At 37.8% G+C, this 144,179-nt stretch overlaps 1 long non-coding RNA gene across 1 annotated transcript; it reads left to right on the forward strand.

Moving 5' to 3' along the window:
• The first annotated feature begins 43,297 nt into the window (after positions 1-43,297).
• On the forward strand, positions 43,298-116,858 carry LOC126298432 (uncharacterized). Its single transcript, XR_007552607.1, has 2 exons — positions 43,298-44,059; positions 116,722-116,858. It is a non-coding gene; the product is annotated as an uncharacterized LOC126298432 (long non-coding RNA).
• The last annotated feature ends 27,321 nt before the right edge of the window (positions 116,859-144,179 follow it).

The following is a 144,179-nucleotide window of genomic DNA, read 5'->3' on the forward strand; positions in this document are numbered from 1 at the left end:
TCAGGTCTTTCAGTGCTCTTTGAAACTCTTCACGCAATATCGTATCTCCCATTTCATCTTCATCTACATCCTCTTCCATTTCCATACTATCGTCCTCAAGTACATCGCCCTTGTGTAGACCCTGTATATACTCCTTCCACCTTTCTGATTTCCCTTCATTGCTTAGAACTGGGTTTCCATCTGAGCTCTTGATATTCAGACAAGTGGCTCTCTTTTCTCCAAAGGTCTCTTTAATTTTCCTGTAGGCAGTATCTATCTTACCCCATGGAGATAACCACTACATCCGTGAATTTGTCCTCTAGCCATGCCTGCTTAGCCATTTTGCACTTCCTGACAATCTCATTTTTGAGACGTTTGTATTCCTTTTTGCCTGCTTCATTTACTGCATTTTTATATTTTCTCCTTCCATCAATTAAAATTCAACATTTCTTCTGTTACCCAAGGATTTCTACTAGCCCTCGTCTTTTTACCTACTTGATCTTCTGGTGCCTTCACTACTTCATCCCTCAGAGCTACCCATTCTTCTTCTACTGTATTTCTTTCCCCCATTCCTGCCAATTGCTCCTTATGCTCTCCCTGAAACTCTGTACAACCTCTGGTTTTGTCAGTTTATCCAGGTCCCATCTCCTTAAGTCCCCACTTTTTTAGCAGTTTCTTCAGTTTTGAATCTACAGTTCATAACCAATAGATTATGGTCAGAGTACACATCTGCCCCTGGAAATGTCTTACAATTTAAAACCTGGTTCCTAAATCTCTGTCTTACCATTATATAATCTATCTGATACCTTTCAATATCTCTAGGATTCTTCCATGTATACAACCTTCTTTTATGATTCTCGAACCAAGTGTTAGCTATGATTAAGTTATGCTCTGTGCAGAATTCTACCCTACAGACGGCTTCCTCTTTCATTTCTTACCCCCAATCCATATTCACCGACTATGTTTCCTTCTCTCCCTTTTCCTACTCTCAATGACTATTAAATTTTCGTCTCCCTTCACTACCTGAATAAGTTCTTTTATCTCATCATATATTTCTTCAATTTCTTCATCATCTGTAGAGCTAGTTGGCATATAAACTTGTACTACTGTAGTAGGCGTGGGCTTCATGTCTATCTTGGCCACTATAATACGTTCACTGTGCTGTTTGTAGTAGCTTACCCACACTCCTATTTTTTTTATTCATTATTAAACCTACTCCTGCATTCCCCCAATTTGATTTTGTATTTATAACCCTGTATTCACTTGACCAGAAGTCTTGTTCCTCGTGCCATCGAACTTCACTAATTCCCACTATATCTAACTTTAACCTATCCATTTCCCTTTTTAAATTTTCTAACCTACCTGCCTGATTAAGGGATCTGACATTCCACACTCCAAGCCGTAGAACGCCAGTTTTCTTTCTGCTGATAACGATGTCCTCTTGAGTAGTCCCCGCCCGGAGTTCCGAATGGGCGACTATTTTACCTCCGGAATATTTTACCCAAGAGTACGCCGTCATCATTTAACCATACAGTAAAGCTGCATGCCCTCAGGAAAAACTATGGCTGTAGTTTCCCCTTGCTTTCAGCCATTTGCAGTACCAGCACAGAAAGCCCGTTTTGGTTAGTGTTACAAGTCCAGATCAGTCAATCATCCAGACTGTTGCCCCTCCAACTACTGAAAGGCTGCTGCCCTTCTTCAGGAACCACACGTTTGTCTGGCCTCTCAACCTTTCTCCAAAGGTCTCTTTAATTTTCCTGTAGGCATTATCTATCTTACCCCTAGTGAGATAAACCTCTACATCCTTACATTTGTCCTCTAGCCATCTCTGCTTAGTCATTTTGCACTTCCTGTCAATATCATTTTTGAGAAGTTGTATTCCTTTTTGCCTGCTTCATTGACTGCATTTTTATATTTTCTTCTTTCATCAATTAAATTCAATATTTCTTCTGTTACCCAAGGGTTTCTACTAGCCCTTGTCTTTTTACCTATTTGATCCTCTGCTGCCTTCACTATTTCATCCCTCAAAGCTACCCATTCTTCTTCTACTGTATTTCTTTCCCCCATTCCTGTCAATTGTTCCCTTATGCTCTGCCTGAAACTCTGTACAACCTCTGGTTCTTTCAGTTTATCCAGGTCCCATCTCCTTAAATTCCCACCTTTTGGCAGTTTCTTCAGTTTTAATATACATAGTGCCACTATGATGATGCACATCATTTTTGCTTAAAGTGCACCGCTAACAGTCGTGAGCATTAGTTACCTTCGAGACTGAATATGGTTGGTTGATGTTAGTCAATAATGCCTTAATTGCCTCTCAGACCATGACATGCAGTTCCTTTTGTTAAATGTTAATACTGAACAGGATATAAAAATCTATTAAATCTGAATTCAAAAGGTTGGCCAGAAGCAAAAAATTGATTATTTTAGGACACTTCTTAAAGACATTAACTGGAATGAACTAAACAGTATTAATGGCATTAATGAAAACTACCACTGTTATTAATAAATTAATTATCTTATTTGAACACTGTTTTTTCCCAAAATTAACCCAGATTAGACCAAAGTCTACAAAGAAACCACAGATTACTCAAGGAATAAAGGTACATGTAAAACATAAAGGAAACTGTATCTGCCAGTCAGAAACAGCTCTGAAGTTGATGCTATAGCACATTACAAGACATACTGCCAAATATACAGACATTACATCAAATGCATAATAAGAAAAAGATAAACATGTCAGATAACAAAATAAAGACAATGTAAGACATAGTGAAGGAGGAGACTGGTAGAGCCAGATATGAAGAGGGCAAATAGCATTAAGAGTAAATGATACACTGGTAACATATGTGTGCAGTATTGCAAAACTTTTTAACAAATATTTGATAACTGTTAGTCGAAAGATGGGGTTGTCAGGTTAAGTATATGCTGGCCTGGAGCTACCTCAGACCAGAAACACACAACTTCACAAACATGAATATGACCCTCTCTACCTAAGCAGAAGTAATGTGCATCATAAAATCTATAAAGTCAAAAATTCTTGTGGTCATTATAAAATATCAACAAAGTTAATTAATGATTGTGCTTCTAAGTTTAGTAACATATTAAACTATCTGTGCTATTTATCGGTGGAACATTTCCTGAATGCCTGAAATAAACTGAAGTTAAGCCATCAGATTTCCATTCAGCTTCAATTTTGTCAGAATTCACAAACTTTTTGGAAATGTAATATACAGTTAGTTTCTTAAGCACCTGGCAACAAATAATGCACTCTCCAAGTCTCAGTTTGGATTTCTAAAGGGTCTTGATAGTTAGAAGGGTATCTACATATAAGTGAAAGTTTACTTTTTCACAAGACAATAAATTACAAGCTAATGGTATATTTTGCGATTTGGCAAAGGATTTGACTGTGTAAATCACAGCATCCTCTTAAGTAAATTAGAATGCTACAATGCAACAGGAAATGCTGCAAAATGTTTCAATTCCTATATCTATGACAAGAAACCAATGGTGTTACTTTGAAAGAGACATGAATTAAACTATCAGGCATTATCCAACTGGGAACTATCTTCGGGGCCTTGCTTTTTCTTATAAGTATCAATGTTCTTTCATCAGTAACATTATCAGATGCCGAGCCTGTTTTGTCTACAGGTGATACAAACATTGCAATAAATGAGAAATTAACTGCAGTCTTATAAAGATCAGTTAATGAGATTTTCATGGACACCAATACATGACTCTTAGCCTATTCACTGTCACTAAAGTTTGAAAAATCACACTACAAAGAATTCAGAACTTGTAAGATGTTTCCCACCATTATATACATAAAATATTATGGTGAACAGAAAAAGTGGACAGTGTTAAATTCTTGGGATTACAGCTTGATAATAAATTCAACTGTGAGAAGCGCACCACAGGACTGCTGAATTACTTAAACAAATCTCCATCTGCTGTGTGAATGTTGTCAGACACAGGGGATATAAAAATGAAGAAGCTGACATACTATGCTTACTTTCACTCCATAATAACATGTGGGATTATTTTTTGGGATAACCCATCAAGTCAGGCTAAAGCTTTCCACGTACAAAACCATGTAACAAGAATTATTTGTTATGTGAACTCAAGAACATCCTGCAGAGGCCTGTATAGGGAACTAGAGATAATAACTACTGCTTCCTAATATATTTCCACATCTACGTCTATGTGAGTACTCTACTACTCACAATAAAGTGCCTGGCAGAGTGTTCAATGAACCACCTTCAAGCTGTCTCTCTACCGTCCCACTCTCGAATGGCATGCGGGAAAAGCGAGAACTTAAATTTTACTGTGCAAGCCCCAATTTCTCTTATTTTATCGTGATGATCATTTCTCCCTATGTAGGTGTGTGCCAACATAATGTTTTCACAATCGGAGGAGAAAACAGCTGATTGAAATTTCATCACAAGATCCCGTTGCAATGAAAAATGCCTTTGTTTTAATGATTGTCCCTCCAATTCATGTATCATATCTGTGACACTATCTCCCCTATTTCGCAATAATACAAAACGAGCTACCCTTCTTTGTACATTTTCGGTGTCATTCGTCAGTTTTTTTCAAATCAACAGCTCAGTTGATGGGCTCGGTAGAAGAAATAATAATAATCTTCACTAACTTCGGTCCATTCAGGTTTCCATTACTCAAGAGCATACATTTTCATTAACTTGTCAGCAGCCATAAAAAGTTTAACTTCTAATAAAATTTAGTTTAAGAGGAGCCTAAAGGATTTATTTGTGACTGATTCCTACTCAATAGATGAATTTTTTTTGGAGAAACAACTGGTGTGTGTGTTTTAGTAATAATATAAAGTAATGTGAATATTAGTATAGTACGACTTCTGTGGAAAGTCAGTGCAGTAATGTGACTATTTTAAACAAGTGTTGAAAGCAATTGCTCTATTCAGTGTTTATTACCTCATAAATGAAAATATTTTTACATATTAGTACAGTATTACTTCTATAAAAATTCAGTGCAGTAATGCATTCTTCTATTAAGTATTTATTGCGTCCATACATGTCGCATCAGTGAACTTACAAATATGGTGAATGTGATTCTGCATTCTGTCAGCATTAGGTAATAAGATGTGAAACTGTCATTGTGTGAAATTGTGCTAATTTTTGCAAAATATGGGATTACTTTATACCAAAATGAAGATGAAGTGGTACAACAATTTGATGGTGATTCTGAATGTTTTTCTGATGTGCAAGATGATGCCCAGAGCCACAAAGTCTTGAAAAATAAATTTGTAGTTCATCAGTACCCTACACTATTATACGACAGTGAAGAATATTCTGGACTTGGGAATAAGGCAAGTCATGAAGATGCTAAAGTGAAAATTTGTGTAATATGGCTTATGTCCATACTGTACAGCATCGTTTTGTGTCAAGTATTGCACATAAGCTACCATATTCATGTTGTCAACTCTTTAATAGGAAGATCTGTACTCCCCATTCTTTTCACTTAAATGTAATCGGCCACAACACATCCACATCATCTTCCACTTAAAAAAGCTTTACACATGTATGCATATCCAACCCTCATCATTACCAGTAACTAAAAGGCACTAAATTATTTATCATCCCTTTGTGGTCACATAATGACATAACTTCAAAGACACAGTTTCAACATATAGACCTATGCTTACATTATAGCCTAATTAGCACTTTAAACTGCCTAGAGGTACCATTCTGCAGTGGTTTCTAAGTGGTGGTGATGATGATAATGTAGGGAGATATGGAGGGCAGCCAGGCATCTGAGTGGGAACGGCATTTGGAAAATTACGAGGATTATTATAACTTTCTACTGTTATTGTTAATAGTATTGTTATTTTCAGTGTAGAACTGCGATAGTTTCCAGCAAAGAATGCTTTTGAGAGGGAAGGTAGGCCACAAGACTTGCAAAACAACAATATGGAGTAAGATCATTCATACACTAGGAAGCAAACTTCTCCTCAGATGAGAATGGTCTATGGGTTTATTCCAATTATCTCAAATTTTACTGTCAGTAATACTCCGAATTCTTCCTGTATCATGTGACTGAAAATGCAATTGAGACACATACAGTAAAAAAAAGATTAAAAATCGTATTCGAAATATTCACTCAGGACTTTGTAGTAGTTGTTGTTACGATTCTCTACATCACACAAAAAATATATTTTTCCATTCCAGTACAGTGCCATAAATTTAAAAAGCAGGAAAGAATTTTATTTCATACTTTCAGATGAATCTTTTGTTGGGATTAAATTTTCTCTGTGCACCACAAACTTGTCCACTTTCCCTGCCAGAGCTATATCACAGTTACATGGATGAATAATAGCAGGAGAAGATGTCAGTAGCATATAAGGAAGAAAATTGTGCATTCGTAAACTGACAATTTTAATTGTTATATAAACAATGACGAAACCACGTTAAGTGTTATTGTAATGTAACAGTTTGGCCCAGAAGCGTTTACGTTTCGGTTGAAGACGTTTGGGAAGCCCTACTCATTTCTACTGCATAATGTCGGTCCCTCCGATAACCGTGAGAACTACAATTTTTACTTTAGTGTGGGGGAGTTTTTGTATTGCAGACGTTTCCATCATGCTACGAAGTTGAAGATAAGGAGAGTTACCGAATATTATAACTAAAATACGACAGGTACAGGATGGTTCTTACGTATTTTCTGATTTCTTTTACGGCTTCATTCAGTAGCCAACCCTCCTCCTTTCTCCGGGCTTGGGACCGGCAACAGTATATGCAGAGCTACTCATTTCACTCGACATTAACTGCAGGCGGAGTTAAAGGCTGCATACCTATGAAATACTGCCATTACTAACATCGAAACATAACCCTACATTGTACCTCTGATTTAACTTTCGGCTATTCATACGTTGCAAACCAGAGGGTTCCGTATTTATAGGTACAATTGTATCGATATTAATCGAGTTTGGAACCATTGCAGTGAACTTCGTTGTCCTTGCATTTCCGCGGGCCTAGTATATTTATTTATTTTATCCATCTTTCAGCATTAACATGCAGTAGATGTCATCAGAAAAATTACAGCTACTTGTACACTATGTTTTACATAGCAAAATATTACATGGTAAAAATACAGTGGTGTTATACCCTATTGGCTTGTAACTAACTGCCTGTACACCCAAATCTATACATAACAGTAAGCCTTAATTTATCAGCATTAACACGCAGTCGATGTTGTCAGAAGAATTATAGTTAGTTGTACATTATGTTTCATAAAACAAAATATTGCATGCTAAAAAATATAGCAGTATTATACCCTACCAGCTTATAACTGCGTCTACACCCATATCTACACATAACAGTAAGCCTTAATTTATCAATAAATTAAGTCATCTTTACAACTATTCTGCAATGCTTCTATATTATAGAAAGTATTTTCTTTCATTCACACTTTGGTTTTAGTTTTGAAAATATCCAGTGAAACCTATTGAGCCTGTATGGGAAAAATGTTGAATAATTTTATCCTTATGTATTCATAGCTACAGTGAATTTTCTTAAGCCTGGTTGTGGGTATTTCAATCATATTGTCGAGTATTGTGTTGATGAACAGATTTCCTTTTGGTGTAGAGGTTTAAGTTATCTTTTATGTTTAATAGACAACAATATATGTATGGAGATGGTACTGTGCGAATTTTTAAATCTTTAAAATCAGGTCTACATGAGGTCTTTTTGTCAATGATTGGATAAAGATGTCTATTTGCTTTTTTTGCCAAGTAAAAACATTTTTGGCTCCTGGAGAGTTACCCCATAAAAGAATGTCATATTGTAGATGGCAGTGAAAGAAGGCATAGTATGAATGAAGTAATAAATCTTGTGTAACACATGTGTGTAGATTCGCTACTAGGTAGATAATTCGTGATAACTTTCAACACACATTATTTGTATGTGTGTTTAATTTCGTGTTTATTCGTAGTAGTTTAACAGATGATAACTCAGTGTTACGGTTTGATAGACTGAAGATTATCTTGACAGTCTTTTCATGGTTCATAGCTAACTCATTAGGTTTAAAGCAGGTATTAGACATTTTGAGACATTCTTCACTTTCCCCCTTCAATTTGTTTATATCCTTTCTGGAATTAACTAATGTTGTATCATCAGCATAGAGGATAGATTTACAGGGCAAGTTACTCGGAAAGTCATTTACAAATAATATAAATAGCAGAGGGCCAAGTACTGAGCCCTGAGGAACACCTTGTTGTATACTGAGAGTTTGTGTCTTTTGGCCATTATGCTTCACAATTTGTTTTCTATTGCTGATGTATGATTAAATTAGTGAGAGTTCCAAGTGTTTGATTGCATAGCAACACAGTTTATGTAATAATAATTTGTGGTTAACTGAGTCAAAAGAATTATTCAAGTCAATCTGAATGGTGTCAGCAGATAATACTGACTCGACTTAGTACAAAAGAGATTAGGTTTTCAACTGCTTTGACTGTTGATAAGTTTGACCTAAAACCATACTGAGAATCATTTAATATATTATTATCTGACAGGTGTATGCATATTTGCTGCACTATGCAATATTGTATTATTTTTTTAGAGAATAGGCACAAGTGAAATTGGTCTTTAATTACTAATACAGAACTTGTCACCCTTTTTGTAAAACGGTATGACAACTGTCTTTTTGACACATTGTGGATAGTGTCCACTAGAGAGCATACAGTTTATCAGTATGCAAAGAGGATATGATATGAGATCTACAATTTTTTTGATTACAAAGTTTGACAGGCCATTAACATCTTCAGATCTGGAGTATCCTAATTTATAGGTTGCTTTAATTATATCAATTACTTTTACTTCTCTCCATTTACAAGGTGACATTATCTTTGCAATGTTTTGTTGAAAATTTCTGCCAGGTGTGGGGTGAGTAACAGGTGTATGTGTAGAATTGGAATTATGGTTGCCATGAGTTGAGAGGCTAAGTTTGTCAGAGTTGACAAAAAAGTGCTTGAAATCATCAGCAGTGATGTTAGGAGCATTTGTGTTGTCTTTATAGTTTATATCCATTTTATTACTTTCCATGCAGCCTTACATTTATTGTGTGATATTTTAATGAAATCACCATTTGTATTGCACTTGGCATTTTTTAATTTCAGAACTGTTTTTTTTTGTTTTTGCCAGTTTCTTTATCTACATTTCCCTTTTTGACCTTATCATGACAAGTAATTACCAATAATCTCAGTTTTTGTAACTGAAGTGAAAACCACTTTTGTAAAGTTGAGTGTCTAGGTTTCTTGACTTTTTTTTTTAATTTATTAACCAGTGGACAGCTTGTATGGAAGATTTCAGAAATGATTTTGAGGAATGTGCTAAAGGCTTCATCAACATTTCTGGAGGAGTGTATAACAGGATTCCAAACTATATACTTAAGTTCTTCTCTATACTTGCTAATAGTTCTATCTGTAAATAGTGTCACACACCGAGTTTGTTCCTGGTCTTCCTTTGGTTGTTCAGTAATTAGTTTCACCCATATTCCTCTATGGTCCGATAGGTAATCGACATTAAATAAGCCTAACTCAAAATCACATTTGTATACATTTGTTATTAGATTGTCAAGACAGGAGAAATACCTTGTAGGACTTTCATTAGCAAAAAAAGATTATAAGATCTTAATATGTTTACTAAATTAACATTTCTGTCTTTCTGTCTTCCTTATATCTCGGATTAGGCAATTTACACGTTTTCTCGACATTCAACTACTGTATGGGAATGGTTTATTAAACAGGTATCGACATAGAATTGAGATGATGATGTGCTAATTCAACAGAATGGAAACCCTTTAGCTAATATTTCTCTATTTCTACATGATATTGCAGAAATTACGTTCCAACTGTCAATTCTTTACCATGAGTTCATGTGAAATCGCCGACAAAAAATTTCCCATACAGCATTTACAGGATAAATGAACTACATCTTTAAGTGAATGAATAAAGTACTAACTAAACAGATAAATGACAATAACAACAGCAGTAAATGCAGTCAAATTTCGGAATACAACAATAGAAATGACAAAATCTGCGATGGAAAATCTTAGTAGTCTGAAACTTTCATTTTCATTAATTTCAGGTTATTCAAAGTAGTTAACAAGAAAATGAGACTGCCAGATTTCCTACTGGTGTGGGTCATCTTTCCCAAATATACTGATTAGCTGATAGGGTTTTGCATGTAGCGAGCTGTGGTACTAACATAATTTGATTATGTTTTCAAATTGTGTGTGCTGTAATGAAAAGTAATTACATCATTATAAACAGAACAACAAAAATGATAACCTTAGACAATACATTCAAGTGTATTTAAGTCTAAATAAGATCTTGAGGTTTCATGTAAGTTTTACATGCCAGCAGATATATGTATATATATGTATTGAAGCAGTTATAAGCTGGTAGGGTATAATACTGCTATATTTTTGAGCATGCAATATTTTGTTTTATGAAACATAATGCACAAATAACTATAATTCTTCTGACATATATATATATATATATGTGTATGGAAAGTAAAATAACATTTAACAAAACTAAATTGGTTCTTTATGGGAGTAGAAAAAACGTGACAGATGGAAAGAATCAACTCATTATATTACAAGGTAGTCACTCTAGAAAACTGCCTACCATCAACTGAGATTGGACTGACCAAAGGTTGGGAATTTGTACAAGCGCTGATAACTGCGTAGTTGAGAGCCCCACAAACCGAACATCAGCATCGTCAATATTAATTCATAATGGACTCAGAGGTAACGTCAGTTTATTTTAAAGTGTACAGTCTTAGCTTTCTTTCTTACTTTAGGTTATCTTATAAAAGTAAACTTCTTGTATTTCACGTTGTGTCCCACAATGACATAAAAACTTATGAAAGAGTAATCAAAAAATCTTATTGGCGTTACAAAAGAAAAAATAGCACATAAATTAACAAAATTCCAGAGAAAAGGTTCAAGATGGACTCAAGATAGTGTTATTGGTTTTTTAAAATATGAGGGTTGTTCAATAAGTAATATCCCTCTTTTTTTCTCTTAACATATTTACTGTTAAGAGGTAGATTTTGTTGATAATATACATATACATGTTTTGTCCATACCCAATTTTTCTACATCATCTCCATCACATTCTTGGTCACATACCAACTTTGATTAAGAGGACGTACTCTCTACTAGTAAAATCTCTTGTCCTGTAGCCGTACCCATGTTTTCACTGCATGATTGACACTCTCATTATATTAAAAGTATGTTCCCTGAAGTGAATCTTTAAGCGAGCCAAAGCGATGGAAGTCCGAGACACTGGATGAGGCAATGATGTCCAACACTGTTTGGCGATGTGTTTTCGGGTTCTGAGGCATGTGTGTGGGTGTGTATTATCGTGTTGGAGCAAGATTACTGCTGAATTATTGTCCAATCGAAACACATCTGAAACGGTTCTTGAGTTTATTCAGAGTTTTTTACATATGCATCTGAATTCATAGTTGACCCTCTTGGCATCACATTTACGAGAATGACGACATCATAATCCCAGAAGACTGTCACCATGTCTTTCCTGGCACAAGAGGTTATCTTGCATTTCTTCTTTTATGGTGAATGAGGATGATGCCAATCCATGGCCAGCCTTTTTGTTTCTGGTGCAAAGTGGCGCATCCAGATTTCGTCCCCTGTAACGATCTGTGACCGAATGGCCTCTCCATTGGTCTCAAAACGCTCCATCAATTCAGATGAAATGGCGTTTCTTTTGAATCTCATGGTCCCCTAATTGCATTCGTGGAACTCATCATGAGCATCTCTTTGAATATCCGAGAGTCTCGATCATTGCCGACGCACTTCCAATGCTGAGTGTCAACTGTAGATCTAACTGCCGAGTTTGATTCACCTATTGGCACAAATAATGGCATCCGCACGATTCAACATGTCTGGAGCAGTGGATGTAACAGGATATCCTGTGTGGGACTGATCATGGAGCTCTGTTTCTGCATTTCCTGAGGCTTTAACTTTCTTTACCCATCGCCCAACTGTACTCCTATCAACTGCAGCATCGCCATACACTGCACACAAACATTTATGGATGTTCACCACAGTTTCTCTTTCTGCACACTAGAATTCAATAACAGCACGCTGCTTGCAACGTGAGTCGTATATAGACGCCATTTTGACGCAGTACTACCGCTCTGCCATCTGCCAGAACGGTACGAAACTTAACTGTCTCACAGAACAATTATCAAATATGAAGCACCAACAAGGACGTTTGTCTATGTATATTAATGGCTTTTTTTAATGTGGCGTGTTACTTATTGAACAACCCTCATATATCTTAAGATTTCATAAGTGGTTAACCATACATTGTATTAACATATGAAATAAAATAATAGCAAGTTTGATTTAATCTAAAGATTAAAGTTCAGAAATGTTTTGTTTGGGATAGTAAAACTCCAGTATTTATTAAATAGATAGGGAATGATACTCTAAGACTGAGTGATTAATTTTGAGTTACATTTTGGTGAAAAGTTAAACACATTTAAATATTCAATCAAAATAATTTGTATTCAGGAAACCGAACCAAAAGTTCAGATTTCCATTACCTCATATTTTTTTACTGATCAAAACTGTGTCCACCTTCTAAGCATTACATAGAGTAAAAGAGACAAACATATCAAGTTGTTGTACTTAAAAACTGTGAAGCATCATTTTACTTTTGGATTAAAAGTCACTCAATAGTGTAATCAAAACAATATAAAAATCATCTGGAAGTAGTGTATTACTGTGGATGTGTGGATGTGTTACCATGCTCAAAGGAAAAAATTAATAAACAAGTTGACAATTGGCAAAACAATATTCTTGTTAGGACAGAAATACGCAGAACTGGAAAATCATTGAAGTTTCATATCTGTTAAACTGAAATGAATATATCATCGGCAGTCATTTCAGATTTTGAAGGTTTATTGAAAATAATAACTAAGAAAAACATAAAGTGTAGAAAACATTGACAACTAAATTCCTACCAACAATTTTAAGTCATTTAATCTCCAACAGGCGCCCTATTCCTGATAACACAAATGGGCTTGACGTACTTTGTATGCATGTAAAGAATAACTGTCACCAAAGTTAACATGTACGAACAATATCAAAAGTTAATCTCAGTTTAATTAAGTGACAATAGGATATAGTTACATTATATGAGCTAAATCACTGTTTGATTAAACAATAGTAACATTATCACTCTCCTGCCACACACAAGTTTTACCCCACTCAAAGCATTAAACAGTGCAGTTGCATCGGATCCCAGGCAACAGCATATTCGATTGCTAATTGACTTGTAGACAATTGCATCAATGTGTGATTGTGCTGACAGCTTGGAGTCTGGGACATTATCGTGCATAGCTCGCAAATTTATTCTGACCTAGCTCATTGTTTACTGTATGTTACTGTTGCTCACTTGGGTGTATGGCAGACCAAATTAGCTGAAGCAATAGTGAAGTATTAGATCTAAAACAGCAATGGAACAGTACATGACAATGTCATTTGTGGGTGGCACACTCAATACATATGTGCACCTGCTCAGGGGTTAAATTCCTAGACGCTTTTTAATTTATGGCTACATCTCTAGATAAATCATATAGTTCAGAGATAAGTAAAATGAGGAAATGAGAAAATAGATGTACTTTTTGGAAAAGGCGTTTATTCATATGATTATATGCATAATTGAAAAAGTTCTTAAGATGATTAGCTACTCCTAAAAAAATCTGTAGTAAACAAAATGTATGTGGTATGAGTGGTCAAGGTTGTGAACATGTAAAATGGTGTGGAAAAAATGTAATATAAATAATTTTAAGGACTACTTGATTCATGACCAAATGTAGTGTTTTATTATTAGCCAATTTATTTCAAAACTTTTAGGGAAACATGCATAAAATCATATGATTTAGATCCCTCCTTATACAATACAGTCTCTAAATTAAATATGCATTCAATGCTTAAAATGATTAAATAAATGTTAGAAATATTATATGATGGTGATATGGTACTGGATACTGAGAATGGAATCAGAGATGGAATTTTGTAGTGCAGTAAATATACATCAAAGTGAATAACAATCTTGTGGAGGACAGATGAAGAATCAAACACTTCAGTTCATCCTGATGTTAACAATATATAAAAGGATGAGTAATGTTTGAGTTTTTCCCACATGATAGATTTGAGTGTCTCCATTATCCAAAATTTGATTTAGATTTTGAGAAATATACATAAATTATACGAATGATGGTCCATAATATGGATATATTTTGCAAGTCATCTTAGAATCACCAAACGAATTACACAATGGACACAAAGATCTCCCACTTGTCCAGAAAATTAAAGAGTGCTTGGTGCAAATGAACCAAAACTGCTAACAAGATTGTGTAAATAAAGTAAATTTGCGGTAAATTATAGGAACTTAAAACAATATTGAAATTAGAGTTCATATTAACCAGTAAATGTGAACAATGTATTGTTATTCCTAATTTTAAAAAGATTGACAGTCTTCAAGGAAAATCTAGCATCAACACAAATGCAAAAGGCAGAATTAAGTTTTCCCAATATATGTGGCTATGAATAGGCTATATCAAAAATCTAAACTCTACTGCAAAATGAAGACACATGCAAATCTATGTATACACAACAGCAGGTAACGACACACTGAGTCAAAGACGGTTATGACTGCTTGGTATAACATTACACAGAGTCTGCAAGAAAAATGTATGCACACTTTGTCAGGCTCGGTCAGGGTATCTATATTTTTGTTCGATTTGCGTTAAGAATGTATTGTAGTATGGTCTTTTGCGTAACAAATGTTAGTAGTTTCATCTCGGTATAGAGAAAACGAGATGGCTGAGCACGCTTTGAAATTCGAGCAATGCAAATGTATTGTAAGGTGTTTTTTTCATATTTGATAATGCCATTGAAGTGCAACGTCATTGGAGGCAGGAGTTTGAAAAAGAACCGCCAACCTGCCTAACAATTAACTGCATCATTGACAAGTTTGAATTGCATGGAACGATTTGTGATATTCACCAAGGAAGATCAGAAAGACAGCATCCAAGGTCGCCAGGTCAAACCCCTATGGACTTTTACTTGTGGGAAAGTGGGAAAGATAACGTCTATCAATGTAAGCCACGCACATTGGAGGAACTTCGCCAAGAGATTACACTGACATGTGCAGCGATTCCACTATAACACTGGCTGATGTAATTGCTGCGAATGCTCGTCGTTCTGTTATGTGTATAGCCGCTAACGGTGAACAGTTTGAACATTTAAAGTAATGATGTGCTAAACTAAAGGCTGTACAACATGTGTGATCAATTATTAAATGTAAAATAAACATACAAGTAATACTTTTAGTTTCTTAAAGTGTGCATACATTTTTTTGGCGGACTCTGTACATTACACTTTCTTACCAAACAAACACCTCTTATAATTTGCAAACATTATTGCCTTCCTTACAATGCACCTCTTTTCACTGGACTTTTTATTTTATTTTTCACCAGCTTAAGATGTATACACCTTTGAACTTAAGTATTACAAACTCATTCATAAAACATTTTTATTTCTTTGTGACATGTTACATACCTCCTAGCTACTCACTAGTGTCCAACATCTGTGACATATTTTTCATTCTTTGCAAAAATTTTCATTCTTTATGATGCTGCTGTAACCATCTGTGTCTTGATAGCATAACTCAATCATATTTCCATATTTTGGTTTCATGAATTATTTCATGTTCTTCAACTCTGCAGCAAAATAGAGGCTTGACACCTCCTTAGTGCTGAAACAACTACAAAATTACATGGTGTTGAGTTCATTGTAACAGAGAACAGCGATAGCTCTTGCCTTCAGTTACACGTGAAAGTGAAATTGTTTTTCGTAAAATTATGGAGAAAAATTAGCTTTGATGTCTTACAAGAAATAGTATGTAATAAAAATAAGTGGCAATATCTATATCATATGTGTGGCACAATCGATAGCGTGGTTTTCCGCATCGAGCGCCGAGCGGGAAGATTGTTGTTTATTTCACTTGCCACAGCGTCGCTTGTGTGAAATTTTCCTCGTTAGTGTGATTCTGTCTGCTGAAGGAGTCGTAGCGCCTCTGCTCTGCCTTACTGTTTGTGTTCATCTACTTGTAGTGGCATCGGCTGCTTCGCTATGGCTACGATGGTTTCCACGTGTGTTCTAAGAAAAGGCACTGTGAGTTTTGCTTTCGATTGAACAACGCGACACTGTCTCTCCTGTCTCTCAAAATCCACGACTGGCTTGTCGATACAATTCATGTGAACTCTGATCAGGTCGTAACCGCTTATTTTTATGCAGATGAGTACGTGTTTTAGGTGAAATTTATGGACTCCCTTCACGTTGAAAGATTACTGTCGCGACATGATTCTGAAACACCGTTCAAGCATTCGATGATTCCGCTAGTACGGTGTCACTCGCAGTCGCTGAAATCGAATATAACAATGTTAGTGTGTTCAATCCCCGCCGGAAGTTAACACCTTTCTAAAGGACATATTGACTCCTTATGGTAACGTGAAAAACGTCCGTCGTGAACGCTGATCTACTCAACACAGATTACAGTGTTAAGGTCGATTCACACTTAACGGAACGTCTCCATCACACCCATCACGTAAGACATTCTCCCCTGCGTTTCTAAAGGCGCTGTCCACACTCGACGTGACCAGCCTGGAACGTCTCCGTACCGTCACCATCACGCATTCTTTTGGAGAATGTTTCTTGTTCATGTCGGCGAGTCGACGTGATGTACATTACTGGCTCTTAAGAAGGACCGCTTCCATGTCTGCTCGAGCCATGTAACTACTTGGCAAGAAGGGAGGAGTACGAACGATTTGGTTATATAAGTATCAATATTTTATTGCTCAAAGTTTCCCTTTGTTATTTATTGTAATGACATGTATCTTCCTGTGCTTGTTGTTTTATTTCGTTTCTTGTTTAGACAATGGACTTCGACGAATATTTAATAGAATTAGTTAGTTCACATTCTGAGCTGTACAACATGAGCTATCGTAGATACAGCGATTCCATTAGGAAAGAATCACTGTGGAAGGAAATTGGATTAGAGATGGGGCATCCAGGTAAAGGAAACTCTTTATAGTAAGTAATTTTGAATGGTACTTATATGTATGTGTGAAAGTTTTCAGTACAATGATAAATATCACATGCAATGTGCCTCGGTGTAAGTATTATATACGAGTTAAAAAAAAAAAAGCTGTACAAACGCCAGCAGCTTAAACACACAGTTTTAATTAACCGAATTTTTGTTGTATTGACGTGCCCCTAGCACTTCAGGACCTTTTAAATTGTATACTGCATGTGGATCCTGTATAGAACAGCAGATAGTTTCAGAATTTTTGTCCTGAATATTTCCAGCATTTTTCTGAGAGTAGTATTCGATAATTTAGCAGAATGTTTATTCTGTAGAGTGTACAAATCCGAAAAGTAAAAGACATGTTTCATAATATGCAACACTGTTCCTGTGATTTCGAAACATTCTACTCTGTTAATATTTCTGTAAAGAACGCGTCATATAGAAAACCTGGCAATTTCCAATGAAGGAAAATAGATACAGGGCCGCACATATGCGCATGTTGTAAATTACAAAAGTTTTATTGCTGTTTTCAACAGAAGGAAGCAAGACTTTTAATGTATAAAAGACAAATTTGTGGAGAATTAATTGTAATTTGAGACAGACATATTTCTGGAAGTTTTTATTATTTCCTGTTGCTCGATAGTTATCAAAAACCCTTTAATGGGATCACAGAATATACAGTCACTGACTGCATTAATTCATTTGTAAAAATGAAGCTATGTGACAACGAAATACATGGGCTATCATTCTGGTAGCTAGCATTTACAGAATCTCTGTTTGCCCCATCCTAAGATATATTTGGAGCCAGAAATAGGCTACAGGATGCAAATATGTGTGTTTGTAGATTTATACTTTACTACATTAGTCTTATGAAGTTTCTTCAGCAGTGTATAGGCTACAACTGAAATTTTTGTAGTGTATGTTTACACACGGAAAATTTTGAACCACAACTTTTTTTTATGGACACCTGCCAACTGCATACCTTTGTTAGCAACAATACTATAAAAGTTATGTTATGGTGTTGTTAGGAAATAACTCATTGCATTTGCAAAAGTACTGCAGAAAATTAGCACAGTATAAAACTATGGGCTGCTTAACAGCATAGCAAATGAAAACTACCTCATATTCCTGGAAAGCTGTGAAAATAAAAGAAAGCAAACCATAGTTGGTGTTCTCGTTAAACGTTTGGAATGTCCCTAAGTCGTTTTTAAAAAAGATTTTGACTACTCCATGCACTCTATTAACGGTTGTATATGTTCTCTGATTTCAGGCTGTTAATGCAAGTGACAATGGGTGTCACTGAGAGACCAGTCTAGAAAATTTGTTAATAAAAAGACGAAGAGTGGCCAGGATGCCGTACCTAAGTAGCTGTGGAAGTATGAGGAGGTTATGGCTTTCTTGCATCCATACATCCAAGAGTAGGAAACAGTTACTAATGTGACAGCTGACATTTGTTCAGACGAGGAAGAAAACATGGATATGTCTTCATCGCCTATTCTGGGCAGTGAAATTGACAGTGATTCGAGGCCAGAGACAATTAATGTCCAAACGTGTAGCGCAAGACGCATAAGGAGGAGAATTGCAGAATATGCGTCAGCTTCTCTGATGAATTATATTGTAACAACACAACCAAAACAAAATCAGATTGACAGTTTTCTTTCAGGGATAAGTGTCAGTATAAAAACATTGTCCCGAATGCGACAGATAAAACCTAAAGATGAAATTTCGGGAGGATGACGGTTCAATCCCATGTCTGGCCGTCCTGATTTAGGTTTTCCTTTATCTGCCCCAGGCAAATGCCGGGATGGTTCCTTCAAAAGGGCATGGCTGACTTCCTTCCCCATCCTTATTTATCCCAAAATAAAATTTTGTATAATATATAGATTAATAATACAAAAACTCATTGTATTAAACACCATGTATAATAAATAATTAGAAAGTGTACAATAATAAGATGTTATAAACATAAGTTTTATGTTATATGAACGCTATCTGTTTGAGCTAAATCCTGAAGCAAATGATTGTAGACAAAAGAAATGGATTTTTATTTACGGGGAATCTATTAAACATAAATTATTAGTTTTAAACAGATTTAAGCAATTTTAAAATAAAAATCATATTTAAATTGGTATAAATACAAGGACAAGTCTGTTTATGTCTTATTTTCATTTTCCTTCTTCTAAATATCAGTGATGACAACTTGGACATAATCCAAACCAACCATGCTTCAACATAAATTTGGTAAAAATATAGAAAAAGATAAAAAGATATAATTTGAAGATGATACAAAATTGATAAGATCAGTTATAGAAAGCTGGGTTTAAAAGTTGTAGTAAATGCAATGGTTCAAAGTGCTTAGACGATTTTTGATTAAAACTATAAAAATAAGATCTCCCTGTAACAGAAGTATAAATGTGGAAGCTAAAAAGCCATATGATCAGTAGGGGATAGGTATATCATAGATGGCAAATGAAGATGATTTTAAAAGTTGTAGCAAATGTAAAAAATTTGGAGGAAATTAGGAACACAAACATCTGCTAGTAAGAGTTGCATAAATTCAGATTTTAGAATAAAATATGATTAAATGTCACAGAGGATATATTTAAAATTAAATGTACATATAAAGAAATTAAATATTTAAAGGAATTTAGAAGACTTTTAGGAACACCAACTTATATTTGTATGAAATCAAAAAATATGAAAGCGAAAAATTAGATACAAACTGTTGAAGAAACATCATGAAGTATACGAAGGAAAGCTAAATTATCCAGTAAAAAAATATGTGACATTCATCGAAGGAATAAATGCATCTGATGAAGAGATAAATTATCTAGAAAATTGGGTTAATAAAATAGTGGAAAATCTTGGAATAATTAATACTACAGAAAGTACATGTTATAATTGTAATATTTCAACATATTACAACATATAAGAAAATAGCTGTACCAAATGCAGGATGAACTATATTTATAAACAGTTGGATTAATTAGAATGTCATCTGATTATAATGCAAATAAGATTAAAAATCTTTTTTTGTTTTTAAGAATGGTAACTATAAAGATTATATTCTATGCAAATATTTTACAGCTAAAATGACAGGTTTTCTAAATACAAATAGGAGTGTTCATATCAAAGAAACAACGAGATGTGCTGAAATGTGATATATGTCTGTAGACCTGAGTGCTTAAAATGTTTGCAAATAAGGAATATGAAGTTCAGATTACTCAACGTAATGAATTTTGTTATAATAAATATTTTTATTGGACCCAATTTAATCTGAAAGAAGTTTGAAACAACTATTCAATTTTGATCATCAAATCAGTTTGGCAAATTATTATAGTTACAGTGTGATATTTCAATACCATCGGTTCTGTAATTCTGTTAAATAAATATACATAAATTAAAAGGACAAAACATTTAATATAAGATTTTTTTCATATTTAAATCGATGCAACAATACACATATTCAAACAATATTACCTATAATTGAACACAATGTTTTTAATTGCTGATGATGTAACTAACTTTCGGTTCTTAGCTGCCAGATAGCTGCAATTTCGTATATGTTTATTCTAGAAATGTTAAACTAGATTATGGAAAAGAAAAATTTTAACTGTCCCAAGATACAACTATACAAAAATCGTCAAGCTCACACTGCATCTATGATGCACCTGCATTTATCATCTGGTTCGGAATTCTAAAATGATCAGTAGTTTCAATCAACATGTTTATGAATTAATGTCAGCATGTATTCATAAATATAGTGACTTCAAAGCAGTAAGTAAAAATAATTTTTGATACACTATTAATAAAATACAAAATAGGGAAATAGAACACATGAACCATTAACTAAAATAATACATTTATAAAATTAAAGATGGAATTGAAAAATTGGTGGAAAAATACAGTTCATAATATTCAAGGAAAAAATTAACTTATTTGTGAATGTTAGCAATTATTCTATTGAACAAACTGTTCCACTTAGATATTTGCTTGGCTTTTCAAGATTATCTGATGAAGAATCTGTTTGTGATTATTAGATTAGACCGCAAAGAAACTGTCTTCCAAAGCGATTTTATGTTTCTTTAGATACACAACAAAACTTGTTTCTGCAATGGAATTCAATTTATGTTGAACCATTCATTCAATTTCTTCTTTAACTTTTTCTATTACATCATTTACAGGCAGATCTTTGTTCTCACAGTTCTCAAACTCTGTTCTACGTTGCTTCTAGCAGTCTCTACATTGTATTTAGATAGCATTAATTTGGGCAAACATTATGATAAATTTTTGAAATTAATAGTTACTATTTCACATATAGGATTAACATTTATTAACACTCAATATTAATAATTACTGTTTAATGTTTATAATAAATGTTTAGGTTTAACATGTATCGTTTCTGATTAAGTTTACATGTTTGTGATCAGCACGGAATGTTTACATTGGGATAAAATCTTCTGCTTTATTTTGCCATTTTTCATCGTTAGTTTGATTTAGCTGATGATATGTTTTTAAAGTGAAGAGCATTTCACAACACAGGTGAACGCTATTGCATCTTTTAAGCCAAATGTAGTTTTTCACATTCCTGTTACTTTTAAACAAATTTTTCTTTACTTGTACCAATACATCACAAAGTTATAGGTTTAATAATAACTATAATGGATGTCAATTATGAATAAATAGATTTAATAGTGCAGATGTAACTGTATTTTAGAGATGCGCATAGTGACCTTTCTACACAATACACATGAATAACATCATAAGCTATCTATTTCACTCCTTTCAGTAAAAATAATTAATAACATACTAAATTTTCTAAATGAATAAACAAATGGTAAACATATGTATTGGTGATGGTTAGTTGTGTCCTAATCAGCCCAGTAATGTATGAATTTGATGTTATTCATCAAGATAGGTGAGAATTTATGGTTCATGATAGAAAGCAATTTGAAAACTTTAGTACCAAACTTTTTTGACCTCACAACAAACAAAAGGATACAATTATCTCTTTAAAACTGTACATCCATTTATTTCTTCAAGAGCTATTATTTAGTTACCATTGTCTCTTTCTGATAAAATATGTTTAAGAGGTAGTGTCACATGTGTGGTTTGTTTTAAAAATCATATCCATCGTTAGTAACATGTGCTTTAAAGAAGAACTAACTATGGACTGATCCTCCAAAGTCTGGTATGATAGCACTTTCAAATTACATTTCAGCAGTCACCATATTTCAATAATTATTAAGAAGTAATTGAAATGTCACAGTCAAATGCACAAGGTCAAAATATTATGGTTAAGCTAATTTTTCCCATCGAAATGAGAATTTTTCTAACTATATTAAATAATGAAAACATTGATACAACTGCACCAATGCTTATGAGATACATCTGCCTAGGAAAATCCCAATGCAGATGTGTAATCTCATCAAAACGAAATCTTTTGGCATATATCACAAGCAGCATAATTTTGATTTGACATTTGTGTAGTGATTATCTTTTTAGTGTGTTTTTAGTCCTAGTACCATGTCAGTCTTGATCAGTCGATATATTATCAACTTGATTTGCATGAAAACAAAACCATCAGTCTGTGGGGACCCTGAATACTATTTTGATCTTCTGAATCATATAAAAGAGAACTAGAAGTTTTAGAAGTATCCATATGATTGATAAAACCCTTAGTAAACTTAAGGTAGAGCATGTTTGACTCCATAGGACTAATATCAGAAGCTATTGTAATAACACAAGCCATCTCAGTTGATGGTAGGCAGTTGTGGACAGTTTTCGAGAGTGATCACCTTGTAATATAATGAGTTGATCCTTTCCATCCATCATGTTTTTTCTACTCCCATAAAGAATCAATTTAGTTATTTAAAATGTTATTTTCTTTCTATATATATATATATATATATATATATATATATATATATATATATATATATATATAACTATAATTCTTCTGATATATATATATATATATATATATATATATATATCAGAAGAATTATAGTTATTTGTGCATTATGTTTCATAAAACAAAATATTGCATGCTAAAAAATATAGCAATATTATACCCTACCAGCGTATAACTGCTTCAATATATATATATATATATGGCATGTAAAACTTACATATAAACCTCAAGATCTTATTTAGACTTAATTACACTTGAATGTATTGTCTAAGGTTATAATTTTTGTTGTTCTGTTTATAATGATGTAATTACTTTTCATTACAGCACACACAATTTGATAATATAATCAAATTATATTAGTACCACAGCTCGCTACATGCAAAATCCTATTAGCTAATCAGTATATTTGGGAAAGATGATCCACACCAGTAGAAAATCTGGCAGTCTCATTTTCTTGTTAACTACTTTGAATAACCTGAAATTAATGAAAATCAAAGTTTCAGACTACTAAGATTTTCCATCGCAGATTTTGTCATTTCTATTGTTATGTTCCGAACTTTGACTGCATTTACTGCTGTTGTTATTGTCATTTATCCGTTTAGTTAGTACTTTTTGTCATTCACTTAAAGATGTAGTTCATTTATCCTGTAAATGCTGTAATAGGAAATTCTTTGTGGGCGATTTCACATGAACTCGTGGTAAAGATTGACAGTTGGAAAATAAATTCTACAATCTCATGTAGAAATAGAGAAATATTAGCTAAAGGGTTACCATTCTGTTGAATTAGGAGATCATCACCTCAATTCTATGTTGATACCTGTTTAATAAGCCATTCCCATACAGTGCTTGATTGTTGAGAAAACGTGTAAATTGCCTAATCCGAAATATAAGGAAGCCAGAAATGTTAATTTCATAGGTATGCAGCCTTTAACTCCGCCTGAAATAATGTAGAGTGAAATGAGTAGCTCTGCATATACTGTTGCCGGTCCCAAGCCCGGAGAAAGGAGGAGTGTTGGCTACTGAAAGAAGCCTTAAAAGAAATCAGAAAATACATAAGAACCATCCTGTACCTGTCGTATTTTAGTTATAATATTCGGTAACTCTCCTTATCTTCAACTTCGTAGCATGTTGGAAATGTCTGCAATACAAAAACTGCCCCACACTAAAGTAAAAATTGTTGTTATCACGGTTATCGGAGGGACCGACATTATGAAGTAGAATTGAGTCGAGCTTCCCAGATGTCTTCAACCGAAACGTAAACGCTTCTGGGCCAAACTGTTACTTTACAATAACACTTTACGTGGTTTCGCCATTATTTATATAACAATTAAAATTGTCAGTTTACGAATGCACAATTTTCTTCCCTATATGCTACTGACAACTTCTCCTGCTATTATTCATCGGTGTAACTGTTGCATAGCTGTGGCAGGGAAAGTGGACAAGTTTGTGGTGCACAGAGAAAATTTAATCCCAACAAAATATTCCTCTGAAAGTATGAAATAAAATTCTTTTCTGCTTTTTAAATTTATAGTACTGCACTGAAATGGAAAAATATATTTTTGTGTGATGTAGAGAATCGTAACATCAACTACCACAAAGTCCTGAGTGAATGTTTCGAATACGATTTTTAACCTTTTTTTACTGTATGTGTCTCAATTGCATTTTCAGTCACATGATACAGAAAGAATTCAGAGTATTACTGACAGTAAAATTTGAGATAATTGGAATAAACCCATAGACCATTCACATCTGAGGAGAAGTTTGTTTCCTAGTGTATGAATGATCTTACTCTGTATTGTTGTTTTGCAAGTCTTATGGCCTACCTTCCCTCTCAAAAGCATTCTTTGCTGGAAACTATCGAATACAAAAGATATTTATATGTCTTTGGTGTCTGGTATGTTCAGTCACTACACGCGACCGAGTCACCGGCGAGTACTGACCTCTCTCGAGCTATTTGTATTTGAGGGGCAATGGCCAGGACGCCAACCCTCGAAGGGCGGCTAATGGAACACTCGCCACGGTGAAAAGGAAGTTCAGTAACGAAAGAGCACTTGGTTGGGCGGCTGCCGTAGATCAGAGCCCGCACGCCTCATACACTAGAGGGCGAATATGTATATTTTCTTCTGTGTGTGATAATTGTCAGTAATAAGTGCTCATCTGCATGTGTTGTCATTCATTGCTATATGCATGGTTCCGAAGCATTATACAGTCTTTTAAATTTCTGGTCCTCAGGTAAAATTGACGATTCAAATTTCTGTCTACGACCGCCAACAGTAAGTGCTACCTATGCTACATCTGGAGGTGAAAATAAATGAAAGTACACAACTGCACATTTACCTATTTCTTCCGTTTTGTTTCTGGTTCAGTAGTCATACATTCAATTTTTTCTTGTGAATCCACAATCTGAGGCCAAAAGTGCTTATTATTTGTTTCTTGGCATTTTGAAGAAGATCGTTTTGCACACGTTTTTAGTTTTGTTAAAATAAACTGTAGCCAAAACCAGAACAGGGCAAGTGTGCAACTCGTCTGTATTTTTCAATTGTGTTATCTCCTGTCAGTTTGAAGTTATCCCTTAGTGTGGTAAGGCAGCTCCTCTGAGGAATGACTGGAGCAGGCTGTGAATGGCAGTGAGGACTTTGTGATCTGTCCATGTTCTTCAAACTGCTAGAACAGTTGAGACTTGGCAATATTGCTGACGATGTTTAGCAGCTCATGATGGTTTACTTACTTTTGGGATTGGTGCCAAATTCTAGTAATATTCTCTTAATATTCTCTTTTCATTTGATTTACTGTGACTAGAGCTAGCACAAATTTTTGACAATATCTTGGGATTATCATTGATAAAGGCTTGTGACTTATAATAGCGATTGTTGCTGTACTACAAGAACAGATTAGGAACGTCTCTCACGAGATATCCAAACTTTTTCAGTTTTCATGTGTCATCAGTCATAAGTGCAGTAGCCATATCGGTTTCTATCCAAAATTAATCATCTAAACTCTGAACTTAAGAGAGAGCATTCTCAATCTAGCCATGTGCACAGTATTGCTATCTCTGTACAACCACTTGATCTCCGAATGTAAGTTTTACCTTTCTGATTTATACTACCGATTATGACGATGCTGGAACTAAGAAACCGGTAATTTAAAAACAAGCATTGTAAACTATGGCAGTAAATACCATTCTTTAGAACGATTCACACTGGATTGGACAACAGAATTATGGAAAATTTTTACACAGAGCAAAAAGTGATGAGTATGAAATGCGAACCGAGTGTGTCGTCAGCACTGAGGGAAACCTTTCCACTGCACCATTATGGGCGTCGGCAGTATTAAATTATTCAGGGAGAAGACTCTTGTCGTGCCTGAACATAATCTTCCATTAACAGGTGTAACACTATAGCAAACAGCTGAGCCAGCGGTAAACCATGATCGTGGTCATAAATTCTTAGCTATCTGTAGCAGCTGCAGAATTCATAGTACATATTAGACTGCTGAGCAATATAGTGTGAGACAAATTTATCTATCGTGACGAGGCTGCATAGCCATAGGAAAGCTCTTGCGAGTGAATGAATAACAGTAATAACAGTAACAATAACAAACTAATAAAGAATGAGATTTTTTGCATTACAGAAGGAGGTTGACGATTAGAAACAATAATAAATAAAAATAGGCTGAACGTTTAGTTGGGACAATGGAAAGATTTTTTTAGTATGTTACTACTGAATTTTGTTCTGGCTATTTGCAGAGAAAAAAGAAAAAATGGTTCTATAATCCAATAAGATACATTACGAGAGATCAAGGATACCTTTAAGTGACAATCTAGAGGCCACTGTAAATCGATTAAAAGCCATGGCTGAAGAGGTAGGTCCTGTACGGAAACGCAAGAAACATGATTGGTGGAATGACGATTGTGATGTAGCGATTCAACGTAAACATAAGGCCTGGTTAAATGACCAACAAAAGAGAACTGAAAGCTCCAGGGAGGAATTAATAAATGCTAGACGATCAACCGCCAAAGAAATTAGAAGGGTCAAAAGGCAATTTCATAAGTACTTGCTAAAATCTATCGACGATGCCTTTAATCGCCACAAGACGAGAGATTATTATCAGAAATTCAAACAGTACCAGTCGAAAAACACTCTACCTACTCTTATAATGAAGGATACAAACGGAAAGGTAGCACATAACAATTATGACAATTCAATGATACTGGCTAAATTTTTCAAAGTTACTAAATAGCGCGGAACCTGAATATCATTTGAAATTTGACCCCTATCCAAGCAACAAAACGCATTTAGAAAAAGTTATACCACCACAACCAGATGAAGTACAAGCAGCGATTAACTCACTTCGGAATTATAAAGCAGCAGGTGAGAACCAACTAGTGGCAGAACTTTAGAAATATGCAAATGTACAAATTATTCTGAACTTACACAAACATCTTACTGACATTTGGAATACTGAGAAGTTACCAGAGGAATGGAATGTTGCAATAATCCATCCACTACACAAAAAAGGACATAGATTGGTTCCGAATACTTATAGAGGTATATCCCTGCTGGATAATACTTATTAAAAAATTTTCCAAGGTTCTGTATTTCAGAATTCATGAACAACTTGACAGTAAACTAGGCTAATCTCAAGGAGGCTTTCATCCAGGATGAATCTGTCCTGACCAAATTATTAGTCTAAAATGGATAATGCAACATAAAAGGGTCAGGGACAGGAAATTAGTGATCACGTTCGTCGATTTTAAAGAAGCCTATGAGAGTATCCATCGTGAATCTCTACTGTCAATTCTTAAAGAATTTGGTTTACATCAGAAACTTGTCAACCTCTTTGCAGTCACCCTTAGAAATACTAAAGCTAGAGTAAGGTTCAGAGATGAGTTCTCTGAACCTTTTGAGGTTCATACTGGCCTTCGACAAGGCGATGGATTGTCTCCATTATTGTTCAATTGTGTGCTGGAGAAAATCATGTGTGAATGGAACAAGATATGCCCACCATCTGTTAAGATTGGAAGAAAAATTCAACTTTACTGCCTTGCATTTGCAGATGATCTGGCGCTGTTGGCAAACAATAGTGATGAAGTAAAGGTTCAGGTAGAACAACTAGAACGATTAGCGGCAAAGGTCTGATTGCAAAAACAGATTTCTCTCAATAAATGCTATATTTTGACATTACTCCTCCGTTGTTAAACTGGAAGCAACATATGCATATGAAACATTATTCAGACTAAATACTCAAGCAACAACTGACAAATTGCAGAAATTTCATAGAAGAATACTGCGAACAATTATCAGTAAGAAACACGAAGTTACTGGGCGGTGGAGACTTTTGTCCAGTTCAGGAGTGTATAAAGAAAGTGAATCCATTATTGATACAATGCGGAAAAGAAGTATTGCATTTTTTGGCCACATATCTCGCCTACCAAATACTAAAATCCTGAAGCAGCTTTTTGACTACTTCTGGATGTTCCTGCTTCAGTCTAGATGTGTAAATTTTCTTCCAGTGTTGCTTAAGAACATTGTAACTTCTTTAGTGATAATACTTGGTGAATGTCTGAAGATGGCCTTGTAAACCAAAACCGCTTAACTCAATAAAAGTAACACAGTAGAACAAAAGCAAACTACCGCTTTTCATTTATCATAATGTTAGTCTACCAGGAACCGACGGAAGATTCAGTTAACATAATAGAGAGAGATCTATAAGGGCAAAGCAAGGGGGATTGAGAATTTTGGTTAAGGCCCTGTTCTCAATAGCGGCTCCCACACAGTAACCTCTGCGATAGCAGCATGGTTGCCATGGAAACACCCTCAACCACATGTCATGGGAGGCTTAACATGATGATTTGTACACGTGTAACCACATCCTGTGCCACATGACGTGCTGCAGGTCTGCGCAGCTGATAACAGAACGCGCTGAGTGACGTTCAGGCCACAGGAACTATCATCGAAGTGCTTGCGGGGACGCTCCAGCCTCTGTAAAATATATAATCCAATTTTAAGGACACTATTTGGAGGGAGAATTTAATCAATAGCATCTTACAGCCTGAGATGTTCACTTGATAAATGACCGGATTCCTTTTCGTTATTTGTCATAGCTACTGTGCTGCACAGAGGTAAGTAAAACAGTGCATGAAATTTTAAAAAGTTTGCAGAGGCAAAAACACATTACATAGACTTTGCGTTCGTTTTAGGTAATACGTTATAGCATTCAAATTTGGCCAACATATCGAAACTGTATTTAACCCTGCTGTTCGCTTTGGGTCAATATGATGCGACCATAAACTTATCTTTCTATTGCTAATTTAAATGTAGGGCTAATGTCTGGTGCTTGTAAATTTATGTATTTGTTTCTGTTCATAACAGCTTCCCATAAGACCTTGACTTATTGAAAAACATAATTCTGTTTTTTATAGTTGAAATTATTACACTACTATTCCTTGGACAATAACGACCTAGTTGTTTTAATACTGATTTTTGCACAGCGTTCAATGAGTTTTGCATCCCACTATATTCAGACCCATGTGCATATCAATATACACAACACTGAAGGCCACTTTTGCTTTTGCAGCAATAGACACAATATTGTTGTAGATATAAATGTTGGAGAGTAAGAAACTGGTTTTGCACAATTGACTGTTGAAAGAAGATGTTACTTTTTAGCTCTTGCAGTAAATAGTGATGTGTTGTTGTGATGGCAAAATATCGCTTAACTGAAGGTGTTTTAGAAGCATTAGGCAATTCATCTGACAGTGGGGACAATATTTCAGAAGAACAAAACTACACTAGTGAAGTCAGAATTTACTCTGTGTCAGAATCATAAGACTATGCTCCACACAGTGAGGTTAGTAGTGACAATTAGCAAACTGAGGAAGTAGTTAAATCGAAAGATAAGAACACCAGTTGGAGTTTGGTATCGTTTCCACATCGTGGAAGGGCATCCAATGAAAGTGACACCTTATCTAACCAGATATGCTCCATCCAGAGTAAATGATATCAAATCCGTTTTACAAGTAATTAAGAACAAAACACTCTACTGTATTGTGTTGCAAGTGCCTAATATTGAGGGCAGAGAGTGTATGGTGACAAATGGGAAGATTTAGATAAAATTATGTTAGAAGTATATATTGATATATTATTGCTTACTTGTGTTTATAAATCGTATAGTGAATCAACAAGCAGCTTTTGGAATCCAGAATCAGGTAGAGAAATTTATCCAATATTATTTTATTGTATTTTGAACCACACTATAAAGAAAGAATACGCTGATATTACTTATGTTTTTTACCAAATATTATTTGTGGTTAAAAGAGAGATACCTCTGTTTCTTTGCTTGAATTGTGATCAATACCAATATTACATTACACAACAATGTCATGTACTAATATTGCCTTAATGCATTCTTCTAGAGATTTCCTTGTCAGGTCATTATGACACAAACTACCAAGAATCTATAACATTATTTTTAAGAAGAGCAAGTTTAAATCCAGAGCAGAACGAGATATCGTTTCGTTCTCTAGATACTGGTTCGTATATCTGGCGGATGGGTCATAAGTGGTGCACCCAATTCTGTCCCTACTAATCGGGTGTGATTGTACCAATCGTCGTATTTCATAAATGATTGAAGATATCGAAAAGAGGTTTTTTGCAAATGATAGCACACAGAAAATACCTAGTTTATCATATGATTAATACTCGAATTTTTTTATTTCACCGAGATATGGAAGTAGCTATAGGTATTTTTGATGGAACAATGCACTTTTTTTAACAGCTTTTAATACCTCATCAAAGAAGAATGCAGTGGTGTGTCACATATTAATATTTACGATGTTCTATATGAGCTGCTGACGTATAATCGAGATCTTTTTTATGTCACAAGATGTAATCGCTCTGTAGCTACATTTTTAAAATTATTTTAGTTTCCACTGTGACCTTTTGATTATTTAAAATCTTTAAATTGTGTTGAACTACATGTAATCACATTACTATTTACTTGTTGTGGTTTTCGGTACAAAGGGTCATTTGATGCATTTCTCCATGCTAGTCCATCTGGTGTAAGCCTCTTCACCTCTGTAAAACCACTGCACCGTTCATCTATTTTAATCAGCTTATTGTAGTCAAATGTTGGTGTCCCTCTACAATTTTTAACTTCCACACTTTCTCCCTTTGACAAGCCAGCAGTTCCTTGACACTTTCTATCTGCTCTCAACCAACCCTTTCTTATAGTCAAGTTGTGCACTAAATTTCTTTTCTCCCTAGTTCGATTCAGTACCTCTTCAGTAGTTTTATGATCTACCCACCTAATCGTCAACATTCTTCTGTAGCATCACATTTCCAAACCTTTTATTCGCTTCTGAACTGAACTGTTTTGTATTCACGTTTCATTTTCATACAAGGCTGAACTTCAGACAAAAACCGTCAGACACTAGAGACAAATACCTTCAGAAAACACTTCCTAACACTTAAATTTGTTGGATGCCATAAATACCTCATTTTCAGAATTGTTTCTCTTGCTATGACCATTATGGATTTTATATCCTCTCTACTCCTAATTTCTCCATTACTGCTTCCCTTTCAAGTCTTTGAACTTGTAACAAAGTTATTGGATACTTTACTCATGTTATGCTTTTATTCCCTCATTTTCTGTAAGTATCTTCAAGTGTTATTTTTATGACATGTGCACAGTACCAAAAAACTTGCATATTAACTCAGGGTTTATTTAACTTAACTTTATTATCTATTAAATGCTTCTGGTTGATTATAACTCATAAGTGTATTAATTTATCTAAAAATCAGTAACGCAAAACTTCGTTATAATTGTCTATATATAAATATGGGATTGCTGACTTCCTGATCAAGTACATAAAAAGACCATGTAAGAGACAGAAGCTATTATAGAGCTGATGTTTCGACTTTTAGTTTCAAAGTAATTACCATTCATAGCTAAAATATTGTTACTGAAATACAATGACTAAACTGAGTAATAATTAAGTAGAGATTATTGTTGTATACAAACGTCCACATTTAGAAGAATCTTCCTTTACTATTCATTTGCTCAGAAACTTAAATTTTTGATTGTAACTCATGAAAATACAGCAAGAAACAGGAGACAACTTGTGTTTCAATTACAGTAATCTTCTTAAAGATAGGCCATTGGAAGCCATTTTAGTCAGTCTGTATAAGGTTATGAAATGTGCAAGTTCTATGTCAGCCATTAAGAGAAAGTGCACTGTAGGTAAGTTAGCACAATTTACAAGTCATACAATGTGCCAGGTTTTATCTAAATTTCGTATGTGAGAGATTATTCTGTAATTCAGTGACTGTTTTTAGTGATTAGCTGTGAACTTATAATTAATTTCAGGAACAGTGTTAATCTTCAGTTAAAAGCATTCTGCAAAATGTGGAAGAATTGGACTGTGAACTGTGTTGTTTCCAAACTATAGTTACTGTGCACATCGTTTTTCATATTACGAAGTGCATTCAAGTTCTAAGGCCTCCGATTTTTTTTCTAATTAACTACTCACCCGAAATCGATGAAACTGGCGTTACTTCTCGCCGTAATCGCCCTGCAGACGTACACATTTTTCACAACGCTGACGCCATGATTCCATGGCAACGGCGAAGGCTTCTTTAGGAGTCTGTTTTGACCACTGGAAAATCGCTGAGATAATAGTAGCACGGCTGGTGAATGTGCGGCCACGGAGAGTGTCTTTCATTGTTGGAAAAAGCCAAAAGTCACTAGGAGCCAGGTCAGGTGAGTAGGGAGCATGAGGAATCACTTCAAAGTTGTTATCACGAAGAAACTGTTGTGTAACGTTAGCTCGATGTGCGGGTGCGTTGTCTTGGTGAAACAGCACACGCGCAGCCGTTTCAGGACGTTTTTGTTGCAGTGCAGGCAGGATTTTTGTTCTTCAAGACATTTTCTTAGGATGCACCTGTTACCGTAGTGCCCTTTGGAACGCAAATGGGTAAGGATTACGCCCTCGATGTCCCAGAACATGGACACCATCATTTTTTCAGCACTGGCGATTACCCGAAATTTTTTTGTGGCAGTGAATCTTTGTTCTTCCATTGAGCTGACTAGCGCTTTGTTTCTGGATTGAAAAATGGCATCCACGTCTCATCCATCGTCACAACCGACGAAAAGAAAGTCCCATTCATGCTGTCGTTGCGCGTCAACATTGCTTGGCAACATTTCAAATGGGCAGCCATGTGGTCGTCCGTCAGCATTCGTGGCACCCACCTGGATGACACTTTTCGCATTTTCAGGTCGTCATGCAGGATTGTGTGCACAGAACCCACAGAAATGCCAAATCCGTAGGCGATTTGTTCAACAGTCATTCGGCGATCCACCAAAACAATTCTCTCCACTTTCTCGATCATGTCGTCAGACCAGCTTGTGCGAGTCTGAAGTTGTTTCGGTTTGATGTCACACGATGTTCTGCCTTCATTAAACTGTCGCACCCACGAAAGCACTTTCAACACATCCATAACTCCATCACCTCATGTCTCCTTCAACTGTCGATGAATTTCAATTGGTTTCACACGACGCAAATTCAGAAAACGAATGACTGCACGCTGTTCAAGTCAGGAAAACGCCGCCATTTTAAGTATTTAAAACAGTTCTCATTCTCGCCGCTGCAGGTAAAATTCCATCTGCAGTACGGTGCTGCCATCTTTGGGACGTATTGACAATTAACATGGCCTCATTTTAAAACAATGCGCATGTTTCTATCTCTTTCCAGTCCGGAGAAAAAAAAATCGGAGGCCTTAGAACTTGAATGCACCTCGTAATATGCCAGTTATACTTCAAGAACGGCGTAGTTATCAAATGTGTTAATAATTTACTTGCCACACATGAACTTCTATGTAAATTCTATGTTAGGTGAATACAGTCAAACAATCCGTTATAGGACATCAACGGAGTGTAGTATGTGGCTCACCATTTACCTGTGCATAAATTAAAATAAATAAGACTTGATCTGTCTATAGACAGTAGGTTATTCAGTATCAGAGTGCAGTTAAAGAATCTGGACTGCAAACCTGGTATGGGCCTCATCATTTAAGACAGCCTACTTTAGACAAACATTTTTCACCCAGATTCGACAGTGGTGCAGCTACCAGAGGCAGATTAGTACAGATGAACATGATTACATTGCAAGGTCTTACAACTGCAGTCTGGTTTTTTGCACAAATTATAGATAATCTTGTGTCCCTGCGTTTTATCCCTTCTGCTTCAGAGTTTGAAAGAGTGTTCTCCAGTCAGGGTTATCAAAAACTCACTCTAAATCTACAAATACTACAAATATAAGTCTATCTTTCTTCAGTCTATATTCTAAGATAACTCATAGGATCAGTACTACCTCATGCCTTCTGACATCTCACATTTCACATTTTGTTCAATTTCACTTCTACAGCCCTACACCATCCCTTCTACATATTCCTTCCAGGCTTCCCTTCTTCATTTAGTTTTCGCTTGCCATCTAAGCTCTTGGCGGTCTATACAGCTGCTTCTCCAATAGAGATTTTATTTTTAACATCTCTTCCATGCATACTTCTACAGCCTTTCACTTTTCGTCTAGCCAATATCAATTTTCTTTTTGGACTTTTGGCCAATCTCACATTTTACATGCGTGAATCCCCTTTGGATTCTTCATTTTCAGCACTTTTATTATTATAATTATCACCGATAAGCACTGGAACTCAACTCATCCAGGTTCCTTCTCCTTAATTTGCTACCTTTTTACTATATCTTTAGCAGTAATATGCAGTCTATAACCAATACATTATTGTCAGTCTGCATCTGTACATAGAAATGTTTGACAATCTAACAATTTCTGTAAATCACTTCAGGCAAATACCAGGATGTATCCTTTGAAACGGCACAGCCAACTTCCTTCCGCATCCTTCCCTAATCTGAAGAGACCAATGACCTCGCTGTTTGGTCCTCTGCCTCGAATCAACCTACCAACCAAAAATGACTGGCGGTCCAGCTTGTTGGAGGTCTGAGACCATTTCCTCGATAGCTGCAAGCAGCGGGTGAGAAGAGCAGCACTGTTCTATAGCCTGAAGACTGCTAAGTGAGTCACTATAGAGTAGGATACACTTGCCAGTGCAAGAACGAACATGGCTAAGTGCTAATTTAATGGTCATCAGTTCAGCAGTGAAGGCACTGCAGCCATTTGGCAAAGAGTGGAGTTCACTACACTGTGCATGTGTGCATGCAAATCCTTTTCGTCTGTCGATTGTTGATCCATTGGTGAGTACCACTTCCAATCCAAATACTTCTCAAGGACAGCCAAGAACAGGTGGTGAAAAATTGTGGGTTCAAGGGAATGTTTTGGACCAATGGAGACTTCAAGGCAGATGCGAGTTCAGGTCACAAGCCATGGGGGCAGATGCGATGTCTCCCTAACCAGAGGTGATAGTGAAGGTAGCTGCAGTTCTAAATAGAGACACTGGAGGCGTTCAGCAATTATAAGCCCAAGTTTGGGTCACCGGTGTCGGAGATGGCTCTGGGTGTGGGTGGACAGTACAACGGTGACAGAAGTGCACCACACGAGTTCTGGCAGCTCAAGGCTGAAAGCCATGGGTGACAGCCCATGACTTTGCCTTTCGTATGGCGCCCTGTGGGCAACACTCACTAACAACCACACTAGAGGAGAAATAACAAAAGCGAAAATCGTCGGCATATACTAACAGCCCCACAGCTGCTGCTAAACCATTAATGGCCACTAGAAAGAGGACACTTAGTAGAAAGCCCTATGGGAGCCTGTTCTCTTGAATATTGCGGGTACTGAGTCAAGCACGCACTTGAACCCAGAATGTACGGTGCGACAGGAAGTTCTTGGCAAAAATTGGGAGTGAACCACAGAGACTCCACTCGTGTAATGTAGTAAGGATGTGGTGATGCTGTGTCATATCATACACCTTCTGTTGGTCTAAAAAGACAGAAATGAGGCGCTGATGATATGCAAAGGCCATCCAAATGGTGGGCTCCACGTGAATCTAATTATCAACAGTGGAGCGGCCTTTGCGAAAACTGCCCTGAGATGCAGCCAAAAGGCCCTGAGACTCAAGGAGCCAGCACAGCTGCTTGCTCACCATGTGTTCAAGCAATTTACAGAGAACAGCTATAAGGCTGACTGGGTGATAACTCGAGAGTGTTCTTGCCAAGTCTCAGTACGAGAACTATCACGTGTTCTCGCCACTGAGATGGGAACTCATACCCATTCCAGATTCAGTTAAAGATGTCAATGGTGTGGCGCTGACAATCCACTTGACAGATGCTTCAGCACTTGTTTGTGGATGTGGTCACGCCCTGGGGCCATATCAGGCCAGTGGGCTAGGGCACTGGAGAGTTCCCATTCACAGAACGGAGTGCTATATGCCTCCAGATGGCAGGCAATAAGAGATGAGTGTATTTGCTCCTCCCGGTGCTTTATGAGCCGAAAGGCAGGTTGGTAGCTCTCAGTCAGAGATGTGCAAGTATAATGCTCAGCAAAACACGTGGCAACAGTGTCCGGATCAGTATAAATGGCATAATTTAAGGAAATACTTGGTACACCTGCAGGGGACTGGAAGCCATAGAGTCATCGGATCTTTCCCCATACCTGGGATGGAGAGGTACATGAGCCAGTGGAAGAAATGTGCCGTTCCCAGGATTCCTGCTTTCGTTGTTTTATGAGGTAACGAACACAGGCACATAACTGTTTAAAGGCAATGAGCTGCCCCAGTGAAGGGTGCCACTATGGTGTTGGATGAGCCCATCTACGATCTCTAATGACTCTAGCGATCTTCGAGGTCCACAAGGGTACCATCTTCCGATTGGGGGGTGGGGGCATTCTGAAGAAGGGAGGATGGCTTGGTTGGCTGCGAAAAGAATGATTGCTGTTGTATGCTGAAAAGCTGCATCGATAAAATGGAAATGCCGTTGCGGGTAGGGCCTCCCATCGGGTAGACCGTTTGCCTGGTGCAATTCTTTCGAGTTGTCGCCACATCGGGGATTTGCGTGTCGATGGTGATGAAATGATGGTGAAAAGGACAACACAACACCCAGTCTCTGAGCAGAGAAAATCTCCGACCCAGACAGCAGTCGAACCCGGGCCGTTAGGTATGACATTCCATCAAGCTGACCACTCAGCTACCAGGGGCATTGCATCGATAATATCTTGCAATGCGGATCCAAGGATGGCAGCACAGGTGAACACATCCCAGCACCGTTATAAAGAACCAATGTGGATGGGCGTTCAGGATAGCAATGCTGAGGGAGGGACAGGAAGATCGAGAAGTGGTCACTACCACAAAGATCATCGTGGGCCCACCAGTGGATAGCTGGTAAAAGACCTGGGAAAGATCAGTTACGTAAGTAAAGTTTCGATGTCTTTACCATGGCCAGCCGTCATTTTTCCACCCCACAAAGGATTATGAGTGTTGATGTCACACAAGACTAGAAATGGTGGAGGGAGCAGAAAGAACAATGCAGACACTACATCCTGGGATACAACGCCACTGGGAGGGAGATAAATATTACAGGTGGTAAAATCCTGATGTGCCCTTACCTGAACAGCCATAGCCTGCAATGACACATCAAGAGGCACAAGGTCACTGCATATACAGTCCAGCACAAATGTACAAACTCCACGCAATGCCCTCTCATGGGTGGTACAATTCTTAAAATAACCTCAGTAGCCACAAAGGGCACAGGTGCATTTCCTGGAAAGCATGTCTCCTGTATGGCAACACAGAATGCATGTTATATTTGCTTAAAAGCTGTTGTAGCTCAGCAAGGCGGTGGAAAAATCTATAACAATTCCACTGGAGGATAAGACTGTCTGAATACTGTAGGGGCATGAAGTGACCAGGGACGGGGTGGGCAGGCTATGACCCAAGGTCATGTCCTACCATTGGTTGAGATGTCATGGGATCCTGTGACACAGGTTCTGTGGCATATTGCCTGGTGACACCTGGTGCCTCAGAGGTTACTTGGACGTCCACCGTGGACACAGTAGGCGTACATTCAGAGTCCAGTGGCATGGGGCCACCGGAGTTTCCCTCAACTTAGAGGTATTCTTTTTGTCCCTCTTCTCCTTAGAAGATGAGGACTGAGAAGGTTTCCCTGAACTGGTTTAATGTACAGAGGGGGAATGAGAAGTCCAACACCCATCAGCTTGTGGTTTCTTCAGCCACTTCATCTACATCTACAGCTACATGGATACTCTGCAAATCACATTTAAGTGCCTGGTAGAGGGTTCATCGAACCAACTTCACAATTCTCTATTATTCCAGTCTAATATAGGATGTGGAAAGAATGAACACCTATATCTTTCTGTATGAGCTCTGATTTCCCTTTTTTTATCGTGGTGATCGTTCCTCCCTATGTAGGCCGGTGTCAACAAAATATTTTCGCATTTGGAGGAGAAAGTTCGTGATTAGACTTTCGTGAGAAGATTCTGTCGCAACGAAAAACGCTTTTCTTTTAACGATTTCCAGCCCAAATCCTGTATCATTTCTGTGACACTCTCTCCCATATTTCGCGATTATACAAAATGTGCTGCCTTTCGATGTACTCTGTCAGTCCTATCTGGTAAGGATCACTCACTGTGCAGCAGTATTCTAAAAGAGGATGGACAGAGCATAGTGTAGGCAGTCTCCTTAGTAGGTCTGTTACATTTTCTAAGTGTATTGCCAATAGAACGTAATCTTTGGTTAGCCTTCCCCACAACGTTTTCTATGTGTTCCTTCCAATTTAAGTAGTTTGTAATTGTAATATCTAGGTATTTAGTTGAATTTACGGCTTTTAGATTAGACTGATTTATCGTGTAACCGAAGTATAACGAGTTTCTTTTAGCACTCATGTGTATGACCTCACACTTTTCGTTAATCAGGGCCAACTGCCACTTTTCGCATCATTCAGATATTTTTTCTAAATCGTTTTGCAGTTTGTTTTGATCTTCTGATGACTTTATTAGTCAATTAACGACAGAGTCATCTGCAAACAAACGAAGATGGCTGTTCAGATTGTCTCCCAAATCGTTTATATAGATAAGGAACAGCAAAGGGCCTATAACACTACCTTGGGGAACGCCAGAAATCACTTCTGTTTTACTCGATGACTTTCTGTCAGTTACTACGAATTTTGACCTCTCTGACAGGAAATCACAAATCCAGTCACATATCTGAGACGATATTCCATAAGCACACAGTTTCAATACGAGCCACTTGTGTGGTAGTGTCAAAAGCCTTCCGGAAATCCAGAAATACGGAATCGATCTCAAATCGCTTGTCAATAGCACTCAACACTTCATGTAAATAAAGAACTAGTTGTGTTTCACAGGAACGATGTTTTCAAAACCCATGTTGACTGTGTGTCAATAGACAGTTTTCTTCTAGGTAATTCATAATGTTCGAACACAATATATGTTCTAAAATCCTGCTACATATCGACGTTAACGATATGGGCCTGCAATTTAGTGGATTACTCCTACTACCTTTCTTCAATATTGGTGTGACCGGTGCAACTTTCCGGTCTTTGCGTACGGGTCTTTCGTCGAGCGAACGGTTGCATATGATTGTTAAGTATGGAGCTAATGCATCTGCATACTGCGAAAGGAACCTAATTGGTATACAGTCTAGACCAGAAGACTTGCTTTTATGAAGTTATTTAAGTTGCTTCACTACTCCGAGGAATTTACTTCTACGTTACTCATGTTGGCAGCTGTTCTTGATTCGAATTCTGCAATATTTACTTTGTCTTCTTTTGTGAAGGCATTTCGGAAGGCTTTGTTTAGTAACTCTGCTTTGGCAGCACTCTCTTCGATAATATCTCCATTGGTATCGCGCAGAGAAGGCATTGATTGTTTCTTGCCACTAACATACTTCACATACGACCAGAATCTCTTTGGATTTTCTGTCAGGTTTCGAGACGACGTTTCGTTGTGGAAACTATTATAAGCATCTCGCATTGAAGTTCGCGCTAAGTTTCGAGCTTCTGTGAAAGATCACCAATCTTGGAGATTTTGCGTCTGTTTAAATTTGGCATGTTTGTTTCGTTGTTTCTGCAACAGTATTCTAACCCGTTTTGTGTACCAAAGAAGATCAGCTCCGTCATTTGTTAATTTATTTGGTATAAATCTCTCAATTACTGCCGATACTATTTCTTTGAATTTAAGCCACACCTGGTCTACACTTGTATTATTAATTTGCAATGAGTGGGGATTGTCTCTCAGGAAGGCGTCAATTCAATTTTTATCTGCTTTTTTGAATAGGTATATTTTTCGCCTATTTTACAATATTCAATCTCGCTACGACAATCCTGTCTTCACTAATCCCTGAATCGGTTTTGATGCTCGTTATTATCTCAGAATTATTTGTTGCTAAAAGGTCAAGTGTGTTTTCAGAACCATTTACTATTCGCGTGGGCTCATGAACTAAATGCTCGAAATAATTTTCAGAGAATGCATTTACCACAATTTCAGATGATATTTTATGCGTACCTCCGGAATTAAACGTGTATTTCCGCCAACATATCGAGGGTAAATTAAAGTCACACCAACTATTATCAAATGAGTCGGGTACGTGTTCGAAATCAAACTCAAGTTTTCTTTGAACCTTTCAGCAACGGTATCATCTGAATTGGGAGGTCGGTAAAAGGATTCAGTTATTATTTTATTCCAGTTGCCAGTAATGACCTCTGCCCATACTAACTGACAGGAAGTATCTACTTCAATTTCGCGACAAGTTAAACTACTTCTGACGGCAACAAACACGGCACCGCCAATCGTGTTTAGCCTATCCTTTCGGGACACCGTTACGTTCTTCGCAAAAATTTCAGCTCCGCTTATGTCCGGCTTTAGTCAGCTTTCGGTGCCTATAACGATTTGAGCATCAGTGCTTTCTATTAACGCTTGGAGCTCTGATACTTTCCCAACACAGCTATGACAATTTACGACTGTTGTAAGATGGTTCCTTCATTTACGTTCTTCCTATGTTCAGCCTGCTCCCTTTGTGACTGAAGCCCTTTTTGTGTTTTCCTGAGACCTTCTAACTTAAAAAACTGCCCAGTCCATGCAACACAGGCCCTGCTACCGTGTAGCCGCCTCATGCGTATAGTGGACACCTGACCTATTCAGCGGAACCCGAAGCCCAACCACACTTTGGCGAAAGTCTAGGAATCTGCAGCCTACACGGTCGCAGAACTGTCTGAGCCTCTAATTCAGACCCTCCACTCGGCTCTGTACCAAAGGTCCGCAATCGGTCCTGTCGACTATGCTGCAAATGGTCAGCTCTGCTTTCATCTTGCAAGGTAGACTGGCAGCCTTTACCCCTTCTGTTAGCCGCTCGAAACCAAAGAGAATCTCTTCTGATCCAAAGTGACACACATCATTGGTACTCACGTGAGCAACCACCAGCAGTTGACTGCACCCTGTGCTCTTCATGACATCCGGGAGGACCCTCAAAAATAAATTAGTGGTTTTATTTGTAAATGTACATTATTCAGTTCTTGTTAATTGTACACAAGTTTTATGTCCTACTGAGCACCATATGACAATTTAATTTGAGCAGCTGCAGCTTAATGGGTATAATTTAGCTACTTATTATTGTAGAACAAGTAGAGAGAAAGGTGGTGCTGTAATTGATATTGATAACAAAATTGTTTATAAACATTTGTATTTAAATAAATATTGTACAGATCAATATGGTAAAGTCATTGCCATTGCAAATGACAAAAACAGCTACAGTTCCTTGGTAGGAAAGTTTTGTATTTTATTGAGTAACTTAGAATCTCTTTTGGCTAAACTTTTTTCGAAAACTAGAAATTTAATAGTTTCAGTTGATTTTAAGGTTAACTTGTTAACTGAGAACAACTGTAAGACTGATCTACAAAATTTAGCGAACTCCTTACAACATGGCACTATGGTTAATATCCCCATTAGAGTTACAGAACATTGCAAAATTCTTATTGACAGTATTTCCATTGAGAAGACAACAGTGCAAGTATAAGCCAAGTCATAAATGTGCTTTCTGACCATGATGGTCAACTGCTTAAAGTCAACAGCATCAATTTGTGCAACAAAGTTTCCTATACCTATCAGTCCTTTAGATGTGTAAACACAAACTCTTTCTGCCTTTGATTACCATTTGTCACATATAGATTGAGATCCACTGTGTAGGATAACTAACGTAAATTTAAATTTTCTTAAATGAATTTGTCTTTCTGTTTGAAGTGACTGTTTCAAAAAGAACTGTCAGGAATAATGTTGAGGTTTCTGCCAGTAACCCAGGGATTACTGAAGGAATTGAAATTTCTTGCAGTAGTACGAGGGTATTACATGCCTCATTTAGAGTATCAAATGATCCTCTTCAAAAATTTTATTGTAAATTGTACTGTAAAGCTTTAAAAAGTTTGGTAAACTAATGCAGAAGCTCATATATTACTGCAATTGATAACTAAGAACAAAATTTAAAAAATGGAATGTCAGAAGCAGAGAGAGAGAGAGAAGCTATAATGATGACCGTGTAACAATTTCTAACATTTTAATTATTACTTGTTAACTGCAGCACATGAGTTGTAAGATTTCCTTAAATACAACCATGAATTTATTACGAAGAGGTTACCACAACATATATGACCCAATTTGTATAGCTCCAGCTGCTATTAATGAAAGTAAAAATAGAATAAGTGCTTTAAATACAAAAATACAACAGATTCTGATAACACCTCATCTTAAGTTCTAATGCACTGTAGAGATTATATAAATGGCGGTAAGAAGGAATCTGAAAAGTTTGTAAGGGTGTTGCAGAAATAAATGTTGAAAAAAATTCTGTACATTGTGCTGTTTCTGCGTTAACTAGCATTGATATTACACAATCAGGCCATTAAACACACAAATTCAGCCAGGGTGCCAGATAAATTACTGTCAGTTCGCATTGTGTAGATTACAGTGTACGATATGCCAGTGGCTCGAGTTTGATCCTTACTACCTTCCCATGCCCAAGTTTTGTATCACTCTCTTCTTCAGCTTTAGGAAACCAAATGAAGAACACGTCTGGTGACACTGTCTATGGTGGGCTGCTGGAATTTGTACACCGAAAGTCCAGATTGGCTAACTTCAGTGCTAATTGACTCAGAAACAGTGCAACATATCAATTTTTTTCATCAGTTATTTCTCAGCACATTCTACCATACAGCACCTTTACAAGTTTTTCACACACTTTCTGACCACTCTGTAAGTCAAGTCCTGTGTCACATTTTCAGTCAATCTTTGCAGCAAGGTGGTATCCTAGAGAGACTGAAGTTTTCTTTTGTGAAACCACTTTCTCACATATAAAATTCTGTGAAAAGCCTTTCACTGTGTAGACTACAACATTTTCTTAATGTGGACTGATTTTTATGGCTCAAGTGGTAGCATTGGGAAGTGGACTGAATCATATCTACACAATAGAAAGCAAAATCTGATTCTTGTTGGTATTGATGACTGTCCTGTTTCATCTGACTAAGGCTCAGTAAACTGTGGACTCCCACAAGGTTACATTTTGGAGATTTTACTGTTTCATATCTTCATGAATTATCTCCCACTTTGTGCAAACACTGAGATCAAATTAACTCTTTTTGCTGATGATACTACTATTCTGCATGAAAGCTCAGCAATCAGTGAACTAGAAAAGAAATGAAGTGTTGTAACTGTAGACATTTTACACTGGTTTCAGTCCAATGGATTAACTCTAAATATTGGAAAAATTCAGTCTATGGAATTTCATGCATCTCACCAAGAAAATGAAGCAATCCACTTGAACTGTGATAACCAAAATGTGTTACATTCAAAGTTCTTGGGCAATGTAATTGATGGCAAACTAAACTGATCTGCGCATATTCTAGACCATCACCTTATGCCTTGCTGTTGGTGACATAAATTCTATCAAAGGTGCTTATTTTGGCTTCACTCTGTCCTGTCATATGCTACAGTTTTTCGGGGGGTTATCAATGTTTAACCAAAAAACGTCTTTATAATACAAAAGAGAGCAGTTAGAATCATGAGTTGTGTTTGGCCAAGACATTCTTGCAGAATCCTGTTCCTTAAGTTCCAAATATTAAATGCCACAACTCAGTACTTATTTTCTTTGATGATTTTTGTCTCTACTAACAATTTTTTTTTAGATCTAATAGTGCATACTATGATCACAATGCAAGTTCTAAAACTGATTTACAAGGGGATATAAAAAATGATGTGTTGTACAACAAGGTGTTCATTATTCAGCCACAAAAATTTTCAATTCTCTTCCATCAGATTTGAAAGGCCACATTAAATCTTGCCTAGTTCTAAATTTGAATTATGAAAATATTCTATTGATAAATCCAGCTAATCTCTTGATGATTACCTGGTGATAAATCAATGATTGTTTCTGTAAATGTGGATTTTCTTTTGTGTTTATATTCTGAGACTTTCTGTTTATAATGTGTTAGCCAGAACTTGTCTTTCCTGCTTCAGATGTTAAGCATATTAATATTCTTTTCTTGTGCCTTAAGTTATTTTCAGTATTTTATGTCAAAGTTACTTGAACTATACCTTGTTAATTTTACTTCAACCATGCACTTATTCACCAGTTTGCTATATTTTTGTCATTGTAATATATTCATTATACCTTTGTAAATATGTATTCAACACCATGTGGATTCATACAATTTGTAATAAAATAAATAATCAGTTTACCTGGATTAAGTTTGTATCAGCAATCACAGTTTTCAGATGATGGAAACAGCACTTTGAAAATAATATGTTAGTATCATCAACAGACATTACTGGCAGACCTCTTTGAACGTTTCGGAGCAGATTATTGCCAAATATAGTAAAAATAATTGGACCAAGTGGGAAAATTGAGGAATGTCTTGCCTTACAAATTACTCTTTAAATGCTTTCACCACATTTGAAGGCAATTAAAACTTTCTGGACTTCATGCAAAAGATGTTATCTGAACCAATAATTTTATTTTCCCCTAATTATATACAGCCATAGTTTCTCAAAAAGTAATCACACTTGACAAAATCGAACACCTTTATGAGATAAGGAATACATTTGTTGTATATTTTCATTTATTGAGTGTACGTACTATAGACTAAACTTAAAATAAATCCAAAACCCCATTTATCAATATATTTTCCCAAACATCAAAATAATAAAGGCTCAATAACCAATAAGCCAATAAGTTTCCAGTAAACTCTTCAAGTCAGTGGTTGCTTTGCTGGCTTTTAGACTACTGGCAGTAGTTTATGCAGCTGGCTTGTATTGGAACATAGCTTTTATTGAAACTGCCCTAGTGCAGAAAGTATTTGTCAAAAATCAACACTTTTAGGAAATTGCTAACAACAGTCCCATATATACCTGAAACACATATAGTCTTGTAAAATGAACTTCCTAGTGTAGTCTATTTTAAAGCAATCAGTGAAACACAGTATCTTCCTGTGAATTTCCAATACTTCTATTATAAGAAACAGCTTGAATTTTTATGTGTGTGTCTTTTCAGTGGCTTCATAAACAATAAATGCATTGTGCACTGAAATATTTAGTAATCGTCTAAATATTTTCACATACCCTTTTCACATTTTTCATTTCTATGGGAACAGCATGTAGTTCCTGATTTCCTCCAAGTCTCTCACTTCATGTTAAAGAGCTTAATGTGATTTAGCACAAATATCACTACACTTAGCTGGCAAAGTAATAAAGAAATGGTAGAGCAATACATTTTTACGTGCAACATCGCAGCTGATGAGTATATGGTCAAGTTATTGCTAGTGCAGATGCTCAGGTTCCTTTTTGAAAGGCTATGACATGGTCACATCTGCTTCCTTGGTGACTTTAATATACTTGGTTGGATGGAGATAGACCTGTAGTTATTAAAATCACTACTCTCAAATATTTTAAAGCATTTTTGCAGCTTTGAAAATTTTAAGGAAATGATCTGTTAATCGAGAGTAGATTCTTATCTCTGACATGTTCAGCCGCATGATGTCAGACTTGTTTTAGAAGGTAATCAGCAATATTATCCCAATCACATGATTATTTGCTTTGTTTCTGTGTTATAAAACTGCAAATTTCACTAGGTATGAGTGGATGAAAAAATGTTATTGTGGGAACAGCACCATGTCTGGGCAATGACTGGGTATGGAAGTACTGATAGAAGATGAAAATTTATCACCAATGTTTATTTAGTGATTGCTGAATAGTCCATATAATTGCTTATGATCAGAACTAACACCACCTTCATTGAAAATAAGCATTACTGAGTTCAAAGAGAATGTACAAATGATGATCGGAACAGTTTAATAGAAATTTGTGTGTCTGTAAAGAGACCTCTACACAAAGCTTACATCTACCACCATCATACCTTAGCAATAGATCTTGCAAAGTACCCAAGAAAATTCTGGCCCTATGTAAAATCGCAGAGTGGGTCTACAGCTTCTATCCAGTCACTCATAAACCAGTCTGTTGTGGCAGTAAAAGATAGCAAACGCAAAGCCAAATTTTTAAATTTTGCATTTAAGAAATCATACACCCAAGATAATTGTACAAACATAGCATTGTTTGACCGCTGCACAGACTCTCATGTGGAGGAGGTAGGAATAAGCATTGCTGGTGCAGAGAAGCAACTGAAAGAATTGGAAGCAATTGCTTTCCAGGCCATGGTGGAATCCCAGTTCAGTTTTATAAGGATTACTCTACAGCTTTGAACCATTACTGAGCTTGAATTTATAATGAATTTATGGCCCTGCGCAAAATTACAAGTTGCTGGAAAAAAGGTGCAGGTGACTCCTGTGTATAAGAAGGGCAGAAGAATGGACTTGCAAAATTACAGGTCAATGTCTTTAACATCAGTTTTCTGCACAATCCTTTAAAATAGTCTCACTTCAAATATAACAAATTTCTGTCCACAAATCAGCATGGTTTAAGAGAACACTGCCCATGTGAAATTCAGTTTGCCCTTTCTTCACATGAGATCCTGCAAACAGTGAATGAAGGGCAACAGGTTGATTACATAGTCCTAGATTTCTGTAAAGCATTTGATACGGTGCCACATTGCCAACTTAATGAAGATACAAGCACACAGAATAGGTTCCCAGGTGAGTGAGTGATTCAAATACTTCTTAAGTAACCAAGCCCAGTATGTTGTCCTCGACAGCAAGTGTACAAAGGTATCGTTAGGAGTACCCCAGAGAAGTGTGATAGGACCACTGTTATTTTCTATATACATAAATTATCAGGTGGTCAGGGTAACAGCAGTCTGTGGCAGTTTACTGATGATGCTGTGGCATATGGGAAGGTGTCATTGTTGAGCGACTGTATGAGGATACAATATGACGTATACAAAATTTCTAGTTGGAGTTAACAATGGCAGCTAGCTCTAAATGCATAAAAATAAAAGCTGATGCAGACAAGTAGGAAAAACAAACCCATAATATTCAAATACAGAATCAGCAGTGTGCTGCTTGACATGGTCACATCAATTCAGTATTGAGTTGTAATGTTGCAAAGTAAAATGAAATGGGATGAGCATGTAATTATTGTAGAAGGGAAGGCAAATGGTCGATTTTGGTTTATTGGGAAAATTTTAGGAAAGTGTGGTTCATCTGTGAAGGAGACCACATATAGAACATTAGTGCAACCCATTGTTGAGTACTGTTTGAGTTTTTGGGATCTGCACCAGGTCTGGTTAAAGGAAGACATTAAAGCAATTCAGTGGCAGGCTGCTACATTTGTTACCAGTATATCTGAACAACATATGAGCATAACATTCTTTTTGTGGAACACAGAAAATTTACAGAACTGGCATTTGAAGCTGACTGCAGAACAGTTTTCTGCCACCAGTTTACATTTTACAGAAGGACCATTGAGATGAACTAAGGGGGATGTAGATGTAACGCATGTCTTTCTTACCAGTTGTCCCATTAATGATTTTTTGCTTGAGTTAATTATAAACTGTCAATTGCACATATTCTTGGCTTCACTATGAACTTGTTCAGAAATTTTTTTTTTTTAGATAGTGTGAAATAGTTACTGAGTAACTTGGTGTCAGTATGTAAGACACAAGAGGTGAATATTCCTCATGTCAGTCATTTGTTACTACAAATTTTGCATGTGTTTGGTTTACATATAAATTAGATTGTAAATGCTACACCATAAGATTTCTACATAATACTCATATTCATCTAGCTCACTGTCAACATCACTAGCAAAACAGACACTGAGCCAGCATTATGGAGCATGTGAGTGAAAGTGGCTATTTTGTATATGAGTAAATATTGGAAAGTATCTGAGTGCTTGGTTATACCTATTCTAATTGTGCTCAATATCAAACAATTATGATATGATGTACCATTATAAATGTATAATTCTGTATCGACATACACTACACTACACTATTCACGTACTGTCATTGAAAAATTAGACCATCAGTTACAGAAGTGCTAGATGTTCTTGAATGTTTGTGGTTCATTTTTCCATTTTATATCATTTTAACCTACTATATTCATTATTTATTGCTGAACAGCAGATTTCTTTAAAATCTATGTTACAGCCTTGGGGTTTTTGGACTGTAGATTTGTACCAATGTGTCTATTTTTTTTAAAAGTATTGTAATGCAACTAACAGGATGACACCGAGAAAAAGAAAAACTTGCACCAGCCCAAAGGCAGATTGCTCCAAAGCAGCTTTTGTCATATATGCTTAAAAAGATAAAACTTTTCCAGTAAATGTTGCACCAGAGTGATGAAAGCAAGAAAATCTTTTTCAGCTTTGCTGTCTGACATTCCAACATACCTAATTAACACACTCAATGAATGCAGCATACAGTGTGGACCGAATCAGCAGTGAGAGAAAATTTTTTGATTTCCTGTAATTCCTTTAGAATACCTCGCAGAATCTTACCATGTATTATTCCTATAGAAGACAAGTAGGAGAGCGTCTCTTTCCTTCCATTGCCACAATTGGCTAAATGAGAACTCAAGAAAGAATCATCTTTTGTGTTTACATAAAATTCCCAGGTAGTTGGTATGTTGAGTGTGAAAGAGTTTAGCAGCACAAAAAATTGTCCTTCTCTTATAATTTATTCACCAATAATCCAAACATTCTTTAATATTCCACAATATCTATCTGCAGGTGTTTTCATGATGCAGAGAGAGAATGGAGAAGTATGGGAGGTTTCACGTACAACACATGGGGAAGCCCACAGCTTGCATGGCAGATTTGCCAGCTGTTCCATGCATTTGCTCAAGATTGCTGTCCATGCTTCCCTAGAGGGTTTCACATACACTGCATGCACTGAGTCTGGAGCTTCCCATGCCCATGTCACTGGGCCCATCCCTCAGACAGTAACACTGTGCGTGATCGTCTTATACTGTGAGATTGCGTGTATTTTTTTGTCAAGTTTCCATTCGCTATGGTATACAGGAAGGATCAGCACATGTTTCTTTGTTGGATTATGTAAAAACAGCATCTTATGTGGTTTATTGTCTTGAATTCATAGAAAAATTTCCCTGTTCCTAATGATAGAACAATACATAGATAAGTGAAGAAATTTCAAGAGAGTGGATCCATGTTAGACAATCCAAAGTCTACAGAACCCAGTGTTGTAAATGAAATTGAATTACATGAGGTTGGAGAGGCCTTGGAAGGAAGTCCAAGATAATCATTGTGCCATTTAGTGCTTCAGACTGTTGGATCTGCTTACAGAGTTGTACACAAACTCAAACTGAAAACATACAAAATAACAGTAGTGCATTGACTGACTAACTCAGATACTGCTGTTTGAAGTCATTATTGCAACTGGCTGCTACAGTCTGTGTTTGATGGGGAGGTTGATCCTTAAATGCTCTTTTTTCTGATGAAGTATGGCTGCATTTGCCAGGGTATGTAAATTTGTAGAACAGTTGATGTCAGAGTTCCAAAAATCCTCATCAGTTACATTAACAGCCTCTTGCAACTATACAGAGAGAATAATATTGAATCTGACGTTCTCTCTGCTGATCCCCAGTGCATTAATAATTGATGAATGGTAAATGGAGAAGATGAAACTTGTTTCTTCCACCAAAGAATTGTTCATTCAGCAGCTCATGAGCCCCCACCTGCATCAGCACTAATAATAAACTCTAAAACCAGAAAAATGCTCTTTATAGGGTCTCCGCAATGAGTGGTTGGATTTCTTTAGCATAGAAACATTGCAGTCCAGGGGCCATCCAGAACTTCTGTCACATTAACCCTAATGGAAGTAAATACTTTAGGATTAAAGGAGACCACTCACTGACAAGAGGAACTGTTGAGATGTTGTTAGGCAAACACAAACTAAAGAAAACTTGTTAGCTTTTGGAGTTATAGGTATGTGTGACAGGCATGTAATTTGTAATTGTTGGAATCAGTGAGGAGCAGTACACACTGAAGGAAATATGCAGATGTGAACTGGGAGGGGCTGACAGGATGAAGGAAGGGGAAACTTTTGGATGGACGTTGAGATGACAGTGGGTTACCTCAGACTGACACCAATACATTATGGGAGTGGAGGATTTGTTGTAAGCAACTCCCATCTGCGTAGTTACTTTTTATTTCAGTGTGACTACCAACCAGCTGTCCACCAGGATGAATGGCCACTGCCAAACTGTTTCCAAGAACAAATTGCCCCCCCCCCCCCCCCCTAGTAGGACAACATGCAGCTGACCCATCTGAATCCTTCCCTCTAAGATATCCTAACTATTTCTATGATCTATGGGCTACTGGGACACGCATAGCTCTGCCAGTCCAACTCTTCAGCTATCAAAATACATGCCGAGCTCAGCCCTGCCTCCTCATAATGTCACAACAGGATGCACACACATGGTCGCATCTATTTTTAAAGTTTCTTGTAATCATTTCTAGGATGTACCGTGTCACTCTGTATGATGTAGAAACAGGAATGGGGTGTGCAGTCAGTGCAAGCCAAATTACTGAACCAATCATTTTCAATGAAACTATAACTTCTGATAGATGTGAACAATATATTGCATCCTTTCTTAGAGAACTGACACCTAATAAAAAGACCTACAGTTATTTCATGCAGGACAGTGCAAGACTACACACCAAAAATGCTTGTATGACAGTAATATGATGTGGTGTTGTTGATAGGGTAATTGTCTGGCATCCTCATTCCCCAGATCTAAATCTGTGAATTTTTTATCTTCAGGAAATGTTAAAAGGTAAGGTACATGTGAACAATACCTGTACATTTGAACAGTTAGAAGAGAAAATTTGTCAAACATTTGGTAATGTGTTCAGACGTTGCCAGGTTGGTCTTGTCATAGAGGGACATCATTTTGAGCATCTGCTGTAAATAAAGGTAAGATTAATTTAGTGACATTGCATCATTGTTTACACTCAACTTAGGGGGAGTTTGCGCAGCCGTCTTTCTGCAGATGCAGGGAGCAACAGCCACTAAATCTGCCATGTGAGCTGCAGGTTCCCCCAGGTGTCATACTTGAGAAACCTGTATGTTTCACACTTAACATCTTGTAAAATGTAGTGCTTTCAGTGATGTAATTTCTGACTGCAGAGAACACCAGTACAGAACTAACTACTGTTAATTCTCACCTTCAAGCTTACCTGGGACAGTATGTGTGGAAATAGTTCAGTTATGCTGAACCTGCAGTGTAATGAATATGTTGTGACAGTTGAAAATTTGTGCTAAACTCTTACTCAAACCTGGATTTCTTGCTTTTTGTTTGAAGTCACCTTAATATCACAGGTGCTTACACAGAGTATGTGGGAATGGCACTACTAGGGCAACAGTGGTGACAAGGGACCACAGCATACCATGTCGTGAGTGATATACAGGGTGTACATAAAGTCCAGGAACACATTCAGTTATTTATTCCACAAGAACCAAACATTGTACAGATATCATACATATGTCATTTTGAAAAGAAACACTGAAAGTTTTTTCTTCCATGTGTACCACCACAGTGTAGTTTAGTAATCTGCCAATAGTCAGCACTAGTCACAAACATAGCAAGTTCAGGTGTGGAGTGAGCTTTCTGTATGTTGGGAGTTCAACAAAAACAAGTGTGCTACAGCTGTTCGACAGATGTTTAGAACCAAGTATGGTAAGAAGCCACTAACAAGGAAGGCTATTTACCACTGGCACAACAAATTAGTTGCGATGAGTTGCTTGCGCGTGGCAAAGAGAAGCAGATGTCCCAGTGTAAGTGAAGTGAATGTGGAGTGCATACAAGACACATTCATAAGGAGTCCAAAGAAATCAGTGCATTGTGCATCCTGTGAACTGCAAATGGCTTCAATGACAGTATGGAAAGCCCTGTGACAGAAGGTATCTATGAAAGTTTGTGGGTACCTGAACACGAAGCTGCCACATCGATGGATCGGCCATGCTACAGAAGGGGACAGCTGTTTCTTGAAATGGCCTCCCCCATCACCAGATCTAACTCCATGTGATTTTTTTCTGTGGGGACACATTAAAGATCTGGTGTATGTACCACCTCTACCATGTGATGTAGCAGAGCTCTGGGAGAGAATACAGGAAGCGACTTCCACAGCCGACGATGCCATGCTGGGGTAGGTACGGTAAGAATTCGATAACCACATTGACATCTGCCAGGTCACTCATGGTTCGCATATCAAATGTTTGTAAAAAAAACTTTCATAGTTTCTCTTCAAAATGCAATATGTATGATATCAGTACAATGTTTAGTTCTTGTGCCATAAATAATTGAAAGTGTTCCCAGACTTTACATACACACTGTATATTAAATGATCTAAATATAATAAAATGAAAGTTAGTGCCAGACAGCATGCTCATATAGCATAATGTTTAGGCTTACAGGTTGTGAAAAGCAGGAAATGTAGATTTGAGTAGTGGTCTCCAACAAACTTACATTTAACACAACGTATTCATTACACAGTGAGCTTAGCATATATGAAAGGTTTCTACTGATCCCCCTTCATGCCACTGCATCTGTACTTTTATCCCCACTGCCCTTCTAATTTCATTTCATTCATTTGATGTGTATTGCTTGTGACAGAGTCAGTACTTGGTACTAGAACTAAGAAATTACAGGTGAAACATTAGTTAGCATGAAAGTTTGAGTCAGGCCTGAAAGTATACACAGATTTCCTGTTAAGCTGACTTCTGGCCAAAAAGACAAAAATAATGGTTGAGTCTCAATCTACATACCTCAAATTTTCAGTTAGCACAGCTTATCCAATGAAGAACTTATTATTTGACTCAGTCTAACTCCATGTGATTTTTTTCTGTGGGGACACATTAAAGATCTGGTGTATGTACCACCTCTACCATGTGATGTAGCAGAGCTCTGGGAGAGAATACAGGAAGCGACTTCCACAGCCGACGATGCCATGCTGGGGTAGGTACGGTAAGAATTCGATAACCACATTGACATCTGCCAGGTCACTCATGGTTCGCATATCAAATGTTTGTAAAAAAAACTTTCATAGTTTCTCTTCAAAATGCAATATGTATGATATCAGTACAATGTTTAGTTCTTGTGCCATAAATAATTGAAAGTGTTCCCAGACTTTACATACACACTGTATATTAAATGATCTAAATATAATAAAATGAAAGTTAGTGCCAGACAGCATGCTCATATAGCATAATGTTTAGGCTTACAGGTTGTGAAAAGCAGGAAATGTAGATTTGAGTAGTGGTCTCCAACAAACTTACATTTAACACAACGTATTCATTACACAGTGAGCTTAGCATATATGAAAGGTTTCTACTGATCCCCCTTCATGCCACTGCATCTGTACTTTTATCCCCACTGCCCTTCTAATTTCATTTCATTCATTTGATGTGTATTGCTTGTGACAGAGTCAGTACTTGGTACTAGAACTAAGAAATTACAGGTGAAACATTAGTTAGCATGAAAGTTTGAGTCAGGCCTGAAAGTATACACAGATTTCCTGTTAAGCTGACTTCTGGCCAAAAAGACAAAAATAATGGTTGAGTCTCAATCTACATACCTCAAATTTTCAGTTAGCACAGCTTATCCAATGAAGAACTTATTATTTGACTCAGTCTTAAAGACAACCTGTTTACAGTTTTTGGCTCTATTTCTGCCAGTGAAACATCAGTTACTGTACAGAAAAACTGATTCTTGGATAACAACTACAACTACATGTGCAAAGTGAGACACACTAAAGATCTACAGAATTTTAATTTTCATCAGTTGTTGAGAGAAAGACATCAACAATGCAGTGAAAATCTTTTTAGAATACTTGAACTACGTTTATACATACTATACTGTGACACAGAGGCTCAACCATTTTGCACTGAGTAATGGATGACATATTGTAGATTGCTAGAAGTAGGGGTATTCCATCAAAACCTAAAGCCAGCAGATGTGCATATAAACAACAGACTTATAAAATTTGAAGAAAATTTTCAGACTATTGTAAAAAGTATACAAAATAATAAAGTTCTGAAAAATATACAGCTGTTGCAAAAATTCATAAATTTCATATATTTAATGCACAAGTTTTATGTATAAAATAGGAAATAGAAAAGGAAAAAATATTTAAGAAGTAGGATTATGGCAAATGGAGTTACTCCAACTTGCTGTGTTTCATGATCCTCTATCGAATTATACAATAGATACTGCAAATATAGCAACCTTGATACTGCAACATAAAAAATTACACAAAGACTTCCAGCACAGTCAAACCATAATAAAAATAATGACAGATCATTATTTACACACTATTTTTGAAAAAACAAAAGAAAATGTAACACACACACTCCTCCCTCCCTCCCACCTCCTCCTCCTCCTCCTCCTCCTCCTCCTCCTCCTCCTCCTCCTCCTCCTCCCCACCCCACCAAGAAGAATGTAATAATTCCATTCCCAGTAAAGCGGGTGCTGCAAGTCACCACATAAAATAACACATGACAACATCTCGACGACAAGTGTATTTCATTATTTCACAAAACAGTAGTTCACAGTGGATACAATATCTAGCATAGCCATGTGGCAAGACAGATACAGTACAGTTATAGTTAGTGTAGTAGACAGCACGATGAGAGAGGGCAGACAAAGCGATCACCAGGTGGCAATTGCATATATAGACAGCATGTCACAGGTGGTGCTGGGAGGCAAGTGCACAGACACTGTGCATGGGCACTCACCCATGGTGTCTCCCCCTGGTGACCATGCTTCACAGTAGTGGACACGGAATAACTGTCGCATCTATGAGCCAGTCTCATGATGTTGGCCGATGTCGGAGGTGTCAGCCAGTGCCTGACATCTAAGTAGTAGCCCAGTGATTTACCCAGATAGGTGTGAATATCGCCAAACTATCAGTTTAATAAGTTGTGGTTGTAAAATACTATTATGAATTATTTACAGAAGAATGGAAAAACTGTACTCAAGGAAGATGAGTTTGGATTCTGGAGAAATGTAGGAACAAGCAAGGCAACATTGACCCTGTGGCTTATCTTAGAAGACAGATTAAGTTACAGCAAACCTCCATTTATAGCTTTTGTAGATTTGAAGAAAGCTTTTGACAATATTGACTGGAAAGTGCTCTTTGAAATTTGGAAGGTAGCAGGGGTAAAATAAAGGGAGTTAAAGGGTATATATAACTTCTACAGGAACAAGATGGCAGTTACAAAAGTCAAGAGGCATGAAAGGGAAGAATTATGAATACATATGCATACATAATAATAAAATAAAATAAACTGATTTCAATTAACTATAATTCATCTGTTAAGCACATCAGAAATCAAGTACACAACAGGAAAAATTCTAAGAGCTCTTGTCAATAACTTATGATATAATATAGTAAATTGTAAACCCTGTGTAATACCAACTGAGTACATAATTACACTAAACATATCAACATAATTGTACAAAATGTAAACACAGCACATAATAGTGCAATAAACCAAGGAAAATTTGTTAAATGCTAATATCCTCCACAGGCATCTCAAAGAATTCTTTAACATGGTAAAATGTGTGATATGATATCCAGCTGTACCACATAAGTTTAAACATTTTTAGATCCATAGGCCATATATAGACTGGTCATCTGTTGAAAATTTTGATTGGGTGCACTTTGTGAGAATTTCCAGTTCTTTTCTTCCTGTGCCTTGGTGTATCTAAATTAGCCTTAGCTGTGGTGTTGTGTGTGTTCTGAGCCTGGAAAAGTGAGGACAACAGTGTTCCATATGACCTGTTATATACATTATGCACAGGACTTTTTTGTATTTTTAAAATATTCTTGTTGTTAGGGGTTGTTTTCATACAACCAGACCATATGACATATCTGACTGAAATAGTCTGAAGTACGTCACCCTACGGTAATCCAAGCCCTCTAAATCCTTAAGTTTCAAAATGAAGTACGACACTCAAGATATTGTTTCACATGTGTGACTGATATGTTTCTTCTGGCAGAGATTGGAATTAGTGTTAATATCTACTTCATTTGACTGCCCCATTAGGAGTTATAGGATTTTGTTGGTGTAACAGAGGGGTTTAGCTGAAAACCAGTCCAAGGCCATATCAAGAGTTTATTTTGTTACCTTATTCAAATCTGAAATTCTCTGATGTGTGAGCAGTATTCCATTGTCAACAAAAATTTTGACAGAGTAAGCTATGTTATTAGGCAAATCATTGAGTTCTGTAAAGAAGAAGAACAGTGCGAGAATAGATCTTTGTGGAACACACATGTTGATTTACATTTAGGAGGAATTTACATTCCTGACTGAGGCAACTTTTTTTCTGTTACTTAAATAAGAATGCATCACAGCTAATGTGCTCCCATACACATCATAAAACTCAAACTTCTTTAGTGGTATGTCAACATGAATGCAATAATTCTTTGCTTGGATCACATCATAGGAGTGATACCATGTTTTTGTCTTCAAGAGCTGTTAAAGTTTGAACCACATTTTCCAAAAGGACCACTGTTGTGTTTCTTCCCTTGCAACAACCAAACTGGTTGTTACAGAGAAAACTGTGTTTTTTAAGTTGCTGCTTATTTGCATGTGTAGCAGAGCCTCAAATACTTCTGAAAATACTGGCACAATTGAGACTGCCCTGTAGCTTTGGGGAAGTTATTTATCTCCTTTTAAAAACTAGGCTAACTTTTGCCACCTTGAGTGAATCTGGAAGTACACCAAATTCTAAACATTTATTAAAAATCAAAGCAAATGGTGTAGAGACTGTGTGTATTTCTTTTTTAATGACGTTGTTCAACAGCTAGTAGCAGTCTGTTCTTTTAGAATTTTAAAATTTTGTCACATCTTTTATAATATCTGCAGATGTGATAGTAGTACACTGAAATACCTGGTCACCTGTCAGTAGAGCTCCAGTCAGGTCCACTGCTGAGAAATTTGTTTGCTTTAATATTGTTTCCTGTTTCTTTAAATGAGTTTAAAAAGCAATGATTTAATTACTCAGGATCAAGTGAAGTTGCTTGTGTACATTTGGGTGTGTCCCCTTCTTTTATTATTTGACATGCTGCCTTACATTTATTAGCAGCCCTTTCTATATACACTGAAGAGCCAAAGAAACTGGTACACAGGCCTAATGTCATGTAGGGCCCCCACGAGCACACAGAAGTGCTACAACAAAACATGACAGGGACTAGACTAATGTCTTAAGCAGTACTTGAAGGAATTGACACCATGGATCCTACAGGACTGTCCATAAATCCGTAAGAGTATGAGGGGGTGGAGATCTCTTCTCAACAGCATGTTGCAAGGCATCCCAGATGTGCTCAATAATGTTCATGTCTGTGGCATTTGGTGGCCAGCAGAAGTGTCTAAATTCAGAGGAGTGCTCCTGGAGTCACTCTGTAGCAATTCTGGATGTCTAGGGTGTTGCACTGTCCTGCTATAATTGTCCAAGTCCGTTGGATTCCACAGTACACATGAGTGGAGGCAGGTGGTCAGACAGAATACTTACATACGTATCACCAGTCACAGTCATATACAGATGTATTTGCAGTCCTCTGTCACTCCAGCTGCAGTTCTATTTCACTTCTATGTTGTAAATATCAGATCCCTGTCAGTTCTATTCACAGATGATATTTCCATCTTAGGTGAAAAAGGGGATTCGGAAAAAAATTCTCAAATCTGTGATCATTACCCTCGTCAGTGCCTTAGAAACTTAGTTTCAGGTAAACGGGTTGATCTAAAAATATCAGAAAATCACATGGTGCAATTAAAAACCAGTCAAAATGTGAGCAGATTAAGATTGTTTACAACAATCAAGATACAGAAGAAGTTGACTCAGTCAAATTCTTAGGTTTAAATGTGAATAAAAATTTGAGCTGACAGGAACACACAGAGTACCTGGAAAACAAATTTGCAATGCAAATATTATCAACTGCAACTGATATACAAGCTACTTTGGATCCATTACGGGGTATTGTTTATTATTATTATTATTATTATTATTATTATTATTATTATTATTATTATTACTATATATATACATATATATATATATATATTTTTTACACATCAAACATTGTGCGGATACTACAAATACGGAAAAAAATCGTTCAAGACATTTACACTGTAAAACACACAGAACCAACTTGTCCATTATTTAGAAAACAAGATATTAATGCTGCCATCCCTATATGAGATGATAATCTTTCTGTACACCAGACATGAATTATTTGGTGGAAAGCATTCATATGATAGAAGAAACAAAATTTTATGCTCTCCACCTACTGTTGCAAACTGTATGCCTAGGGGTCTCAATACATGGGAATGAAAATTTCTAATAAATTAAAAGGGAGCAAGTTCATGCACAAGAATTTATGTCCTCTTAAAGAAAGCTACACTGAAGAGCCCAAGAAACTGGTACACCTGCCTAATATCGTGTAGGGCCACAACATGACATAGCAGGCCCTCAACTAATGTCTGAAGTAGTGCTGGAGGGAACTGACACCATGAATCCTGTGGAACTGTCCTAAGAGATTTCTTTTGAGTAGCACATTGTAAGGCATCCCAGATATGCTCAATAGTGTTTGTGTCTGAGGAGTTTAGTGGCCAGTGGAAGTCTTTAAACTCAGAAGAGTGTTCCTGGAGCCACTCTGTAGCATTTATGGACGTGTGGGGTGACACATTGTCCTGCTGGAACCGTCCAAGTCCGTCGGAATGCACAATGGACATGAATGGAGCAGGTGATCACACAGGATGAATTCGTACGTGTCACCTGTCAGTCATATCTAGATGTATGAGGGTCCCATATCATACCAACTGCACATGCCCCACACCAATCCACAGCCTCTACCAGCATGTACAGTCCTCTGCTGACGTGCAGGGTCCATGGATTGACAATGTTGACTCCATACCTGTACACACCCATGTGCTTGTTACAAATTGAAACAAGATGTGTAACAGATTGTAACCAGCTCATATTTTATTTATTTATTTATTTATTTATGCATTTATTTTACCTGGCAAGAATAGGGCCTTCAGGCCCTCTCTTACACCTAACCAGGCATACTCAGATTGAACGAGTTACAGTTTCTACATAACATTAAGGACACATAATGTATTATGCAGTATTGATGTTAAAGAAAAAAATGGTTATGAGAAACTTTAGCAAGAGATGTGACCACATGCACACATCCTACTGTTATATTAGGAGCAGGCATGGCTGAGCCGGGCACATGTTTTCACAGCTGAAGAGGTGGGTTGACAAAGCCAGGCAGGGCCTGACAATTGGCATAGTCCAGAGAAGTTGGTGGTGGAGGGAGGGATCCAGACGGCCCAGGTTATGAAGCAGTCATTGAAATTGAGATTTTTGTCATAGCAACATAAAAAGAAACTGCACAGATGTAAGATATCCTTACATACATCCTCCACTCATATGTATGTGTGTGCATGGGTGGGGGGAGACTTGTTAAAGAATAATTCCAAAAACTAGAAAGTTTTCTTTCCTTTGTGTGGGATCATTGACAGTTCAGTGCCCCCTCTTTCCAGTAAGCAGTATCCTTTAATCTAAAAGTATTTACTTTCTTAAGGGTTAATGTGACACAACTGTTGGTTGGTCTCTGGTCTGCTATGTAGCCAACACTGCAAAAATCCAACCACATGTAGTGAAAGCTCTGTAAACAGTGTTTTTCTGGCTTTACAATTTATTACTTATGATGATGCACCTGGGGGCTCAGTAGCTACTGAATGGATAATTATTTCGTGGAAACAAAAGGTTTTATCTTCTCCATTTGTCATTCATCAATTATTTATCCATCAGCAATTAGGAGAGAGATCATTAGATTCAATATTATTCTATCTGTAGAGTTGCAATAGGCTGTTGATATAACTGATGAGGACCTTTGTACCTCCAACATTGACTGTCTACAAATTTACATAGCCTGACAAATGCAGCCATGCCTCATCAGGATCAATGTCCCAATCATGCACAGACTGTAGCAGGCAGTTGCAATAATGAAAGTGAACAGCAATATCTGAGTTAGTTGATTGACACAATACTGTAATTTTGTATGGCTTCAGAGTAAGTTAATGCACAGCTCAATGAGAAGATGCTGCTGACATACCAGTTCGAAGTGCTAAATGGCACAATGATTTTCTTGGACTTCTTTCCAAGGCCTCTCCTACATCATCTAATTTATTTTCAGTTAAAACACTGGATTCTGTAGACCTTCATTTGTGTAACGTGGACCAGTCTCTTCAAATTTCTTCAGTAATCTATGTATCATTGAATCATTAGGAATGTGCACACTGTGAAATTTTGCTATGAATGCAAGCCAACATTCCACATTAGATGCTGTTTTTGCATAGTTCAACACAAGAAACACTCTTTGATCCTCTGTGTGTACTACAGTGAATGGAAACTTGACAAACAACTCAAAAGAAAACACCTGTGCACTCAGTCTCATAGTATAGGTGGCTCATGCACAGTGTCACTGTCTGAGGATAGGGCCCAGTGACCTGTGGACAGGGGAAGCCCCAGATTCTTTGCGGGCATTGTATGTGAAACACCCTGTACTTCTCTATTGTCTCTCTCTATTATGAAAATGCCTCCAGATAGATATGGTGAAATAATAAAGAATTTTTAGTTTAACTTGTGAATAAATTATGACAAAAAGACACTTTTTGGTGGTACTAAACTCCTTTGTACTTAACATATCAACTGTTTGGGAATTTTAGGTAAATGCAAAATATGATTCTTTCGTGGGTTCCCACTTATCCAATTGTGTGAATGGAAGGAAAGAGAAGCTCTCCTGTTTATTTTACATATTTTGCATAAAAATAATGTGTAGTATGATTCTCCAAGTTATTGTAAAGGAAGTACAAGAAGTTGAAAACCTTCCTCTGACTACTAATTCAGCCCACAATGAATGTTGTATTCATCTACATTTATACTCTGCAAACCACCCTGAGGTAAATGGCAATTTCAAGAAAATTAGCATATTTTTACAAAACTAAAAATGAACACCATCATCATTAAATCCATAATTCCAGTCATATTTTCATAGTTGATCAATGGCTGTATAAAGGACACAGCAGTATGAGACACGTCAGGATATTTCTGTGCAAACAGTTACCTGCAGTTTTAAAGTCAGTTTAGAAAGGATACAGGAAAAAAAACAGTCACAGGAACAATGCTTTTATTTTGTAGATGAATTTATTAATACTAAAGGGAAATACAAAAAGATCACCAATTTTGATACACCAAAGTAAGAAGTTTATTTTTACAAAAACACAAACAAAATACATAAGCATGTTCATCTAACCTTTCCATTTCATGTATGGCAATTTGAGGCATGTATGAGAATGGCAGGTAGCACTATCTGGTTGAAACCACAACTCCTCAATGTCCATTCCATCCAAGTGAGGCCAGAATAGCTTCCTTATCATTGTATCGTAGTTGTAACCATTGACTGTCACAGCTTGTCCTGCCTCACCTTCAAAAATATGAGGGACAATGATGCCACCAACTAAAAGCTGCACTGAACAGTCACTCGTTGAGTACGTATTTCCCTTTCTTGGATCATGCAAGGATTTTCTGTCCTCCAGATATGGCAGTTCTGCTTGTTCACAAAGCCATTTAAGTGGAAGTGTACTTCATCACTGAAGATGTTTTTGTTTGTGAAGCTGTCATCCTCTCAGAATCCAATCAACAAACTGTTGTCTCTTCTGGTGATCTGTCACTTTCAGCTGCTGTGTCAACTGAATTTTGTAGAGGTGGTAATGGAGATTCTCCACTGTGACGAATTCATTTGATTTGGCTAATAGCCACACTGTCATGAGCCACCACAATGTTCTGCTCACTTTAGCCCAAATGACGACACCAAGGAATTTTAAGATTTACTGTTCTACCCATCTCAAAGAACTTTTTCATAAGTCTGCAAACAGTTGATTCATTTGGTGCCTCATTATGCCCTAGAATCACACTAAGTCACCTAACAGTTGCTGCATAATTTTCACCATTGTGATAAAAAGTTTACATGATTAGCACAGGAACTGGCCACTGAGTCAACACAGGAAAGTTGCAATTTAGTATCCAAGTGATTACAATTCAGAATCAAAACTCAAAGAATTAACCCAAGGGAGCCCCACATTTAATTTCATGGCCTACTATGTGGACCCTGCTAGACAACTAAGTTGAGTGTGACCAGCTTCCTCATATAAAATTCATGAATCTTCTACTTTTTTATAACCTTCCCAATTTAATGATTGGTGGGAGTTAAGGAGCGAGTATTCTGAACAGATAAGTGCTGTGAGTACCAGAATAATTATTGAATTTATACAGTTCATCAGAGACGAATTAATTATATTGCTATCAAAAGTTTTCCCTAAGAAGAGAACAGTTAAAATTTACTCAGTAAACTTGGAAATAGCTTCTGTGATGGCTGGCACTCTCCCTATCCAAATGTACTGCACAAAATTCTATGTGTATCCTATCACAAGTCTATCAGAATAAATTAGGTAAAGTGGTGACCATGAGTGATGTGAACTGGTAATCAAATGTCACTATCTCTATCACTCTAGCGAGCTGGAGCAAGACGCTAACCAGAAAAACACAAGGCTGATCAAAGTACTCCAGTGCTGCATATACTGTACCCGGTGTTGTTATTGACTGCATTGCTCAAGGAGTTGCTATGTAGCCAAACCATGGGGCTGCAACTGCTAAGATGTGTGGTAAAAACTGTGTTCCTATCTTGGCTACCAGACAGGTAAAACTACTGTCTATATCCATGGCAGATAATACAGAGTAATACCACGTCTCACTAAAGCAGTCAGAACTCAACTCTCCTTTTGTCAGATTGAGCATAGTGTCAGTTTCTTCTACTCTGCTGCAGTGGCTGCCCAATCATCTTCCTGCAACAAAATTTCCCCCAATCCCCTGTCTTCCCTCCACACATTGAGTATGCAGGAATCATCCCCCCACATCACACAATCTCAACCAATGGCTGGCTTTTGGGAGGCATTTTAAGTTAAGATATTCTTTAGGCTTCTCCATCACTAATAGAACCATTAGAATGTTTCTGCAGAATCTCATTACAAGAGCAGGTGTATGAGGGGCTTTTAAGGAGCGTGCACCTCGCCAACATGGCCTGTAGGGGAATCAGACCTGTCTTTTGTGTTAATAAGGCACCTTTGTTGCAAAAACATAGTCTGTGTCACCAATACCTATGCTACTAGCTGTATACTCATTTGGAAAATTTAAATTATTATTAATCATTTTAATTACTGAAATGATTGAAATAGAAAGCTTATGATTTTATTCATGTATATTGTGTAGAAAGATCACTTTAACACATCTCTAAAATACAGTTACATCAGCACTATTAAATCTATTAATTCATAATTGTCATCCATTATAGTCATTACTAAACCTATAACTTTGTGCTGTATTGGTACAAGTAAAGAACGATTTGCTTAAAAGTAACAGGAGTATCAAACACTACATTTGGCTTAAAAGATGCAATAGCATTCATCTGCCTGGGGAAATGCTATTCACTGTAACAAACATACCATCAGATAAATCAAACTAACGATGAAAAATGACAAAATAAAGTATAAGATTTTATCCCAATGTGTACGTTCAGTACTAATCATAAACATGTACAGTTAATCAGAAACGATACATGTTCAACCTAAACATTTACAATAAACATTAAACAGTAATCATTAATGTTGATTGTTAATAATGTACATGTAATATAGTAATTATTAATTTGAAAAATTTATCATAATATTTCCCTAAGTAAATGCTATTGAAATACAATCCAGAGACTGCTCAGAACAGTAACGAGACTTAGAAGTAAAAAGGAAGAATTCAGACAAGCTTTCTGTACACTAAAGAAACGGAGTCTGGGTCAGCTTTCCATGTAGTGGAGAAATTGCAACTTTGAGTCTTACAATGTGGGATGAGGGAGTGCCCCCTTCCCAAATCTATTCAAAGCCTGCAAGGTGGTGTGTCCGCTGGCTTTCTCTTGGGCCACCCGTTGAGGCCGCTATAAACCGGCCCAACTCGAGAGTTCCCTCATTTCATCACACAGGGCACATTATGGCTCACTTACAGAAATAAAAGATAACTGAATTATTTTAATTTGCTACAAAATTTGCTATTTGCATAAAATGCAGCATTTAATCACCAATTGCCCCATTTGGTTACTCCGGGGTGAAGATAACAAGAAATATTCACAATGATTCAGCAAAATCCCATGTGAAGTGCATAGTTGTGTATTAAAAATGTAAGGTGGGTGAATGATGTCAGTCTTGCACTCACTGTGGAGGGGTCACATCGGTTGTCACCCTGGAAGCAAACATTTTGCACAAGTGAACTGCTCTATATGAAAAATTCAACCTGAGTCAACAATCAGAATATTCCTGCAAATGAATCAAGACTATGTCAGTAACTGACAAACAAAAATTTACCAGCCATTTCAAAACTGCCACTGTTTTTGAAGCACACTTTAGTATAAAATAAAGAAGTTTAATAGTTCTTATACTGGCCTTTGTGCATATTTCCATTTTGTTTTTAATTTTAACTGATTAATTTTTTCATATGTTATATGTAACTTGTTTTTTCTTATAACTCATTTACTAATGTGATAGTCTAGCGTAATTAGCATTTATGTGTATGATATATGGTACTGTAATTGTTATCTGACATGCCTGGAAGCTTCTTGTAATAATAAAAAGACGTGGCAACTTACTGTTAATAATATGTGACTTGTATTACAGAATAATTCAAAAAGATATGTATGTTTATAACAGTGTGCAATTTTCAGGGGGGGGGATGGGGGGGGGAATTCCCCCCCCCTCCCCCCCTCTGCATCAGACCATCCCCTCCTCTGGTTTTAGTTTATGCATTCCAACCTGGGATGTTTATTTCCCACGCACTGGAGTAAAACTTCAGATATAATTTAAATTTGTGGAGCCTAACACTGAAAGTTTTTAATACAGTCTTACTATTAATACGATTAATATGTTTGCTTATTAATTTTGAAAAAGTGTTATGTAATAGGTAAGCATTTCAAAACATTTAGAACTAAACGACAAGACGACATACGCCACATTTCCGTAGCATGATACGATGTTGCCAGACGTCACCCCAGCGTAAACAAAGCTTTAGAGCCAGGTCTGTATTGTATGGTGGATGTGTTGCGTACGAAACTAAAACCTGCAATTAGATCCAAACGTCGTGGAAAACTGTGAAGAGGTGTCATCCTGCAGCAAGATATTGTTCGCCCACATTTTGCAAAACGGACAGCTGACGCAATAAAGGAGTTTAGATTCGAGGTGCTGGAACATCCACCATACAGCCCAGACCTGGCTGCAAGCGATTTTCACATGTTTGGACCCTTAACGGAAGCACTACAGGGAAGAAGATTTGAAAGTGATGAAGATGTCATTGCTGCAGTGCAAAATTGGTTACAGATGCAGCCGATAAATGTATTTTCTAATGAAATAAAAAAGCTTATAAAATGCCAGTAAAACTGCTTTGAAGTCCAGGGAGGTTATGTAGAAAAATAATGCATGTTTCAGTTTTCTATCATCAGAATAAGTACAGCTTTTCACAAATGTGCCTTTACTTTTTGAATTACCCTTGTATACCTATATGTAGATGATTCTGTAAATAAGCTTTACCTATAATGTACTTTTAAAGATATAACAAGGGATGGCTTTTCTGATAGTGCTTATGCGTGAATAGTGAGTTTCGGCATTAACATCTTTTTATAAATAACTGTTTAACCATAGGTAACACCACGGACCGGGCTAGTAACATATATAATTATACTAACCCCCTAAGGCATCCCCCCCACTGGTAAAAGCACAAATCAAACACTGGTTTATAATAACTTTAATGTACACATCTCTCATGTGGCCCATCACATATGTAAGTGAGAAACACACTACAAGAATAAGTGAAATATGGTTGTGTGTAGAAACTGGTGCAATAAGGTATTAGCATAAGATTTCATCAGTTTCCAGAAGACTTGACAGGACACTGGGCATTACACATTCATCTTCTTACCCCCTTGCATTTAGGATATTGTTGAAAATACATACATTCATTCATTCATCAGCATAATACATGAACCCCTTCAGGGTTATTGAATGATTCAATTTACAAATGGTGTCAATTTTCTGAGCATACTGGAGTTAATTCAAAGTCATAGCAGCATGTTCTTAGTTTATGAATGAGCGGTGGTGTCTTTCGCATGAGCAGGTATGAAGAGCAAAACTATGTTGAATATTATAAGTTATTTGGAGCAAACTGTGTGTAATAGTAACTAACTGAATGAGGCATGGAATCCAATAAGACACTAACTTCACATTCGCAGTATAGAGTTTACTCTGGTCCAGCCGTCCTGATTTAGGGTTTCCTAAATCATTTCATCCAAATGATGGGCTAATTCTTTCAACAAGGCCATGGGTGACCATCTATCCTATCCTTGTAAAAGCTCACTTATTCTTCTGTGGGCATGCATATTTTTGAGCTATTTATATTAATTGTATTACAGTGACAAATCCTATATCACTCTATGTACAGCCCTGGAGGGATGAATGAACAAATAAATACATAAAATGACAGGCAGAAACAACCTTTGCTTGCTAATTCTGTAATGTAGACAAACAACAAAATATGACTAGTGCTAATCTACTCAAACTACATAATATGGTCATTAGTTCTGCAGTAAATCACCAAAGAAACTAGTACAGGCATGTGTATTCAAATGCGGAGATATGTAAACAGGCACAACAGGACATCTTGGTCAGCAATGCCTATGTAAGAAAACGAGTGTCTGCTGCAGTTGATAGATCAGTTACTGCTGCTACAGTGGTAGGTTATCAAGATTTAAGTGAGTTTGAACATGGTGTTATAGTTGGCGCTTGAGTGATGGGGCACAGCATCTCCAAGGTAGTGATGAGGTGAGGAGTTTCCTGTACACCCATTTCACAAGTGTAATGGTGAATATCAGGAATCCAATAAAACATCAAATCTCCAACATCGCTCTGGCCAGAAAGAGGTCCTGCAAGAAAGGGACCAATGACGACTAAGGAGAATCATTCAATGTGACAGAAGTGCAACCCTTCTGCAAATTAGCTGCAGATTTCAGTGCTGGGCCATCAACAAGTTTCAGTGCGTGAACCATTCAACAAAACATCATCAATACAGGATTTCAGAGCCAAAGGCGCACACGTGTACTCTTGGTGACTGCATAACACAAAGCACTACACCTCGCTTGGGCCTGTCAACACTGACATTGGATTGTTGATGAGTGGAAACTTATTGCCTGGTCATACAAGTCTCATTTCAAATTGAATCGAGCTGTTGGACGTGTACGCATATGGAGACAGCCTCATGAATGCATGGATCCTGCATGTCAGCAGGGACTGTTCAAGCTGGTGGAGGATCCGTAATGTTGTGGGAATGTGCAGTTGTAGTGATATGGGATCCCTGATACATCTAGATATGACTCTGACAGGTGACACATATGTAAGCATCCTGCCTGATCACCTGCATCCATGCATATCCATTGTGCATTCCGACGGACTTGGGCAGTTCCAGCAAGACAATGTGACACTCCACACATCCAGAATTGCTACAGAGTTGCTCCAGGAACACTCTTCTGAGTTTAAAGACTTCTTCTGGTCATCAAACTCTTCAGACACAAACGTTATTGAGCATATCTGGGGTGCCTTGGAACGTGCTGTTCAGAAGAGATCTCTACCCCCTTGTACACTTAAGGGTTTATGGAGAACCCTGCAGGATTCATGGCGTCAGTTCCCTCCAGCACTACTTCAGACACTAGTCAAGTTCATGCCATGTCATGTTGCAGGACTTCTGTGTGCTTGCGGGGGCTGTACATAATATTAGATAGGTGTACCAGTTTCTCTGGCTTTTCTGTGTAACTTAATGAATATATATTTATTATGAGAGCAACAGCTATTTTGAAAAACTGCCATGAGTCCTTCACTTATACTATTCAGCTGCTGTTATTATACAGGGTGAGTTACCTAACGTTACCGCTGGATATATTTCGTAAACCACATCAAATACTGACGAACTGATTCCACAAACCAAACGTGAGGAGAGGGGCTAGTGTAATTGTTTAATACAAACCATACAAAAATGCACGGAAGTATGTTTTTAACACAAACCTTTGTTTTTTTAAATGAAACCACGTTAGTTTTGTTAGCAAATCTGAACATATAAACAAATACATAATCAGTGCCGTTTGTTGCATTGTGAGATATTGTAACCTAAAGCTGACACTTGAAACCTCCAACATTCAGTTGCGTGTTGTAACAAACAGCCGCAACATACATCGTGTTTCTACAGAATGATCTGCCAACGTTGCTCGAAAATGTCCCACTGGAAATGAGTCGACGTTTGTGGTATCAGCATGATGGTGCCGCTGCACATTCCGCAATTAACACTAGGCTGACCCTTGACAGGATGTTCGACGGGCGTTTGGAGGACGCATAAATTGGCCAGCCCGTTCTCCTGATCTTGCACTTCTGGACTTCTTTCTGTGGGGTACGTTAAAGGAGAATGTGTACTGTGGTGTGCCTACAACCCCAGAGGATATGAAACAATGTATTGTGGCAGCCTGCTACGACATTACACCAGATGTACTGCGGCGTGTACGACATTCATTACACCAGAGATTGCAACTGTGTGCTGCAAATGATGGCCACCACATTGAACATCTATTGGCCTAACATGTTGGGACACACTCTATTCCACTCTGTAATTGAAAATGGAAAGCACGTGTGTACGTGTACCTCACCCCTCATGGAAATGTACATGGGCGTCAGCGAAAAAGACCAATAAAAAGGTGTTAGCATGTGGACGTAATTTGCTGTTCCAGTCTCTTCTGTACCTAAGGTCCATCACCGTTCCCTTTGGATCCCTACGTAATTTGGTGCTCTCCGATACACATGATCGAACAGCGGAGGAGTGGTACTCAAGCATCAACTTTAGGTTGCTATATCTCCCTATGTAATTAACATTTAACAATGCAACAAACGGCACTGATTACGTGTTTGTTTATATGTTCAGATGTGCTAACAAAACTAACGGGGTTCCATTTAAAAAAACATAGGTTTGTGTTAAAAAACATAGGTTTGTGCTAAAAAAACATACTTCCATGCATTTTTTTATAGTTTGTATTAACCAATTACACTACCCCCTCTCCTCACGTTCAGTCTGTGGAATCGGTTCGTCAGTATTTGATGTGGTTTACAAAATATACCCAGTGGTAATGTTAGGTGACTCACCCTGTATAGTACTTCAAATGAATTATTTAAGTAACTTTACACAGACTTCTACCAATTGTCTATACAGGCCAACTCTCCAAATCAAGATCTGTCTAATACGAATGTTAGAGTTATGCACGATTTACATTCTTGAGTCCAGTTAATCTGGTGAATTGTTGGAGTGGCTAGTGTGGTATTCTTTTACTTTTTTTTTTTTTTTTTAATATTTTAAGATGTTCAGCTTCCTATCTGCAGTCCACTGGCAACATGTTGTAGACCTCTGCATTGGGATATAAAATGCCATTTGTACCCTAGAGAAGATGCCATATTGTATATGGGAATTATTTCAAATACTAGTATTGTTGTTGTGGATTACTGAGTTCATCCAGATTCAGTCTTATTATTAACCACAACCTTAATGGTTTACATGAATTGGCATGTAGGTGTAAGAATCCCTAGGTCCCTGAAGATGATTTGCATTATGTTTGGTTGTCAGATATACTCATGATGACATTTATTTATTCATTATCACTATTTAAGCATTAATAGTGCAATCAATGTGTCTTTTGTTTACATACACATTTACATTAACAATTACACAAATTACATACATGGTGTAAACTATATTTTATATCGTTATTGTCTATCAAGATACAAAGCTGTATCTTACTGCACATGCTATTTTCAGTATTTACACATATAAATTTAATCTATGTGAAACTATATTAGTACTTAAGATTTTAGGGCAGATTTTGATCTCTTCTACTCTATAAACTGCTTTTTCTCCAAGACATCCCTGTGACTCTGCCATGTTAATCTCAAGTCAAGATGAATCTGAAAAGAATTAGCTGAAGCGCAGGCAGTTAAAGAGAGTATTTACAGTCTGAAAGCCTCTGTGCGTGCTCGAATCTCTCTCATTTTACATTCGTGATCTCCTCAGGAGGTATAAGTAGGCGGAAGCAATATATTCGATACCTCATCCAGAAATGCACCCTCTCGAAACCTGGACAGCAAGCTACATCACGATGCAGAGCACCTCTCTTGCAGAGTCTGCCACTTGAGTTTGCTTAACATCTCCATAATGCTATCACAGTTACCAAATAACCCTCTGACGAAACATGCCGCTCTTCTTTGGATCTTCACTATCTCTCCGTCAAACCGATCTGATGCGGATCCTACACTGATGAGCAATACTCAAGTATAGGTCAAACGGGTGTTTTGTAAGCCACCTCCTTACCTGCCTTACCAACAATTAATTTTATTTGATCATTCCCCTTTCAAATCGTTCCGCACTCATACTCCCAGATATTTTACAGAAGTAAACACTTCCAGTGTTTTTTCCGCTATCATATAATCATACAATAAAGGCTCCTTCTTTCTATTTATTCGCAATACATTACATTTTTCTATGTTAAGGGACAGTTGCCACTCCCTGTACCAAGTGCCTATCCATTGCAGATCTTCCTGCATTTCGCTACAAATTTATAATGCTACAACTTCTCTTTATACTACAGCATCATCCATGAAAAGCCGCATAGAACTTCCGACACTATCTACTAGGTCATTTATATATATTGTGAAAAGCAATGGTCCCATAACACTCCTCTGTGGCACGCCAGAGGTTACTTTAACGTCTGTAGACGTCTCTCCATTGAAAACAACATGCTATGTTCTGTTTGCTAAAAACTCTTCAGTCCAGCCACCGAGCTGGTTTGATATTCCGTAGTGTAGGCGACGGTGCGGACCTGTATTGAACGCCTCCCGGAAGTCAAGGAAAATAGCATCTACCTGGGAGCCTGTATCTAATATTTACTGGGTCTCATGAACAAATAAAGCGAGTTGGGTCACACACGATCCTTGTTTCCGCAATCCATGTTGATTCCCGCAATCCATGTTGATTCCTAAAGAGTAGATTCTGGGTTTTCACAAACGACATGATATTCGAGCAAAAAAACATGTTCTAAAATATTACAACATATCGACGTCAGAGATATAGGTCTATAGTTTTGCGCATCTGATCGACGATCCTTCTTGAAGAATGGGACTACCTGTGCTCTTTTCCAATCATTTGGAACCTTCCGTTCCTCTAGAGACTTGCGGTACACGGCTGTTAGAAGGGGGTCAAGTTCTTTCGCGTACTCTGTGTAGAATCGAATTGGTATCCCATCAAGTCCAGTGGACTTTCCTCTGTTGAGTGATTCCAGTTGCTTTTCTATTCCTTGGACACTTATTTCGATGTCAGCCATTTTTTCGTTTGTGCGAGGATTTAGAGAAGTAACTGCAGTGTGGTCTTCGTCTGTGAAACAGCTTTGGAAAAAGGTGTTTAATATTTCAGCTTTATGAGTGTCATCCTCTGTTTCAATGCCATCATCATGCCAGAGTGTCTGGATATGCTGCTTCGACCAATTACTGATTTAACGTAAGACCAGAACTTCCTAGGATTTCCAGTCAAGTCGGTACATAGAATTTTACTTTTGAATTCACTGAACGCTTCATGCATAGTCCTCCATATGCTAACTTTGACATCGTTTAGCTTCTGTTTGTCTGAGAGGTTTTGGCTGCGTTTACACTTGGAGTAAAGCTCTCTTTGCTTTCACAGTAATGTGTATGTCAGTTTGTGGAATGGAGTTTCATGTCTGTTGTACTTGGTTGGTAAGTGCAGGGTCAGTTGATGGTGGATGTGGGTGAGGCTGAAGTTGTCGTCCGATGATGTCCCATATATGCTCGACTGGAGACAGAGCTGGTGACTTAGCAGGCCAAGACAACATGTTGACACTCTGGAGAGCATTTGGAGTACATTAATGGTATGTGGGTGAGTGTTCTCCTGTTGGAAAACATTATACGGAATGATGTTCGTGAATGGCAGCACAACAGGTCGAATCACCAGACTAACGAACAATTTTTCAGTTAGGGTGTGTTGGATAACAATGAGAGTGCTCCTGGTGTCACGTGAAATCGAATCCCACACCATAACTCACGTGTAGGTCCAATGTGTTTAGCATGCAGACAGGTTGGTTCCAGACCCTCAACTGGCCTCCTAATCAACACACAGCCATCACTGGCACCAAGGCACAACAAGCTTGAATTAGAAAATATGACAGACCACCACCTTGACCTCCAGTGGTCTCTCACTTGACACCATTGAAGTCGGAAACAGCTGAGGTCTGGGATCAGTGGAATGCATGCTACAGGGCATCTGTCTGAGAGCTGTCTTTGAAGTAACTGATTTGTAACAGATCATTATCTCACTATGGTGCCAACTGTTTCTCAAATTGCTGCTGCAGATGCCTTATGATATGTCATAGTCATAAGCCAAACACAATTGGTCTTACCAACCGATCCCTTCTTCTAGTCAAATTGTGCCACAAGCTCCTCTTCACCCCAATTCTATTCAATACCTCCTCATTAGTTATGTGATCTATCCATCTAATCTTCAGCATTCTTCTGTAGCACCACATTTCAAAAGCTTCTATTCTCTTCTTGTCTAAACTATTTATCATCCACGCTTCACTTCCATACATGGCTACACTCCATACAAATACTTTCAGAAACGATTTCCTGACATTTTAATCTATACTCGATATTAACAAATTTTTCTTTTTCAGAAACGCTTTCCTTTCCATTGCCAGTCTACATTTTATATCCTCTCTACTTCAACCATCATCAGTTATTTTGCTTCCCAAGTAGCAAAATCCTTTACTGCTTTTAGTCTCTCATTTCCTACTCTAATTATCTCAGCATCACCCAACCTAATTCGACTACATTCCATTATCCTCGTTTTAGTCAATAATGTCTTAATGGCCTCTCAGACCATGAGATGCAGTTCCTTTCGTTAAATGTTAATTCTGAACAGGATATAAAAATCTATTAAATCTGAATTCAAAAGGTTGGCCAGAAGCAAAAAATTGATTATTTTAGCACACTTCTTAAAGACATTAACTGGAATGAACTATACAGTATTAATGGCATGAATGAAAACTACCACTGTTATTAATAAATTAATTATCTTATTTCAACACTGTTTTTTCCCAAAATTAACCCAAATTAGACCAAAGTCTACAAAGAAACCACAGATTACTCAAGTAATAAAGGTACATGTAAAACATAAAGGAAACTGTATCTGCCAGTCAGAAACAGCTCTGAAGTTGATGCTATAGCACATTACAAGACATACTGCCAAATATACAGACATTACATCAAATGCATAATAAGAAAAAGATAAACACTTAAGATAACAAAATAAAGACAATGTAAGACATAGTGAAGGAGGAGACTGGTAGAGCCAGATATGAAGAGGGCAAATAGCATTAAGAGTAAATGATACACTGGTAACATATGTGTGCAGTATTATCAGATGCCGAGCCTGTTTTGTCTACAGGTGATACAAACATTGCAATAAATGGGAAATTAACTGCAGTCTTATAAAGATCAGTTAATGAGATTTTCATGGACACCAATACATGACTCTTAGCCTATTCACTGTCACTAAAGTTTGAAAAATCACACTACAAGGAATTCAGAACTTGTAAGATGTTTCCCACCATTATATACATAAAATATGATGGTAAACAGAAAATGTGGACAGTGTTAAATTCTTGGGATTACAGCTTGATAATAAATTCAACTGTGAGAAGCGCACCACAGGACTGCTGAATTACTTAAACAAATCTTCATTTGCTGTGTGAATGTTGTCAGACACTGGGGATATAAAAATGAAGAAGCTGACATACTATGCTTACTTTCACTCCATAATAACATGTGGGATTACTTTTTGGGATAACCCATCAAGACAAGTTAAAGCTTTCCACGTACAAAACCATTTAACAAGAATTATTTGTTATGTGAACTCAAGAACATCCTGCAGAGGCCTGTTTAGGGAACTAGAGATAATAATACTGCTTGCTAATATATTTCTACATCTACGTCTACGTGAGTACTCTACTACTCACAATAAAGTGCCTGGCAGAGTGTTCAATGAACCACCTTCAAGCTGTCTCTCTACTGTCCCACTCTCGAATGGCATGCGGGAAAAATGAGAACTTAAATTTTACTGTGCAAGCCCCAATTTCTCTTATTTTATCGTGATGACCATTTCTCCCTATGTAGGTGTGTGCCAACATAATGTTTTCACAATCGGAGGAGAAAACTGCTGATTGAAATTTCATCAGAAGATCCCGTTGCAATGAAAAATGCCTTTGTTTTAATGATTGTCACTCCAATTCACGTATCATGTCTGTGACACTATCTCCCCTATTTCGCAATAATACAAAACGAGCTACCCTTCTTTGTACTTTTTCGGTGTCATTCGTCAGTTTTTTTCAAATCAACAGCTCAGTTGATGGGCTCGGTAGAAGAAATAATAATAATCTTCACTAACTTCGGTCCATTAAGGTTTCCATTACTCAAGAGCATACATTTTCATTAACTTGTCAGCAGCCATAAAAAGTTTAACTTCTAATAAAATTTAGTTTAAGAGAAGCCTAAAGGATTTATTTGTGACCGATTCCTACTCAATAGAAGAATTTCTTTGGAGAAACAACTGGTGTGTGTGTTTTAGTAATAATATAAAGTAATGTGAATATTAGTATAGTACGACTTCTGTGGAAAGTCAGTGCAATAGTGTGACTATTTTAAACAAGTGTTGAAAGCAATTGCTCTATTCAGTGTTTATTACCTCCTAAATGAAAATATTTTTACATATTAGTACAGTATTACTTCTATAAAAATTCAGTGCAGTAATGCATTCTTCTATTAAGTATTTATTGGCTCCATACATGTCGCATCAGTGAACTACAAATATGGTAAATGTGATTCTGCATTCTGTCAGCATTAGGTAATAAGATGTGAAACTGTCATTGTGTGAAATTGTGTTAATTTTTGCAAAATATGGGATTACTTTATACCTAAATGAAGATGAAGTGGTACAACAATTTGATGGTGATTCTGAATGTTTTTCTGATGTGCAAGATGATGCCCAGAGCCTCAAAGTCTTGAAAAATAAATTTGTAGTTCATCAATACCCTACACTATTACACAACAGTGAAGAATATTCTGGACTTGGGAATAAGGCAAGTCATGAGGATGCTAAAGTGAAAATTTGTGTAATATGGCTTATGTCCATACTGTACAGCATCCTTTTTGTGTCAAGTATTGCACATAAGCTACCATATTCATGTTGTCAACTCTTTAATAGGAAGATCTGTACTTCCCACTCTTTTCACTTAAATGTAATCGGCCACAACACATCCACATCATCTTCCACGTAAAAAAGCTTTACACATGTATGAATATCCAACCCTCATCATTACCAGTAACTAAAAGGCACAAAATTATTTATCATCCCTTTCTGGTCACATAATGACATAACTTCCAAAGACACAGTTTCAACATATAGACCTATGCTTACATTATAGCCTAATTAGCCCTTTAAACTGCCTAGAGGTACCATTCTGCAGTGGTTTCTAAGTGGTGGTGATGATAATGTAGGGAGACATGGAGGGCAGCCAGGCATCTGAGTGGGAACGGCATTTGGAAAATTACGAGGATTATTATAACTCTCTACTGTTATTGTTAATAGTATTGTTATTTTCAGTGTAGAACTGCGATAGTTTCCAGCAAAGAATGCTTTTGAGAGGGAAGGTGGGCCATAAGACTTGCAAAACAGCAATACGGAGTAAGATCATTCATACACTAGGATACAAACTTCTCCTCAGATGTGAATGGTCTATGGGTTTATTCCAATTATCTCAAATTTTACTGTCAGTAATACTCTGTATTCTTTCTGTATCATGTGACTGAAAATGCAATTGAGACACATACAGTTAAAAAATGTTAAAAATCGTATTCGAAACATTCACTCAGGACTTTGTGGTAGTTGATGTTACGATTCTCTACATCACAAAAAAAATATATTTTTCCATTCCAGTACAGTACCATAAATTTAAAAAGCAGGAAGGAATCTTATTTCATACGTTCAGAGGAATCTTTTGTTGGGATTAAATTTTCTCTGTGCACCACAAACTTGTCCACTTTCCCTGCCACAGCTATATCACAGTTACACGGATGAATAATAGCAGGAGAAGATGTCAGTAGCATATAGGGAAGAAAATTGTGCATTCGTAAACTGACAATTTTAATTGTTATATAAATAATGACGAAACCACTGTAAGTGTTATTGTAATGTAACAGTTTGGCCCAGAAGCGTTTACGTTTCGGTTGAAGACGTTTGGGAAGCCCTACTCATTTCTACTGCATAATGTCGGTCCCTCCGATAACCGTGAGAACTACAATTTTTACTTTAGTGTGGGGGAGTTTTTGTATTGCAGACGTTTCCATCATGCTACGAAGTTGAAGATAAGGAGAGTTACCGAATATTATAACTAAAATACGACAGGTACAGGATGGTTCTTACGTATTTTCTGATTTCTTTTACGGCTTCATTCAGTAGCCAACCCTCCTCCTTTCTCCGGGCTTGGGACCGGCAACAGTATATGCAGAGCTACTCATTTCACTCGACATTAACTGCAGGCGGAGTTAAAGGCTGCATACCTATGAAATACTGCCATTACTAACATCGAAACCTAACCCTACATTGTACCTCTGATTTAACTTTCGGCTATTCATACGTTGCAAACCAGAGGGTTCCGTATTTATAGGTACAATTGTATCGATATTAATCGAGTTTGGAACCATTGCAGTGAACTTCGTTGTCCTTGCATTTCCGCGGGCCTAGTATATTTATTTATTTTATCCATCTTTCAGCATTAACATGCAGTAGATGTCATCAGAAAAATTACAGCTACTTGTACACTATGTTTTACATAGCAAAATATTACATGGTAAAAATACAGTGGTGTTATACCCTATTGGCTTGCAACTAACTGCCTGTACACCCAAATCTATACATAACAGTAAGCCTTAATTTATCAGCATTAACACGCAGTCGATGTTGTCAGAAGAATTATAGTTAGTTGTACATTATGTTTCATAAAACAAAATATTGCATGCTAAAAAATATAGCAGTATTATACCCTACCAGCTTATAACTGCGTCTACACCCATATCTACACATAACAGTAAGCCTTAATTTATCAATAAATTAAGTCATCTTTACAACTATTCTGCAATGCTTCTATATTATAGAAAGTATTTTCTTTCATTCACACTTTGGTTTTAGTTTTGAAAATATCCAGTGAAACCTATTGAGCCTGTATGGGAAAAATGTTGAATAATTTTATCCTTATGTATTCATAGCTACAGTGAATTTTCTTAAGCCTGGTTGTGGGTATTTCAATCATATTGTCGAGTATTGTGTTGATGAACAGATTTCCTTTTGGTGTAGAGGTTTAAGTTATCTTTTATGTTTAATAGACAACAATATATGTATGGAGATGGTACTGTGCGAATTTTTAAATCTTTAAAATCAGGTCTACATGAGGTCTTTTTGTCAATGATTGGATAAAGATGTCTATTTGCTTTTTTTGCCAAGTAAAAACATTTTTGGCTCCTGGAGAGTTACCCCATAAAAGAATGTCATATTGTAGATGGCAGTGAAAGAAGGCATAGTATGAATGAAGTAATAAATCTTGTGTAACACATGTGTGTAGATTCGCTACTAGGTAGATAATTCGTGATAACTTTCAACACACATTATTTGTATGTGTGTTTAATTTCGTGTTTATTCGTAGTAGTTTAACAGATGATAACTCAGTGTTACGGTTTGATAGACTGAAGATTATCTTGACAGTCTTTTCATGGTTCATAGCTAACTCATTAGGTTTAAAGCAGGTATTAGACATTTTGAGACATTCTTCACTTTCCCCCTTCAATTTGTTTATATCCTTTCTGGAATTAACTAATGTTGTATCATCAGCATAGAGGATAGATTTACAGGGCAAGTTACTCGGAAAGTCATTTACAAATAATATAAATAGCAGAGGGCCTAGTACTGAGCCCTGAGGAACACCTTGTTGTATACTGAGAGTTTGTGACTTTTGGCTATTATGCTTCACAATTTGTTTTCTATTGCTGATGTATGATTCAATCAGTGAGAGTTCCAAGTGTTTGATTGCATAGCAACACAGTTTATGTAATAATAATTTGTGGTTTACTGAGTCAAAAGAGTTATTCAAGTCAATCTGAATGGTGTCAGCAGATAACTCTAACTCGACTTAGTACAAAAGAGATTAGGTTTTCAACTGCTTTGACTGTTGATAAGTTTGACCTAAAACCATATCAAGAATCATTTAATACACTCCTGGAAATTGAAATAAGAACACCGTGAATTCATTGTCCCACGAAGGGGAAACTTTATTGACACATTCCTGGGGTCAGATACATCATATGATCACACTGACAGAACCACAGGCACATAGACACAGGCAACAGAGCATGCACAATGTTGGCACTAGTACAGTGTATATCCACCTTTCGCAGCAATGCAGGCTGCTATTCTCCCATGGAGATGATCGTAGAGATTCTGGATGTAGTCCTGTGGAACGGCTTGCCATGCCATTTCCACCTGGCGCCTCAGTTGGACCAGCGTTCCTGCTGGACGTGCAGACCACGTGAGACGACGCTTCATCCAGTCCCAAACATGCTGAATGGGGGACAGATCTGGAGATCTTGCTGGCCAGGGTAGTTGACTTACACCTTCTAGAGTACGTTGGGTGGCACGGGATACATGCGGACGTGCATTGTCCTGTTGGAACAGCAAGTTCCCTTGCCGGTGTAGGAATGGTAAACCGATGGGTTCGATGATGGTTTGGATGTACCGCGCACTATTCAGTGTCCCCTCGACGATCACCAGAGGTGTACGGCCAGTGTAGGAGATCGCTCCCCACACCATGATGCCGGGTGTTGGCCCTGTGTGCCTCGGTCGTATGCAGTCCTGATTGTGGCGCTCACCTGCACGGCGCCAAACACGCATACGACCATCATTGGCACCAAGGCAGAAGCGACTCTCATCGCTGAAGACGACACGTCTCCATTCGTCCCTCCATTCACGTCTGTCGCGACACCACTGGAGGCAGGCTGCACGATGTTGGGGCGTGAGCGGAAGACGGCCTAACGGTGTGCGGGACCGTAGCCCAGCTTCATGGAGATGGTTGCGAATGGTCCTCGCCGATACCCCAGGAGCAACAGTGTCCCTAATTTGCTGGGAAGTGGCGGTGCGGTCCCCTACGGCACTGCGTAGGATCCTATGGTCTTGGCGTGCATCCGTGCGTCGCTGCAGTCCCGTCCCAGGTCGACGGGCACGTGCACCTTCCGCCGACCACTGGCGACAACATCGATGTACTGTGGAGACCTCACGCCCCACGTGTTGTGAAATTCGGCGGTACGTCCACCCGGCCTCCCGCATGCCCACTATACGCCCTCGCTCAAAGTCCATCAACTGCACATACGGTTCACGTCCACACTGTCGCGGCACGCTACCAGTGTTAAAGACTGCGATGGAGCTCCGTATGCCACGTCAAACTGGCTGACACTGACGGCGGCGGTGCACAAATGCTGCGCAGCTAGCGCCATTCGACGGCGGTTCCTGGTGTGTCCGCTGTGCCGTGCGTGTGATCATTGCTTGTACAGCCCTCTCGCAGTGTCCGGAGCAAGTATGGTGGGTCTGACACACCGGTGTCAATGTGTTCTTTTTTCTATTTTCAGGAGTGTATATTATTATCTGACAGGTGTATGCATATTTGCTACACTATACAATAGTCTATTATTTTTTTAGAGAATAGGCACAAGTGAAATTGGTCTTTAATTAGTGATACAGAACTTGTCACCCTTTTTGTAAAACGGTATGACAACTGCCTTTTTGACACATTGTGGATAGTGTCCACTAGAGAGCATCCAGTTTATCAGTATGCAAAGAGGATATGATATGAGATCTACAATTTTTTGATTACAAAGTTTGACAGGCCATAAACATCTTCAGATCTGGAGTATCCTAATTTATAGGTTGCTTTAATTGTATCAATTACTTTTACTTCTCTCCATTTACAAGGTGACATTATCTTTGTAATGTTTTGTTGAAAATTTCTGCCAGGTGTGGGGTGAGTAACAGGTGTATGTGTAGAATTGGAATTATGGTTGCCCTGAGTTGAGAGGCTAAGTTTGTCAGAGTTGACAAAAAAGTGCTTGAAATCATCAGCAGTGATGTTAGGAGCATTTGTGTTGTCTTTATAGTTTATATCCATACCTAGCTCTGCTTTTATTACTTTCCATGCAGCCTTACATTTATTGTGTTATTTTTTAATGAAATCATCATTTGTATTGCACTTGGCTATTTTAATTTCAGATCTGTGTTTTTAGGTTTTTGCCAGTTTCTTTATCTACAATTCCCTTTTTGACCTTATCATGACAAGTAATTACCAATAATCTCAGCTTTTGTAACTGAAGTGAAAACCACTTGTGTAAAGTTGAGTGTCTAGGTTTCTTGACTTTTTGTTTATTAACCAGTGGACAGCATGTATGGAAGATTTCAGAAATGATTTTGAGGAATGTGCTGAAGGCTTCATCAACATTTCTGGAGGAGAGTATAACAGGATTCCAAACTATAGACTTAAGTTCTTCTCTATATTTGCTAATAGTTCTATCTGTAAATAGTGTCACACACTGAGTTTGTTCCTGGTCTTCCTTTGGTTTTTCAGTAATTAGTTTCACCCATATTCCTCTATGGTCCTATAGGTAATCGACATTAAATAAGCCTAACTCAAAATCACATTTGTATACATTTGTTATTAGATTGTCAAGACAGGAGAAATACCTTTTAGGACTTTCATTAGCAAAAAAAGATTATAAGATCTTAATATGTTTACTAAATTAACATTTCTGGCTTCCTTATATCTCGGATTAGGCAATTTACATGTTTTCTCGACATTCAACTACTGTATGGGAATGGTTTCTTAAACAGGTATCAACATAGAACTGAGATGATGATGTGCTAATTTAACAGAATGGTAACGCTTTAGCTAATATTTCTCTACTTCTACATGGGATTGTAGAACTTACGTTCCAACTGTCAATTATTTACCATGAGTTCATGTGAAATCGCTGACAAAAAATTTCCCGATACAGCATTTACAGGATAAATGAACTACATCTTTAAGTGAATGAATAAAGTACTAACTAAACAGATAAATGACAATAACAACAGCAGTAAATGCAGTCAAATTTCGGAATACAACAATAGAAATGACAAAATCTGCGATGGAAAATCTTAGTAGTCTGAAACTTTGATTTTCATTAATTTCAGGTTATTCAAAGTAGTTAACAAGAAAATGAGACTGCCAGATTTCCTACTGGTGTGGGTCATCTTTCCCAAATATACTGATTAGCTGATAAGATTTTGCATGTAGCAAGCTGTGGTACTAACATAATTTGATTATATTTTCAAATTGTGTGTGCTGTAATGAAAAGTAATTACATCATTATAAACAGAACAAAAAAATGATAAACTTAGACGATACATTCAAGTGTAATTAAGTCTAAATAAGATCTTGCGGTTTTCATGTAAGTTTTACATGCCAGCAGATATATGTATATATATGTATTGAAGCAGTTATAAGCTGGTAGGGTATAATACTGCTATATTTTTTAGTATGCAATATTTTGTTTTATGAAACATAATGCACAAATAACTATAATTCTTCTGACATATATATATGTATGGAAAGTAAAATAACATTTAACAAAACTAAATTGGTTCTTTATGGGAGTAGAAAAAACTTGACAGATGGAAAGAATCAACTCATTATATTACAAGGTGGTCACTCTAGAAAACTGCCTACCATCAACTGAGATTGGACTGACCAAAGTTTGGGAATTTGTACAAGCACTGATAACTGCGTAGTTGAGAGCCCCACAAACCGAACATCAGCATCGTCAATATTAATTCATAATGGACTCAGAGGTAACATCAGTTTATTTTAAAATGTACAGTCTTAGCTTCCTTTGTAACTTGTAAGTAAACTTCTTGTATTTCACGTTGTGTCCCACAATGAAATAAAAACTTATGAAAGAGTAGTCAAAAAATCTTATTAGCGTTACAAAAGAAAAAAATAGCTCATAAATTAACAGAATTCCAGAGAAAAGGTTCAAGATGGACTTAAGATAGTGTTACTGGTTCTTTTAAAATATGAGGGTTGTTCAATAAGTAATATCCCTCTTTCCTTCTCTTAACATATTTACTGTTAAGAGGTAGATTTTGGTGACAATATACATATACATGTCTTGTCCATACCCAATTTTTCTACATCATCTCCATCACATTCTATGGTCACATACCAACTTTGAGGAAGAGCACGTACTCTCTACTAGTAAAATCTCTTGTCCTGCAGCCGTACCCATGTTTTCACTGCATGATTGACACTCTCATTATATTCAAAGTGTGTTCCCTGAAGTGAATCTTTAAGCGAGCCAAAGCGATGGAAGTCCGAGACACTGGATGTGGCAATGATCTCCAACACTGTTTGGCGATGTGATTTCGGGTTCTGAGGCATGTGTGTGGGTGTGTATTATCGTGTTGGAGCAAGATTACTGCTGAATTATTGTCCAATCGAAACACATCTGAAACGGTTCTTGAGTTTATTCAGAGTTTTTTTACATATGCATCTGAATTCATAGTTGACCCTCTTGGCATCACATTTACGAGAATGACGACATCATAATCCCAGAAGACTGTCACCATGACTTTCCTGGCACAAGAGGTTATCTTGCATTTCTTCTTTTATGGCGAATGAGGATGATGCCAATCCATGGCCAGCCTTTTTGTTTCTGGTGCAAAGTGGTGCATCCAGATTTCGTCCCATGTAACGATCTGTGACCGAATGGCCTCTCCATTAGTCTCAAAATGCTCCATCAATTCAGATTAAGTGGCGTTTCTTTTGAATCTCGTGGTCCCCTAATTGCATTCGTGGAACAGACATGAGCATCTCTTTGAATATCCGATAGTCTCGATCATTGCCGACGCACTTTCAATGCTGAGTGTCAACTGTAGAGCTAATTGCCGAGTTTGATTCACCTATTGGCACAAATAATGGCATCCGCACGATTCAACATGTCTGGAGCAGTGGATGTGACAGGATGTCCTGTGTGGGGTTGATCATGGAGCTCTGTTTCTGCATTTCCTGAGGCTTTAACTTTCTTTACCCATCGCCCACCTGTACTCCTATCAACTGCAGCATCGTCATACACTGCACACAAACGTTTATGGATGTTCACCACAGTTTATTTTTCTGCACACTAGAACTCAATAACAGCACACTGCTTGCAACGTGAGGCGTATATAGACGCCATTTTGACGCAGTACTACCGCTCTGCCATCTGCCAGAACGGTACGAAACTTAACTGTCTCACAGAACAAACATCAAATATGAAGTACCAACTAGGACGTTTGTCTATGTATATTAATGGCTTTTTTAATGTTGTGTGTTACTTATTGAACAACCCTCATATATCTAAAGATTTCACAAGTGGTTAACCATACATTGTATTACCATATGAAATAAAAGAATAGCAAGTTTGATTTAATCTAAAGATTAAAATTCAGAAATGTTTTGTTTGGGCTAGTAAAACTCCAGTATTTATTAAATAGATAGGGAATGATACTCTAAGACTGAGTGATTAATTTTGAGTTACATTTTGGTGAAAAGTTAAACACATTTAAATATTCAATCAAAATAATTCGTATTCAGGAAACCGAACCAAAAGTTCAGATTTCCATTACCTCATATTTTTTTACTGATCAAAACTGTGTCCACCTTCTAAGCATTACATAGAGTAAAAGAGACAAACATATCAAGTTGTTGTACTTAAAAACTGTGAAGCATCATTTTACTTTTGGATTAAAAGTCACTCAATAGTGTAATCAAAACAATATAAAAATCATCTGGAAGTAGTGTATTACTGTGGATGTGTTACCATGCTCAAAGGAAAAAATTAATAAACAAGTTGACAATTGGCAAAACAATATTCTTGTTAGGACAGAAATACGCAGAACTGGAAAATCATTGAAGTTTCAAATCTGTTAAACTGAAATGAATATGTCATCGGCAGTTATTTCAGATTTTGAAGGTTTATTGAAAATAATAACTAAGAAAAACATAAAGTGTAGAAAACATTGACAACTAAATTCCTACCAACATTTTTAAGTCATTTAATCTCCAACAGGCGCCCTATTTCTTATAACACAAATGGGCTTGGCGTACTTTGTACGCATGTAAAGAATAACTGTCACCAAAGTTAACATGTATGAACAATATCAAAAGTTAATCTCAGTTTAATTAAGTGACAATAGGATATAGTTACATTATGTGAGCTAAATCACTGTTTGATGAAACAATAGTAACATTATCACTCTCCTGCCACACACAAGTTTTACCCCACTCAAAGCATTAAACATTGCAGTTGCATCGGATCCCAGGCAACAGCATATTCGGTTGCTAATTGTCTTGTAGACAATTGCATCACTGTGCAATTGTGCTGACAGCTTGGAATCTGGGACATTTTCGTGCATAGCTCGCAAATTTATTCTGACCTAGCTCATTGTTTACTGTATGTTACTGTTGCTCACTTGGGTGTATGGCAGACCAAATTAGCTGAAGCAATAGTGAAGTATTAGCTCTAAAACAACAATGGAACAGCACATGACAATGTTATTTGTGGATGGCACACTCAATACATATGTGCACCTGCTCAGGGGTTAAATTCCAAGACGCTTTTTAATTTATGGCTACATCTCTAGATAAATTATCATATAGTTCAGAGATAAGTAAAATGAGGAAATGAGAAAATAGATGTACTTTTTGGAAAAGGCGTTTATTCATATAATTATATGCATAATTGAAAAAGTTCTTAACATGATTAGCTACTCCTAAAAAAATCTGTAGTAAACAAAATGTATGTGGTATGAGTGGTCAAGGTTGTGAACATGTAAAATGGTGTGGAAAAAATGTAATATAAATAATTTAAGGACTACTTGATTCATTACCAAATGTAGTGTTTTATTATTAGCCAATTTATTTCAAAACTTTTTGGGAAACATGCATAAAATCATATGATTTAGATCCCTCCTTATACAACACAGTCTCTAAATTAAGTATGCATTCAATGCTTAAAATGATTAAGTAAATGTTTGAAATATTATATGATGGTGTTATGGTACTGAGAATGGAATCAGAGATGGAATTTTGTAGTACTGTAAATATACATCAAAGTGAATAACAAGCTTGTGGAGGACAGATAAAGAATCAAACACTTCAGTTCATCTTGATGTTAACAATATATAAAAGGATGAGTAATGTTTGAGTTTTTCCCACATGATAGATTTGAGTGTCTCCATTATCCAAAATTTGATTTAGATTTTGAGAAAAATACATAAATTACACGAATGATGGTCCATAATATGGATATATTTTGCAAGTCAGCTTAGAATCACTAAACGAATTACACAATGGATACAAAGACCTCCCACTTGTCCAGAAAATTAAAGAGTGCTTGGTGCAAATGAACCAAAACTGCTAACAAGATTGTGTAAATAAAGTAAATGTGCAGTAAATTATAGAAACTTAAAAAATATTGAAATTAGAGTTCATATTAACAAAGGTCCACAAATTTTAATCAATGTGACTGGTCAAAAAGAAATATAGAAATCTGAATATGCAGATGAAAACAAAGGCTACACATAATACTGAGAACGATTTCTACAAACTGATGGTTAATGCAATATTTGAAAAAAAAAACAGTAGAAAGAATAAGAAATGGAGTGGGTATAAAATTAGTGTCCGGTACCAGTAAATGTGAAAAATGTATTGTTATTCCTAATTTTAAAAGATTGACAGTCTTCTAGGAAAATCTAGCATCAACACAAATGCAAAAGGCAGAATTAAGTTTTCCCAATATATGTGGCTCTGAATAGGCTATATCAAAGATCTAAATTCTACTGCAAAATGAAGACACATGCAAATCTATGTATACACAACAGCAGGTAACGACACACTGAGTCAAAGACGGTTCCTGTAACAGAGCCATAGCACTGGCTGAGGAATCACTTGCTGGATCACACTATGACTGTTTGGTATAACATTCCACAGAGTCTGCAAGAAAAATGTATGCACGCTTTGTCAGGGAAAGATAACGTCTATCAATGTAAGCCACGCACATTGGAGGAACTTCGCCAAGAGATTACACTGACATGTGCAGCGATTCCACTGTAACACTGGCTGATGTAATTACTGCGAATGCTCGTCGTTCTGTTATGTGTATAGCCGCTAACGGTGAACAGTTTGAACATTTAAAGTAATGATGTGCTAAACTAAAGGCTGTACAACATGTGTGATCAATTATTAAATGTAAAATAAACATACAAGTAATACTTTTAGTTTCTTAAATTGTGCATACATTTTTTTGGCAGAATCTGTACATTACACTTTCTTACCAAACAAACAACTCTTATAATCAGCAAACATTATTGCCTTCCTTACAATGCACCTCTTTTCATTGGACTTTTTATTTTATTTTTCACCAGCTTAATATGTATGCACCTTTGAACTTAAGTATTACAAACTCATTCATAAAACATTTTTATTTCTTTGTGACATGTTACATACCTCCTAGATACTCACTAGTGTCCAACATCTGTGACATATTTTTCATTCTTTGCAAAAATTTTCATTCTTTATGATGCTGCTGTAACCATCTGTGTCTTGATAGCATAACTCAATCATATTTCCATATTTTGGTTTCATGAATTATTTCATGTTCTTCAACTCTGCAGCAAAATAGAGGCTTGACACATCCTTAGTGCTGAAACAACTACAAAAATACATGGTGTTGAGTTCATTGTAACAGAGAACAGCTATAGCTCTTGCCTTCAGTTACACGTGAAAGTGAAATTGTTTTTCGTAAAATTATGGACAAAAATTAGCTTTGAAACTTCCTGGCAGATTAAAACTGTGTGCCCGGCCGAGACTCGAACTCGGGACCTTTGCCTTTCGCGGGCAATTGCTCTACCATCTGAGCTACCGAAGCACGACTCACGCCCGGTACTCACAGCTTTACTTCTGCCAGGCAAAGGTCCCGAGTTCGAGTCTCAGTTGGGCACACAGTTTTAATCTGCTGTGAAGTTTCATATCAGCGCAAACTCCGCTGCAGAGTGAAAATTCATTCTGGAAAAATTAGCTTTGATGTCTTACAAGAAATAGAATGTAATAAAAATAAGTGGCAATATCTATATCATATCTGTGGCACAATCGATAGCGTGGTTTTCCGCATCGAGCGCCGAGCGGGAAGATTGTTGTTTATTTCACTTGCCACAGCGTCGCTTGTGTGAAGTTTTCCTCGTTAGTGTGATTCTGTCTGCTGAAGGAGTCGTAGCGCCTCTGCTCTGCCTTACTGTTTGTGTTCGTCTACTCGTAGTGGCGTCGGCTGCTTCGCTATGGCTACGATGGTTTCCACGTGTGTTCTAAGAAAAGGCACTGTGAGTTTTGCTTTCGATTGAACAACGCGACACTGTCTCTCCTGTCTCTCAAAATCCACGACTGGCTTGTCGATACAATTCATGTGAAATCTGATCAGGTCGTAACCGCTTATTTTTATGCAGATGAGTACGTGCTTTAGGTGAAATTTATGGACTCCCTTCACGTTGAAAGATTACTGTCGCGACATGATTCTGAAACACCGTTCAAGCATTCGATGATTCCGCTAGTACGGTGTCACTCGCAGTCGCTGAAATCGAATATAACAATGTTAGTGTGTTCAATCCCCGCCGGAAGTTAACACCTTTCTAAAGGACATATTGACTCCTTATGGTAACGTGAAAAACGTCCGTCGTGAACGCTGATCTACTCAACACAGATTACAGTGTTAAGGTCGATTCACACTTAACGGAACGTCTCCATCACACCCATCACGTAAGACATTCTCCCCTGCGTTTCTAAAGGCGCTGTCCACACTCGACATCACCGGCCTGGAACGTCTCCGTAACGTCACTATCGCGTATTCTTTTGGAGAATGTTTCCTGTTCACGTCAGCGAGTCGACGTGATGTACATCTCTGGCTCTTAAGAAGGACCGCCTTCATGTTTGCTCGAGCCATGTAAATACTTGGAAAGAAGGGAGGAGTACGAACGATTTGGTTATATAAGTATCAATATTTTATTGCTCAAAGTTTCGCTTTGTTATTTATTGTAATGACATGTATCTTCCTGTGCTTGTTGTTTTATTTCGTTTCTTGTTTAGACAATGGACTTCGACGAATATTTAATAGAATTAGTTAGTTCACATTCTGAGCTGTACAACATGAGTCATCGTAGATACAGCAATTCCCATAGGAAAGAATCACTGTGGAAGGAAATTGGATTAGAGATGGGGCATCCAGGTAAAGGAAACACTTTGTAGTAAGGAATTTTGAATGGTACTTATATGTATGTGTGAAAGTTTTCAGTACAATGATAAATATCAACGAGTGGACTATCACATGCTATGTGCCTCAGTATAAGCATTATATACGAGCTTTTTTTTTTTAAAAAAAAAAAAGATGTACAAACGCCAGCAGCTTAAATACACAGTTTTAATTAACCGAATTTTTGTTGTATTGACGTGACCCTAGCATTTCAGGACCTTTTAAATTGTATACTGCATGTGGATCCTGTATAGAACAGCAGATAATTTCAGATTTTTTGTCCTGAATATTTCCAGCATTTTTCTGAGAGTAGTATTCGATAATTTAGCAGAAATGTTTATGCTGCAGAGTGTACAAATCCGAAAAGTAAAAGACATGCTTCATAATATGCAACACTGTTCCTGTGATTTCCAAACATTCTACTCTGTTAATATTTGTGTAAAGAACACGTCATATAGGAAACCTGGCAATTTCCAATGAAGGAAAATAGATACATTGCCGCATATATGCGCATGTTGTAAATTACAAAAGTGTTATTGCTGTTTTCAACAGAAGGAAGCAAGACTTTTAATGTATAAAAGACAAATTTGTGGAGAATTAATTGTAATTTGAGACAGACATATTTCTGGAAGTTTTTATTATTTCCTGTTGCTGGATAGTTATCAAAAAACCTTTAATGTGATCACAGAATATACAGTCACTGACTGCATTAATTCATTTGTAAAAATGAAGCTATGTGACAACGAAATATATGGGCTATCATTCTGGTAGCTAGCATTTACAGAATCTCTATTTGCCCTATCCTAAGATATTTTTGGAGCCAGAAATAGGCTATAGGATGCAAATATGTGTGTTTGTAGATTTATACATTACTACATTAGTCTTACGAAGTTTCTTCAGCAGTGTATAGGCTACAACTGAAATTTTTGTAGTGTATGTTTACACATGGAAAATTTTGAACAACAACTTTTTTTATAGACACCTGCCAACTGCATACCTTTGTTAGCAACAATACTATAAAAGTTATGTTATGGTGTTGTTAGGAAATAACTCATTGCATTTGCAAAAGTACTGCAGAAAATTAGCACAGTATAAAACTATGGGCTGCTTAACAGCATAGCAAATGAAAACTACCTCATATTCCTGGAAAGCTGTGAAAATAAAAGAAAGCAAACCATAGTTGGTGTTCTCGTTAAACGTTTGGAATGTCCCTAAGTCGTTTTTAAAAAAGATTTTGACTACTCCATGCACTCTATTAACGGTTGTATATGTTCTCTGATTTCAGGCTGTTAATGCAAGTGACGATGGGTGTCACTGAGAGACCAGTCTAGAAAATTTGTTAATAAAAAGACGAAGAGTGGCCAGGATGCCATACCTAAGTAGCTGTGGAAGTATGAGGAGGTTATGGCTTTCTTGCATCCATACATCCAAGAGTAGGAAACAGTTACTAATGTGACAGCTGACATTTGTTCAGACGAGGAAGAAAACATGGATATGTCTTCATCGCCTATTCTGGGCAGTGAAATTGACAGTGATTCGAGGCCAGAGACAATTAATGTCCAAACGTGTAGCGCAAGATGCATAAGGAGGAGAATTGCAGAATATTCGTCAGCTTCTCTGATGAATTATATTGTAACAACACAACCAAAACAAAATCAGATTGACAGTTTTCTTTCAGGGATAAGTGTCAGTATAAAAACTTTGTCCCCAATGCGACAGATAAAAGCTAAAGATGAAATTTCGGGAGGATGACAGTTCAACCTCATGTCCGGCCATCCTGATTTATGTTTTCCTTTATTTCCTTAAAATCGCTCCAGGCAAATGCCGGGATGATTCCTTCGAAAGGGCATGGCCGACTTCCTTCCCCATCTTTATTTATCCCAAAATAAAATTTTGTACAATATTTAGATTAATAATACAAAGACTCATTGTATTAAACACCATGTATAATAAATAATTAGAAAGTGTACAATAATAAGATGTTATAAACATAAGTTTTGTGTTATATGAACGCTATCTCTTTGAACTAAATCCTGAAGCAAATTATTGTAGACAAAAGAAATGGATTTTTATTTGTGGGGAATTTATTAAACATAAATTATTAGTTTTAAACAGATTTAAGCAATTTTAAATTAAAAATCATATTTAAATTGGTATAAATACAAGGACAAGTCTGTTTATGTCTTATTTTCATTTTCCTTCTTCTAAATATCAGTGATGACAACTTGGACGTAATCCAAACCAACCATGCTTCAACATAAATTTGGTAAAAATATAGAAAAAGATAAAAAGATATAATCTGAAGATGATACAATATTTATAAGATCAGTTATAGAAAGCTGGGTTTCAAAGTTGTAGTAAATGCAATGGTTCAAAGAGCTTAGACGATTTTTGATTAAAACTATAAAATTAAGATCTCCCTGTAACAGAAGTATAAAATTTGGAGGAAATTAGGAACACCAACATCTGCTAGTAAGAGTTGCATAAATTCAGATTTTAGAATAAAATATGATCAAATGTCACAGAGGATATACTTAAAATTTGATAAACATATAAAGAAATTAAATATTTAAAGGAATTTAGAAGACTTTTAGGAACACCAACTTATATTTGTATGAAATCAAAAAATATGAAAGCGAAAAGTTAGATACAGACTGTTGAAGAAACATGATGAAGTATATGAAGGAAAGCTTAATTATCCAGTAAAAAAATATGTGACATTCTTCGAAGGAATAAATGAATCTGATGAAGAGATAAATTATCTAGAAAATTGGGTTAATAAAATAATAGAAAATCTTGGAATAATTAATACGACAGAAAGTACATGTTATAATTGTAATATTTTAACATATTACAAAATATAAAAAATAGCTGTACCAAATGCAGGATGAACTATATTTATAAACAGTTGGATTAATTAGAATGTCATCTGATTATAATGCAAATAAGATAAAAAATCTCTTTTTGTCTGTAGACCTCAGTGCTTTAAATGTTTACAAATAAGGAATATGAAGTTCAGATTACTCAACGTAATGAATTTAGTTATAATAAATATTTTTATTGGACCCAATTTAATCTGAAAGAAGTTTGAAACAACTTTTCAATTTTGATCATCAAATCAGTTTGGCAAATTATTATAGTTACAGTGTGATATTTCAATACCATCGGTGCTGTAATTCTATTAAATAAATATACATAAATTAAAAGGACAAAACAATTAATATAAGATTTTTTCATATTTAAATCGATGCAACAATACACATATTCAAAAAATATTACCTGCAACTGAACACAATGTTGTTAATTGCTGATGATGTAACGAACTTTCGGTTCTTAGCTGCCAGATAGCTGCAATTTCGTATATGTTTATTCTAGAAATGTTAAGCTAGATTATGGAAAAGAAAAATTTTAACTGTCCCAAGATACAACTATACAAAAATCGTCAAGCTCACACTGCATCTATGATTCACATGCATTTATCATCTGGTTCGGAATTCTAAAATGACCAGTAGTTTCAATCAACAAGTTTATGTATTAATGTCAGCATGTATTCATAAATATAATGACTTCCAAGCAGTAAGTAAAAATAATTTTTGATACACTATTAACAAAATACAAAATAGGGAAATAGAACATATGAACCATTAACTAAAATAATACATTTATAAAATTAAAGATGGAATTGAAAAATTGGTGGAAAAATACAGTTCATAATATTCAAGGAAAGAATTAACTTATTTGTGAATGTTAGCCATTATTCTATTTAACAAACTGTTCCACTTAGATATTTGCTTGGCTTTTCAAGATTATCTGATGAAGAATCTGTATGTGATTATAAGATTAGACCGCAAAGGAAGTGTCTTCCAAAGCGATTTTATGTTTCTTTAGATACACAACAAAACTTGCAATGGAATTCAATTTATGTTGAACCATTCATTCAATTTCTTCTTTAACTTTTTCTATTACATCATTTACAGGCAGATCTTTGTTCTCACAGTTCTCAAACTCTGTTCTACGTTGCTTCTAGCAGTCTCTACATTGTATTTAGATAACATTAATTTGGGGAAACATTATGATAAATTTTTGAAATTAATAGTTGCTATTTCACATATAGGATTAACATTTATTAACACTCAATATTAATAATTACTCTTTAATGTTTATAATAAATGTTTAGGTTTAACATGTATCGTTTCTGATTAAGTTTACATGTTTGTGATCAGCACTGAATTTTTACATTGGGATAAAATCTTCTGCTTTATTTTGCCATTTTTCATCGTTAGTTTGATTTAGCTGATGATATGTTTGTTAAAGTGAAGTGCATTTCACAACACAGGTGAACGCTATTGCATCTTTTAAGCCAAATGTAGTTTTTCACATTCCTGTTACTTTTAAACAAATTTTTCTTTACTTGTACCAATACATCACAAAGTTATAGGTTTAATAATAACTATAATGGATGTCAATTATGAATAAATAGATTTAATAGTGCAGATGTAACTGTATTTTAGAGATGAGCATAGTGACCTTTCTACACAATACACATGAATAACATCATAAGCTTTCTATTTCACTCCTTTCAATAAAAATAATTAATTACGTACTAAATTTTCTAAATGAATAAACAAATGGTAAACATATGTATTGGTGATGGTTAGTTGTGTCCTAATCAGCCCAGTAATGTATGAATTTGATGTTATTCATCAAGATAGGTGAGAATTTATGGTTCATGATGGTAAAGCAATTTGAAAACTTTAGTACCAAACTTTTTTGACATCACAACAAACAAAAGGATACAATTATCTCTTTAAAACTGTACATCCATTTATTTCTTCAAGAGCTATTATTTAGTTACCTTCGTCTCTTTCTGATAGCATATGTTTAAGAGGTAGTGTCACATGTGTTGGTTTGTTTTAAAAATCATACCCATCGTTACTAACATGTGCTTTAAAGAAGAACTAACTACGGACTGATCCTCCAAAGTCTGATATGAGAGCACTTTCAACTTATATTTCAGCAGTCACCATACTTCAATAATTATTAAGAAGTAATTGAAATGTCACAGTCAATGCACAAGGTCAAAATATTATGGTTAAGCTAATTTTTCCCATCGAAATGAGAATTTTTCTAACTATATTAAATAATGAAAACATTGATACAACTGCACCAATGCTTATGAGATACATCTGCCTAGGAAAATCCCAATGCAGATGTGTAATCTCATCAAAATGAAATCTTTTGGCATATGTCACAAGCAGCATAATTTTGATTTGACATTTGTGTAGTGATTATCTTTTTAGTGTGTTTTTAGTCCTAGTACCATGTCAGTCTTGATCAGTCGATATATTATCAACTTGATTTGCATGAAAACAAAACCATCAGTCTGTGGGGACCCTGAATACTATTTTGATCTTCTGAATCATATAAAAGAGAACTAGAAGTTTTAGAAGTATCCATATGATTGATAAAACCCTTAGTAAACTTAAGGTAGAGCATGTTTGACTCCATAGGACTAATATCAGAAGCTATTGTAATAACACAAGCCATCTCAGTTGATGGTAGGCAGTTGTGGACAGTTTTCGAGAGTGATCACCTTGTAATATAATGAGTTGATCCTTTCCATCCGTCATGTTTTTTCTACTCCCATAAAGAATCAATTTAGTTATTTAAAATGTTATTTTCTTTATATATATATATATATATATATATATATATATATATATATATATATATATATATGTCAGAAGAATTATTGTTATTTGTGCATTATGTTTCATAAAACAAAATATTGCATGCTAAAAAATATAGCAGTATTATACCCTACCAGCTTATAACTGCTTCAATATATATATATATATATACATATATCTGCTGGCATGTAAAACTTACATATAAACCTCAAGATCTTATTTAGAGTTAATTACATTTGAATGCATTGTCTAAGGTTATCATTTTTGTTGTTCTGTTTATAATGATGTAATTACTTTTCATCACAGCACACACAATTTGAAAATATAATCAAATTATGTCAGTACCACAGCTTGCTACATGCAAAATCCTATCAGCTAATCAGTATATTTGGGAAAGATGATCCACAGCAGTAGAAAATCTGGCAGTCTCATTTTCTTGTTAACTACTTTGAATAACCTGAAATTAATGAAAATCAAAGTTTCAGACTACTAAGATTTTCCATCGCAGATTTTGTCATTTCTATTGTTATATTCCAAACTTTGACTGCATTTACTGCTTTTGTTATTGTCATTTATCCGTTTAGTTAGTACTTTTTGTCATTCACTTAAAGATGTAGTTCATTTATCCTGTAAATGCTGTAATAGGTAATTCTTTGTGGGCGATTTCACATGAACTCGTGGTAAAGATTGACAGTTGGAACATAAGTTCTACAATCTCATGTAGAAATAGAGAAATATTAGCTAAAGGGTTACCATTCTGTTGAATTAGGGAGATCATCACCTCAATTCTATGTTGATACCTGTTTAATAAGCCATTCCCATACAGTGCTTGATTGCTGAGAAAAAGTGTAAATTGCCTAATCCGAAATATAAGGAAGCCAGAAATGTTAATTTCATAGGTATGCAGCCTTTAACTCCGCCTGAAGTTAATGTAGAGTGAAATGAGTAGCTCTGCATATACTGTTGCCAGTCCCAAGCCCGGAGAAAGGAGGAGTGTTGGCTACTGAATGAAGCCTTAAAAGACATCAGAAAATACATAAGAACCATCCTGTACCTGTCGTATTTTAGTTATAATACTAGGTAACTCTCCTTATCTTCAACTTCGTAGCATGATGGAAATGTCTGCAATACTAAAACTGCCCCACACTAAAGTAAAAATTGTAGTTATCATGGTTATCGGAGGGACCGACATTATGAAGTAGAAATGAGTTGAGCTTCCCAGATGTCTTCAACCGAAACGTAAACGCTTCTGGGCCAAACTGTTACTTTACAATAACACTTTACGTGGTTTCGCCATTATTTATATAACAATTAAAATTGTCAGTTTACAAATGCACAATTTTCTTTCTTATATGCTACTGAAAACTTCTCCTGCTATTATTCATCGGTGTAACTGTTGCATAGCTGTGGCAGGGAAAGTGGACAGGTTTGTGGTGCACAGAGAAAATTTAATCCCAACAAAAGATTCCTCTGAACGTATGAAATAAAATTCTTTCCTGCTTTTTAAATTTATAGTACTGTACTGGAATGGAAAAATATATTTTTGTGTGATGTAGAGAATCGTAACATCAACTACCACAAAGTCCTGAGTGAATATTTCGAATACGATTTTTAACCTTTTTTTACTGTATGTGTCTCAATTGCATTTTCAGTCACATGATACAGAAAGAATTCAGAGTATTACTGACAGTAAAATTTGAGATAATTGGAATAAACCCATAGACCATTCTCATCTGAGGAGAAGTTTGTTTCCTAGTGTATGAATGATCTTACTCCGTATTGTTGTTTTGCAAGTCTTATGGCCTACCTTCCCTCTCAAAAGCATTCTTTGCTGGGAACTATCGAATACAAAAGATATTTATATGTCTTTGGTGTCTGGTATGTTCAGTCACTACACGCGACCGAGTCACTGGCGAGTGCTGACATCTCTCGAGCTATTTGTATCTGAGGGGCAATGGCCAGGACGCCAACCCTCGAAGGGCGGCTAATGGAACACTCGCCACGGTGAGAGGAAGTTCAGTAACGAAAGAGCACTTGGTTGGGCGGCTGCAGTAGGTCAGAGCCCGCACGCCTCATACACTAGAGAGCGAATATGTATATTTTCTTCTGTGTGTGATAATTGTCAGTAATAAGTGCTCATCTGCATGTGTTGTCATTCATTGCTATATGCATGGATCTGAAGCATTACACAGTCTTTTAAATTTCTGGTCCTCAGGTAAAATTGACGATTCAAATTTCTGTCTACGAACGCCAACAGTAAGTGCTACCTATGCTACATCTGGAGGTGAAAATAAATGAAAGTACACAACTGCACATTTACCTATTTCTTCCGTTTTGTTTCTGGTTCAGTAGTCATACATTCAATTTTTTCTTGTGAATCCACAATCTGAGGCCAAAAGTGCTTATTATTTGTTTCTTGGCATTTTGAAGAAGATCGTTTTGCACACGTTTTTAGTTTTGTTAAAATAAACTGTAGCCAAAACCAGAACAGGGCAAGTGTGCAACTCGTCTGTATTTTTCAATTGTGTTATCTCCTGTCAGTTTGAAGTTATCCCTTAGTGTGGTAAGGCAGCTCCTCTGAGGAATGACTGGAGCAGGCTGTGAATGGCAGTGAGGACTTTGTGATCTGTCCATGTTCTTCAAACTGCTAGAACAGTTGAGACTTGGCAATATTGCTGACGATGTTTAGCAGCTCATGATGGTTTACTTACTTTTGGGATTGGTGCCAAATTCTAGTAATATTCTCTTAATATTATCTTTTCATTTGATTTACTGTGACTAGAGCTAGCACAAATTTTTGACAATATCTTCGAATTATTATTTATAAAGGCTTGTGACTTATAATAGCCATTGTTGCTGTACTACAAGAACAGATTAGGAACTTCTCTCACGAGATATCCCAACTTTTTCAGTTTTCATGTGTCATCAGTCATAAGTGCAGTGGCCATATCGGTTTCTATCCCAAATTAATCATCTAAACTCTGAACTTAAGGGAGAGCATTCTCAATCTAGCTGTGTGCACAGTATTGCTATCTCTGTACAACCACTTGATCTCCGAATGTAAGTTTTACCTTTCTGATTTATACTACCGATTATGACGATGCTGGAACTAAGAAACTGGTAATTTAAAAACAAGCATTGTAAACTATGGCAGTAAATACCATTCTTTAGAACGATTCACACTGGATTGGACAACAGAATTATGGAAAATTTTTACACATATTGTTCCATACGAACTCGTATCAGAGCAAAAAGTGATGAGTATGAAATGCGAACCGAGTGTGTCGTCAGCACTGAGGGAAACCTTTCCACTGCACCATTATGGGCGTCGGCAGTATTAAATTATTCAGGGAGAAGACTCTTGTCGTGCCTGAACATAATCTTCCATTAACAGGTGTAACACTATAGCAAACAGATGAGCCAGCGGTAAACCACGATCGTGGTCATAAATTCATAGCTATCTGTAGCAGCTGCAGAATTCATAGTACATATTAGACTGCTGAGCAGTATAGTGTGAGACAAATTTATCTATCGTGACGAGGTTGCATAGCCATAGGGAAGCTCTTGCGAGTGAATGAATAACAGTAATAACAGTAACAATAACAAACTAATAAAGAATGAGATTTCTTACATTACAGAAGGAGGTTGACGATTAGAAACAATAATAAATAAAAATAGGCTGAACGTTTAGTTGGGACAATGGAAAGATTTTTTTAGTATGTTACTACTGAATTTTGTTCTGCTTATTTGCAGAGAAAAAAGAAAAAATGGTTCTATAACCCAATAAGATACATTACGAGAGATCAAGGATACCTTTAAGTGACAATCTAGAGGCCACTGTCAATCGATTAAAAGCCATGGCTGAAGAGGTAGGTCCTGTACGAAAACGCAAGAAACATGATTGGTGGAATGACGATTGTGATGTAGCGATTCAACGTAAACATAAGGCCTGGTTAAATGACCAACAAAAGAGAACTGAAAGCTCCAGGGAGGAATTAATAAATGCTAGACGATCAACCGCCAAAGAAATTAGAAGGGTCAAAAGGCAATTTCATAAGGACTTGCTAAAATCTATCGACGATGCCTTCAATCGCCACAAAACGAGAGATTACTATCAGAAATTCAAACAGTACCAGTCGAAAAACACTCTACCTACTCTTATGATGAAGGATACAAACGGAAAGGTAGCACATAACAATTATGACAATTCAATGATCCTGGCTAAATTTTTCAAACAGTTACTAAATAGCGCGGAACCTGAACATCATTTGAAATTTGACCCCTATCCAAGAAACAAAACGCATTTAGAAAAAGTTATACCACCACAACCAGATGAAGTACAATCAGCGATTAACTCACTTCGGAATTATAAAGCAGCAGGTGAGAACCAAATAGTGGCAGAACTTTAGAAATATGCAAATGTACAAATTATTCTGAACTTACACAAATATCTTACTGACATTTGGAATACTGAGAAGTTACCAGAGGAATGAAATGTTGCAATAATCCATCCACTACACAAAAAAGACATAGATTTGTTCCGAATACTTATAGAGGTATATCCCTGCTGGATAATACTTATTAAAAAAATTTTCCAAGGTTCTGTATTTCAGAATTCATGAACAACTTGATGATAAACTATTCTAATCTCAAGGAGGCTTTCGTCCAGGATGAAGCTGTCCTGACCAAATTATTAGTCTCAAATGGATAATGCAACATCAAAGGGTCAGGGACAGGAAATTAGTGATCATGTTCGTCGATTTTAAAGAAGCCTATGATAGTATCCACTGTGAATCTCTACTGTCAATTCTTAAAGAATTTGGTTTACATCAGAAATTTGTCAACCTCTTTGTAGTCACCCTTAGAAATACTAAAGGTAGAGTAAGGTTCAGAGATGAGTTCTCTGAATCTTTTGAGGTTCATACTGGTCTTTGACAAGGCGATGGATTGTCTCCATTATTGTTCAATTGCGTGCTGGAGAAAATCATGTGTGAATGGAACAAGATATGCCCACCATCTGTTAAGATTGGAAGAAAAATTCAACTTAACTGCCTTGCATTTGCAGATGATTTGGCGCTGTTGGCAAACAATATTGATGAAGCAAAGGTTCAGGTAGAACAACTAGAACGATTAGCGGCAAAGGTCTGATTGCAAAAACAGATTTCTCTCAATAAATGCTATATTTTGACATTACTCCTCCGTTGTTAAACTGGAAGCAACATATGCATATGAAACATTGTTCAGACTAAATACTGAAGCAACAACTGACAAATTGCTGAAATTTCATAGAAGAATACTGCGAACAATTATCTGTAAGAAACAAGAAGTTAATGGGCAGTGGAGACTTTTGTCCAGTTCAGTAGTGTATAAAGAAAGTGAATCCATTATTGATACAATGCAGAAAAGAAGTATTGCATTTTTCGACACATATCTCGCCTACCAAATACTAAAATCCTGAAGCAGCTTTTTGACTACTTCTGGATGTTCGTGCTTCAGTCTAGATGTGTAAATTTTCTTCCAGTGTTGCTTAAGAACATTGTAACTTCTTTATTGATAATACTTGGTGAATGTCTGAAGATGGCCTTGTAAACCAAAACCGCTTAACACAATAAAAGTAAAACAGTAGAACAAAAGCAAACTACCGCTTTTCATTTATCATAATGTTAGTCTACCAGGAACCAATTCAGTTAACATAATAAGAGAGAGAGAGATCTATAAGGGCAAAACAAGGGGGATTGAGAATTTTGGTTAAGGCCCTGTTCTCAATAGCGGCTCCCACACAGCAACCTCTGCGACAGCAGCATGGTTGCCATGGAAACACCCTCAACCACATGTGATGGAAGGCTTAACATGATGATTTGTACACGTGTAACCACATCCTGTACCACATGATGTGCTGCAGGTCTGCGCAGCTGATAACAGAACGCGCTGAGTGACGTTCAGGCCACAGGAACTATCATTGAAGTGCTTGCGGGGACGCTCCAGCCTCTGTAAAATATATAATCCAATTTTAAGGACACTATTTGGAGGGAGAATTTAATCAGTAGCATCTTACAGCCTGAGATGTTCACTTGATAAATAACCGGATTCCTTTTCGTTATTTGTCATAGCTACTGTGCTGCACAAAGGTAAGTAAAACACTGCATGAAATTTTAAAAAGTTTGCAGAGACAAAAACACATTACATAGACTTTGCGTTCGTTTTAGGCAATACGTTATAGCATTCAAATTTGGCCAACATATCGAAACTGTATTTAACCCTGCTGTTCGCTTTGGGTCAATATGATGCGACCATAAATTTATCTTTCTATTGCTAATTTAAATGTAGGGCTAATGTCTGGTGCTTGTAAATTTATGTATTTGTTTCTGTTCATAACAGCTTCCCATAAGACCTTGACTTATTGAAAAACATAATTCTGTTTTTTATAGTTGAAATTATTACACTACTATTCCTTGGACAATAACGACCTAGTTGTTTTAATACTGATTTTTGCACAGCTTTCAATGAGTTTTGCATCCCACTATATTCAGACCCATGTGGATATCAATATACACAACACTGGAGGCCACTTTTGCTTTTGCAGCAATAGCCACTATATTGTTGTAGATACACTCCTGGAAATTGAAATAAGAACACCGTGAATTCATTGTCCCAGGAAGGGGAAACTTTATTGACACATTCCTGGGGTCAGATACATCACATGATCACACTGACAGAACCACAGGCAACAGAGCATGCACAATGTCGGCACTAGTACAGTGTATATCCACCTTTCGCAGCAATGCAGGCTGCTATTCTCCCATGGAGACGATTGTAGAAATGCTGGGACGCTTCATCCAGTCCCAAACAAGCTCAATGGCGGACAGATCTGGAGATCTTGCTGGCCAGGGTAGTTGACTTACACCTTCTAGAGCATGTTGGGTGGCACGGGATACATGCGGACGTACATTGTCCTGTTGGAACAGCAAGTTAACTCGCCGGTCTAGGAATGGTAGAATGATGGGTTCAATGACGGTTTGGATGTACCGTGCACTATTCAGTGTCCCCTCGACGATCACCAGAGATGTACGGCCAGTGTAGGAGATCGCTCCCCACACCATGATGCCGGGTGTTGGCCCTGTGTGCCTCAGTCGTATGCAGTCCTGATTGTGGCGCTCACCTGCACGGCGCCAAACACGCATACGATCATCATTAGAACCAAGGCAGAAGCGACTCTCATCGCTGAAGACGACACGTCTCCATTCGTCCCTCCATTCACGCCTGTCACGACACCACTGGAGGCGGGCTGCACGATGTTGGGGCGTGAGCGGAAGACGGCCTAACGGTGTGCGGGACCGTAGCCCAGCTTCATGGAGACGATACCCCAGGAGCAACAGTTTCCCTAATTTGCTGGAAAGTGGCGGTGCGGTGCCCTACGGCACTGCGTAGGATCCTACGGTCTTGGTGTGCATCCGTGCGTCGCTGCGGTCCGGTCCCAGGTCGACGGGCACGTGCACCTTCCGCCGACCACTGACGACAACATCAATGTACTGTGGAGACCTCACGCCCCACGTTTTGAGCAATTCGGCGGTACGTCCACCCGGCCTCCCGCATGCCCACTATACCCCCTTGCTCAAAGTCCGTCAACTGCACATACGGTTCACGTCCACGCTGTCAGGGCATGCTACCAGTGTTAAAGACTGCGATGGAGCTCCGTATGCCACGGCAAACAGGCTGACACTGACGGCGGCGGTGCACAAATGCTGCGCAGCTAGCGCCATTCGATGGCCAACACCGCGGTTCCTGGTGTGTCCGCTGTGCCGTGCATGTGATCATTGCTTGTACAGCGCTCTCGCAGTGTCCGGAGCAAGTATGGTGCGTCTGACACACCGGTGACAATGTGTTCTTTTTTCCATTTCCAGGAGTGTATAAATGTTGGAGAGTAAGACACTGGTATTGCACAATTGACTGTTGAAGGAAGATGTTACAGTTTTAGCTCTTGTAGTAAATAGTGATGTGTTGTTGTGATGGCAAAATATCGCTTAACTGAAGGTGAATTAGAAGCATTAGGCAATGCATCTGACAGTGAGAACAATATTTCAGAAGAACAAAACTACACTAGTGAAGTCAGCATTTACTCTGTGTCAGAATCATAAGACTATGCTCCACACAGTGAGGTTAGTAGTTACAATTAGCAAACTGAGGAAGTAGTTAAATCGAAAGATAAGAACACCAGTTGGAGTTTGGTATCGTTTCCACATCGTGGAAGGGCATCCAATGAAAGTGACACCTTGTCTAACCAGATATTCTCCATCCAGAGTAAATGATATCAAATCCGTTTTACAAGTAATTAAGAACAAAACACTCTGCTGTATTGTGTTGCAAGTGCCTAATATTGACGGCAGAGAGTGTATAGTGACAAATGGGAAGATTTAGATAAAATTATGTTAGAAGTATATATTGATATATTATTGCTTACTTGTGTTTATAAATCGTATAGTGAATCAACAAGCAGCTTTTGGAATCCGCAATCAGGTAGAGAAATTTATCCAATATTATTTTATTGTATTTTGAACCACACTATAAAGAAAGAATACGCTGATATTACTTATGTTTTTACCAAATATTATTTGTGGTTAAAAGAGAGATACCTCTGTTTCTTTGCTTGAATTGTGATCAATACCAATATTACATTACACAACAGTAGTGTCCCTGGGTCAGGAAAGAATTAAATTATATTAAATGTCATGTACTAATATTGCCTTAATGCATTCTTCTAGAGATTTCCTTGTCAGGTCATTATGACACAAACTACCAAGAGTCTATAACATTATTTTTAAGAAGAGGAAGTTTAAATCCAGAGCAGAACGATATATCGTTTGAGATATGGAAGTAGCTATAGGTATTTTTGATGGAACAATACACTTTTTTTAACAGCTTTCAATACCTCATCAAAGAAGAATGCAGTGGTGTGTCCATATTAATATTTACGATGTTCTATGTGAGCTGCTCACGTATAATCGAGATCTTTTTTTATGTCACAACATGTAATCGCTCTGTAGCTACATTTTTTAAATTATTTTAGTTTCCACTGTGACCTTTTGCTTATTTAAAATCTTTAAATTGTGTTATAGCTACATGTAATCACATTACTATTTACTTGTTGTGGTTTTCGGTACAAAGGGTCATTTGATGCATTTCTCCATGCTAGTCCATCTGGTGTAAGCCTCTTCACCTCTGTAAAACCACTGCACCGTTCATCTATTTTAATCAGCTTATTGTAGTCAAATCTTGGTGTCCCTCTACAATTTCTAACTTCCACACTTTCTCCCTTTGACAAGCCAGCAGTTCCTTGACACTTTCTATCTCCTATCAACCATCTCTTTCTTTTAGTCAAGTTGTGCAATAAATTTCTTTTCTTCCTAGTTCCATTCAGTACCTCTTCAGTAGTTTTATGATCTACCCAACTAATCGTCAACATTCTTCTGTAGCATCACATTTCCAAACCTTTTATTCGCTTCTGAACTGAACTGTTTTGTATTCATGTTTCATTTCCATACAAGGCTGAACTTCAGACAAAAACCGTCAGACACTACAGACAAATACCTTCAGAAAAGACTTCCTAACACTTAAATTTGTTGGATGCTTTAAATACCTCATTTTCAGAACTGTTTCTCTTGCTATGACCATTATGGATTTTATATCCTCTCTACTCCTACTTTCTCCATTACTGCTTCCCTTTCAAGTCCTTGAACTTGTAACAAAGTTATTGGATACTTTACTTATGTTATGCTTTTATTCCCTCATTTTTTGTAAGTATCTTCAAGTGTTATTTTTATGACATGTCCACAGTACCAAAAACCTTGCATATTAACTCAGGGTTTAGTCAACTTAACTTTATTATCTATTAAATGCTTCTGGTTGATCATAACTCATAAGTGTATTAATTTATCTAAAAATCAGTAACGCAAAACTTCGTTAAATTGTCTATATATAAATACGGGATTGCGGACTTCCTGATCAAGTACATAAAAAGACCATGTAAAAGACAGAAGCTATTATAGAGCTGATTTTTCGACTTTTAGTTTCAAAGTAATTACCATTCATAGCTAAAACATTGTTACTGAAATACAATGACTAGACTGAGTAATAATTAAGTAGAGATTATTGTTGTATCCAAACGTCCACATTTAGAAGAATCTTCCTTTACTATTGATTTGCTCAGAAACTTAAATTTTTGATTGTAACTCATGAAAATACAGCAAGAAACAGGAGACAACTTCTGTTTCAATTACTGTAACCTTATTAAAGATAGGCTATTGGAAGCCATTTTAGTCAGTCTGTGGAAGGTTATGAAATGTGCAAGATCTATGTCAGCTATTAAGAGAAAGTGCACTGTAGGTAAGTTAGCACAATTTGCAAGTCATACAATGTGCCAGGTTTTATCTAAATTTCGTATCTGAGAGATTATTTTGTATTTCAGTGACTGTTTTTAGTGATTAGCTGTGAACTTATAATTAATTTCAGGAACAGTGTTAATCTTCAGTTAAAAGCATTCTGCAAAATGTGGAAGAATTGGACTGTGAATTGTGTTATTTCCAAACTATAGTTACTGTGCACATCGTTTTTCATATTACGAAGTGCATTCAAGTTCTAAGGCCTCCGATTTTTTTTCTAATTAACTACTCACCCGAAATCGATGAAACTGGCGTTACTTCTCGCCGTAATCGCCCTGCAGACGTACACATTTTTCACAACGCTGACGCCATGATTCCATGGCAGCGGCGAAGGCTTCTTTAGGAGTCTGTTTTGACCACTGGAAAATCGCTGAGACAATAGCAGCACGGCTGGTGAATGTGCGGCCACGGAGAGTGTCTTTCATTGTTGGAAAAAGCCAAAAGTCACTAGGAGCCAGGTCAGAAGAGTAGGGAGCATGAGGAATCACTTCAAAGTTGTTATCACGAAGAAACTGTTGCGTAACGTTAGCTCGATGTGCGGGTGCGTTGTCTTGGTGAAACAGCACACGCGCAGCCCTTTCAGGACGTTTTTGTTGCAGTGCAGTCAGGAATTTGTTCTTCAAAACATTTTCTTAGGATGCACCTGTTACCGTAGTGCCCTTTGGAACGCAAATGGGTAAGGATTACGCCCTCGATGTCCCAGAACATGGACACCATCATTTTTTCAGCACTGGCGATTACCCGAAATTTTTTGGTGGCGGTAAATCTTTGTTTTTCCATTGAGCTGACTAGCGCTTTGTTTCTGGATTGAAAAATGGCATCCACGTCTCATACATCGTCACAACCGACGAAAAGAAAGTCCCATTCATGCTGTCGTTGCGCGTCAACATTGCTTGGCAACATGTCAAATGGGCAGCCATGTGGTCGTCCGTCAGCATTCGTGGCACCCACCTGGGTGACACTTTTCGCATTTTCAGGTCGTCATGCAGGATTGTGTGCACAGAACCCACAGAAATGCCAAATCCGTAGGCGATTTGTTCAACAGTCATTCGGTGATCCACCAAAACAATTCTCTCCACTTTCTCGATCATGTCGTCAGACCAGCTTGTGCGAGTCTGAAGTTGTTTCGGTTTGATGTCACACGATGTTCTGCCTTCATTAAACTGTCGCACCCACGAAAGCACTTTCAACACATCCATAACTCCATCACCTCATGTCTCCTTCAACTGTCGATGAATTTCAATTGGTTTCACACGACGCAAATTCAGAAAACGAATGACTGCACGCTGTTCAAGTCAGGAAAACGCCGCCATTTTAAGTATTTAAAACAGTTCTCATTCTCGCCGCTGGAGGTAAAATTCCATCTGCTGTACGGTGCTGCCATCTTTGGGACGTATTGACAATTAACATGGCCTCATTTTAAAACAATGCGCATGTTTCTATCTCTTTCCAGTCCGGAGAAAAAAAAATCGGAGGCCTTAGAACTTGAATGCACCTCGTAATATGCCAGTTATACTTCAAGAACGGCGTAGTTATCAAATGTGTTAATAATTTACTTGCCACACATGAACTTCTATGTAAATTCTATGTTAGGTGAATACAGTCAAACAATCCGTTATAGGACATCAACGGAGTGTAGTATGTGGCTCACCATTTACCTGTGCATAAATTAAAATAAATAAGACTTGATCTGGTCATAGACAGTAGGTTATTCAGTATCAGAGTGCAGTTAAGGAATCTGGACTGCAAACCTGGTATGGGCCTCATCATTTAAGACAGCCTACTTTAGACAAACATTTTTCACCAAGATTCGACAGGGGTGCAGCTACCACAGGCAGATTAGCACAGATGAACATGATTACATTGCAAGGTCTTACAACTGCAGTCCGGTTTTTTGCACAAATTATAGATAATCTTGTGTCCCTGGTTTTATCCCTTCTGCTTCAGAGTTTGAAAGAGTGTACTCCAGTCAGGGTTATCAAAAACTTACTCTAAATCTACAAATACTACAAATATAAGTCTATCTTTCTTCAGTCTATATTCTAAGATAAGTCATAGGATCAGTACTACCTCATGCCTTCTTACATCTCACATTTCACATTTTGTTCAATTTCACTTCTACAGCCCTACACCATCCCTTCTACATATTCCTTCCAGGCTTCCCTTCTTCATTTAGTTTTCGCTTGCCATTTAAGCTCTTGGCGGTCTATACAGCTGCTTCTCCAATAGAGATTTTATTTTTAACATCTCTTCCATGCATACTTCTACAGCCTTTCACTTTTCGTCTAGCCAATATCAATTTTCTTTTTGGACTTTCGGCCAATCTCACATTTTACATGCGTGAATCCCCTTTGGATTCTTCATTTTCAGCACTTTTATTATTATAATTATCACCGATAAGCACTGGAACTCAACTTATCCAGGTTCCTTCTCCTTAATTTGCTACCTTTTTACTATCTCTTTAGCAGTAACATGCAGTCTATAACCAATACATTATTGTCAGTCTGCATCTGTACATAGAAATGTTTGACGATCTAACAATTTCTGTAAATCACTTCAGGCAAATACCAGGATGTATCCTTTGAAACGGCACAGCCAACTTCCTTCCGCATCCTTCCCTAATCTGAAGAGACCAATGACCTCGCTGTTTGGTCCTCTGCCTCGAATCAACCTACCAACCAAAAATGACTGGCGGTCCAGCTTGTTGGAGGTCTGAGACAAGATCCGCGATAGCTGAAACCAGCGGGTGAGGAGAGCAGCACTGTTCTATAGCCTGAAGACTGCTAAGTGAGTCACTACAGAGAAGGATACTCTTGCCAGTGCAAGAACAAACATGACTAAGTGCTAATTTAATAGCCATCAGTTCAGCAGTGAAGGCACTGCAGCCATTTGGCAAAGAGTGGAGTTCACTAGACTGTGCATGTGTGCATGCAAATCCTATTCCTCTGTCGATTGTTGATCCATTGGTGAGTACCACTTCCAATCCAAATACTTCTCAAGGACAGCCAAGAACAGGTGGCAAAAAATTGTGGGTTCAAAGGAATGTTTTGGACCAACGGAGACTTCAAGGCAGATGCGAGTTCAGGGCACAAGCCATGGGGGCAGATGTGATGACTCCCTAACCAGAGGTGATAGTGAAGGTAGCTGCAGTTCTAAATAGAGACACTGGAGGCGTTCAGCAATTATAAGCCCAATTCTGGGTCACCGGTGTCGGAGATGGCTCTGGGTGTGGGTGGACAGTACAACGGTGACAGAAGTGCACCACACGATTTCTGGCAGCTCAAAGCTGAAAGCCATGAGTGACAGCCCATGACTTTGCCTTTCGTATGGCGCCCTGTGGGCAACGCTCACTAACAACCACACTAGAGGAGAAATAACAAAAGCAAAAATCGTCGGCATATACTAACAGCCCCACAGCTGCTGCTAAACCATTAATGGCCACTAGAAAGAGGACACTTAGTAGAAAGCCCTATGGGAGCCTGTTCTCTTGGATATTGCGGGTACTGAGTCAAGCACCCACTTGAACCCAGAACTATCATGTGTTCTCGCCACTGAGATGGGAACTCATACTCATTCCAGATTCAGTTAAAGAGGACAAGGGTGTGGCGCTGACAATCCACTTGACAGATGCTTCAGCACTTGTTTGTGGATGTGGTCACGCCCTGGGGCCATATCAGGCCAGTGGGCTAGAGCACTGGAGAGTTCCCATTCACAGAACGGAATGCTATATGCCTCCAATTGGCAGGCAATAAGAGATGAGTGCATTTTCTCCTCCCGGTGCTTTATGAGCCGACAGGCAGGTTGGTAGCTCTTAGTCAGAGATGTGCAACTATAATGCTCAGCAAAACACGTGGCAACAGTGTCCGGATCAGTATAAATGGCATAATTTAAGGAAATACTTGGTACACCTGCAGGGGACTGGAAGCCATAGAGTCATCGGATCTTTCCCCATACCTGGGATGGAGAGGTACATGAGCCAGTGGAGGAAATGTTCGGTTCCCAGGATTCCTGCTTTCGTTGTTTTATGAGGCAACGAACACAGGCACATAACTGTGTAAATGCAATGAGCTGCCCCAGTGAAGGGTGCCACTATGGTGTTGGATGAGCCCATCTACGATCTCTAATGACTCTAGCGATCTTCGAGGTCTACAAGGGTACCATCTTCCGATGGGGGGGGGGGGCATTATGAAGAAGGGAGGATGGCTTGGTTGGCTGCCAAAATATGATTGCTGTTGAATGCTGAAAAGCTGCATCGATAAAATGGAAATACGGTGCGGGTAGGGCCTCCCATCGGGTAGACCGTTTGGCTGGTGCAATTCTTTGGAGTTGGCGCCACGTCGGGGATTTGCGTGTCGATGGTGATGAAATGATGGTGAAAAGGACAACACAACACCCAGTCTCTGAGCAGAGAAAATCTCCGACCCAGACAGCAAACGAACCCGGGCCATTAGGTATGACATTCCCTCACGCTGACCACTCAGCTACCAGGGGCATTGCATCGATACTGCCTTGCAATGCGGAGGCAAGGACGGCAGCAGAGGTGAACACATCCCAGCACCGATATAGAGAACCCATCTGGGTGGGCGTTCAGGGGAGCAATGCTGAGGGAGGGACAGGAAGATCGAGAAGTGGTCACTACCACAAAGATCATCTTGGGCCCTCCAGTGCATAGCTGGTAGAAGACCTGGGAAAGATCAGTTACGTAAGTAAAGTTTCGATGTCTTTACCATGGCCAACCGTCATTGTTCCACCCCACAAAGGATTATGAGTGTTGAAGTCACACAAGACTAGAAATGGTGGAGGGAGCAGAAAGAACAACGCAGACATTAGATCCTGGGATACAACGTCACTGGGAGGGAGATAAATATTACAGGTGGTAAAATCCTGATGTGCCCTTACCTGAACAGCCATAGCCTGCAATGACACATCAAGAGGCACAAGGTCACTGCATATACAGTCCAGCACAAATGTACAAACTCCACCCAATGCCCTCTCATGGGTGGTACAATTCTTAAAATAACCTCAGTAGCCACAAAGGGCACAGGTGCATTTCCTGGAAAGCATGTCTCCTGTATGGCAACACAGAATGCATGTTATATATGCTTAAAAGCTGTTGTAGCTCAGCAAGGCGGTGGAAAAATCTATAACAATTCCACTAGAGGATAAGACTGTTTGAATACTGTAGGGGCATGAAGTGACCAGGGACGGGTGGGCAGGTTATGACCCAAGGTCATGTCCTGCCATTGGTTGAGATGTCAAGGGATCCTGTGACACAGGTTCTGTGGCGTATTGCCTGGTGACACCTGGTGCCTCAGAGGTTACTGGGACGTCCACCTTGGACACAGTAGGCGTACATTCAGAGTCCAGTGGCATGGGGCCACCGGAGTTTCCCTCAACTTAGAGGTATTCTTTTTGTCCCTCTTCTCCTTAGAAGATGAGGACTGAGAAGGTTTCCCTGAACTGGTTTAATGTACAGAGGAGGAATGAGAAGTCCAACACCCATCAGCTTGTGGTTTCTTCAGCCACTTCATCTACATCTACATCTACATGGATTCTCTGCAAATCACATTTAAGTGCCTGGCAGAGGGTTCATCGAACCACCTTCACAATTCTCTATTATTCCAATCTAATATAGGATGTGGAAAGAATGAACACCTATATTTTTCTGTATGAGCTCTGATTTCCCTTTTTTATCGTGGTGATCGTTCCTCCCTATGTAGGCCGGTGTCAACAAAATATTTTCGCATTTGGAGGAGAAAGCTGGTGATTAGACTTTCGTGAGAAGATTCCGTCGGAACGAAAAACGCTTTTCTTTTAACGATTTCCAGCCCAAATCCTGTATCATTTCTGTGACACTCTCTCCCATATTTCGCGATTATACAAAATGTGCTGCCTTTCGATGTACTCTGTCAGTCCTATCTGGTAAGGATCCCACACTGTCCAGCAGTATTCTAAAAGAGGATGGACAGAGCATAGTGTAGGCAGTCTCCTTAGTAGGTCTGTTACATTTTCTAATTGTATTGCCAATAGAACGCAATCTTTGGTTAGCCTTCCCCACAACGTTTTCTATGTGTTCCTTCCAATTTAAGTAGTTTGCAATTGTAATACCTAGGTATTTAGTTGAATTTATGGCTTTTAGATTAGACTGATTTATCGTGTAACCGAAGTCTAATGAGCTCCTTTTAGCACTCATGTCGATGACCTCACACTTTTCATTATTCAGAGCCAAGTGCCACTTTTTGCATCATTCAGATATTTTTTCTAAATCGTTTTGTAGTTTATTTTGATCTTCTGATGACTTTGTTAGTCGATTAACGACAGAGTCATGTGCAAACAAACGAAGATGGCTGTTCAGATTGTCTCCCAAATCGTTTATATAGATAAGGAACAGCAAAGGGCCTATAACACTACCTTGGGGAACGCCAGAAATCACTTCTGTTTTACTCGATGACTTTCTGTCAGTTACTACGAACTGTGACCTCTCTGACAGGAAATCACAAATCCAGTCACATATCTGAGACGATATTCCATAAGCACACAGTTTCAATACGAGCCACTTGTGTGGTAGTGTCAAAAGCCTTCCAGAAATCCAGAAATACGGAATCGATCTCATATCGCTTGTCAATAGCACTCAACACTTCATGTAAATAAAGAACTAGTTGTGTTTCACAGGAACGATGTTTTCAAAACCCATGTTGACTGTGTGTCAATAGACAGTTTTCTTCGAGGTAATTCATAATGTTCGAACACAATATATGTTCTAAAATCCTGCTACATATCGACGTTAACGATATGGGCCTGCAATTTAGTGGATTACTCCTACTACCTTTCTTGAATATTGGTGTGACCGGTGCAACTTTTCGGTCTTTGCGTACGGGTCTTTCGTCGAGCGAACGGTTGCATATGATTGTTAAGTATGGAGCTAATGCATCAGCATACTGCGAAAGGAACCTAATTGGTATACAGTCTAGACCAGAAGACTTGCTTTTATGGAGTTATTTAAGTTGCTTCACTACTCCGAGGAATTTACTTCTATGTTACTCATGTTGGCAGCTGTTCTTGATTCGAATTCTGGAATATTTACTTTGTCTTCTTTTGTGAAGGCATTTCGGAAGGCTGTGTTTAGTAACTCTGCTTTGGCAGCACTCTCTTCGATAATATCTCCATTGCTATCGCGCAGAGAAGGCATTGATTGTTTCTTGCCGCTAACATACTTCACATACGACCAGAATCTCTTTGGATTTTCTGCCAGGTTTCGAGACGACGTTTCGTTGTGGAAACTATTATAAGCACCTCGCATTGTAGTTCGCGCTAAGTTTCGAGCTTCTGTGAAAGATCACCAATCTTGGAGATTTTGCGTCTGTTTAAATCTGGCATGTTTGTTTCGTTGTTTCTGCAGCAGTATTCTAACCCGTTTTGTGTACCAAAGAAGATCAGCTCCGTCATTTGTTAATTTATTTGGTATAAATCTCTCAATTACTGCCGATACTATGTCTTTGAATTTAAGCCACATCTGGTCTACACTTATATTATTAATTTTCAATGAGTGGGGAGTGTCTCTCAGGAAGGCGTCAGTTCAATTTTTATCTGCTTTTTTGAATAGGTATATTTTACGCGTATTTTTCGCGGATTTGGGGATTACAATATTCAATCTCGCTACGACAATTCTGTCTTCACTAATCCCTGAATCGGTTTTGATGCTCGTTATTAACTCAGCATTATTTGTTGCTAAAAGGTCAAGTGTGTTTTCAGAACCATTTACTATTCGCGTGGGCTCATGAACTAACTGCTCGAAATAATTTTCAGAGAATTCATTTACCACAATTTCAGATGATATTTTATGCGTACCTCCGGAATTAAACATGTATTTCCGCCAACATATCGAGGGTAAATTCAAGTCACACCAACTATTATCATATGAGTCGGGTACATGTTCGAAATCAAACTCAAGTTTTCTTTGAACCTTTCAGCAACAGTATCATCTGAATTGGGAGGTCGGTAAAAGGATTCAGTTATTATTTTATTCCGGTTGCCAGTAATGACCTCTGCCCATACTAACTGACAGGAAGTATCTACTTCAATTTCGCGACAAGTTAAACTACTTCTGATGGCAACAAACACGCCACCGCCAATCGTGTTTAGCCTATCCTTCCGGAACACCGTTAGGTTCTTCGCAAAAATTTCAGCTGAGCTTATGTCCGGATTTAGCCAGCTTTTGGTGCCTATAACGATTTGAGCATCAGTGCTTTCTATTAACGCTTGGACCTCTGATACTTTCCTAACACAACTATGACAATTTACGACTGTTATACCAATGGTTCCTTTATCGACGTTCTTCCTATGTTCAGCCTGCTCCCTTTGTGACTGAAGCCCTTTTTGTGTTTTCCTGAGACCCTCTAACTTAAAAAACTGCCCAGTCCATGCAACACAGGCCCTGCTACCGTGTAGCCGCCTCATGCGTATAGTGGACACCTGACCTATTCAGCGGAACCCGAAGCCCAACCACACTTTGGCGAAAGTCTAGGAATCTGCAGCCTACACGGTCGCAGAACTGTCTGAGCCTCTAATTCAGACCCTCCACTCGGCTCTGTACCAAAGGTCCGCAATCGGTCCTGTCGACTATGCTGCAAATGGTCAGCTCTGCTTTCATCTTGCAAGGTAGACTGGCAGCCTTTACCCCTTCTGTTAGCCGCTCGAAACCAAAGAGAATCTCTTCTGATCCAAAGTGACACACATCATTGGTACTGACGTGAGCAACCACCTGCAGTTGACTGCACCCTGTGCTCTTCATGACATCCGGGAGGACCCTCAAAAATAAATTAGTGGTTTTATTTGTAAATGTACATTATTCAGTTCTTGTTAATTGTACACAAGTTTTATGTCCTACTGAGCACCATATGACAATTTAATTTGAGCAGCTGCAGCTTAATGGGTATAATTTAGCTACTTATTATTGTAGAACAAGTAGAGAGAAAGGTGGTGCTGTAATTGATATTGATAACAAAGTTGTTTATAAACATTTGTATTTAAATAAATATTGTACAGATCAATATGGTAAAGTCATTGCCATTGCAAATGACAAAAACAGCTACAGTTCCTTGGTAGGAAAGTTTTGTATTTTATTGAGTAACTTAGAATCTCTTTTGGCTAAACTTTTTTCGAAAACTAGAAATTCAATAGTTTCAGTTGATTTTAAGGTTAACTTGTTAACTGAGAACAACTGTAAGACTGATCTACAAAATTTAACGAACTCTTTACAACATGGCACTATGGTTAATATCCCCATTAGAGTTACAGAACATTGCAAAATTCTTATTGACAGTATTTTCATTGAGAAGACAACAGTGCAAGTATAAGCCAAGTCATAAATGTGCTTTCTGACCATGATGGTCAACTGCTTAAAGTCAACAGCATCAATTTGTGCAACAAAGTTTCCTATACCTGTCAGTCCTTTAGATGTGTAAACACAAACTCTTTCTGCCTTTGATTACCATTTGTCACATATAGATTGAGATCCACTGTGTAGGATAACTGACGTAAATTTTAAATTTTCTTAAATGAATTTGTCTTTCTGTTTGAAGTGACTGTTTCAAAAAGAACTGTCAGGAAGAATGTTGAGGTTTCTGCCAGTAACCCAGGGATTACTGAAGGAATTGATATTTCTTGCAGTAGTACGAGGGTATTACATGCCTCATTTAGAGTGTCAAATGATCCTCTTCAAAAATTTTATTGTAAATTGTACTGTAAAGCTTTAAAAAGTTTGGTAAACTAATGCAGAAGCTCATATATTACTGCAATTGATAACTAATAACAAAATTTAAAAAATGGAATGTCAGAAGCAGAGAGAGCGAGAGAAGCTATAATGATGACCGTGTAACAATTTCTAACATTTTAATTATTACTTGTTAACTGCAGCACATGAGTTGTAAGATTTCCTTAAATACAACCATGAATTTATTACGAAGAGGTTACCACAACATATATGACCCAATTTGTATAGCTCCAGTTGCTATTAATGAAAGTAAAAATAGAATAAGTGCTTTAAAAAACAAATATACAACAGATTCTGATAACACACCTCATCTTAAGTTCTAATGAACTGTAGAGATTATATAAATGGCGGTCAGAAGGAATCTGAAAAGTTTGTAAGGGTGTTGCAGATTAAACTGTGCTGAGAAATAAATATTGAAAAAAATTCTGTACATTGTGCTGTTTCTGAGTTAACTAGCATTGATATTACACAATCAGGCCATTAAACACATAAATTCAGCCAGGGTGCCATATTATTTACTGTCAGTTCGCATTGTGTAGATTACAGCGTACGATATGCCAGTGGCTCGAGTTTGATCCTTACTACCTTCCCATGCCCAAGTTTTGTATCACTCTCTTCTTCAGCTATAGGAAACCAAATGAAGAACACGTCTGGTGACACAGTCTATGGTGGGCTGCTAGAATTTGTACACCGAAAGTCCAGATTGGCTAACTTCAGTGCTAATTGACTCAGAAACAGTGCAACATATCAATTTTTCCTCATCAGTTATTTCTTAGCACATTCTACCATACAGCACCTTTACAAGTTTTTCACACACTTTCTGACTGCTCTGTAAGTCAAGTCCTGTGTCACATTTTCAGTCAATCTTTGCAGCAAGGTGGTAGGTATCCTAGAGAGACTAAAGGTTTCTATTGTGAAACCACTTTCTCACATATAAAATTCTGTGAAAAGCCTTTCACTGTGTAGACTACAACATTTTCTTAATGTGGACTGATTTTTATGGCTCAAATGGTAGCATTGGGAAGTGGACTGAATCATATCTACACAATAGAAAGGAAAATCTGATTCTTGTTGGTATTGATGACTGTCCTGTTTCATCTGACTAAGGCTCAGTAAACTGTGGACTCCCACAAGGTTCCATTTTGGAGATTTTACTGTTTCATATCTTCATGAATTATCTCCCACTTTGTGCAAACACTGAGATCAAATTAACTGTTTTTGCTGATGATACTACTATTCTGCATGAAAGCTCAGCAATCAGTGAACTAGAAAAGAAATGAAGTGTTGTAACTGTAGACATTTGACACTGGTTTCAGTCCAATGGATTAACTCTAAATATTGGAAAAATTCAGTCTATGGAATTTCATGCATCTCACCAAGAAAATGAAGTAATCCACTTGAACTGTGATAACCAAAATGTGTTACATTCAAAGTTCTTGGGCAATGTAATTGATGGCAAACTAAACTGATCTGCGCATGTTCTAGACCATCACCTTATGCCTTGCTGTTGGTGACATAAATTCTATCAAAGGTGCTTATTTTGGCTATTTTCACTGTATCCTGTCATATGATACAGTTTTTCGGGGGTTTATCAATGTTTAACCAAAAAAGTCTTTATAATCCAAAAGAGAGCAGTGAGAATCATGAGAGGTGTTTGGCCAAGACATTCTTGCAGAATCCTGTTCCTTAAGTTCCAAATATTAAATGCCACAACTCAGTACTTATTTTCTTTGATGATTTTTTTTTTTGTAGATCTAATAGTGCATACCATGATCACAATGCAAGTTCTAAAACTGATTTACAAGGGGATATAAAAAATGATGTGTTGTACAACAAGGTGTTCATTATTCAGCCACGAAAATTTTCAATTCTCTTCCATCAGATTTGAAAGGCCACATTAAATGTTGCCTAGTTCTAAATCTAAATTATGAAAATACTCTATTGATAAATCCAGCTAATCTCTTGATGATTACTTGGTGATAAATCAATGATTGTTTCTGTAAATGTGGATTTTCTTTTGTGTTTATATTCTGAGACTTTCTGTTTATAATGTGTTAGCCATAACTTGTCTTTCCTGCTTCAGATGTTAAGCATATTAATATTCTTTTCCTGTACCTAAAGTTATTTTCAGTATTTTATGTCAAAGTTACTTGAACTATACCTTGTTAATTTTACTTGAACCATACACTTATTCACCAGTTTGCTATATTTTTGTCATTGTAATATATTTATTGTACCTTTGTAAATATGTATTCAACACCATGTGGATTCATACAATTTGTAATAAAATAAATAACCAGTTTACTTGCATGCAGTTTGTATCAGCAATCAGAGTTTTCAGATGATGGAAACAGCACTTTGAAAATAATATGTTAGTATCATCAACAGACATTACTGGCAGACCTCTTTGAACGTTTAGGAGCAGATTATTGCCAAATATAGTAAAAATAATTGGACCAAGTGGGAAAATTGAGGAATGTCTTGCCTTAAAAATTACTCTTTAAATGCTTTCACCACATTTGAAGGCAATTAAAACTTTCTGGACTTCATGCAAAAGATGTTATCTGAACCAATAATTTTATTTTCCCCTAATTATATACAGCCATAGTTTCTCAAAAAGTAATCACACTTGACAAAATCGAACACCTTTATGAGATAAGGAATACATTTGTTGTATATTTTCATTTATTGAGTGTACGTACTATAGACTAAACTTAAAATAAATCCAAAACCCCATTTATCAATATATTTTCCCAAACATCAAAATAATAAAGGCTCAATAACCAATAAGCCAATAAGTTTCCAGTAAACTCTTCAAGTCAGTGGTTGCTTTGCTGGCTTTTAGACTACTGGCAGTAGTTTATGCAGCTGGCTTGTATTGGAACATAGCTTTTATTGAAACTGCCCTAGTGCAGAAAGTATTTGTCAAAAATCAACACTTTTAGGAAATTGCTAACAACAGTCCCATATATACCTGAAACACATATAGTCTTGTAAAATGAACTTCCTAGTGTAGTCTATTTTAAAGCAATCAGTGAAACACAGTATCTTCCTGTGAATTTCCAATACTTCTATTATAAGAAACAGCTTGAATTTTTATGTGTGTGTCTTTTCAGTGGCTTCATAAACAATAAATGCATTGTGCACTGAAATATTTAGTAATCGTCTAAATATTTTCACATACCCTTTTCACATTTTTCATTTCTATGGGAACAGCATGTAGTTCCTGATTTCCTCCAAGTCTCTCACTTCATGTTAAAGAGCTTAATGTGATTTAGCACAAATATCACTACACTTAGCTGGCAAAGTAATAAAGAAATGGTAGAGCAATACATTTTTACGTGCAACATCGCAGCTGATGAGTATATGGTCAAGTTATTGCTAGTGCAGATGCTCAGGTTCCTTTTTGAAAGGCTATGACATGGTCACATCTGCTTCCTTGGTGACTTTAATATACTTGGTTGGATGGAGATAGACCTGTAGTTATTAAAATCACTACTCTCAAATATTTTAAAGCATTTTTGCAGCTTTGAAAATTTTAAGGAAATGATCTGTTAATCGAGAGTAGATTCTTATCTCTGACATGTTCAGCCGCATGATGTCAGACTTGTTTTAGAAGGTAATCAGCAATATTATCCCAATCACATGATTATTTGCTTTGTTTCTGTGTTATAAAACTGCAAATTTCACTAGGTATGAGTGGATGAAAAAATGTTATTGTGGGAACAGCACCATGTCTGGGCAATGACTGGGTATGGAAGTACTGATAGAAGATGAAAATTTATCACCAATGTTTATTTAGTGATTGCTGAATAGTCCATATAATTGCTTATGATCAGAACTAACACCACCTTCATTGAAAATAAGCATTACTGAGTTCAAAGAGAATGTACAAATGATGATGGGAACAGTTTAATAGAAATTTGTGTGTCTGTAAAGAGACCTCTACACAAAGCTTACAACTACCACCATCATACCTTAGCGATAGATCTTGCAAAGAACCCAAGAAAATTCTGGTCCTATGTAAAATTGCAGAGTGGGTCTACAGCTTCCATCCAGTCACTCATGGACCAGTCTGTTGTGGCAGTAAAAGATAGCAAATGAAAGAATTGGAAGCAATTGCTTTCCAGACCATGATGGAATCCCAGTTCAGTTTTATAAGTATTATTCTACAGCTTTAGGCCCTTACTGAGCTTGAATTTATAATGAATTTATGGCCCTGCCCAAAGTTACAAGTGGCTGGAAAAAAGGTGCAGGTGACTCCTGTGTATAAGAAGGGCAGAAGAATGGACTTGCAAAATTACAGGTCAATGTCTTTAACATCAGTTTTCTGCAGAATCCTTTAAAATAGTCTCACTTCAAATATAACAAATTTCTGTCCACAAATAAGCATGGTTTAAGAGAACACTGCCCATGTGAAGTTCAGTTTGCCCTTTCTTCACATGAGATCGTGCAAACAGTGAATGAAGGGCAACAGGTTGATTCCATAGTCCTAGATTTCTGTAAAGCATTTGATATGGTGCCACATTGCCAACTTAATGAAGGTACAAGCACACAGAATAGGTTCCCAGGTGAGTGAGTGGTTCAAATACTTCTTAAGTAACTGAGCCCAGTATGTTGTCCTCGACAGCAAGTGTACAAAGGTATTGTTAGGAGTGCCCCAGAGAAGTGTGATAGGACCACTGTTATTTTCTATATACATAAATTATCAGGTGGTCAGGGTAATAGCAGTCTGTGGCAGTTTACTGATGATGCTGTGGCATATGGGAAGGTGTCATTGTTGAGGGACTGTATGAGGATACAAGATGACGTATACAAAATTTCTAGTTGGAGTTAACAATGACAGCTAGCTCTAAATGCATAAAAATAAAAGCTGATGCAGACAAGTAGGAAAAACAAACCCATAATATTCAAATACAGAATCAGCAGTGTGCTGCTTGACATGGTCACATCAATTCAGTATTGAGTTGTAATGTTGCAAAGTAAAATGAAATGGGATGAGCATGTAATTATTGTAGAAGGGAAGGCAAATGGTCGATTTTGGTTTATTGGGAAAATTTTAGGAAAGTGTGGTTCATCTGTGAAGGAGACCACATATAGAACATTAGTGCAACCCATTGTTGAGTACTGTTTGAGTTTTTGGGATCTGCACCAGGTCTGATTAAAGGAAGACATTAAAGCAATTCAGTGGCAGGCTGCTACATTTGTTACCAGTATATCTGAACAACATATGAGCATAACATTCTTTATGTGGAACACAGAAAATTTACAGAACTGGCATTTGAAGCTGACTGCAGAACAGTTTTCTGCCACCAGTTTACATTTTACAGAAGGACTATTGAGATGAACTAAGGGGGGTGTAGATGTAACTCTTGTCTTTCTTACCAGCTGTCCCATTAATGATTTTTTGCTTGAGTTAATTATAAGCTGTCAATTGCACATATTCTTGGCTTCACTATGAACTTGTTCAGAATTTTTTTTTTCTTAGATAGTTTGAAATAGTTACTGAGTAACTTGGTGTCAGTATGTAAGACAACTGTAAGAGTATAATTAGTCTTCCATTTCCACAAGAGGTGAATATTCCTCATGTCAGTCATTTGTTACTACAAATTTTGCATGTGTTTGGTTTACATATAAATTAGATTGTAAATGCTACACCATAAGATTTCTACATAATACTCAAATTTATCTAGCTCACTGTCAACATCACTAGCAAAACAGACACTGAGCCAGCATTATGGAGCATGTGAGTGAAAGTGGCTAAATTGTTTTTGTTGCTTAGCAATCTTTTGTATATGAGTAAATATTGGAAAGTATCTGAGTGCTTGGTTAAAACTTTTTTTTGGTGGTAATACTCAATATCAAACAATTATGATATGATGTACCATTATAAATGTTTTTTTATTCTGTATCGACATACACTACACTACACTATTCACATACTGTCATTGAAAAATTAGACCATCAGTTACAGAAGTGCTAGATGTTCTTGAATGTTTGTTGTTCATTTTTCCATTTTATATCATTTTAACCTACTATATTCATTATTTATTGCTGAACAGCAGATTTCTTTAAAATCTATGTTACAGCCTTGGGGTTTTTGGACTGTAGAGTTGTACCAATGTGTCTATTTTTTTAAAAGTATTGTAATGCAACCAATAGGATAACACCGAGAAAAAAGAAAAACTTGCACCAGCCCAAAGGCAGATTGCTCCAAAGCAACTTTTCCAGTAAATGTTGCACCAGAGTGATGAAAGCAAGAAAATCTTTTTCAGCTTTGCTATCTGACATTCCAACATACCTAATTAACACACTCAATGGATGCAGCATACAGTGTGGGCCAAATCGGCAGTGAGAGAATTTTTTTTTATTTCCTGTAATTCCTTTAGAATACCTCGCAGAATCTTACTGTGTATTATTTCTATAGAAGACAAGTAAGAGAGCGTCTACAAAATTGTTAAGACTTTCGTGGCCACTTGTTGACAAACTGCTTATTTGCTTCTGTCTCGGGTTCTTCGGCCGACGTTCGTGTGATGATTTTGCTGACGTTTCGCCAGAACGAGTGGCTGGCATTGTCAAAGCTTCACCCTCCATTGCCGGAGGTGAACTGGAGCCGGGCTCGCGGCCGCAGACTATATGTACCTTGCGCGCCAACGTCCGAGGGCTTCTCCGCGGTCATTTCCGCGGTCATTTCCGGTGCGTTTCTCCTCTTGCTACCTGCTACGGTCGTTCTCTGCAGTACGGGAAGCCAGGAGCCGTTTACCTTAAGGCTTTCTTCTTTCTTGTTGAAGCTGTTCCCGTGTTTGTGTATTTCTACAGCTTCTCTGTACAAGCGGGTGTGATAGTGCTTCTCTACAGCCAGAACTTCCGTGTCGGTGAATTTTATTACATGTACCTGGTCGGTCTCACTCAGTGCGTGTTCTGCCACGGCCGATTTTTCCACCTGTCCCAACCTGCAATGTCGCTTATGTTCTTTGATCCTGGTGTTGATTGATCTTCCAGTCATTCCGACATAAACTTTCCCGCATGTGCATGGTAAGCGGTATATTCCTGACATTGCAAGTGGGTCCCTTTTATCCTTTGCCGATCTAAGACATTCTTTGATCTTCCTTGTCGCTGGCTGTAGAGAAGCACTATCACACCCGCTTGTACAGAGAAGCTGTATAAATACACAAACACGGGAACAGCTTCAACAAGAAAGAAGAAAGCCTTAAGGTAAACGGCTCCTGGCTTCCCGTACTGCAGAGAACGACCGTAGCAGGTAGCAAGAGGAGAAACGCACCGGAAATGACCGCGGAAATGACCGCGGAGAAGCCCTCGGACGTTGGCGCGCAAGGTACATATAGTCTGCGGCCGCGAGCCCGGCTCCAGTTCACCTCCGGCAATGGAGGGTGAAGCTTTGACAATGCCAGCCACTCGTTCTGGCGAAACGTCAGCAAAATCATCACACGAACGTCGGCCGAAGAACCCGAGACAGAAGCAAATAAGCAGTTTGTCAAGAGAGCGTCTCTTTCCTTCCATTACCACAATTGGCTAAATGAGAACCCAAGAAAGAATCATCTTTTGTGTTTGCATAAAATTCCCAGGTAGTTGGTATGTTGAGTGTGAAAGAGTTTAGCAGCACAAAAAATTGTCCTTTTCTTATAATTTATTCACCAATAATGCAAACATTCTTTAATATTGCACCATATCTACCTGCAGGTGTTTTCTTGATGCAGAGAGAGAATGGAAAAGTACAGGAGGTTTCACGTACAACACATGGGGAAGCCCACAGCTTGCATGGCAGATTTGCCAGCTGTTGTTCCCTGCATTTGCTCAAGATTGCTGTCCATGCTTCCCTAGAGTGTTTCACATACACTGCATGCACTGAGTCTGGGGCTTCCCATGCCCATGTCACTGGGCCCATCCCTCAGACAGTAACACTGTGCGTGATCGTCTTATACTGTGAGATTGCGTGTATTTTTTTGTCAAGTTTCCATTCGCTTTGGTATACAGGAAGGATCAGCACATGTTTCTTTGTTGGATTATGCAAAAACAGCATCTTATGTTGTTTATTGTCTTGAATTCATAGAAAAATTTCCCTGTTCCTAATGATAGAACAATACATAGATATAAGTGAAGAAATTTCATGAGATTGGATCCATGTTAGACAAACCAAAGTCTACAGAACCCAGTGTTGTAACTGAAATTGAATTACATGAGGTTGGAGAGGCCTTGGAAGGATGTCCAAGATAATCATTGTGCCATTTAGTGCTTCAGACTGTTGGATCTGCTTACAGAGTTGTACACAAACTCAAACTGAAAACATACAAAGTAACAGTAGCGCATCAACTGACTAACTCAGATACTGCTGTTTGAAGTCATTATTGCAACTGGCTGCTACAGTCTGTGTGTGATAGGGAGGTTGATCCTTAAATGCTCTTTTTTCTGATGAAGTATGGCTGCATTTGCCAGGGTATGTAAATTTGTAGAACAGTTGATGTCAGAGTTCCAAAAATCCTCATCAGTTACATTAACAGCCTCTTGCAACTATACACACAGAATAATATTGAATCTGACGTTCTCTCTGCTGATCCCCAGTGCATTAATAATTGCTGAATGGTAAATGGAGAAGATGAAACTTGTTTCTTCCACCAAAGAATTGTTCATTCAGCAGCTCATGAGCCCCCACCTGCATCAGCACTAATAATAAACTCTAAAACCAGAAAAATGCTCTTTATAGGGTCTCCGCAATGAGTGGTTGGATTTCTTTAGCATAGAAACATTGCAGTCCAGGGGCCATCCAGAACTTCTGTCACATTAACCCTAATGGAAGTAAATACTTTAGGATTAAAGGAGACCACTCACTGAAAAGAGGAACTGTTGAGTTGTTGTTAGGCAAACACAAACTAAAGAAAACTTGTTAGCTTTTGGAGTTATAGGTATGTGTGACAGGCATGTAATTTGTAATTGTTGGAATCAGTGAGGAGCAGCACACACTGAAGGAAATATACAGATGTGAATTGGGAGGGGCTGACTGGATGAAGGAAGGGGAAACTTTTGGATGGACGTTGAGATGACAGTGGGTTACCTCAGACTGACACCAATACATTATGGGAGTGGAGAATTTGTTGTAAGCAACTCCCATCTGCGTAGTTACTTTTTATGTCAGTGTGACTACCAACTAGCTGTCCACCCTGATGAATGGCCACTGCCAAACTGTTTCCAAGAACAAATCCCCCCCCCCCCTTTAGTAGGACAACAGCAGCTGAGCCATCTGAATCCTTCCCTCTAAGATATCCGAACTATTTCTATGATCTATGGGCTACTGGGCCACGCATAGCTCTGCCAGTCCACCTCTTCAGCTATCAAAACACGTGCCGAGCTCAGCCCTGCCTCCTCATAATGTCACAACAGGATGCACACACATGCTCGCATCTATTTTTAAAGTTTCTTGTAATCATTTCTAGGATGTACCGTGTCACTCTGTATGATGTAGAAACAGGAATGTGGTGTGCAGTCAGTGCAAGCCAAATTACTGAACCAATCATTTTCAATGAAACTATAACTTCTGATAGATGTGAACAATATATTGTATCCTTTCTTAGAGAACTGACACCTAATAAAAAGACCTACAGTTATTTCATGCAGGACAGTGCAAGACTACACACCAAAAATGCTTGTATGACAGTAATATGATGTGGTGTTGTTGATAGGGTAATTGTCTGGCATCCTCATTCCCCAGATCTAAATCTGTGAATTTTTTATCTTCAGGAAATGTTAAAAGGTAAGGTACATGTGAACAATACATGTACATTTGAACAGTTAGAAGACAAAATTTGTCAAACATTTGGTAATGTGTTCAGATGTTGCCAGGTTGCTCTTGTCATAGAGGGACATCATTTTGAGCATCTGCTATAAATAAAGGTAAGATTAATTTAGTGATATTGCATCATTGTTTACACTCAACTTAGGGGAAGTTTGCGCAGCCATCTTTCTGCAGATGCAGGGAGCAACAGCCACTAAATCTGCCATGTGAGCTGCAGGTTCCCCCAGGTGTCATACTTGAGAAACCTGTATGTTTCACACTTAACATCTTGTAAAATGTAGTGCTTTCAGTGATGTAATTTCTGACTGCAGAGAACACCAGTACAGAACTAACTACTGTTAATTCTCACCTTCAAGCTGACCTGGGATAGTATGTGTGGATATAGTTCAGTTATGCTGAACCTGCAGTGTAATGAATATGTTGTGACAGTTGAAAATTTGTGCTAAACTCTTACTCAAACCTGGATTTCTTGCTTTTTGTTTGAAGTCACCTTAATATCACAGGTGCTTACACAGAGTATGTGGTAATGGCACTACTAGGGCAACAGTGGTGACAGGGGACCACATCATACCATGTCGTGAGTGATATACAGGGTGTACATAAAGTCCGGGAACACATTCAGTTATTTATTGCACAAGAACCAAACATTGTACAGATATCATACATATGTCATTTTGAAAAGAAACCCTGAATGTTTTTTCTTCCATGTGTACCACCACAGCGTAGTTTAGCAATTTGCCAATAGTCAGCACTAGTCACAAACATGGCAAGTTCAGGTGCGGAGTGAGCTTTCTGTGTGTTGGGAGTTCAACAAAAACAAGTGTGCTACAGCTGTTCGACAGATGTTTAGAACCAAGTATGGTAAGAAGCCACTAACAAGGAAGGCTATTTACCACTGGCACAACAAATTAGTTACGATGGGTTGCTTGCGCCTGGCAAAGAGAAGCACATGTCCCAGTGTAAGTGAAGTGAATGTGGAGTGCATACAAGACACATTTATAAGGAGTCCAAAGAAATCAGTGCATTGTGCATCCTGTGAACTCAAAATGGCTTCAATGACAGTGTGGAAAGCCCTGCAACAGAAGGTGTCTATGAAAGTTTGTGGGTACCTGAACACAAAGCTGCCACATCGATGGATCGGCCATGCTACAGAAGGGGACAGCTGTTTTTTGAAATGGCCTCCCCCATCACCAGATCTAACACCATCTGGTGTATGTACCACCTCTACCATGTGATGTAGCAGAGCTCTGGGAGAGAATACAGGAAGCGACTTCCACAGCCGACGATGCCATGCTGGGGTAGGTACCGTAAGAATTCGATAACCACATTGACATCTGCCAGGTCACTCATGGTTCGCATATCAAATGTTTGTAAAAAAAAACTTTCATAGATTCTCTTCAAAATGCAATATGTATGATATCAGTACAATGTTTAGTTCTTGTGCCATAAATAATTGAAAGTGTTCCCAGACTTTACATACACCCTGTATATTAAATGATCTAAATATAATAAACTGAAAGTTAGTGCCAGACAGCATGCTCATATAGCATAATGTTTAGGCTTACAGGTTGTGAAAAGCAGGAAATGTAGATTTGAGTAGTGGTCTCCAACAAACTTTCATTTAACACAACGTATTCATTACACAGTGAGCTTAGCACGTATGAAAGGTTTCTACTGATCCCCCTTCATGCCACTGCATATGTACTTTTATCCCCACTGCCCTACTAATTTCATTTCATTCATTTGATGTGTATTGCTTGTGACAGAGTCAGTACTTGGTACTAGAACTAAGAAATTACAGGTGAAACATTAGTTAGCATAAAAGTTTGAGTCAGGCCTGAAAGTATACACAGATTTCCTGTTAAGCTGACTTCTGGCCAAAAAGCCAAAAATAATGGTTGAGTCTCAATCTACATACCTCAAATTTTCAGTTAGCACAGCTTATCAAATGAAGAACTTTTTATTTGACTCAGTCTTAAAGACAACCTGTTTACAGTTTTTGGTTCTATTTCTGCCAGTGAAACATCAGCTACTGTACAGAAAAAGTGATTCTTGAATAACAAGTACAACTATATGTGCAAAGTGAGACACACTAAAGATCTACAGAATTTTAATTTTCATCAGTTGTTGAGAGAAAGACATCTACAATGCAGTGAAAATCTTTTTAGAACACTTGAACTACATTTATACATACTATACTGTGACACAGAGGCTCAACCATTTTGTACTGAGTAATGGATGACATATTGTAGATTGCTAGAAGTAGGGGTATTCCATCAAAACCTAAAGCCAGAAGATGTGCATATAAACAACAGACTTATAAAATTTGAAGAAAATTTTCAGACTATTGTAAAAAGTATACAAAATAATAAAGTTCTGAAAAATATACAGCTGTTGCAAAAATTCATAACTTTCATATATTTAATTCACAAGTTTTATGTATAAAATAGGACACAGAAAAGGAAAAAATATTTAAGAAATAGGATTATGGCAAATGGAGTTACTCCATCTTGCTGTGTTTCATGATCCTCTATCGAATTATACAATAGATACTGCAAATATAGCAACCTTGATACTGCAACATAAAAAATTACACAAAGACATTCAGCATAGTCAAGCCATAATAAAAATTATGACAGATCATTATTTACACACTATTTTTGAAAAAACAAAAGAAAATGTAACACACACACACACACACACACACACACACTCCTCCCTCCCTCCTCCTCCTCCTCCTCCTCCTCCTCCTCCTCCTCCTCCTCCTCCTCCTCCCCACCCCACCAAGAAGAATGTAATAATTCCATTCCCAATAAACCGGGTGCTGCAAGTCACCACATAAAATAACACATGACAACATCTCGACGACAAGTGTATTTCATTATTTCACAAAACAGTAGTTCACAGTGGATACAATATCTAGCATAGTCATGTGGCAAGACAGATACAGTACAGTTATAGTTAGTGTAGTAGACAGCACGATGAGAGAGGGCAGACAAAGCGATCACCAGGTGGCAATTGCGTATATAGACAGCATGTCACAGGTGGTGCTGGGAGGCAAGTGCACAGACACTGTGCATGGGCACTCACCCATGGTGTCTCCCCCTGGTGACCATGCTTCGCAGTAGTGGACACGGAATAACTGTCGCGTCTATGAGCCAGTCACATGATGATGGCCAATGTCGGAGGTGTCAGCAAGTGCCTGACATCTAAGTAGTAGCCCAGTGATTTACCCAGATAGGTGTGAATATTGCCAAACTATCAGTTTAATAAGTTGTGGTTGTAAAATACTATTATAAATTATTTACAGAAAAATAGGAAAACTGTCCTCAAGGAAGATGAGTTTGGATTCTGGAGAAATGTAGGAACAAGCAAGGCAACATTGACCCTGTGGCTTATCTTAGAAGACAGGTTAAGTTACAGCAAACCTCCATTTATAGCTTTTGTAGATTTGAAGAAAGCTTTTGCCAATATTGGCTGGAAAGCGCTCTTTGAAATTTGGAAGGTAGCAGGGGTAAAATAAAGTGAGTTAAAGGGTATATAAAGGGTGTTTCAAAAATGACCAGTATATATGAAATGGCAATACAAACTAAACGAGCAGCGATAGAAATACACCGTTTGTTGCAATATGCTTGGGACAACAGTACATTTTCAGGCAGACAAACTTTCGAAATTACAGTAGTTCCAATTGTCAACAACAAATGGCGCTGCAGTCTGGGAAACTCTATAGTACGATATTTTCCACATATCTACCATGCGTAGCAATAATATGGCGTAGTCTTTGAATGAAATTACCTGAAACCTTTGACAACGTGTCTGGCAGAATGGCTTCACATGCAGATGAGATGTACTGCTTCAGCTGTTCAATTGTTTCTGGATTCTGGCGGTACACCTGGTCTTTCAAGTGTCCCCACAGAAGGAAGTCACAGGGGTTCATGTCTGGCGAATAGGGAGGCCAATCCACGCCGCCTCCTGTGTTTCGGATAGCCCAAAGCAATCACACGATCATCGAAATATTCATTCAGGAAATTAAAGACGTCGGCCATGCGATGTGGCCCGGCACCATCTTGCATAAACCACGAGGTGTTCGCAGTGTCGTCTAAGGCAGTTTGTACCGCCACAAATTCACGAAGAATGTCCAGATAGCGTGATGCAGTAATCGTTTCGGATCTGAAAAATGGGCCAATGATTCCTTTGGAAGAAATGGTGGCCCAGACCAGTACTTTTTGAGGATGCAGGGATGATGGGACTGCAACATGGGGCTTTTCGGTTCCCCATATGCGCCAGTTCTGTTTATTGACGAAGCCGTCCAGGTAAAAATAAGCTTCGTCAGTAAACGAAATGCTGCCCACATGCATATCGCCGTCATCAATCCTGTACACTATATCGTTAGCAAATGTCTCTTGTGCAGCAATGGTAGCGGCGCTGAGGGGTTGCTGCGTTTTAATTTTGTATGGATACAGGTGTAAACTCTGGCGCATGAGACAATACGTGGACGTTGGTGTCATTTGGACCGCAGCTGCAGCACGACGAACGGAAACCCGAGGCCGCTGTTGGATCACCTGCTGCACTAGCTGCGCGTTGCCCTCTGTGGTTGCCGTACGCGGTCGCCCTACCTTTCCAGCACGTTCATCCATCACGTTCCCAGTCCGTTGAAATTTTTCAAACAGATCCTTTATTGTATTGCTTTTCGGTCCTTTGGTTACATTAAACCTCCGTTGAAAACTTCGTCTTGTTGCAACAACACTGTGTTCTAGGCGGTGGAATTCCAACACCAGGAAAATCCTCTGTTCTAAGGAATAAACCATGTTGTCCAAAGCACACTTGCACGTTGTGAACAGCACACGCTTACAGCAGAAAGACGACATACAGACTGGCGCACCCACAGACTGCGTTGTCTTCTATATCTTTCACATCACTTGCAGCGCCATCTGTTGTTGAAAATTGTAACTACTGTAATTTCGAAAGTTTGTCCGCCTGAAAATGTACTGTTGTCCCAAGCATATTGCAACAAACGGTGTATTTCTATCTCTGCTCATTTAGTTTTTATTGCCGTTTCAAATATACCGGTCATTTTTGAAACACCCTGTATAACTTTTACAGGAACAAGATGGCAGTTACAAAAGTCAAGAGGCATGAAAGGGAAGATTTATGAATATATATGCGTACATAATAGTAAAGTAAAATAAACTGATTTCAATTAACTATAATACATTTATTAAGCACATCAGAAATAAAGTACACAACAGGAAAATTTCTAAGAGCTCTTGTCAATACCTTATGATATAATATAGTAAAGTGTAAACCCTGTTGAATACCAACGCTACATAATTATACAAAACATATCAACATAATTGTACAAAATGTAAACACAGCACATAACAGTGCAATAAACTAAGGAAAATTTGTTAAATACAACCAGACCATATGACATATCTGACTGAAATAGTCTGAAGTACGTCACCCTACGGTAATCCAAGCCCTCTAAATCCTTAAGTTTCAAAATGAAGTACGACACTCAAGATATTGTTTCGCATGTGTGATTGAAATGTTTCTTCTGGCAGAGATTGGAATTAGTGTCAATATCTTAAAGTCTTACTGACTTATTTTCTACTTCATTTGACTTTCCCATTAGGAGTTACAGGATTTTGTTGGGGTAACAGAGGGGCTTAGCTATAAACCAGTCCAAGGCCATATCAAGAGTTTATTTTGTTACCTTATTCAAATCTGAAATTCTCTGATGTGTGAGTAATGTTCCATTGTCAACAAAAATTTTGACAGAGTAAGCTATGTTATTAGGCAAATCATTGAGTTCTGTAAAGAAGAAGAACAGTGCGAGAATAGATCTTTGTGGAACACACATGTTGATTTACATTTAGGAGGAATTTACATTCCTGACTGAGGTAACTTTTTTTCTGTTACTTAAATAAGAATGCATCACAGCTAATGTGCTCCCACACACATCATAAAACTCCAGCTTCTTTAGTGGTATGTCAACATGAATGCAATTGAATGCTTTGCTTGGATAACATCATAGGAGTGATAACATGTTTTTGTCTTCAAGAGCTGTTTAAGTTTGAACCACATTTTCCAAAACGACCACTGTTGTGTTTCTTCCCTTGCAAGAACCAAACTGGTTGTTACAGAGAAAACTGTGTTTTTTAAGTTGCTGCTTATTTGCACGTGTAGCAGTGCCTCAAATACTTCTGAAAATACTGGCACAATTGAGACTCCCCTGTAGCTTTGGGGAAGTTATTTATCCCCTTTTTAAAAACTAGGCTAACTTTTGCCACCTTGAGTGATTCTGGAAGTACACCAAATTCTAAACATTTATTAAAAATCAAAGCAAATGGTGTAGAGACTGAGTGTATTTCTTTTTTAATGACGTTGTTCAACAGCCAGTAGTAGTCTGTTCTTTTAGAATTTTAAAATTTGGTCACATCTTTTATAATATGAGCAGATGTGATAGTGGTACACTGAAATACCTGGTCACCTGTCTGTAGAGCTCCAGTCAGGTCCACTGCTGAGAAATTTGTTTGCTTTAATATTGTTTCCTGTTTCTTTAAATGAGTTTAAAAAGCAATGATTTAATTACTCAGGATCAAGTGAAGTTGCTTGTGTTCATTTGGGTGTGTCCCCTTCTTTTATTATTTGACTTGCTGCCTTGCATTTATTCGGAGCCCTTTCTATATATACTGAAGAGCCAAGGAAACTGGTACACAGGCCTAATGCATGTAGGGCCCCCACGAGCACACAGAAGTGCTACAACAAAACATGACAGGGACTAGACTAATGTCTTAAGCAGTACTTGAAGGAATTGACACCATGGATCCTACAGGACTGTCCATAAATCTGTAAGAGTATGAGGGGTTGGAGATCTCTTCTCAACAGCATGTTGCAAGGCATCCCAGATGTGCTCAATAATGTTCATGTCTGTGGCATTTGGTGGCCAGCAGAAGTGTCTAAATTCAGAGGAGTGCTCCTTGAGTCACTCTGTAGCAATTCTGGATGTCTAGGGTGTTCAACTGTCCTGCTATAATTGTCCAAGTCCGTTGGAATCCACAATACACATGAATGGAGGCAGGTGGTCAGACAGCATGCTTACATACGTATCACCTGTCACAGTCCTATCCAGATGTATTTGCAGTCCTCCGTCACTCCAGCTGCAGTTCTATTTCTCTTCTATGTTGTAAATATCAGATCCCTGTCAGTTCTATTCACAGATGTTATTTCCATCTTAGGTGAAAAAGGGGATTTGGAAAAAAATGCTCAAATCTGTGATCATTACCCTCGTCAGTGCCTTAGAAACTGAGTTTCAGGTAAACGGGTTGATCTAAAAATATCAGAAAATCACATGGTGCAATTAAAAACCAGTGAAAATGTGAGCAGATTAAGATTGTTTACAACAATCAAGATATAGAAGAAGTTGACTCAGTCAAATTCTAAGGTTTAAATGTGGATAAAAATTTGAGCTGACAGGCACACACAGAGAACCTGGAAAACAAATTTGCAATGCAAATATTAACAACTGCAACTGATATGGATGCACAAAAAGCAGCATATACAAGCTACTTTGGATCCATTACGGGGTATTGTTTATTATTATTATTATTATTATTATTATTATTATTATTATTACTTTTTTTTAACACATCAAACATTGTGCGGATACAACAAATACGGAAAAAAATCGTTCAAGACATTTGCACTGTAAAACACACAGAACCAACTTGTCCATTATTTAGAAAACAAGATATTAATGCTGCCATCCCTATATGAGATGATAATCTTTCTGTACACCAGACATGAATTATTTGATGGGAAACATTCACATGATACGAGAAACAAAATTTTATGCTCTCCACCTACTGCTGCAAACTGTATGCCTGGGGGTCTCAATACATGGGAATGAAAATTTATAATAAATTAAAAGGGAGCAAGTTCATGCACAAGAATTTATGTCCTCTTAAAAGAAAGCTACACTGAAGAGCCCAAGAAACTGGTACACCTGCCTAATATTGTGTAGGGCCACAACATGACATAGCAGGCCCTCAACTAATGTCTGAAGTAGTGCTGGAGGGAACTGACACCATGAATCCTGTGGAACTGTCCACAAATCCCTAAGAGATCTCTTTTGAATAGCACATTGTAAGGCATCCCAGATGTTGTTGTTGTTGTTGTCTTCAGTCCTGAGACTGGTTTGATGCAGCTCTCCATGCTACTCTATCCTGTGCAAGCTGCTTCATCTCCCAGTACCTACTGCAACCTACATCCTTCTGAATCTGCTTAGTGTACTCATCTCTCGGTCTCCCTCTACGATTTTTACCCTCCACGCTGCCCTCCAATGCTAAATTTGTGATCCCTTGATGCCTCAAAACATGTCCTACCAACCGATCCCTTCTTCTAGTCAAGTTGTGCCACAAACTTCTCTTCTCCCCAATCCTATTCAATACCTCCTCATTAGTTACGTGATCTATCCACCTTATCTTCAGTATTCTTCTGTAGCACCACATTTCGAAAGCTTCTATTCTCTTCTTGTCCAAACTAGTTATCGTCCATGTTTCACTTCCATACATGGCTACACTCCAGACAAATACTTTCAGAAACGACTTCCTGATACATAAATCTATATTCGATGTTAACAAATTTCTCTTCTTCAGAAACGCTTTCCTTGCCATTGCCAGTCTACATTTTATATCCTCTCTACTTCGACCATCATCAGTTATTTTACTTCCTAAATAGCAAAACTCCTTTACTACTTTAAGTGTCTCATTTCCTAATCTAATTCCCTCAGCATCACCCGATTTAATTTGACTACATTCCATTATCCTCGTTTTGCTTTTGTTAATGTTCATCTTATGTCCTCCTTTCAAGACACTGTCCATTCCGTTCAACTGCTCTTCCAAGTCCTTTGCCGTCTCTGACAGAATTACAATGTCATCGGCGAACCTCAAAGTTTTTACTTCGTCTCCATGAATTTTAATACCTACTCCAAATTTTTCTTTTGTTTCCTTTACTGCTTGCTCAATATACAGATTGAATAACATCGGGGAGAGGCTACAACCCTGTCTCACTCCTTTCCCAACCACTGCTTCCCTTTCATGCCCCTCGACTCTTATTACTGCCATCTGGTTTCTGTACAAATTATAAATAGCCTTTCGCTCCCTGTATTTTACCCCTGCCACCTTTAGAATTTGAAAAAGAGTATTCCAGTCAACATTGTCAAAAGCTTTCTCTAAGTCTACAAATGCAAGAAACGTAGGTTTGCCTTTTCTTAATCTTTCTTCTAAGATAAGTCGTAAGGTCAGTATTGCCTCACGTGTTCCAACATTTCGACGGAATCCAAACTGATCCTCCCCGAGGTCTGCATCTACCAGTTTTTCCATTCGTCTGTAAAGAATTCACGTTAGTATTTTGCAGCCGTGGCTTATTAAACTGATAGTTCGGTAATTTTCACATCTGTCAGCACCTGCTTTCTTTGGGATTGGAATTATTATATTCTTCTTGAAGTCTGAAGGTATTTCGCCTGTCTCATACATCTTGCTCACCAGCTGGTAGAGTTTTGTCATGACTGGCTCTCCCAAGGCCGTCAGTAGTTCTAATGGAATGTTGTCTACTCCGGGGGCCTTGTTTCGACTCAGGTCTTTCAGTGCTCTGTCAAACTCTTCACGCAGTATCGTATCTCCCATTTCGTCTTCATCTACATCCTCTTCTATTTCCATAATATTGTCCTCAAGTACATCGCCCTTGTATAAACCTTCTATATACTCCTTCCACCTTTCTGTCTTCCCTTCTTTGCTTAGAACTGGGCTGCCATCTGAGCTCTTGATATTCATACACGTGGTTCTCTTCTCTCCAAAGGTCTCTTTAATTTTCCTGTAGGCAGTATCTATCTTACCCCATGGAGATAACCACTACATCCGTGAATTTGTCCTCTAGCCATGCCTGCTTAGCCATTTTGCACTTCCTGTCGATCTCATTTTTGAGACGTTTGTATTCCTTTTTGCCTGCTTCATTTACTGCATTTTTATATTTTCTCCTTTCATCAATTAAATTCAATATTTCTTCTGTTACCCAAGGATTTCTAGCATCCCTCGTCTTTGTACCTACTTTATCCTCTGCTGCCTTCACTACTACATCCCTCAGAGCTACCCATTCTTCTTCTACTGTATTTCTTTCCCCTATTCCTGTCAATTGTTCCCTTATGCTCTCTCTGAAACTCTGTACAACCTCTGGTTCTTTCAGTTTATCCAGGTCCCATCTCCTTAATTTCCCACATTTTTGCAATTTCTTCAGTTTTAAGCTACAGGTCATAACCAATAGATTGTGGTCAGAGTCCACATCTGCCCCTGGAAATGTCTTACAACTTAAAACCTGGTTCCTAAATCTCTGTCTTACCATTATATAATCTATCTGATACCTTTCAGTATCTCCAGGGTTCTTCCACGTATACAACCTTCTTTCATGATTCTTAAACCAAGTGTTAGCTATGATTAAGTTGTGCTCTGTGCAAAATTCTACCAGGCGGCTTCCTCTTTCATTTCTTTGCCCCAGTCCATATTCACCTACTACCTTTCCTTCTCTCCCTTTTCCTACTACCGAATTCCAGTCACCCATGACTATTAAATTTTCGTCACCCTTCACTATCTGAATAATTTCTTTTATTTCATCGTACATTTCTTCAATTTCTTCATCATCTGCAGAGCTAGTTGGCATATAAACTTGTACTACTGTAGTAGGTGTGGGCTTCGTATCTATCTTGGCCACAATAATGCGTTCACTATGCTGTTTGTAGTAGCTTACCCGCATTCCTATTTTCCTATTCATTATTAAACCTACTCCTGCATTACCCCTATTTGATTTTGTATTTATAACCCTGTAGTCACCTGACCAGAAGTCTTGTTCCTCCTGCCACCGAACTTCACTAATTCCCACTATATCTAACTTTAACCTATCCATTTCCCTTTTTAAATTTTCTAACCTACCTGCCCGATTAAGGGATCTGACATTCCACGCTCCGATCTGTAGAACGCCAGTTTTCTTTCTCCTGATAATGACATCCTCCTGAGTAGTCCCCGCCCGGAGATCCGAATGGGGGACTATTTTACCTCCGGAATATTTTATCCAAGAGGATGCCATCATCATTTAATCATACAGTAAAGCTGCATGTCCTCAGGAAAAATTACGGCTGTAGTTTCCCCTTGCTTTCAGCCGTTCGCAGTACCAGCACAGCAAGGCCGTTTTGGTTAATGTTGCAAGGTCAGATCAGTCAATCATCCAGACTGTTGCCCCTGCAACTACTGAAAAGGCTGCTGCCCCTCTTCAGGAACCACACGTTTGTCTGGCCTCTCAACAGATACCCCTCCGTTGTGGTTGCACCTACGGTACGGCCATCTGTATCGCTGAGGCACGCAAGCCTCCCCACCAACGGCAAGGTCCATGGTTCATGGGAGATCTCTTTTGAATAGCACATTGTAAGGCATCCCAGATATGCTCAATAATGTTTGTGTCTGAGGAGTTTAGTGGCCAGTGGAAGTCTTTAAACTCAGACGAGTGTTCCTGGAGCCACTCTGTAGCGTTTATGGACGTGTGGGGTGACACATTGCCCTGCTGGAACCGCCCAAGTCCGTCGGAATTCACAATGGACATGAATGGAGCAGGTGATCACACAGGATGAATTCGTACGTATCACCTGTCAGTCATATCTAGATGTATGAGGGTCCCATATCACACCAACTGCACACTCCCCACACCATTACAGGGCCTCCACCACCTTGAACAGTCTGTGATGGCATGAAGGGTCCATGGATTCATGAGATTGTCTCCATACCCATATATGTCCATCCGCTTAATACAATTTGAAACGAGACTCGTCTGGCCAGGCAACAGGTTTCCAGTGATTAATAGTCCAATGTCTGTGGTGACGGGCCCAGGCAAGATGTAAAGCTTTGTGTCATGCAGTCATCAAGGGTACACGAGTGGACCTCCAGCTTTGAAAACCCATATTTATGATGTTTCATGGGATGGTTCACATGCTGACACTTGTTGATGGCCCAGCACTGAAATCTTCAACAATTTGCAGAAGGGATGCATTTCTGTCATGTTGAAAAACACTCTTGAGTCGTCGTTGGTCCAGTTCTTGCAGGATCTTCTTCTGGTCACAATGATCTTGGAGATTTGATGTGTTACTGGAGTTCTGATATTCAAGGTACTCTCGTGAAATGGTCGTATGGGAAAATCTCCACTTCATCACTACCCCAGAGGTGCTGTGTCTGCTGTGTCCCATTGCTCATGTGCCTACTATAACAACACGCTCAAACTCACTTAAATCTTGATAACCTGCCATTATAGCAGCAGTGACTGAACTAAAAACTGTGCCAGATACAGCGCTGTGTTCTGTCTGTTTACATATGTCGGTATTTGAATAAGGACGCCTATACCATTTTCTTTGGCACTTCAATGTACGTTTCCATACCTTTTTTTTGCCAGAGGGCGCTTAGATTTGTAGAACTTTTTGTATTTAAGATAGGACCAATAAATGTTCTCTCTATGTTCTGTCATTTGGTTACAGGGATACTTATGCATCTGATATAGTATGAACATGTTTTCTCTGATTTCCACAAGGTATTCAGAAAATCAGTTCAGCCTTTTATTTTCCAGTGCACTTGGAGACGTAATTTTTGTTACTGATGAACAAGAATTCTGTAAATCTGTATATTGCTTAAAAAGCACTTATCAAAGACCATTTTGGTTCCCTTTTCCCCAATTGTGAATTATATATGAAGTCCCAGTTTGCACTACCTAGTGTCTCAATAAACACTGTTATGTGCTCTTACTTTTACCTTCTTATCAGTACCATGTTAGGGTCTTTGATATTACGTGATTGCCTCTTATATGATGTGAGGATTAAAGGGTCATCATCTGCCACATCACCTCCTCCAGGTCTGACTGTAAAGTCTTCCCTATGGAAATTCACTGTAATATAGTCTGTGCATTCATTCTTACATGTAGAACAGTTATTTTTACAATATAAGTCAAATGATCTTAGAAGTGGTTGAGGAGTGGCAGACAGGGCTGTAGCCTTGTTCCCAATGTTATTCAACTTGTACATTGAGCAAGCAGTAAAGGAACCCAAAGAATGATTTGGAGAAGAAATTAAAGTTCAGTAAGAAAATAAAAACTTTGAGGTGCTGTAATTCTATCAGAGACAGCAAATGACTTGGAAAGGTGGTTAAACACAATTGACAGTGTCTTGAAAGGACAATATCAGATGATCATCAACGAAGGCAAAACAAGGCCAAGGGAATGTACTTGAATTAAATCAGGCAATGCTAAAGGAATGAGATTAAGAAATGAGATACTAAAAGTAGTAATTGAGTTTTGCTATTTGGGCAGCAAAATAACATGATGACCAAAGAAGAGAGCATGTAAAATGTAGACTGAAACTGGCAAGGAAGGTGTTTCTGAGGAAGAGGAATTTATTAATACTAAATGTAGATTTAAATATTAGGAAGTATTTTCTGAAGAGGTTTGCCAAAAGTGAAATGTTGTATGGAAGTAAAATGAGGACAATAAAAATTTCTGACAAAAAGAGAATACAAGCCTTTGAAACTTGGTGCTATGGAATAATGCTGAAGATTAGATGAGTAGATCATGTAACACATGAAGAGATACTGGGAAGAAAAGAAAGGTGGCATAACTTGACTAAAAACAAGGGATCAGTTTATAGGACAGCTTCTGAGACATTAAGGAATCACCAGTTTAGTATTGATAGGAACTGAGTGTGTGTATGTGTTTTGGGTGGGGGGAGGGAGGGGAGGGGCAGAAGGGTACAAATTGTGGAGGAAGACTGAGAGATGAAAACAGTAAGGGATGAATGAATACAGTATGTAGACACACACACACACACACACACACACACACACACACACACACACACACACACCAATGGACATACATGCCATTCCCCATACCATTACAGAGCCTCCCCCAGCTTGAACAGTCTCCTGCTGACAGGCAGGAGATCCATAGATTCATGAGGTTTTCATGTCCATGTGCTCAATGCAATTTGAAATGAGAGTCAGCTGACCAGGCAACATGTTTCCAGTCATCAACAGTCCAGTGTCAGTTGACGGGCCCAGGCGAAGTGTGAAGCTTTGTGTTGTGTATTGTACTCAAGTGGGCCTTTGTCTTCAAAAGCCCATATCGATGTTCTTTCATTGAATGGTTTGCATGGTGACACTTGTTGATGGCCCAGCATTGAAATCTGCAGCAATTTGCAGAAGGGTTGCATTTCTGCCACATTGGACGATTCTCTTCAGTCGTTGTTGGTCCCATTCTTGCAGGATCTTTTTCCAGCCACAGCAATGTTGGAGATCTGATGTTTTACCAGATTCCTGATATTCATGGTACACTCATGAAGTGGTCATGTCGGAAAATCTCCCTTCATCACTACCTTGGAGATGCTGTGTCCCATTGCTCATATACTGACTGTAACACCATGTTCAAACTCACTTAATTCTTGATAACCTGCCATTATAGCAACAGTAACCAATCTAACAACTGTGCCAGATGCTTGTTGTGTCATATAGACATTGCTGACCAAATTGCCATATTCTGTCTGTTAATCTCTGTATATTAATGTGCATGCCTACACCAGTTCCTTTGGTGGTCCAGTGTGTATGAGGCACTGGCAATGAAATGTTAGAACTGAATTTTTTTTATTTAACATCAATACTGCATAATACGTTATATGTCCTTAATGTTATGTAGAAACTGTAACTCGTTCAATCTGAGTATGCCTGGTTAGGTGTAAGAGAGGGCCTGAAGGCCCTATTCTTGCCAGGTAAAATAAATGCATAAATAAATAAATAAATAAATAAAATATGAGCTGGTTACAATCTGTTACACATCTTGTTTTAATTTGTAACAAGCACATGGGTGTGTACGGGTATGGAGTCAACATCGTCAATCCATGGACCCTGCACGTCAGCAGAGGACTGTACATGCTGGTAGAGGCTGTGGATTGGTGTGGGGCATGTGCAGTTGGAGTGATATGGGACCCTCATACATCTAGATATGACTGACAGGTGATACGTATGAATTCATCCTGTGTGATCACCTGCTCCATTCATGTCCATTGTGCATTCCGACGGACTTGGACGGTTCCAGCAGGACAATGTGTCACCCCACACGTCCATAAATGCTACAGAGTGGCTCCAGGAACACTCTTCTGAGTTTAAAGACTTCCACTGGCCACTAAACTCCCCAGACGCAAACATTATTGAGCATATCTGGGATGCCTTACAATGTGCTGTTCAAAAGAGATCTCTTAGAGATTTATGGACAGTTCCAAAGGATTCATGGTGTCAGTTCCCTCCAGCACTACTTCAGACATTACTCGAGGGCCTGCTATGTCATGTTGTGGCCCTACACGATATTAGGCAGGTGTACCAGTTTCTTGGGCTCTTCAGTGTAGCTTTCTTTTAAGAGGACGTAAATTCTTGTGCATGAACTTGCTCCCTTTTAATTTATTGTAAATTTTCATTCCCACGTATTGAGACTCCTGGGCATACAGTTTGTAGCAGTAGGTGGAGAGCCTAAAATTTTGTTTCTTGTATCATGTGAATGCTTTCCATCATAATAATTCATGTCTGGTGTACAGAAAGATTATCATCTCATATAGGGATGGCAGCATTAATATCTTGTTTTCTAAATAATGGACAAGTTGGTTCTGTGTGTTTCACAGTGCAAATATGTTGAGCGATTTTTTTCCGTATTTGTAGTATCTGCACAATGTTTGATGTGTTAAAAAAGAAACCCACATACCCTGTAATGGATCCAAAGTAGCTTGTATATGCTGCTTTTTGTGCATCCATATCAGTTGCAGTTGATAATATTTGCATTGCAAATTTGTTTTAGTACACTAGCCTATGATGTGTTACTGCAGTCTACAATGTCATTGTGCAATCAAACAAGAGTGTCAGTGGATAAAACAGTCATGCCAGAAGGTGAGAGAAGACATTATCATTAAATCTTTCAAAAAGTGCCGCATATGTGAAACACTTGCTGGCAGTAAAGACAGTCTTATATATCAAGAGGACAGCGATGTTGACAATGAGGAAGAAGGAGAAGGACCAGAATGTTCAAATGATGATTTTCAGGGATTTTACAGATCTGTTCTACTTCAGAAAATAATTTTTTTTAAGTCTGGCTTTGCAATCTAATAATAAAAATGGTAAAAATGTTATTTTTTTGTAAATAACTGCTTAAAAATTAAGGTGTGTCTTATAGTCTGTAGCATTTTATAGTCCATAAAATACAGTACTCAATTCCAGATTTCCTGCATTTCACAACCTGTAATCCTAAACATTATGCTATATGTACCTACCTTCTGACACTTTAATTTTAATATATTTAGTTAATATATACTCTTATTTACAGTAGGTGCTCCGAATGATGTCCTTTTATAGCAAGAGCTACCTGAGAACATTTGAACACACTACCAAATGCTCATTGAATTTTGGTCGCTGAAATTTGTGGAATGATATTACCATTGTAGAAGTATTGGTGGTGTGTTGTCTTGCATTATCCTGCATAGAATAACCATAGGTCTTTTCATTAGGTGTTAGTTCTCTAAAAAAGGATTGAGGATATTCTCCACATACTATTGGAATTTATAGTTTCGGGGAAGAAAGATTAGTCCAATAAGTTGTTTTGCACCAATTGCATACCACACTCCTGTTATCACATCATGGAGTTATAGAAAGTACATCCTGGAAATGGTTATGAGAAACTTTAGAAAGAGATGTGACCACATGCACACATCCTACTGTTACATTAGGAGCAGGCATGGCTGAGCCGGGCAGATGTTTTCACAGCTGAAGAGGTGGGTTGTCAAAGCCAGGCAGGGCCTGACAATTGGCATAGTTCAGAGAAGTTGGTGGTGGAGGGAGGGATCCAGATGGCCCAGGTTATGAAGCAGTCATTGAAATTGAGATTTTTGTCATAGCAACTTAAAAAGAAACTACACAGATGGAAGGTATCCTTACATACATCCTCCACTCATATGTATGTGTGTGCATGGGGTGGGGGGTAACTTGTTAAGGAATAACTCCAAAAACTAGCAAGTTTTCTTTCCTTTGTGTGGGCTCATTGACAGTTCAGTGCCCCCTCTTTCCAGTAAGCAGTATCCTTTAATCTAAAAGTATTTACTTTCTTAAGGGTTAATGTGACACAACTGTTGGTTGATCTCTGGTCTGCTATGTAGCCAACACTGCAAAAATCCAACCACATGTAGTGGAAGCTCTGTAAACAGTGTTTTTCTGGCTTTACAATTTATTACTTATGATGATGCACATGGGGGCTCAGTAGCTACTGAATGGATAATTATTTCGTGGAAACAAAAGGTTTTATCTTCTCCATTTGTCATTCATCAATTATTTATCCATCAGCAATTAGGAGAGAGATCATTAGATTCAATATTATTCGATCTGTAGAGTTGCAATAGGCTGTTGATATAACTGATGAGGACCTTTGTACCTCCAACATTGACTGTCTACAAATTTACATAGCCTGACAAATGCAGCCATGCTTCATCAGGATCAATGTCCCAATCATGCACAGACTGTAGCAGACAGTTGCAGTAATGAAACTGAGCAGCAATATCTGAGTTAGTTGATTGACACAATACTGTAATTTTGTATGGCTTCAGAGTGAGTTAATGCACAGCTCAATGAGAAGATGCTGCTGACATGCCAGTTCAAAGTGCTAAAGGGCACAATGATTTTCTTCGACTTCTTTCCAAGGCCTCTCCTACATCATGTAATTTATTTTCAGTTAAAACACTGGATTCTGTAGACCTTCATTTGCGTAACGTGGACCAGTCTCTTCAAATTTCTTCAGTAATCTATGTATCGTTGAATCATTAGGAATGTGCACACTGGGAAATTTTGCTATGAATGCAAGCCAACGTTCCACATTAGATGCTGTTTTTGCATAGTTCAACACAAGAAACACTCTTTGATCCTCTGTGTGTACTACAGTGAATGGAAACTTGACAAACAACTCAAAAGAAAACACTTGTACACTCAGTCTCATAATATAGGTGGCTCATGCACAGTGTTACTGTCTGAGGATTGGGCCCAGTGACATGTGGACAGGAGAAGCACCAGATTCATTGTGGGCATCGTATGTGAAACACCCTGTACTTCTCTATTGTCTCTCTCTATCATGAAAACGCCTCTAGATAGATATGGTGAAATAATAAAGAATTTTTAGTTTAACTTGTGAATAAGTTATGACAAAAAGACACTTTTTGGTAGTACTAAACTCCTTTGTACTAAACGTATCAACTGTTTGGGAATTTTAGGAAAATGCAAAATACACTCCTGGAAATTGAAATAAGAACACCATGAATTCATTGTCCCAGGAAGGGGAAACTTTATTGACACATTCCTGGGGTCAGATACATCACATGATCACACTGACAGAACCACAGGCACATAGACACAGGCAACAGAGCATGCACAATGTCGGCACTAGTACAGTGTACATCCACCTTTCGCAGCAATGCAGGCTGCTATTCTCCCATGCAGACGATCGTAGAGATGCTGGATGTAGTCCTGTGGAACGGCTTGCCATGCCATTTCCACCTGGCGCCTCAGTTGGACCAGCGTTCGTGCTGGACGTGCAGACCGCGTGAGGCGATGCTTCATCCAGTCCCGAACATGCTCAATGGGGGACAGATCCGGAGATCTTTCTGAGCAGGGTAGTTGACTTACACCTTCTAGAGCACGTTGGGTGGCACGGGATACATGCGGACGTGCATTGTCCTGTTGGAACAGCAAGTTCCCTTGCCGGTCTAGGAATGGTAGAACGATGGGTTCGATGACGGTTTGGATGTACCGTGCACTATTCAGTGTCCCCTCGACGATCACCAGAGGTGTACGGCCAGTGTAGGAGATCGCTCCCCACACCATGATGCCGGGTGTTGGCCCTGTGTGCCTCGGTCGTATGCAGTCCTGATTGTGGTGCTCACCTGCACAGCGCCAAACACGCATACGACCATCATTGGCACCAAGGCAGAAGCGACTCTCATCGCTGAAGACGACACGTCTCCATTCGTCCCTCCATTCACACCTGTCGCGACACCACTGGAGGCGGGCTGCACGATGTTGGGGCGTGAACGGAAGACGGCCTAACTGTGTGCGGGACCGTAGCCCAGCTTCATGGAGACGGTTGTGAATGGTCCTCGCCGATA

This window comes from Schistocerca gregaria, chromosome X (assembly GCF_023897955.1).
Source record: "Schistocerca gregaria isolate iqSchGreg1 chromosome X, iqSchGreg1.2, whole genome shotgun sequence".
Classification (NCBI taxonomy): domain Eukaryota; kingdom Metazoa; phylum Arthropoda; class Insecta; order Orthoptera; family Acrididae; genus Schistocerca; species Schistocerca gregaria.